The sequence below is a fragment of the Dama dama genome, chromosome 12 (genome assembly GCF_033118175.1).
Source record: "Dama dama isolate Ldn47 chromosome 12, ASM3311817v1, whole genome shotgun sequence".
Lineage (NCBI taxonomy): Eukaryota > Metazoa > Chordata > Mammalia > Artiodactyla > Cervidae > Dama > Dama dama.
In genome coordinates this window covers 34,020,986-34,165,164 of record NC_083692.1, presented here as the reverse complement: position 1 = coordinate 34,165,164, position 144,179 = coordinate 34,020,986, and the positions used below count along the sequence as shown (strand labels likewise).

The 144,179-nt window shown below is 39.8% G+C and overlaps 1 protein-coding gene across 3 annotated transcripts; it reads left to right on the top strand.

The window, feature by feature from the left end:
• The first annotated feature begins 49,747 nt into the window (after positions 1-49,747).
• On the top strand, positions 49,748-120,655 carry TMEM260 (transmembrane protein 260). 3 transcript variants are annotated; one of them, XM_061156976.1, is made up of 16 exons: positions 49,751-50,006; positions 59,895-59,926; positions 60,655-60,806; positions 84,597-84,774; positions 85,922-86,035; positions 89,299-89,478; positions 91,027-91,067; positions 96,683-96,766; positions 98,722-98,836; positions 101,207-101,376; positions 103,704-103,875; positions 107,791-107,939; positions 112,573-112,749; positions 114,486-114,539; positions 116,024-116,114; positions 120,008-120,655. In XM_061156976.1, the coding sequence occupies exons 1-16, from the start codon at positions 49,856-49,858 to the stop codon at positions 120,260-120,262; spliced, it is 2,115 nt and encodes a 704-aa protein (XP_061012959.1). In that variant the 5' UTR covers positions 49,751-49,855; the 3' UTR covers positions 120,263-120,655. The 3 variants fall into 3 exon arrangements, with proteins under 3 accessions (XP_061012961.1, XP_061012960.1, XP_061012959.1); XM_061156977.1 differs by lacking the exon at positions 114,486-114,539 and having other exon boundaries at positions 49,750-50,006; XM_061156978.1 differs by lacking the exons at positions 114,486-114,539; positions 116,024-116,114 and having other exon boundaries at positions 49,748-50,006; positions 120,008-120,183.
• The last annotated feature ends 23,524 nt before the right edge of the window (positions 120,656-144,179 follow it).

The following is a 144,179-nucleotide window of genomic DNA, read 5'->3' as shown; positions in this document are numbered from 1 at the left end:
ATCAATTGGACCAGATGTTCCTCATAGTCAAATAAACTGAGGATGAGGAGTGTGCACTGGATTTAGCAAGGTAAAGGTCATGATGACTTGGGCAAAGGCAGTTCTGAAAGAGCAGCAGGGATGAGAGTCTGACTGTAGTGAGTTCAAGGAAAAGGAGGGGAGCTGGAGATACTGAATATAGACAGTTGCTGAGGGCAAATTTATGTTTTTCAAATATCCTTTTTTCTTTCAAGGTTGGGGCAAACTCCATACATGAAATGATGTGTGAAAGTAAGAGGGCAGGTCAGTCTGCCACTTCTCAAAGGGCAGAGGCCACCCAGGCCCGGGCAGGCTGATTTGTATCCTGTGTCCTCTTCTTCCTGTCTGGTTCCTGTCCTAGTGCTGCTCCCATTCAGGATCTGGAGGTCTACCCTTTTACCTCCTGCTGGAGAGCAGTCACTGGAAAAAGTGCAAATCAATTCAGTGCCTCTTGGGAATATTTGCCAGCAGGGAGAGGAAGCTTTGCCAGGTCAAGGAACCTTGCCCAGGACTCCTCTGATCCAGTGGTATCTGCAGTTGGAGACTTTACCTGTAGATAAAGTTCAACCTGCTATCACAAGTCTTAAGTGTTTCTAAAAAAGGAAAACCAAGATGAACCCAAATAGAGACAACCTAAAAAAGTGTCTTGCCTGAGCAACAGGGAGGAGGAAGCAGGCCTCATCTCTCCTCCTCTGAGAGCCATATTGCTCCAGGGCCTCAAAGAATGTCCCAATTTATACAATTCACTGCTGCAGAATTAAGCCTGAATGGCATTTGGTGGCAGATAAAGTCCCTCTGAGTCATACACCAGAGGGCTGTGTGGCCAGATCTTGTTTAGAATTGCATTTAAAACCTGGAAACCAAATGATATGTCCAGATAACTTCTGTGGTAAACCCCAAACCAGTTATGCTTCAGGTTAAGCCTCTGCATATCTAAAGAACATGCCTTTATTCTCTCCAGGCCAATACTCGGACCTTCCTGCCAGCAATATCAAATAGCAAGAGGCTGAATGTACCCTCTGTGTGAGCATTAAAGGATAAGCTGCCAAGGGAGGCAGGGCCTCTCCGCTGAGAAAATCTCCATCTTTTTAAAAAATTATTTATTTTTTAATTGAAGGATAATTGCTTTACAGAATTTTGTTGTCTTCTGTCAAACATTAACATGGAAATCTCCATCTTTGAGGCATCTCCTCAATATACACGTCCAATTGGCTCACTCCTTCTTGGTTTCTTATTTGCTAATCTCTAAAATTTGAAAAACAAACCAAAATGTTAAACAACCCCTAAAACATCCCATCGCGTCATAAAAATAGAGCTCTTAGTTTTCTGAATTTTTCTTTCTCCGTCTCACTTTAAATCTCTCCTAGACATTGAATGGCATCTTTTTGCTGTATCTTGTTTAACAGGATCTCAGAGTTTGGATGCACTAGGAAAACTGACAGACCCTCCTGGTGGCCCTTTGGGGCAGGAAAATTAATCCAGTCATGGCAAAAGAGTGAGAAAAGGGACAGCATTGGTTTATGTTATTTCATCCTCATTTTATTGCTGAGGAAATCAAAGCCTACAAAGTGATGTGATATCATGATCAAACTTGGAGGATGTGCCCGTGATGTTGACAGGGCCTGTGCTCATGCATGTCCCTTTTGAAGGAAACCCCTTGTCTCAGGAAATCATTCTAGCCTTCCTTCTTCTCCTATAAAGGAATCTATTAGACTCATGTGCTCATGGTCACACCAGGCACCAGGGGAAGCCTTGAAGCATCTACATTGGTATATTCTGGCTCAGCATCCATTTAAGCTCAGAACTCATAAATGAGTTGCTGAGATTTTCTGCTGCACATACTCCCCCAAAGTACTATCTGACACAAAGAGGGAAACATATAAACTCGGACACTGAGCCCATGTCAGTACACTGGGGCAGGGACAAACCCTCTGCAGAAGTCCACTAGGCATTGTTTTATTACTTTAGAAGTAAGAGAAGGATATTTTTCCCCTTTGGGGAGAAAATGTTGCAGTAGATTCTTTTGCTAAAAGAGTCATTTAAATATTACTGGTCACGTCACATTGTAGTTGTTTGGAAATAATTATATCCATATCACAGACAGTAAATAATAGATGTGCGTTCACTAACGTTTTATTCATGTTCTGTTTTAATATGGCAAACTTAGAAGTAATTTAATCTCCCAGTAAATTGAAGTGGTGGGGGGTTCTTCACACAGAAGACTGCAAGTTATTAATTCCGGGCAGTCTTCATCTTGTACAATTAGTCACTGTTTGCAGCTGGAAATGTTTTATTAATTTTCCATAGCAGTTGATTTTCCACAGTTTTCTCAGTTTAAATTAAGCAGTAAGAGCTGCTGTTTCTTCTTAAATAAATTTTCTTTCCACAAAAATACATGCCTCTGGCTATGTCAATTTTCCCATTTGATTAAAGTGCCAGCAGGCAATTAATAACTTAATGCATTTTAAAGTACTTTTGGAAAAAGTAATTTGAATAGCCAAACTTGTGTATTTGAATTGATTGTTGCAGAAGATTTAGCAGGCATTTGAAAATCCTAGAACATTGGAAAGGACGAATAGAGCCCAGCAACCAAGTCTGGGGGACTGTGGGGTGGTCTCCATAAAAGGCCAGGTGGCATTCACACTCTGGGTGAGAGCAGGTGATCATCACTTCACAGGAGATTGGGGGAAGAAAGGCAACCTCAAAATGGTCTTCATCACCGTACAAGGGGGTTTAGAGACTGTAGGCTATGATGGTGTGGTCTGACTAGGAAAACCATTGACATACACACACTACTACATTTTAAATGGATAACCAACAGAGACTATATAGCACAGGAAACTGCCCAGTATTATGTAACAACCTAAATGGCAAAAGAATTTGAAAAAGAATAGATACATGCATATGCATAACTGAATCACTTTACTGTACACTTGAAACCAACACAATATTGTTAATCAACTGTACTCCAATATGAAATAAAATGTTTTTTTAAAAAGGTAATGAGACAACATGGATGAACCTTGAAGACATGCTACATGGAATAAACCAGGCACTAAAGTATAGATAGTGTAGATTTCCTCTATATGAAGTATTAATATCTAGAATAGTCAACTGCATAGAGACAGAAAGTAACTTGGTGGCTGCCAGTGGCTGAGGGGAGGGGAATGGGGAAACATTCGTGTTTAATGGGTACAGAGTTTGTTAGTAGTCATAAAAAATAAAGTTCTGAAGACAGTGATGATGACTGCACAACATGAAACTGAATTCAACGCCACTGAATTACATACCCAAAGAGTAAATGTTGTTACACAGAGTTTACCACAATGAAAAAAAAAAAAGCAGTGTGGCTTTTTAACATGTTCAAGATGTAGAAACAAGGATGTGGTGGTTCCTCCTATGCAAAATCCTGCGTTTTCTGGGTCTTCTGGTAGGAGCCATGATCAGCTGTGCTAACAGCACAGGAGCCAGAATTCTGTATACCATCTCTGTGAAGTGGATCGAGAGACAGACGAACAGATTCCTGCTTTTGGTGCAGGAGACATGGTGATGACCACAGTCAAGAGGGGAAAGCAGAGTTCAGGAGGAAGGTGCATTCAGCAGTGGTAATTCAACAGCGGAAGTCATCCCAGAGAAAGACGGTGTGTTCCTTTATTTTGGCCATTGTGTGGAAGTCATAATAAACAGTAAAGGTTAAGTGAAAGGTTCTGCCATCACAGGGCCAGCTGCAAAGGCATGAACAGACTTGTGTCCAATGCTGGCAGTACTGTATGATTCTCCACTATTTTTGTTTAGAAAAAAAATCCCATTAAGAATTATTTGCTCCTAGTCCCCCAAGAAATAAGTAATGAGGATATTAAAGCTAATTGGTTCCTTTTTTAATTTATTTATTTTTTAATTGAAGGATAATTGCTTTACAGAATTTTGTTGTTTTCTGTCAAACCTCAACATGAATCAGCCATAAGTATACATATACCCCCTCCCTTTTGAACCTCCCTCCCATCTCCCGCCCCATCCCACCCTTCTAGGTTGATACAGTGCCCCTGTTTGAGTTTCCTGAGCCAGACAGCAAATTGGCTCCTTTTTTTTTTTTTTTTTAAAGAAAGCACACACAAAGGGAAACCTGCTGTAGTGTCTTCTATAGAGAGAGCTGGGGCTTCTGTTTGACAGTGTGGTCTCTAACTGACCTCTGCTTAACTGACTCAGAGGATTAACCAACACCATCCTCTGCATCTGTAGGAGCTACTGACCCAGGCTCAGGAAAAGCTGACGCTTATCACCGCTACATACACTTGTGCATTCTGCTCCCACTGGTTTTGCTGAATGCCTTCTAAGATTCAGTTAAGACTGTTCCCAAACCTGTTTAGATCAGGTTATATTAATTATGCAATTTAATTAAATATTATATAAGTGGATGAAATGTGAGCTAACAAAGTTATTACTATGAAAACCAGATTGAATGCCTTAGTAAAACTTGATAAAGTTGAATTCTAAAAAAAATATTGCAGATGTATGTACTAGGTGTGGGCAAAGTAAAGTTAAATTGAAGGAGAACATTACAAAGATAAAAAGGAATATTCTGAATTTAGGTTAATTTATAGGTATCTACAATGTTTTTATCAATACTTTACTTGAAAGACACTGAAACTAGAAACCAGGGAGGAGAAACCCTGAACATGTTTTAAACCTAGATGACTGGAAACTTCAGCCAACTTGAATGCAACAGGAAGGTCATGGTTCCCACTCAACCACATTAGATAAAATATATAACTTTGACAAAACTTTCAAGCATCCAGAGCAGGGGACCAACAGCCATTTTTATGGCACAGCCAGTGGATTGGTAGGAGCTGCTTAGGTGTTGAGCTGAGAAGGAGCCTCAAATTAAATTTGAACTCAGTAAGCAGGAGTGCAAAGAATCATCAATGTTTTCCAGGAGTATGAAAGGAAAAGAGTGAAAAAAGTACCACATATTCACCACAAGTGTTCCGGAAAAAGATAAGCACAAGTTAGAAACCAGACATTCTAAATGCTGGTTATTCTCTTTGAATTCTTTGCCAGATCTAAGCCCAAGTCTACATTATTCAACTAAAATGGCAGGAGTCTTCAAAACACCCTTCTCGTTTCAATCCTAAAGCCACCTACTCATGATCAGAATGAGATACTCCTTGCCTTGTAAGAGAAGTTAATTAGGTCCCACAGATCCCGCTGATCTATCCCAGGACTCTCTGCTGCAGAATATCCTGTTTGCTCATCGACTTTCTAAAGAAATGTAAACAATAATTGTGACAATTGTGTTGGATTTCTTCTGAAAAGCTCATTCTTAGAAGCTAGTCAGCTTGCTATTTCAAACATCCAACTGCTTAAAGAAAGTGTAAAGTTCTTTTTAAAGATGTTTTGAAGAATGACAACTTGTTTTTGGGAGAGGTGTTGGATTATTTTCCCAACACTGAGCTGGCATGCTCCTGACAACCCTAATGTGGATGTTGAATCATGTGCATGGTCCCAGGAAAGAAAGGAATGGTGATTTATGTTACAGGTATCAGTTTTTCACACATCTAAAAGTGTGATGTGCACCAGTCGAGGGCTTCAGTTCACTTGGTGCAAGAGCAAACAGCAGCTGGGCTGCACTGATTACAAAAGAATACCATGAAATAGTTATGACTGATGCCTTTACCAGCTATTGCTGAGAAGGAGAAGGCCAGTCTGATGCTTTGTCACGTTTGGTACTAAGCATCAGGGTGTCAGAACGGGTTCTTCTTCTGGAGACTTGCTAATGGAAGAAAGGGAAATTTAAAACTGTCACATTACACATCCTTTCAGAAATTTCTTTTATATAGCCTTTTCATGCCTTATTTCTCTAGCCAAATGTGTTGTTTTGTTTTTATTGTTTGTCAATTTTGTGTAAAATGGAGCTATTAGATATACTTCAGTGTATCGATAGGTTTTTTAGCTCTAGGTCTCTAAGAAAATTTTTCTCAGCTTTGCCCATCTAAAAAGAGCATATTTGTGTAACTTAATAGAAAACAGAACCATAAACAGGTATAAAAAACAAATATATCTTCTCAGTTTAGCTTTAACTACAATAATAGCATGAACCAAAAAACTCAAACAAAAAAACAAACAGAGGCTTAAACAAGATAGAGGTATCTTTCTTTCTCTCATAAAAGAAGTCAAAGAAAGGGCAATGTTTCTTTGCAATGGGGTACACTGTGCAATGGGGGTACAGGGAATATAGGAAAAGTCTGCATCTTCCTCTCAATTTTACTGTAAACCTGAAACTGCTCTTTATAAAGCCTTAATTTTTTTTTTTAAAGAAGTTAAAGATAATGAACATTAAAGGTAAATAACCTTCTTGCTCTCAAAAGAATATCCATAATCTGAGGTCAATTTAAGAGAAGGTAATCTTTGTATCTACCTTCAAAATTCCCCTGTTGACACTATGAGAATACATATATATTTAAGTGGATCCTTGGAGGAATGCGGTCAGAGTTTCTTTGCTAGAAAATTGTTTTAGAGCACTAATGCTACTCTCACTATCATGTGTGAAATGTTTCAACTATTTCAAGGAGGCAAATTCAGAACACTTGGTCAATGTTTGTTTTATTGTGCTTCCCAGGGAGTCCCAGACCATCCCTGTCCTCCTACCCCAACCCCAGAAAATTTCTAGACCAAGAATCCATTATGTCTTATCTTTTAACACTAAAAAGGAAAAGAAAACCAAGTGATGCAAATTTCTACCTAATTGTTGACAAAGTTTAGAAGTTCAGTCATTATAGATAAAATGTAGAATTTAGGAGAGTTGCCATTTCTCTCTGCCATTTGTGAGTGTGCGTAGTTGATTTATTTTCGGGGGTGGTGTATTTCCCTACCTTCCTGAATCCCTTCTTTTCCCTTCCTTCTTTCCTTCCTCCCACCCTCCCTCCCTTCCTTCTTCCTTCCCTCCCTTCCTTAAATCATCACAAAAGACTTAGAGTTGGTACACAATTCCTAGCAAACTCAAAAGCTCTAAATCTCTGGTTCTTCGGTTGCTGAGGAAGCAGAGTGGCCGACTCAGGGCAGCAGGAGACAGCTATCTGATGCAGGCTCTGGTAACAGGCCTCCCACGCAGGCTTCCTCCAAGGCCTCTGCCCCGAGCCCACTGCCAGCCAAGGGTGCTTCAGAGACAGCACATTTACCTGCCTTTCTGAAGAGGTTTTTCTGCTGGGCTGTGCCCCTACCAGTTCTCCCCGAAATCACTTGCATTGATTCCTAAAAATCATCAATGTCTAAGCTTTTTTTCTTTATTCAACTGCTTGCAAGTATTAAGCACAAGGAAACTTTTCTGAAAAGTTAAATGGAAAAGGTGAGTTAACAGGTTATTGGATGTATAATGCCCTTTACTCTTGGTTGAGGGAAAGAGCCTTCTAAGCAATAATTTTAAATCCTTTTTAGTGGATACCTCAAAGCAATGAAAAGAGTAAAAAAGCAAGCTCTGTGGAGAGCATTAGGCAATTATCACTGAAAATTATTTAAGCTTAAATAACTAAAATAATTTATTCTATAAACTCATATGAAGTACTGGAAAGGATTCTGCATGGTCAATTTTCTTTCTCACGTACCAGCTGAAGAGGTAAGCAAAATTGTTGAATTCTGAAAGTCTCAACTTAGTGAATTAACATAGATTTGGGGGAGGCATTAAATACCTGAAGATGATGAAGAGTCACTGCCACAGATGCACTAGTAAATGGGATTAAATGATTCCCGGTGATGTGAAAATGTAATAAAATGAAAACATTGAGTCCCCCACAAGTGATGACCCTCTCTGCCATGAAATGAACACTTTTCAGTATTTGGAGAGAACCACTAGAATGTGCTGGTTATAAACATAGACTCTGGAGTCAGGTCACCTGAACTTGAATCACAGTTCTGCTGATTCAAGCTATGTGCCCTTGGGCAAGTTAAGTAAGCACTCTGTGCCTTGGTCTCCTCACCTGATAAGTAGAGCCCATGAGTTACTAGTTTAAGTGCTTAGAGACAGGCCAGGCACAGAGTTCAGTTCAGTTCAGTTGCTTAGTCGTGTCCGACTCTTTGCGACCCCAAGGATTATAGCGTGTCAGGCTTCCCTTTCCATCACCAGCTCCTGGAGCTTGCTCAAACTCATGTCCATTGAGTCAGTGATACCATCCAACCATATCATCTTCTATCACCACCTTCTCCTCCTGCCTTCAATCTTTCCCAGCATCAGAGTCTTTTCCAATGAGTCAGTTCTTCACATCAGATGGCCAAAGTATTGGAGCTTCACCATCAGTCCTTCCAATGAATATTCAAGACTGATTGCCTTTAGGATTGACTGGTTTGATCTCCTTGCAGTCCAAGGGACTGTCAAGAGTCTTCTCCAGCACCACAGTTCAAAAGCATCAATTCTTCGGTGCTCGGCTTTCTTTATGGTCCATCTCTCACATCCATACATGACTACTGGAAAAACCATAGCTTTGACTATATGGACCTTTGTTGGCAAAGTAATGTCTATACTTCTTAATATGCTATCTAGGTTTGTCATAGCTTTTCTTCCAAGGAGCAAGCATCTTTTAATTTCATGGCTGCAGTCACTGTCTGCAGAGATTTTGGAGCCCAAGAGAATAAAGTTTCTCACTGTTTCCACTGTTTCCCCATCTATTTGCCATGAAGTGATGGAACCAGATGCCATCATCTTCATTTTTTGAAAGCTGAGTTTTAAGCCAGCCTTTTCACTCTCCTCTTTCACTTTCATCAAGAGGCTCTTCAGTTCCTCTTCACTTTCTGTCATAAGGGGGTGTCATCTGCATATCTAAGGTTACTGGTATTTCCCCGAGCAATCTTGATTCCAGCTTGTACTTCATCCAGCCTGGCATTTCTCATGATGTACTCTTCATATAAGTTAAACAAGCAGGGTGACAGTATACAGCCTTGTTGTGCTATTCCTATTACACACACATTCTTGGAACGGTGAGTGTTGGAGGAACTACATCCATCAGCATGCTGTATGCAGTGGTCCTTACAAGGGAATGCTCACACTCCATGGCTCCTCATCATTCCTGGAAGTAGGGGTAGGATTATGCACATTTATACTGGGTTGGGGGAGTGTCTTCTCATCTCACTCCCACTGCTCAGAATGTTCACTACCACTTGTGTGGAGGGGTCCAGTGGTTGCCTGTTTCTGCCTTCAGGACTCTACTCGACAAAGATTTCTTGAGCACCTGCCGTGTGACAGCCCCTGGTGAAGTGCTGGTGATACTGAGATTGACAGGCACTGCATGCCCTGGGGGCCATGGTGAGACACAGTGAGACAAACAGACAGAGGCAGGCAAGAACTGCCATGAGAGCCAACAGGATGCACCAACTGGGCTTTGGAAGGATCAGGAAAGACTTTATCCAGAGGGTGACTTATTTAATTGAACGTTGAAGAATTGACAGAATTCTCCACATAGGAAAGAAGGGATGAGACTGGAGAAACCAAGCACCAAGGTGCCCAGAATGTAACTAGTTAGGGGAATGATTAAGTCATGTTTTATGGATCTTGCCCTGGTCTTGGGTGAACCCTCTGGAAAGGCTGTGGCTTGTCCACATGGCACCTTCCTAGGTAAAGGACAGAGTTGAGCAATCTACTCTACTAAGTCACACTGCTGCTCCCGGGCTAGGCGCCCTATGCTTTGATCCTGAGCTCTGGCTCCCACCGTCCTTACTACAACATGTTGCTGTCTTTCTCCTCAAGGTTAGGGACTACATGTGACTCTTCTCTCTATATCTCTGTGACAGCATCTTAAGCTGGGTTTCTTAAACTACCTACAGCATAATCATATGGGAGCAGGTTTAAAAATGCAGATCTCCATCCCCTATCAAGCACTACTGAAGCAAATATCCTGGGGTGAGTGCTGGAAATTTTCATTTCTAATAAAGAAAAAGCCTGAGGTGGAAATACATTTTTTTAAAACATATTCCCACATATAATTCTGAGGGTCAGAATTCAATGGTTAATTTATATAATAAATTCCAGGTAAATATATCCAAATGAGTATATTTCAAATTCCAAGTAAGAGCTTTATAAACATAGTCCTTCTAAAGCCCTGGTTTTCAACCTTGGCTGCACACTGGAATCACGAGAGGAGCATATAAAACTACTCTTGCTAAGTCTCAAGCCCAGAGATTCTGAGTTACTGGCATGGGGTACAGCCTAGGCACTGGGGATTATTTTCAGTTACTGAAGGGATTCTGATGTGGGTTCACCATGACTGCTATAGAGACATCATCATCTGAGGAATTCCCGTGGTAGAGTCTTCAAGCCTTCTGACAAGTTGGTCCATGGAATGGTAGTTGGGGGCAGGAAGGTAAAAAAAAAAACCCAATGGCCGGGCCCCTGAGCTGGATAAAGGGAAGCTCAGCAAAAAGGTGCTCATGACCATCTAAAGTATGGTCATGAAATGGCAGGCATTTCCTTCTAGAAATGGAAGGAAGTGAAGAATTGCAACAGGTTGGAAGGAATTCTTTGATAAATGTTTAAAATGATTACCCACCTCCAAAGGGCATGCCATGAGGGGCAGACGATGGTTTCCAAACTGTCTTATGAGAAGAATGAGCTCCATTAACTGCAGGAGTTTTCTTTTACTGGGTGGGAATCGAAATTTGGGGACAGAGCTGAATCGTTGATACCAGTAATTGGTGTTTCCCAACCTTGCCACTCTATGCCTTCAACTTTTCAACATTCTGATCAAAAATGTAAAGCATATCACTTTGAAAGGGATCCAAATTACTGAAGTCTCTTGTCTCCAGATCTGCCCATCATCTCCTCTACCTCCCTGGAAAAAAGGCTCCAGTCCAGGACCTGCCTCGCACAGACAGTGACATCCAGTCCAGACTGCCACTGATAACAAAGGAAATATCAAAATATTCTTCCTTCTGAGATAGCATTTTTATTACAGCTATTGTAAAACCTCTAGCCAATTGAGATTACTTTTTTAATTGTCCAATTATAAAGTACATTTGTGAGCATGTTTCAGTGTTTTAAAAAAATCCTTATGAATGCTGGTACTTAATAAGCATTTTAAAAAACTTTATGTCTTTTCTTGGTCAATTCTTAATCTTACTTAACAGGCACAAAAGTGAAAGGATAGGTTGCCTGGAAAGGGATCCTGAGCAGAAAATGCCATCTTTCTGGCAACTGGTTGGATGACAAGGTGATAAACAGCTGAGTTCCCAGTGAGGGGGCATCAGAGGTCTTGCAACTACCAGCTGAAGTCAACCTGGTTGCATCCACACAGCCAGCGCATTTTCAATGTCATGACCCCATTTGCTTGGGATGCTGCCAAAGAGGTCCCTGATCCTCACCTATAAACTACTAAGTAAACTAATTCAACAGGCATTTTATGTGAAACCAAGCCCTGAAGAAAGTGTTCAGCGGGTGTTTCCTCTTCTCTCTAGGAGCTTATAATCTTGATGGGGAGAGAAAGTGCATTTACCCATATTAAGCAGTTATACTATATGTGTGTGTGTTCAGTCATGTCTGACTCTGCAACTCCAGGACTGTAGCACGCCAGGCTCCTCTGTCCATGGGTTCTCCTGGCAAGAATCCTGGAGTGAGTTGCCATTTCTTTCTCCAGGGGATCTTCCCAATTCAGGGATCGAACCCGAATCTCCTATGTCACTGCACTAGCAGGTGGATTCTTTACCACTGAGTCACCAGGAAAGCCCTAAGCAGTTATAGAGCCGAGTCTATCTCATCATAGATTAGAGGATACAGCATGTACCTACATTTTAACTCAGTTATTTTATCCGCAAAATAATGATACTTACACACTGGGCTGCTACTAAGCAAAATAACTATACATCATTGAAACAAAATATTTAAATAACCTGAGCATTAAGTAACAGATCAAGAAATGTTACTTCTTTTCCATCTATTAATCAAGGGGAGAAAGAACTTAAAGATCATCCAGTCTAGTAATCTCATTTTAAAGATAAGGAAACTGAGACCCAGAGAAGTAAAATGACTTGCCCAAAGTCATAGCTAGAAAGAGGCAGAGCAAATAAATAGAGGAACTGTACGTATTTGTGTTTGGATTTCTCAGAAAGTCAGGGCTCTTCAAAATTCCACACTGCCCTCTAAAATGAATGCCCTAGAACAATGACCTGAGATCATTTAAATGACAAAATATAAGTCCCCCGTCTAGGCATAAAGCCACGTTCATCTGTTTTCTGTTGAGAAAGCTGCTAATGGCTCTTACCCTACCTTTCCCAGTTGAAGCACAGAACCAAAACATTCGCAGCCTAAGGATTCCCTCCCACTGTTTGTAGATCAAACACAAACAGAAACAGTGGGAGACCGGGCCATCTCTAACTGAGAGAATCAATATCAATGAAACAGACAAAATCCCAAAATCTCAAAATAATGAAAACAAAGATATCCAAGTAATAAAATCTGCTAGAATCACAAAGACAGCACAACTCCGATCTCAGCTGGCTCAAAGAAAGTGTCCATTAACAAGGGATTAACACAAGGGAAGTACACAACCAGTCAATAGGAAATGAAAACATTTCACACGGTCTAGTCCCATTTGAGCCCACCCTTGGATTATGGATGAGAGTGTGTTGAGATGGTGTGGTTCTGACTAGAGAAAGAGTCTCCAGAAACCCTCAGCTATATTCCAACTTAAAGAAACATCCCAAACTGCTATTAGCTGGACTGAAAATTTGGTACTGATGAGCCAGAAGATGAGACATAGCACTGATTAACTGTTCTTTTTAGTCTTGTTCATTGTAATTTTCAGCAGACAATGGGAAAGAAAGCCTTAATTACTGTAGTACCTTTTAAAATATGCATTTTAAAATATCAAAGTTCCTGAATGCCGGGGTGGGAGGGAAAGGGGGAAAAAAAAACTGAAGTAAAACAAACAAAAAAATCCACTGTGGAATAAAATTTTATTAGCTTATCATAAAATGGCATTTTCCATGCCCTATATGAAGATAATGTGAGCACTTTTTAATATAAAATACCATAGTCTGAATGAAATCAGAAGCAAATCTCAAATGAATATAGTTGACCTGTGAGCATGAATTAATAATCAAATTCCTATAGTGGTTGTAATACTCTAGTTAATAGCCACACAGCCCATAAATGTGCATTCTCGTGCTCTTATGTGAAAAAATTCAAACATTTCATCAGGTTAACTTCCAAATTAAAATAATTATTTATATTTGCTTATTTTTTGCTTTTATTTATGTTTTGCTTATTTATTCTATTTTGGGGGGAGGCTATAACTACATCCATTTGATCAGCATATCTGCAACCAGGTACAGTGACTTCAGAGAAAACATTTTGTGAGTTTGCTGATCACTAGCAACTCCAAGAAGATCCTCCATTCAAAAAGATTGCCTGGCACTGTGGCCACAGCAAACTCTGTGGTCTGAACTGCAGAACTGCCTTGATCTGAAAGTGCAGCTTTTACACCTGAGAACTTATTACAACAAAAGGAAAAGAGTAGAGAACAAAGAAGAGGGAATAGCCAAACTTTGAATCCCTCAAAGAAACTAAGCCTGAAGAGGTTCAGATCATTTTAATCGAAAATGTCCCATCAGCTAAGGGGCCGTATTTCACACCCGACCGACCGATCAGGACACACTACCAAGCATTTGATCTGCAACAGGAAAGGATGCTTAAAACTGGGACAGCCACAGAAGGTCTGACTAATCTGTGAGTTTCCCTATAATGGATTCTGCTGCTGTCTTAGGAGAAAGTCATATTTATGGTGATTTCTATCGTTCCTGCCTGAGTTCTGCAATCCAGGGTCTAACTCATCAACTGCTATCTCTGAAAAATCTTCCACAGTTTCCATGTCTACATGTTTGTATACACAGGCTCACAATAATCACCCACTTGTTTCCTAATTATTAAAATACTTCTTGTTTTTATCTACAGCATCCCACGTCTCCTAAGAAGAAAATGCTATTTTACCAAAAATGTGAAGCTTAGTTCCAGTAACTTGCCACCCAAAGGCAAAGGATTTGAGGCAGCTCTTTGGGGCTAAAAACATATTAGTAAAAGCTTAGACAAAATAAGGAACAAACGTTAGCCTTGGAATTGTTTTCTCTATCTAGCTAGAGAAAAATCTTTTTATGTAGAAAGTTTCCAAACCTTTAAAAAAAATATGACTTAGCATTCCTGCTTTAAAAAAAAGGACTATTTTATTTATTTATTTAATTTTTTTGGCCACACCACATGGCATGTGGGATCTTAGTTCTCCGACCAGGGATTGAAACAGTGTCCCTTGCACTGGAAGCAGAGTCTTAACCAGTGGACTGCCAAGGAAGTCCCAGCATTCCTGCCTTTAAAAAAAAAATTCTCTAAACAGAGACTATCTTAATGTTGTACAACTGAACTATATAGCCAATGCTGCTGCATTCATCATCACCCAAGGGAGATTAAAAGGAAGGTGGGACACTAAACTTTCTCTGGTGGGATTTCAACATGGTGCCTGAAGTCACAAAACCTGTGTGCCTACTTGTGCCAGTCAAGCATGGGAATGTGGTAGGGTCCTAAGGAGCCTGCAAAACACTTAAGACATGAGCATGGGTTTTGGACTCAGATAACCCTGGAATCCAACCCCAAAGTGACAGGTGTTAAATTACTTGTCTAATCAGTCTCTTCTTACTTCTTGCTAAAGAATCCAGCTTTAAGTTCATTGTTCAGACAAAAAATACTGCCCTCGACTTTTCTTGCAGATAGAAGTAGCCATGAGACATGTTCTGTCCAATGAGATGCTGGATATGATTCTGATGAAACTTTTTAATTGTTATAAGAAGGGCAGTCTCAGCTGGCAGGGTCCTTCACCTCTCTATCCTCTCCCCCTTCCTGCTAGAGATCTAGCAATCACACAGCAGTGATAAATCCAAAGACAGAAGCCAACTTACTCTGAATGACAGAGAGAAAAGACACAAAGAGCCTGGGTCTTTGAGCCAATGCAACAACCCTAGATGGCCTCCCCACAATACCCTGTTGCATGGGCCAAGTAAATTCCAACTTGCATAAGCCACCTGGTGTCAGGTATTCTAGTGTTTGCAGCCAAGGCATTTCTCAGTGATAAACCAATATCTCAGAGCTTCATTTTTTCATCTACAAAATGGGGATCTAATCTTTATCAACTTGGAAGATTTGCTGTAAAGCCTCATTGTACGTGCATGCTCTGTTGCTTCAGTTGTATCCAACTCTTTGCGACCCCATGGACTGTAGCCTGCCAGGCTCCTCTGTCTATGGGATTTTCCTGGCAAGAATGCCGGAGTGGGTTGCCATGCCCTCCTCCAGGATCTTCCTGACCCAGGGATCAAATCTAAGTCTCATGCGTCTCCAGCATTGCAGGCAGATTCTTTACCGCTGAGCCATAGGGGAAGCCCTAGTTGATATATCTATAATTCCTAGCCCAATGCCTAACTCAGTAATAGTTAGAGGCTATTCTTCTTATTATTTATTGATAAGACTGAAATGAGTATTTCTTTTTCTTTCAAGAAACTTAAAGGAGCAGAGCTCAGCTTTCCCTGAGCTGGGGACTGTTCTGGGCAAAAAGTTGAGGTCATATTGGGGTGGAAGCCTTAGTTTAGCAGGATGGTCTATAAATAGTCAATATCCAAAAACTTCGTCCTTCTGTTCTTACTTTAGGAGATTTTTCTGGCTTACTGCTAATGCATACTAGCTGTTTCTAACACTCAGAGAGCAAGCTGTTGCTTTGTTTAGAGTGAAACCAAATTCCTTGACTATATTTCATTCCTGACACAATAACCACAGCAGCAAGCTGCAAAATTAGCATTTAATAGGGCATTTCAATTAAAAGCCAGAGAAATATTCTCTGGACCACAGATTCTTGTGTCTAAAGATAGCATTTTCTTTTTTTCTTTGTCCTGTTTTCTTGAGTACATGCAATTGCCAAAACTCTGCTTTATTTAGTGTGATATGCTTTTGGCCTCCTGGTTTCAATTTTGAGGACAAAATAATCAATTGTGGCTTTTTCAACTTGTATAAATTAGTTTTAGGAGACAGCTGTTGATTTTTGGACTAGCACAAACATTACAAGGGACTCAAAAATAGATCATGTGGTGATATAGAACATCCCTACATTTCAGCCCAATAACAGTAACACCTCTTTTTCTGAACTTCAGCTAAGTGAATTCAGAATTTTTTTTTTTATTAGTTGGAGGCTAATTACTTCACAACATTTCAGTGGGTTTTGTCATACATTGATATGAATCAGCCATAGATTTACACGTATTCCCCATCGCGATCCCCCCTCCCACCTCCCTCTCCACCCGATTCCTCTGGGTCTTCCCAGTGCACCAGGCCCGAGCATTTGTCTCATGCATCCCACCTGGGCTGGTGATCTGTTTCACCACAGATAGTATACATGCTGTTCTTTTGAAACATCCCACCCTCACCTTCTCCCACAGAGTTCAAAAGTCTGTTCTGTATTTCTGTGTCTCTTTTTCTGTTCTGCATATAGGGTTATCGTTATCACCTTTCTAAATTCCATATACATGTGTCAGTATGCTGTAATGTTCTTTATCTTTCTGGCTTACTTCAGTCTGTATAATGGGCTCCAGTTTCATCCATCTCATTAGGACTGGTTCAAATGAATTCTTTTTAACGGCTGAGTAATATTCCATGGTGTATATGTACCACAGCTTCCTTATCCATTCATCTGCTGATGGGCATCTAGGTTGCTTCCATGTCCTGGCTATTATAAACAGTGCTGCGATGAACATTGGGGTGCATGTGTCTCTTTCAGATCTGGTTTCCTCAGTGTGTATGCCCAGAAGTGGGATTGCTGGGTCATATGGCAGTTCTATTTCCAGTTTTTAAAGAAATCTCCACACTGTTTTCCATAGTGGCTGTACTAGTTTGCATTCCCACCAACAGTGTAAGAGGGTTCCCTTTTCTCCACACCCTCTCCATCATTTATTGCTTGTAGACTTTTGGATAGCAGCCATCCTGACTGGCATGTAATGGTACCTCACTGTGGTTTTGATTTGCATTTCTCTAATAATGAGTGATGTTGAGCATCTTTTCATGTGTTTGTTAGCCATCTGTAAGTCTTCTCAGATTGGGAGAAAATAATAGCAAATGAAGCAACAGACAAAGGATTAATCTCAAAAATATACAAGCAACTCCTGCAGCTCAATTCCAGAAAAATAAATGACCCAATCAAAAAATGGGCCAAAGAACTAAACAGACATTTCTCCAATGAATTCAGAATGTTAATCAATGAAGGGTGAGATTTGGTCTAAGACAGAAAAAAAGAGCACCTATTTGCTAGGCAGCCTGTTTGAGGAGTGATAACTAGAGAAAAAAGCTATAATGAGTCTCTCCATCAGTAAAGCAGGAGTTTTCCATACTATAAAAATTCCAGTCCACTACTCTGAGGTATGTTAAGCTGCTCAGTTTCCTAGAGAAAGCTGTGCGCTAGCACTGTCCAACAGAAACAGTGTGAACTACAAATGCCAGCCACATATGTAATTTTAAGTTTTTTACTAGTCACATTTTTTTAAAGTAAAAAGACACAGATAAAATTAATTTCAATAATGTTTTGCCTAAAAATATATCCAACATATTGCCATTCCAACATGTAATCAATAAAAAAGCTAATGAGATATTTTTTACCTTTTTTGGCAATAAATACTTAAAATCTAGTGTGTATTTTATACCTACAGCACATCTCAGTGTGGTCTAGCGACATTTCAGGTGTTTAATAGCCACAAGTGGCCAGTGGCTAATATCTTAGATTGTAAGCACTAAAATTTCATGTGCTGCCTTGATCTCTGAGCCTCACAGGCCAAGTCCTAACTCAGTTCTCCTGCTCTTGCCAGATATGCCTCCCTCTCCCTCGAGGGGAAAGGCTTCCTATCCAGCTAGTTCCCCTGGCAGCCAGACCAGCTGCTCCCCACATGGTCCTCCACCTAATGAGTTTCCCCTCTCTGCAAGCCTGTGGTATTTTTCAAACAATCCTCCCGTGGCAACCAGACGTTATCCCACCCTCTCGTTACTGCAAAGCCAGCCTCCTACAGCCCCTGCTGCTTCACTCTGCAACCTGCATGTGGCGCTGCATGGGACGTGGTGTCCTCCCCCAGGCTGTGAGTATATCGGACCAGTAAACTGCTGTCACTATCATCTGTTCTGTCCAGTATCACATATTTTGTCCTCCCTGGAGCCTTGGGGTAAGACTCTCTCTCCTACCCATGAGATTAAGAGAAGATGAGGAAAACAATAGCATGAGTCTTTTTTTTTTTTTTAATCGGAGGCTAATTACTTTACAATATTGGGGTGGTTTTTGCCATAAATTCACATGAATCAGCCATGGGTGTACATGTGTCCCCCATCCCGACCCCACTCCCGCCACCCTCCCCATCCCATCCCTCAGGGTCATCCCAGTGCACCAGCCCTAAGCACCCTGTCTCATGCATCAAAACTGGACTGGCAGTCTATTTCACATATGATAATGTACATGTTTCAATGCTATTCTCTCAAATCATCCCACCGTCACCTTCTCCCACAGAGTCCAAAAGTCTGTTCTTTACATCTGTGCCTCTTTCGCTGTCTCGCATATAGGGTCATCGTTACCATCGTTCTAAATTCCATATATATGCGTTAGTGTACTGTATTGGTGTTTTTCTTTCTGACTTACTTCGCTGTGTATAATAGGAATGTATGAGTCTTTTATAGTCAATTTTTCAAAATATCTGGAAGGATTTGGAGTCAGCTCTTAGCTTTCCAACATTTGTATTTATAGCACATTGTAGTTTACATTTATCTTGCCTGAAAAGGGTTGGTGGTAACTTTGTAACATATTTTCTTACTTGGTTAATATTTTTGACATTTCCTGGTACTGATCTTTAACTCAGATTTGCAGATAGTTATGTGTTGGTTCTGCAGTATCTTGTTGGAACTTCTGGTTTTTAGCATTCATGCTGAAGATGACCAATAAAACATCATTATCAGGCACTATGATGAGTTTCCTTCAAAGACAAAGGCCTTCTCCAGGCAAACCGCTCATTCAGCCTGGAGAGGATGACATATACCTGGCAAGCGTGTTGCCACTGCTCTTCCCGTGCCTGTGGCAAGATGTTAAGCCCGCTCTCCACCTCAGAATCTCTCAGCATTCTAGAGGAAATCTGATTGTCATTTCTGGTCTAGAAACTCAGAGCTATCCTGAGCCTTCTACATGACCCCCAAACTCTAAACAGGAATCAGGAGGCTGCCTCCCTTTCTCCCACCATTCTACTTCCAAAACATCTTTTGAACATATATTTCTGTCTTCCTCATGTACCTTGTGTAAACTCTCATCCAGGTCTTTGGCCGGTCTAAGGTAGCCCATCAGATTCAAGGTGCAATGGGTCTTTCGGTCTCCAATACCTCTAGCTTCCCTCCATCCTCAACGCTGCTGCCCAGGTGGTATAGAACTCAGCTTATTTTTGTTTTAAACATCTCCAACTGCACCCTACTCTTATGGGGTAACACCTGAATCCCTTAGACTGGTAATCAAGACCCTTAAAAATCAAGCCCTAATCTGTTCTTTCATTTTAGTCTTCAGTCACCTAATCTCATGTATCCCTATTCCAAACTATTTCCCGTACATCCCACATTAACCTAGCACCTTCATGCCATGGTACCTCTTTTTAAAATATTTATCTATTCATTTATTGGTTGTGTTGGGTCTCCGTTGCTGTGCGGGCTTTCTCTAGTTGCAGTGAGTGGGGTCTACTCTCTAGTTGTGATGCGTGGGCTTCTCACTGCGGTGGCTTCTCTTGTTGAGGAGCCTGGACTCTAGGGTGCTTGTCCTTCAGTAGTTGCAGCGAGACGGCTTAGTTGCCCTGTGGCATGCAGAGTTTCCCCAGACCAGGGATTAAATCCATGTTCCCTGCATTGGCAGGAGGATTCTTAACCACTGGACCACCAGGGAAGTCCCTATGGTACCTTTATGGACACTACTCTGTACATGGCTTGCCCCTAATTCCTACCTAAAAGAAACGATAGACTGAATTGAACTTACTAAAATTACACTGCAATGCAGGACACTGTCCACGAGTTCTCCCTCCATCAGCCATGCCGGACATAACAGGTAGCTTTTGAGTCTCAGCTGCTCCCAACAGATTTATTTGTGTGATCTGCCTTATCAGTAAAAAGTAACTATAAAGAAAAGTTCATCTATAACATATCATGAAATAAAAGTTGAATTTCACTTTATATAGTCTTTTGAGGCTCAGCTTTGTGAGAATGACACCTAGGACAGTATAAAGAACACCACCTCTGCATTCATTCAGAAGGGCCTAGAAATCCTAGCTTTTTCAATCAGAAGAGATATTTTGCTTCTCTTGCCTCAGTTTTCTCATCTGTAAAAAGCAGATGATAAGTTACTTATCTCCTAGAAGTTCTGAAGGATGTAATGAAAAATTTCACACTATATACTTACACAGAACATATAAATGGTACTACTACTATGTAATTTCATAAGCTTATTTTTAATTTTAACAACTATCACAGGAATTTGTCTTAGAAAACTCTCTTTGATTGGAAAAAATACTTTAATAAATATCTACTATAGATTATGGCTTCCCTCATAGCTCAGTTGGTAAAGAATCCACCTGTAATGCAGAAGACCCGGTTTGATTCCTGGGCCAGGAAGATCCCCTGGAGAAGGGATAGGCTACCCACTCCAGTATTCTTGGGCTTCCCTTGTGGCTCAGCTGGTAAAGAATCCACCCGCAATGTGGGAGACCTGGGTTCAATCCCTGGGTTGGGAAGATCATCTGGAGAAGGGAAAGGCTACCCACTCCCGTATTCTGGGCAATTTTCACTTTCACTTTTCACTATGGAATATGGGACCACAAAAGCCTCTTTTTTTTTTTTTAACTTGTTTTTTCATATCACAAGAATACACCATTTGTGATGACCCCACCAATGATTAGAATCAGAGGGTAGAGGTATTTTGCTATCTCCAGTGCCTGGCATCTAGTAAAAGCAGAAAGCTCCCTTAGATATAGCCTGGTAACTAGGCTTCTGTTAGGATTTCTTTCCCCTTGACAGTCACTTACCTACATATTTCAGCCTGAAGAAAGTTTAGATTTTTCTTCCTGAAAACAGATGCTTTAAACAGAAGACACAGGGGTGTAGAGACTCACCAGGGAGGGAGAGGTGCACAAGAAGAGGGAATGGGCCCAAAACAAATTTCTCCCCCTTCACCCCTCTCTAAGGCTGGCACTGAGAAAATTATCATCTTAAATAAAAGGAAAAAGGGAATGAATATTTATTGAGTATCTACCTTACACATGTACTTCGCTAGTACTTTATTATAATTAAAAACAATATTAGCTATCATTTAAAAACTAAGCATTTGCTATACTTTGGCCACCTGATGTGAAGAACTGACTCATTGGAAAAGACCTTGATGCTGGGAAAAATTGAAGGCAGGAGAAGATGGGGACAACAGAGGACGAGATGGTTGGATGGCCTCACCGGCTCGATGGACATGAGTTTGAGCAAACTCCAGGAGTTGATGATGGACAGGGAAGCTGCAATCCACGGGGTCGCAAAGAGTCGGACATGACTGAGTGACTGAACTGAACTGAGGCATTGTACTAATTGTCTTACATCTATTTGTTTCAGTTCATCCTCATGACAATGTTATGAAGCATTATAGGAAATAGAAATAGGAGATAGAGGAGGAAGTAGAAGCTCAGAAAGGCTAAGTCATTTACCCTAGGTCGAATAGCTAGTTATCCTATCTCCAGCATCTGGAACATAGAAGCTGGAGCCGCCTGACTTCAGTACCTGTGCTCCTTTCCAGGTACCACAGTACTTCTCAAAAGGCAAAGATCTCCGTGGGAAGGATGGCCCTTTCTTATTAATTTTCATATACCCAGTCCTAGTTGGAGTCCCTCACTCATAGTAGGTGCTCAGTAAATGTGTATAGAATGAAAAATAGCACAGAAAAGACTGGAGAATAGTACAGGGTGTTGCAAAGAAGCAATCGAGTGATTGAGAGAAGGGACAAGTGGGTGTCCTTCATAATTCAGAGTGACACCACAGAACACACCGCACCATCCTCGGATAACTACGTTTAACGATGTCCACACCTGATTTACACAGTCGGAAATAAAGTCAACGGCAGCGACTATCATTTTGTGAGCCTGGTCAGACTCTTCATACCTGCTGATTTTCATTAAATGCTGTTTAGAAAAATAATTGTGTGACTCTGCCCTGTTGGCATTAAATATAAATCGTTGGTTTGGCTGCTAAAATACAACATTCAAGGAGTGCAGAGAGAGAGGCAATTAAAAAAAAACAAATGCTTTAGCTGAAGACAGGAGCTACTAGATGGCTTCCCATCGCAATCGGCCACACGAGTGTGGCTCGCTCTGCTGGAGGCGCTGTGCTGTCCGTGTCACAGAGCCATCAGTCACGGATTATGGGCTGCAAGGGGTGCCTGGGTTTAATCTCATTTTTGAATGAATTAATATTATTAGTTTTGATAAATTAATGGTATTAAATGTGCAAGATTAGTGTGAATTATGTCCACATCCACCTATTACAGAGGTGCCTTATTCTTGTGTGTGAAAGCTTATTGACTCAATTCAGTGGAATCCTCTTTTCTATTTTCTAAACTACTTCCTTTGAAGCCTTCAAAATATGGACTAGTATACCTACGGACAAGAGTTTCCTGATACAAATCAGTACTTAAGTCCATGCTATAAGGGGCTATACAACTGAGTCAACTGGATGAAGATATAAGTTTCTGGTAGTTTATCATTTATTACAGATAATAAACTGTAATCACTGGGGAAACGCTATCTTCTAGAAGTTTCAAGTCTCCCCTCCTGCTCTTTTCCCTTCCAATTAAAAAAAAATCAGTGCTAAGATATACCCATTTCCTTTGCAGAGAAGGAAGGAAACTAGGAAGGTAGGAAGAGAGGGAAGAAGCAAGAAAAACAGGCCCATATGCTTCTATGTATCTTTTTCAATTTGAAATCTAAATGAAACACATATGTTAGAGTATTACGTCAGCAAAACTAAATTCCATGCCCATGGTTGAAGCTGATCACATATGAATGAGCCCAAATGATTTTTTAATAATATTTTTGGACTTTCCCAGTGGTCCAATAGTTAAGCATCCACGGGTCAATGCAGGGGACATGGGTTTGATCCCTGGTCTGGGAAGATTCCACATGCTGAGAGGCTACTAAGCCCTCGAGCCACCACTACTGAACCTGCGCTCTACAACTCATGCTCCACAAGAGAAGCCACTACAATGAGAAGCTCGCATACCACAACTAGAGAGTAGCCCCCTTCACTGTGCTTAGCAATGAAGACCCAGAACAACCAAAAATAAAATAAATTTAAAAAAAATTTTTAAGAGAAACAGTTAATTTTAGTATTATGTTTAACTCAATATTTTATTTCAACACATAATCAATATGAAAAATTTAGGTATTTTACTTTCTCTTTTTCAGATTAAGTCTTTGTTCCAGTATGTCTTGTATATAACAGTACATCTCAATACGCAATAGCCATTAGTGGCCAGACTTTTTTTCTCCCAGTCCAACTTATTCTATTGACCAGATAATTTCATACCATGTTCAATGTTTCAAAGTGTTTCCTTCCCCAAGTTATCTAATTTCTACTCATTTTATATCTTTCAATTTACTAAATATGTATTATTTAATACCAACTATAAAAAATGAAGGAAATATTTTCTACTTTTGAGCCCTTTACCTGTTTGATGAAGCGTGCCCTACTTAGAACTAAGGGCTTCTTCTCCCTGCCCATCATGTTTTATATGCATCTGCCTTACTGTAATTGTTGGCCCTTCTGCACGCAGGGAATGGCTAGAGAGACAGAGCACCGATTCTGCTTATAAGAGAGATTTTTTCTTATTTATTAGTGATAAATATAATTTTGTATCACTGAGGCTTAAATTGGAAGAGACTTCAGAAGGTGGGATGGTTAATTTTATGTGTCAACTTGATTGGGCCATGGGGTATCCAGATATTTGGTAAAACATGATGATGTTTCTGTGAGGGAAATTTCAGATACAATTAACATTTAAATCAGTTGACTGAGTAAATTGAATTGCCCTCCAAAATATGGGTGGGCCTCATCCAATCAGTTCAAGGTCTAAACAGAACTAAAGACTGACCTTCCTCAAGTAACAGAATTCTTTTTGTCTGAAGGCTTTAGAACTGAGCAGCTTTCTTTCTTTCTTTCTTTCTTTTTTTTTCTTGCCTTCAAACTCAAACTGAAGCATCAGCTCTTCCCAGGTTTCAGGTTTACTTGCCTCCAGATGGGAACTATGCCACCAACTTTCCTGCTGACTCACCGGCCTCCATAATTACATGAACCAATTCCTTATAATAAATAAATCAATATCCTATTGGTTCTATTTCTCTGGAGAACCTTGACTAATACAGAAGGCTTTTCATCTCCTCATTCTAGAGTTGAATCAAATAAGGCAAAGAGAGATTACTGACTTGCTTAAGGTCACACAGCCAGTCAAGGATGGATCAGTACCAGAAACCAAGTCCTTAAACTCCTACTTTCAGTGCTCTTGTGCACGGTACACACGTGTACAGTTCCACACTGGCACAGTCACACACACATTTTAAAAACGGAAGCAACATACTTCAGTGAGAATTTTGCTTTTGTACATAGCAGGAAGTACTTTTGGAACTCAAGTCATGATTAGATAGTCCATCTGGAGGAGGGCATGGCAACCCACTTCAGTATTCTTGCCTGGAGAATCCCATGGACTGAGGAGCCTGGCAAGCTACAGGGTCACAAAGGGTCAGACATGACCTAAGCAACCGATCATGCATGCACAGTTACATGAAGAGAATTCATTAGCGAGGAGGCCCATTAAGGTTGGTGGTAAAACAGCTGTGGTTTTTCACTCAGTGGATAAACCTGGCTGGAAGTGTGGCCGTATCAGTGGATCTGGGTTAATGATTTCAGGAGTAAGCTGACCTGACATCTGAGGTTTCTGTTTGGCACATTCTCCAAGGACACTGTGTTCCAACCCAGAAGTGTCAGAACATTGAGAAGCTCAGGGGTCTATGTTAGAAAATAGCAAAGCTGGAGTGAGCCAGAGACACCAGCACAGAGGCAGCACATGGCTGCTGAGACAGCCTCTCTTCACCAAGGTGGAGTGAGAAGAGTAGCCACTGTCTACTGGGTGCCATGAGCCAGACAGTCTGCTAAGCCTTCCGCTGGAATTAAATCATTTAATACAATAGTAATTCTGTGAGGAGGTGCTGTCTTTACCCCTTTTTAACCTGTGGTGAAACTGAGGTACACAAAGGTCAGGAAATGGTGGGTCTGGGGTCCAGCTCCAGTGGTCTGGCTGAAGAACCTGTGCTTTTAACACATGGAAGCCTGGGCATATTTCCTCAGAAAACTTGGAAGTTTTACATTTAATTCAAATATCTGACTTTCACCACTGTATCCTGGGTTAGAGTGAGGAGACCTGAGTTAGTCCTAACTCTGCCACTAGTTAGCCACTTGCCCTTTGAAAAGCCACACCATCACTCTAGGCAACCATTTCCTCATATACAAATTATGTTGTCCGTTTAATTCCCACAATCACATCTAGCTATGAAGTCCTATGATCCTAATCCCTCACTTGGAGGTTATTCTATTTAAACCTTAGTTTTATCATTGTTGTTGTTGTTGTTTAGTCCCTAAATTGTGTCCAACTCTCTGCGACCCCACAGACTACAGCATGCCAGGCTCCTCTGTCCTTTACTATCTCCCGGAGGTTTGCTCAGATTTATGTCTACTGAGTCAGTGATGCTATCTAACCACCTCATCCTCTGCCGCCCCCTTCTCCTTTTGCCTTCAATCTTTTCCAGCAACAGGGTCTTTTTCAACGAGTCAGCTCTTCGCATCAGGCGGCCAAAATATCAGAGCTTCAGCTTCAGCATCAGTCCTTCCAATGAATATTCAGGACTGATTTCCTTTAGGATGGACTGGTTTGATCTCCTTGCTGTCCAAGGGACTCAAGAGTTTTCTTCAGCACCACAATTCAAAAGTATCAGTTCTTCAGTGCTCAGCCTTCTCTATGGTCCAACTCTCACATCCATACTTGACTGCTGGAAAAACCATAGCTTTGACTATATGGACCTTTGTTGGCAAAGTGATGTCTCTGCTTTTTAATATGCTGTCTAGGTTTGTCATAGCTTTTCTTCCAAGAAGCAAGCATCTTTTAATTTCACAGCTGCAATCAGCATCTGCAGTGATTTTGGAGCCCGAGAAAATAAAATCTGTCACTGCTTCCACTTTTTCCCCATCTATTTGCCATGAAAGTGATGAGACTGGATGCCATGATCTTAGTTTTTTGAATGTTGAGTTTTAAGTCAACTTTTTCACTCTCCTCTCTTATCATTACATAGATTCTTAAAACCTTTTTCCTTATATTCAGGAAAAAAATTTAATAATAAATAGATGATTTAACTAATTTGTGAGTAAAACTCCGAGGGTATATATTTTATCCTCTGAATGATATTTTAACATCATGCCCTTCTAATATTTTCAAATTGGACCAGAAAAGACAAAGGATTGCAGGAGGAATTTTTCTAAGAGAAGGCTGAGACCTGTGTTAAGGGAACTCCCCATAAAACAATGATTCTTTTGGTTGAGTAGAGACAATTGTTCATCTTCATGATCTTCTTGTGTGTGTGTGTGTGTGCCAAAGCTGCTGCTTTCAAACTTGAGTCTTGCCAGTCTCAAACTTCTTTTCAGTGCTTCTGTAAAGATGCTGGGTATTCTTTTTGTACCACACCTACCAACCCCCAAGTAAGTACTAATTCCCCACAGTGACTAGCCCTAACCAATATTTAAGTGCTTAATTTTTTTCAAGCTCTGTTTGTTTTGCCCATGACACTAATTTATGGTTAGGTTATAACAATGGCTATTTAAATTGCTGGGGACTTCATTTGTGGGAGAGAAAAATCCCCCAAGTATTGTTTATCATTATTTTTGTTTTAAAATTCTTGCAGGATTTTCTCTCCACACTTTACCTCACTCTAGGTATTTTAGGAAAAACTAACAGTGAACTTGTCTGAGTAAAACTGCCCTGAGCTATTCTTTAAGTTAATTATCACTTCTTTTGGTTCTGTGAATGGCTGTTCAATGACACTGTCAGCAAGTGGAATGAACCAAATTACTTTAATTATGGAGTAATTGCACAGAGTGATGGTAATTAAATCTTGATCAGTTTAAGTGAGTGAATTAATTGCTCTAACTTGGAATGCACACCACAGCAAGAGGAGTTGTTTTGTAGTTTAATTAACACCATCCACTAAAGTCTTATCGTATCTAAAATGTAGACAATTAATGAGTTTGATATTATTCTCACCTTCACAAGAACTAGGACAGAATACATGCTGAGAAAGGTAGTATACTAAGGGAATGACAGAAAACTTAATATTCTTGTCACTTGTATAGATATACTGGTTGCAATCTCTACTTTGCCTTCTGGAGAAATGTGCAAATAGGAATATTTCCATGTAATTAGCTTCTGGCCCCATTTCATTTCAACATTCCCTGATCTATGCAACAGTACACATTTCCAAATTCGTTAAAGTCTTAAATTTCTACCACCTGGATTTCACTGTGAATCTATACATCATTTACTTCCTTTTAGTTTGAAGGAGCACTGCCATCATGAAGGTGTGCCTGGGGTCTTCATAAAATTTGATCATTTATCAATCACTTATTGGATATAGATTTCCATGCCTGTTTTATTATCCATTCCGCAGTCCTAGTAAATGCTTTATGTTTTTAGAGGAACTTTCCTGCCAAGATCTAGATAAGTGATGTTCAGCCTTGACCATAAATTAAACCTACAAAGATTTAAAACATTATTCATGCCCAGATAGCCCTCCAGAATTCAGAGGGTAGACCCAGGCATGTTTCAAAAGCTCCTTAGGTGATCCTAATGTGCACCACAGGTCAAGAACCATTGATTTAGCAAGTTCATACAGCTCATCGATTAACTCTCAGAGGAAGATGGTATTATCACAAATTTTCAGGCGGAGACCCTCTGGCTTGGTCATGTGGTCAGGACAGAATTTGAGGATTAAGACCTGGGTGTAATCCTTGGACCCTCTACTGATGCCTCTTAAGAGCCAATTCTTCAAAGTTGTTTTACACCTGTGTGCTAGAATATATCAAATTGATAAATCCCAGTTTACAAACCAGAGAAGCAAAGCAATATGATTTATTTAGTCATCTTGGGCATTGTCTTATTAAGCTCCAAATAAGAAAAAGATGTAGTGTTCTCAGCCCCAAGACTGTTAATATGTGTGCATTTGGTTCAGGGTCATTTCTTAAGTGTCAATGATGGTGGTAATAATCAAATAGAATTTGTTGGGGGAATAGCATTTGCTAGTTCAGCCCTAATTTGAGTAATAAGTAAGCTTCTCAATGTCAGGCATTGCCAAAGCCAGAACCTGAATCTGGCCTTCCCTGATTTCAAGGTCCACAAACTTTGAGCCTCTCCATCATAGGCTCTGGCTGAGACTCAACACTGAACAACGGGAACTTGACCCAAGGAAGAATGTTGGTTCTTGGCAATGTTCACACATGAGTTGACATGGGAGCTGGATTTTGAAAAGATGGAGTTTTCTATGTGGAGACAGGGAGAAAAAAGTTCCTAGAAGCCAAGGGAGCTGCCTGCACTAAAGGACACAAGTTTGGGAAACTGCATGTGGGCTTGCTGCGATGAGAGCATCTGCTGTGGCAGGGAGAGATGTGTTAAAGCCCAAGGACCAAAATTATTGAGAACCTACACCTGGGCAAAAAGGACAAATTTATCAGGCTCGTTGCAGCAAGAGAGAAGGATCTGCGAAGGTAAAAGGAAGTTGTGAGGGATTCACTCTGGCTTCTGCTGAGCAGGTCTAAGAAGGGAGTAAGAAAGTGCAGACTTGTTCCGGATTGAGTGCCATCTAGAACAGAGGCTATTCAGTAGTTGGGTATTTGATAATGTGATCAAGGAGCTAAATGGACTAAATCAGAGTTAACACTGTTGTAAAGTTTTCCATGTTAGTTGGGAAAAGGGGATATTTAGTTGTCTCTGTGGTTGCAAAGCATCCTTGCCTGTTTTAGACAAGGTCATAGAGGGAAGCTGATTACTGTTCTGTGAGCAGTTTATGTACAGCTGAGAACATCACAGGCGAGCTGCTTCACATGTTTTTACTTTCTCAAGCAACCACACCACTGATTGCCATTTTTAAGGAGCTAGAATTTACATGTTAAGGAGTTTTTAAAAGTGAAATAACATATAAAGTTTCTGTTTGGGGAAGATCCCTCAGGTGGCTATGTAGAGGAAGGTTTTGAATGTGGCAAGACCAGATATAGGTGGTCCATCAGTAGAGGAAAGAAAATGCTCCGGGAGTGGGGATAGAAAGGAAAGCGCTGCTAACAGATGCTTTAAGAGATAAGAGAAAATGTGCTACATAACAGTTCAGAGAAAAATAGCAACACAAAGCTACTGGGACAAATCACAGGATGTCTCTCTATCTCCATTGCTTCATTGGGAAAACTACTTCTGGGGGAAAACTGTAAAGGGTTTTCCTTGAAAACTAAAACCCAGTGTTCACTAAATTCTTACAGGGCAAATGAAATTTCTTAGGCACCTGAAACTTGTTTCAGCTCTGGTAATGACCCTACAGTACCTCAGATGCAAAAAGTTTGCAATTTAGTCTTCCTGGTACAATTCAGAGCAAATTGATAAAGTACAGACATACCTGGCCCCAGGTTTTCTTGGGAGGTGGACTCAGGTGGTCTAAGAATGTGAGTCCTGAACCAGCTGTCAGAAGCCTGAGCAGCAGATAGGAAGGACCAGTGGTAAAACAGAGTCAGGTCATCCAGTTCCTAGTCCCCAAGATAAAGAGCAAATGGGCCATTCTGGAGAGACAAGAAATTAGTAGAATATAGTAGAACCCTGGAAATTGGGAAGGAAAAAAACAGAGCAAAGAAAGAAAATTTTCTGTAATGTCAGGTGGGAGACTGGGAGTAACTGTGCACAAAGGAGAGAAGACCGTCTTCTTTTTGGAAATAGTGCTAATTACACTGTTGTCGTGCTTTTCTTTTAATCCATAAAATTGTCATTTACTGATGTAAAAACGGACACAGAAAAGACTCATGTAATAGAGGGGGAAATGTAAAATGAAATCAGTAAAATAAATCATATAGTAGTATAACTATTAATGACCATAAGATAGACATTTTAGCCATTTAGAAGGAAAAAGGATATGGAAAAATCCAGTCTTCCCTTTTGGTCTTGTTTTGTTTTGGGGAGACTGCCTCAAGTCATAATTTTAATCTGTGACAGCACAGTTACATAAATGGCTTTGAGCAGAGTGCTTCTTAACACATACTCCGTTTAACACTACTCCATTTAACGTAAATATTTTGAAGAGCAGACATTACTTTGAGAGCAACATCTCCTAAAACTCAGATGTCTTATTTATCCAGTTCTTCTACAAGCCTATTCTGCAGATTAATCTTTTCTAAAAATGTTTTTTAAAGCCAAATGAAACCCTCAGAAAGTGAGGATACTATTAGTTCACGACCTTATGTTTTAGTGGAGAAAAAGTGGCTTTGCAACCCATAAAATGTATTAATGTAGGGATAGAAATCTTTATCCTTCCACTGATACTAGGTCCAATCAATAGGACAGATTAGACCTAAATAATCTGACATTAGTATTAAAATATATTTTAAAACATGTGTATCCATTACTGGTACATTATGTATGGAGCTTTATTTCTTGGTATTAAGACATATCCTGACCCCAAAAACACTGAGTAGAAATCAGGACTATATGTGAAGTTGGGTAGGGGATACAGATTATGACTTACAGCACTTTTTCAATTAGTAGCAAAGATTTGATGGCCATTTAAGAACTGATCAGAGAGTCAACGGATTAAAAGAGGGTACCTTGTGACATATTTTGCTTCCCTGCCTTGGAATGTGTTCAACAGCAGTGAAGGACATCTGCCATGATCAACCAACATACCAGTGTTCAGATTTCATGACCAAACAATGTGGCAATGAGCACAAAAGGCATGTCAAAGTCTCCAAAAAGCATAAACCAATTTTTACTGTAATGACAGAAATAGTTATAAAGAAATACTGAATTAAAAAAAAATCATAAATCAGTTCTATTAAAAAATTGGAAGTAGCATTACAACAGTTATTTATATGGTTAAATTATCATCTGAAAATATGATTTTATGTGTTTAAAATGTATTCACTTTCTATTCAACTGCCTAGGTTTTTCTAGCACGTAATTATCAGTAAGTAACTCATTTCTTTAACATATTTTGTTTTGAGCTGAAAACACTAAGATCATGGCATCTGATCTCATCACTTCATGGCAAGTAGATAGGGAAAAAATGGAAATGGTGACAGAGTTTATTTTCCTGGGCTCCAAAATCACTGTGGACAGTGACTGCAGCCATGATATTAAAAGATCCTTGCTCCTTGGAAGAAAAGCTGTGAGCAACCTAGACAGCATATTAAAAAGCAAAGACATCACTTTGCCAACAAAGTTCCATATAGTCAAAGATATGGGTATTTCCAATAGTCATGAATGGATGTGAGAGTTGGATCATAAAGAAGGCTGACTTCTGAAGAATTGATGCTTTCTACCTGTGGTGCTAGAGAAGACTCTTGGGAGTCCCTTGGACAGCAAGGAGATCAAACCAGTCAATCCTAAAGGAAATCTACCCTTAATATTCATTGGAAGGACTGATGTTGAAGGTCCAACACTTTGGCCACCTGGTGCAAAGAGCCAACTCACTGGAAAAGACCCTGATGCTGGGAAAGATTGAGGACAGGATGAGAAGGGTGTGACAAAGAATGAGATGGTTGGATGACATCATCGACTCAATGGACATGAGTTTGAGCAAGCTCCAGGAGACACTGAAGGACAGGGAAGCCTGGCATTCCGCAGTCCATGGGGTCACAAAGAGTCAGACTCAACTTAGGGACTGAACAACAATTTTGAGCACCAGCTGTTCACTTTCATGCTGACAAATCCCATGTGGTAAATAGATAGCACACTCTTTCTGCTCTCATGGAGCTTACAATCCACAAGAAGAATCATTTAAGGTTAAATGGAAAAATGTTAAGATAACTCTGAAATATCCTAAGCCACAATATATTGCTTAAGTGTCAAATAAATGGAATAGATTGTACACATGCTCTCAAGCCATGGCAGGCAGGGAGTCCTTGTTGAGTTGGAGTTCAAGCTTTAGGAGAAAATGAGTATGAAGCTGGTTCATGGAAGATGTATGGCTAGGAGCAGGGGTGTGCTGGTGGGCTGGGGTAGCCTGATTCGCAGCATCTGCGATTTCCGTAAGCACGCCCACCATGGTTGACTGGAAGCTACCAACGTGATTCTCTTGAACGTGAAGTGGGAGAGCGCTGTGTTGTGCTTAGTTTCTCAGTCGTGTCCGACTCTCTGCGACCCCATGGACTGGAGCCCACCAGGCTCCTCTGTCCATGGGGATTCTCCAGGCAAGAACACTGGAGTGGGTTGCCATGCCCTCCTCCAGGGGATCTTCCCAACCCAGGGATCGAACCCAGGTCTCCCACATTGAAGGCAGATTCTTTACCATCTGAGCCACCAGAGAAGCCCAAGAATACTGGAGTGGGGCGGGAGAGAAATGTTCATAACTGGCTCTTGTGAGCCGTGCAAGCTGATATTGATACCACTGAATACATCTACAAGTGATGAAGATTCATTCAACAAGTATCTGAAAAGAAGAAAAGGTTGGTGTGGTTTTTGAGGTCGTCCTAAAAAGTAAAATAGCATTTTTGCCTATCTCTTTTCCCTTATCAATCCCCAATTAAAGCACAGTCCTAATTATAAATTGAATACTTCTGAAAGCTACAGAAGGCTCTTTCCTATTAAAGGTGCAATGCTGACCTATCACCAGCAATGCCTTTGAGGTGCTTTTCCCAAGGGTGATGGTGGTAGTCTTGCCCTGATCGGTTTACCCCTTCTTTCTCAGTATCTCTTATGAACAGGACACACATTTTGCATCTCTTATTAGCAGGACCATGGGGCCCAGATTAGAAGTGCAGGCTGTGTTCCTAAAACAGATCAAAGTTACACACAACCACAAAATTAGACTGGATTTAAAACTTGGTAGAACTTGGCTAATTTGCTCTCTCTCTCAGCCGTACGTTTGAAGTGTTCAGTGGGGACCCCAAATACTGATCTCATCGCTCAGGAAATGTTAAAATGCCTCTAGTGAATCTGACTTTAATTCACCATGACTGATAAAACAGACGCTTTGAAAACTAAAGGAGTAGCAATTTCCTATGTGAAATCAGGGCTCATAGGAGGATATTCTCCAGCAGCTGCTTTGGATATATATGTGAACCCAAAAAATAACCTAACAGATACTTCCAGCAACTTTCCAAGTGCAAATGCATGGCTGAGGGGTTAAAGAGGCAAGTCATTCATTTGGTTCTAAAAGGATTAGAACAGACTTCATTTTCCTTGCCTCAAACTTTGCCTCCTTTCTTTCCCTTTTATCCCTTTTATTTTCTCCAGCCCATCCCATTGTGGCTACCTCCCCCATTCATGACTCTGATTAACAGACAACCTCTAAGCTTACAAAAACAGCTCTTGAAAGAACTATTCTGTTAGTTGCTGGGATGAGACTGCTCCATGATCTTCAGCAAGAATCAGGAACACCCAAAGCAATCTCTGACCATTTGCTGCAAGGAAAAGTTTGCAACAGTTAGAGATTAAGAATTGCAACCTGGGCCAGACCACAAGGTCACGTACTCCTTGCTTCTCAATTTATAAGATGCCAATACTGCTTCATTTTCAAGAGTTTCTGGGTCTTCAGGGCCAGATTTACATCAGCTGAACAAAGCCTTTAACCTCTATTTGGATCACTTGAACGATTTATTTTTCCCTCCAACACAACAAATATTTATTGAGCATCTCCTCTGGCCAAGTACTAACCTTGATGATTTGGGCACACAAGTGAAAAATAAAAAGGACACCTACCCACGTGGGCTCACTGATTTGGATTTGGATAGGACAGCAGGTTTATATAGGGGAGCCGAAAGTAAAACAGAAAGAAAAATTCTCGGATCCTAGACCCATTGCTGATTCCCTGAATAGTTTACATACATAGTCCTCTCTCTGATGTCTCATTTTCCTTCTAACTTTGAATGATGATCTGACTTTTTACACTAGACTTTCCAAGAAAAGGTGAGGTGACAGACTGAAAATAAAACGCTTAACTTATTGGACAGAAGGAATTGGGAAGTCAAATACTTCAGAAAGACTACTGATTTCTCTGAGAGTAATATAAAGCACACAGCTCATACTGTTTCATAAGAATTACTAGGGCAATAAAGGCCTACTACCAGATAGTCTTCTACTGTCTAGAATTGCTGAGACACCATGATAATAAAGAGTGGACTTTTAGTTGGTTTTATTGTTTTTAGATTTTCTCCAGAGAACACAACTTCCTTTTACCTGCACCCCGCGCCACTCTCCCCGCCCCTTGATACAACATGGCTCTTCCTTCAACTATTTTCTCATCTCATCTGTCACATCTTTTTGACCAGCCCCTGTCAAGCCAACTCCTAGTCTGTGAAGATCTTCTGTAGCCATCATACTCTTGTCCATCTTCACTAGCCCTTATCTAAACACAAACTTAAATGCCAATTACTCCTTTCTGTACATCTTGTTCCTCCTCAAAGAGAACATAACAAGGACAGGTCTGGGTCCAGCATTCATCACTTGCTGAATGACCTAACCAGTGCACAGTTACTGTTTAGCTGCTGGTGGAAGACAGTAGGGATGGCAATGTGCAGACCAATGCCCTCAAAGGCCCTACCCCTCTTGCAGAGCGAAAGCGCATCAGCGCCCAGCCTGACCCAAGCCGTGCTCCCTGCAGATTCAGCTCTGTGTGTCCAGCAATGTCTAATGAGTGCAGGTGGGGCAAAGAGGAAGTTGGGCCGCCAAGTATGATCTGGTAAAAACATTTAAGGAATAAAGGGCAGAATATACTTCTGAGTACAAGGTAAGGACTTGCGCCTGTGTCAGAGAGAGAAAAGGAAGAAAGTAAAAGCTTAGTGAGACTTTGGAGCCCAAGTAGTACTGCCGTAACAACAATGTAACAAAATTCATCTCCCAAAAGGCTGGGACTCTGCCCATCTTTGCCATGAGCCCCTGTGCGGTCTCCAGACCATGGTAGGAGCATCGTGAGGAAGTAATCTGATGGGGGGAAAACAGCAGTGTTAGGGGCCTGCCAACCAAGTGGGGCCTTGTGGGGTGGCTGAGCCCAGCATGTGTCACCTATTAATGGTAAAGAAAAACCCTAACAGTTACTGAAAACATACCTTATCCCAAACACTAGGCTAATGTAATTTAGGTATGTTATTTATTTACTATTCACAATCCTTTGAGGTAGCTTGAGGTCTCAGATACAATGCAACAAAACAAAGAAGGTAACAGACTGGATTTGTTTAAGAACACACATGAGCACCCCACCCCCACACTATCCTCAGGAAACATGTTTGTGGGGTGATCACTCAGGTGCTAACTACTGGGGTGAGATTTTCTGCTATTTTAATCAAAGCCAATTTGATTTCATTGGCTGGAGAAACCGCAGAAAACATGGGTGACAATAAAATAACCATACTGGGTTAAGGAGAAGGTAGATAATCACAAATCACAAATTAACAGTGTAGTCCTAGCTCAAATAGCCACAGAGATGGTGCTGTGCAGTGCTGATGCCCCCAGAGCAGAGATATAACTAGGGAGATACTGATTAGCACTGATGGCTGGCAGATTACTGTTCTGGTAAGATCAAAAAGAAGAAAGAGAAGCCTTAGGCGTGTGTATGGGAGGAGAGGGGCAGCCTCTCTCCCTCCTCCTCTCTCTACACCACCCCTGGGGAAGGCTAATTAGCCAGTGCCTATTACTAGGCTCCTTAGCTTACAGGTAGATGAGTGATTCCCAATCTAAGCTGAACATCTGAATCACCTGAGGCTTTAAAATACCCTGCCTCATTGACCCCCTCAGGGAGTATCTTTAATTGGGCTGCAGCATGGTGGAAGCAGGGAGGCAGAATTGGGATTTTTCTAAACTCCTTCAGGTGATTCTTACGTGCAGCTTCCAAGGTGCCAAGTTCGAAAACTGTGGATTAGAGCAGGCCCTGGTGGGAGTTAATTGTACCTGATATTTATTGAGCAACTACTATCCCCAGGCACTGCACTGGGCACTTTACACGGATTCTTTCCAGGCCTTAACATCTGACTTGCAGATAGGTATGCTTATCCCCCTTTGAGAAGTGAGTACACTCAAATCAGTCATAGACAGTCTATCCCATCTGCCTGCCCCCAAACCTCATCCTTTCCTGGTCTAACTGCTGCTCTCCTGGAAGGACAGTACCATATTTAAAACACTGAAAAGAGAAGTAGGGAGAGACCAGAGATGCTCTTATCAAACATTCTTCATGAGAGACTGTAAAGACAAGAAGAGGGCTCTCTGATACCTTTTCTGCCAATATCACAAACTGTTGTTGAACCCAGGTCTCCTTCCTTGCATCTGTGCTGCATCGCCTCTGGAAAGGTTTGCTTCTGAAACTGTTAGTTACTTCATCTTTTTTGTTCTGATGATGGCACTATGCTAGGTGCTAAGAGATCTACCAGGGAGCTCGAATATGCAGTGCTTGTCTTCAGGAGAGCTCTTGTTGAGTTGAGTAGCAATTCTTAAATGAAACTTCTTTGAAATAGTATTGAGGGGCAAGTATTTGAAAGGCCAGTAAATTGCTCTAGCCCCTAATTACTTAAAATGAGGTCCTCGGGGACTTCCCTCATGGTCCAGTGGTTAAGATTTTGCCTTCCAATGCAATGGGTATGCACTCAACCCCTGGTCTCGGAGCTAAGATCTCACATATCTCACAGCCAGAAAACCAAAACATAAAACAAAAGCAATATTGTAACAAGTTCAATAAAGACTTTATAAATGGTCCACATCAAAAAAAAAAAAAACTTAAAAAATAAAATATGGTCCTCAGACTAGCTGCACCAATATCTTGTGTGAGCTTGTCAGAAATAGAGTCTGAGGCCCTACCCCAGACCTACTAGTTCACAATCTGTATCTTACACAATCCCCAGGTGATAGAATATTTACACAGTAAAGTTGGAAGCAGTAGTCAGGAGCAATACTGACATTACATCTGTCCCACTTTGTTGTTTTAGGAACATCTGTTTTATCCTTTTTCCTAAGAATGTCTCTCATACACATTTTTTAAAAAGAGCATAGCTGCAAATCTCCAATTCATCCTGCCCTTCTTAAAGCACATGAAGCCATGATGAGCAGAGAACTGGGATCTTGTTCATAACTAAGTCTTTTGTCAGGTCTCCTTATATGGCCCCAGGTGCCCTGGCACAGATGCTGATATTTAGTTACATTCTGCACCAGCAATTCTAGCATTTGGGAAGTGAAATTCCTTTTTCTCTGTCTGGCTTATGAAAGCCTAGAGCAAAGGAGGTGAAGAAAGGGGAGCTTGGAGGAAATCAGCCTTGGAAGTATCAAGTGTAGCAAAGAGGTCAAACCATTTTCATTTTAGGTCCTGGTGTTTCATTTAGGCCTTGGCAAGCTATCTCTCTAAATGGAGATGTGAGAATTTCTTTACCAAGGCCACAGACAAAGGTTTGTAGTTCTAAAGGGTTCAACATTTGACTCAAGAAGTCCTTATACTGAGTTACACCCTAAACAGGGCTTGTGCTCTGCTCTGTGTTTGGAATGATAACTCTCGAAATGTCAAGAGAAGTCCTCTCAAGCAGGATCTTCAGACACTGGTAATATTAATTGTTCCATTTAATAAGGGAACTGCAGCCCCACCGATCCTGACATGGATACGATTTTCATTTAGTCAAGTAATAACGTGAATCACGTTCTCAGATCCCAGATGTCTTCTTTCATAAACCCATTCTGTTCCTTGTTTTAGCATTGAGAATAAAAGACCTACTTTTGCTATTGAACAGATTCACAAGCAAAAGCTACTCAAAGCAGGGAATGAATTTGCACATATTGGGAAACTCTTTGGAGTTTAAGGATGTGGATGACTTTGAAACTGTATTATTCTTGCAAAGTTGCAGAATTATGGTATATAATGTTTGCATTTGGAAAAATTAATTATGATCCTAAAGTCATGGGTTAGAAATATAATTAAACTGATTAGTGTCATAGGATAAAAATAAAAAGCAAGGCCTGTGACAGCTTCCCACTTTCCCTCCACTCCCCAGAAAGGCTCTTAAAGGAACATTTAAAACACAAGCCTTTGTTCCCTCAATCTATGGTGCTCAGGTCAGGTGGACCCTGCAGCGTGGCTGCAATATTTCAAGCAGGCACTCACAAATGTGTCATTTGACCTGCTGTTCTTCCAAAGAGGTAGGAAAAATGTGTTTCTTGCTGAGATAACTTGAAATCAAATAAACATAATCTCTTTAATTCTTTCTAAATAGTTCCATATTTTAAGTCTAAACACAATAGAACACAAAGCTTCTGGCTTTTAAAAAAGTTTTTCTTTTTTTATATGTGTTGTTGTATTTTTTTCCTCCAGTTTGTGTTTGTTTGATTTTAAGTGTATAATTTACCTTTCAAACTAGTGAATCTATTTCTTTTGGTTGAGAGACACACATAAAAGATGGTAACATTGTTACTTGGCTAAATGAATTTGAGCTCTTTTCTAAGAATGCTATCTATAAGCAAAGACAGACATTCTTATTTATATTAACCATCACTTGACAGATCAGAGAAAAATCTAAACCAAGGCTTGCAACAAATTGAATATTTCCTTATGTAAAATTGGTTCTGGTCCATTGTTTTTATTTATCTGCAATAATGGTACTCACTCGAGTTTGTAATAACACTGTCATGGCTGAAGGGAGTTTGTTTTAGGTATTATATCTATTATCTGCTTCCTCTCCTTTCTTTAAACAGAATCTCCAAGGAGAAAGTCTGCATGTGGCTTGGATTTAAGAAGAAAAAACAAAAGCTTTCCTAAAACCTCACTGGGTAAGGTGTTATTTCAGATTGTTTTACGATTTTGAATAATTCTTATTTGTTTGCCTTTGGCATTGAACATTGGATAAAACAGAACTTGCCCTATTCTCAGAGAATTAGAAGGCTTGGAGTCATTGTAAATGTTTTATTAATTCCCTTAGCTGTTTTGAGGCAAGCCTACATAACCTTTTGCCCAAACAAGGAATGTTTATCTAGTGTGCCCTCGCAGTGGATAAATTCAACAGTGTGGAGGAGTTTGCTGCGCTTTGCCACCACTAGAGTGTGCTCCAGTGCTGTAAGATCCATAACGTTTTCTTTAGGAAGTGGGAAAGGTAGACGGATGAACCACCTAGGAAAAAACCTTTGGCATCTAATTTCACAAGTGTCCTTTTAAGTGTCTTGGTAAGGCTGGATTATGTTCGTGGAGTTAATTAAAGTGGATCTGGAGACTTTACCTTCAATATTAATGCATACTGTTTTGGGTGAGTTCATTTTTTGTATCTGAGTTAGCCTTGTTTAGGTCCAATGGCAAAATTTTTTCCCTGTTCGTCTACAAGCTATGTTTTCAGGCAATAACTCTTTTGATTTATAAAATAACCATCACTACGACCCCAGGGCATGGATGTATAGTGGTAGGGATTTAGGAAGAATTCACACTCTGAGTCTCTGACAGAAGATCCCTCCCCCAGCCCTGGATGCTCTGTTGGTGATGGGAGCACAGTCTCAGTCTCCACTGGGGGCCAGTCATGCTGGAGGGTGATTCTAGCATGTTTTAGCAGCACCTCCTTCCCCTTCAGCTCCCCCATTGGAACAGGGTGCTTTCATCTTTACTTCTCCCCCAGAGGAAGTGGCCCCTCAGTCCCCCTTATATCACCATTGATCCCTCTTGCTTTAGGGTCTTTGAACAACCTGAGACCCAACACAACTTCCTTTTTTGGGCATCAGTATAGTTGCTTCTGCAAAGTCTGCAACAAGGTCCTTGTAGCCCAGAGTTCTGTGACGACAACCTCTGGGGCTCACATTCTCCTTCTGACCAGAGGACAGCTCAGGACCACTTTCACAGCAGTATGTGGCTGGGTGGGCCTGGACAGATGGAGACCCAGTTCAGGTCCTGCTTGGGAGGCCACCCTAAAGCAGACCAGCTCTAAAGAGATCACAGCCCAGAGAACTGTCTGAGATCTCCCAGTGCACCAGGCTTCCTTTGCCCCTGGAGAGATGCACATAGGTGTTAAATCACCCCTGTTTCCTCCCATGAACTTCAGATTTGGAACAGACGGTATTCCAACCCCCTTTTCAGCTGGGAGGTGGTAGTGAATGCTCCTCAGTTCTCTAGCACAACGGAGTAATAGAGAAGTAGCTTGGAAGGTTTCAGGCCCCCTTTCCCCTGCAATAAATGTTACCAAGCAAGGGCTCACTACAAGAACCTCACAGAAGCCAGTAATATGGCACTTCTTTGAGAAGGCCCTTTCAGAGCCACCCAAATAGAGACTTCTAGGGTGATCCAGTGGCTAAGACTCTATGCTCTCAATGCAGGGGCCCCGTGCTGGATCTCTGGTCAGGGAACCAGATCCCACATGTCACAACGAAAATTGAAGATCCCGCATGCCACAGCTAAGATCCAGCACAGCCAAATTAAAAAAAAAAAAAAAATTTTTTTTAAAAGAGCCACCTTAAATAAAAGTAGAATCTAAATAAAAGTGGTGCACTTGCTATATCAGTAGAGTTTTAAGCCAAGTTATATGAAGAGCAGTCTTTCCAGCTTCTAAGCAAAGTCCCTTCAACATAGACACCAATGAGCCATCTTTCTTCCAATGCAACTCTGAATGGTTGGTCCTTCAGATTCCTCTTCCAGAAACCCAGGGCATCCAGCCCTTGCAGTCTCTAAACCTCAAGGGGCACCACCTGTCCTACTCCTGACCCCGAGATTCTATCGGGGCCAGGAGCCCCTCAAATACCTCACTGGCTTCTGAGAACACACATGAGAATGGTCTGTGTGACAGCAAAGGCCCCCGGCAGGCCCTGCTTTTTCTCTTGCTCTCAGAGTTCCTCAGCCTTGTGTTCCTGTGACTTGCACTCCTTGGGCAGGAAAAATGAACACAAACTTCGCCGTGTGATGCTGTGTAGGGAGAGAGCACCTGCTTCAAATTCCTTAGTTCATCAGTTGTGTGATCAAGGTTTACTCAAACTTTCTGGGCCTCAATTTCCTTTTTTGTAAAAGAGAGGTGCTATGAAAACCAGGCTGAGAGTAGCATAATGCTACCAAAAGTGAAAAATCGGCGCTGTTAACTCAGAGAATTCTTCAATCTACAGAATGGTTTACTCAATCCCATTTGTCAAAACTGCCTTTAAAAAGGAAGAAGACTATTACTCCTTCTTGAGTTTATATTAGTTACCAAACAAGCTATAATTTCAAAAGCAACAGTTTTGACAGACCTGGGAAAAAAAAAAGAACTCTGAGATTTACACAAAAATAAATGTTTTCCTACCACAATAGAGCTTTCACCACTGAACATATGGTTAGTTTTTTAAAACTCATTGTAATTATTTAACATGGGAGACACTGATGAAATAAAAATTTAAAAATATATGGTTCCAACTTCTGAGCTGCTCACATTCCACTTGGAGTTAGAAACTATGAAGTTGTGAAGAGAGATTGTTCATTGACTTTATTGTGCATAACTATGGTTATTTGCAGTTAAAACGATGAACACTATTTTATAACTGCATACCAAAACAGCTTATATTTCGGAGTTTTTCCCCCAGAAGCATTTTACCCATTCAATATAGTGACAGGAAGGTAGAGTATTGTGGAAAGAACATTGAATTAAAGCCCAGTTCCACTTCTACCATCAACCAGCTGTTTGGCTCAGGTGAGACGCTTAACCTCCCTAGAGTCTGCTTCCTTATCTATAAACTGAGGGGTTGTAACTTTAGATCCGTGGGCCCCAGACCAAGCTAATCAACAGGTTCACCTGGGAAGGTTTGAAAATGTACAGATACCCAAGACCTACCTGGAATCACTAATTAAAACCTCCAGGAGTTGGCCCAGAAATTTACATATTTTTTAAAGCACTGCCAAATGTTTCTGATGATCAGCCAGGTTTAAGAAAGACTACCTTAGAAAACTGGCCACTGTTGGTCTTTCTTTAATGAGCCTGTTTTCTCACCCTGATTAAAGGAATCTCCCTCAAATTCACCCTGGACTCTTCCATCTCTTTCACACTCCTTGCCGAGGGGTTTCACGATGTGCTCCTATGAATCTGTGGCCACAGATATACGTCTCTGCTCCTCCTCTGTCCGCAGGTCCCTCCTCCACTGGAAGCCCATCATTCTTCCCACTGCTTGGATTCCTACCACCACCACCACACCCTCCTCCCCGGCAACAGCTGAAGTCACTGATAGGATAAATCCAGTCCTTCCAACATAACCCCACCACCCACACAACCACATATTCAAGCTCTGGGACCATGATTTGCCCAAGACATCAGTTCAGTTCAGTCACTCAGTCATGTCTGACTCTTTGCGACACCATGGACTGTAGCACACCAGACTTCCCTGTCCTTCACCAACTCCTGGAGTTTGCTCAAACGCATGTCCGTTGAGTCGGTGATGCCACTGAACCATCTCATCCTCTGTTGTCCCCTTCTCCTCCTGCCTTCAATCTTTCCCGGCATCAAGGGTCTTTTCCAATGAGTCAGTTCTTCACCGCAGGTGGCCAAAGTATTGGAGCTTCAGCTTCAGCATCAGTCCTTCCAATGAATATTCACGACTGATTTCCTTTAGGATTGACTGGCTGGATCTCCTTGCAGTCCAGGGGACTCTCAAGAGTCATCTCCAACACCACAGTTCAAAAGCATCAATTCTTCAGTGCTCAGCTTTCTTTATAGCATTTTACCCATTCAATACAGTGACAGGAAGGAAGGGTAATGTGGAAAGAACATTGGATTAAAGCCCAGTTCCACTTCTACCATCAACCAGCTGTGTGGCTCAAGGTGAGATGCTTAACCTCTCTGGCATCTGCTTATCTGTAAACTGAGGGGTTTTAACGTTAGATCAGTGGGCCACATGAAGCCCCCACTCACCTCTAGAGGTAACTACCCAACATCTGAGATGATGACTTTTATTTTCTTTATAGTTTAAAATTCTATGGATATATCTCTAAACGATTTATCTTTCAACTTTAAATAGATAGAGTCATTCTGCGTGTATTGTTTTATCGCCTGCTCCTTTTGCTCAATTTTTTTGGGGGGAGTCATCCATATTTTTAAAAATATTTCATTATTTGGCTGTGCCAGGTCTTAGTTGTGGGATGTAGGATCTTTATTTGTGGCATGTGGGATCTAGTTCCCTGACTGGGGATTGAACCCAGGCCCCTGCATTGGGAGCTCAGACCACTGGACCACCAGGGAAGCTCCAGGAGTCATCCATATTATTCCATGGTAGCTAGCTGTAGTTTGTTCATTCTTTGTTATACAGTATTTCTTTGTATAAATATACCAGGATCTATTTCTCTATTTCAGTGTTACTGAGTGTCTGAGGTTGTTCCTATTTGGGAGCTCTCATGAACAATATTGGGGCTTCCTTGGTGACTCAGATGGTAAAGAATCCTCCTGCAATGTAGGAGACACAGGTTCAATCCCTGGATTGGGAAGATCCCCTGGAGAAGGAAATGGCTACCCACTCCAGTATTCTTGCCTGGAGAATCCCATGGACAGTGGAGCCTGGCAGGCTACAGTCTGTAGGGTCGCAAGAGTTAAGACATGACTGAAGCAATTTAGCACACATGCATGCACACATGAACAATATTACCACAAACAGGTAGAAACCTAGAGTAGAACTGCTTGGCTGTATGATCTGTATATCTTTGACTTCACTAGAAATGCTTGCTTTCCAAAGTGGTTGCACCATTTTGCATTCCTGCTAACATTTCCATGGTTCTACACACGTGCCAATATCATATACAGTTAGACTTTTGTTTTTCCTAACCTAGTAAGTGTATAGTATTCCACTGTGGCTTTAATTTACATTTCTCTGGTTACTAATAAAGTTGGACACATTTTCATATATTTACTCACAATTCTAGGTCTAATTATATGAGTATCTCACAGATTGTTGATTTAGGTACCTATACTGCCCTCTAAAATGTTATACCAAATTCCTTCATCACTAGTACTCTGCTGCTAAGTTGCTTCAGTTGTGACTAGTACTCTAGAGATACTAAATACCATTGAAATGCCTGCCTCCATGCTTAGTTGTATCCAACTTTTTGGACTGTAGCCCATCAGGGTCCTCTGTCTATGGGGTTTTCTAGGAAAGAATACTGGAGTGGGATCTTTGGAATGACCATCATCAAAATGTCTACAAATAATAAATGCTGGAGAAGGGGCTTCCCTAGTGGCTCAATGGTAAAAAAAAAAAAAAAAAAATCTACCTGCCAATGCAGGAGACACGGGTTCGATTCCTGATATAAGCAGATCCCACATGCTGCAGAGCAACTAAGCCTAAGTCTCAACTATTGAGCCTGTGCTCTAGAGCCAGGAGCCCCAACTACTGAGCCTGCGTGCCACAACTACTGAAGCCCATGCACCCTAGAGCGTGTGCTCTGCAGCAAAAGAGACCACAGAAATAAGAATCTCGCCCACCACAACTTCAGAGTAGACCCTGCTCGCTGCAACTGGAGAAAAGCCTGTGCAGCCATACAGACTCAGCAAAGCCTGAATAAATCAATACTGTAAAATTGTTGGTGAGGGTGGGGAGAAGAGGGAACCCTCCTGCACTGTTGGTGGGACTGTAAGTTGGTATAGCCACTATGGAGACCAGTATAGAAGTTCTTTAAAAAACTAAAAATGGAGCTACCAGATGATCCAGCAGTCCCACTCCTGGGCATATATCTGGAAAAGTTGAAAACTCTAATTCGAAAAGATATATGCACCTCAACGTTCATAGCAGCATTATTTACAACAGCCAAGACATGGAAGCAACCTAAGTGACCACTGACAGATAAATGAATAAAAAATCTGTGGTGTATATGAATACAATGGAATATTACTCAGCCATTAAAAAGGATGAAATAGTGCCCAAAAGGTGGAGAGGATAAGGTAGACCAGACAGGAATCTCGAAACCTAAAGAACATGTTGGTAAGATCCTTGGGTTTCTTTTTCTTTACGTAGCTCAGACTGGGTGCTAGAAAAGTGAGAGACTCCAATAGCAAAGACAAAAAAAGCCCCCACCCCACAAAAACCTTCTCTCTCTCTCTCTCGTCAAAGGACAAGGAAAAGGTAATACAGATACATTTAGAAAGTAACTCTCTATGTAACTAGAAACCAAAGAAAAAACTGTGGCCTCCCCACCTCCACTTGCTCCAGCAAAGGCTGAGTGGGGAACCGAGACTTCTACCCTCTCCAGATGCCCCAACACACCCACCAGGGTGATGTCAAAAAAGGCCGAGAAGAGAGCCAGAACTTCCATCCATGGCACCAGTGATGTTACCATGGGGAGCCCAGCCTTCTAGCCCATCCAGCACTAATGAGCTGCCCCTCTTCTCCCTGCTGCGGTGGTGTCAGACAGGACCTAAAGGAGATCCCTGGCCTGCCTCCTCCTCACTGTAGTGTCAGAGAAGCTGCAGGGGACCCGTCATGAGGCACTCCTACCCCTTCTCCTATCGAGGGAGGTATCAATGGAACCCAGGGGAAGAGCTGGAGCATCCTCTCTGCCCAGATAGAATGTGGAGCCCTTGAATGTCCACAGATGTGGATGCAGACCACAATGCCAGGAAGGCCTGGCTTTCCCCATGGATTTCAGACTTGCCTAGCTAGCCCCCACAATCATGTGAGACAACTCCCTGCAATAAATTCCATAATATGTATCTCCCTCTAGTTCTGCTTCTCTGGTTGGGTCCTGATACACATATTTTTCTGTTTCACAGTAGTAGCTGTCTCTAATGCAATGTGGAATGGAGCAGAACATACATAACAGGTAAAAATACTCCTTCTGTATTTTATTAGTCTCTTCCAGGATAAGGTCCACCTCACTATCTCTCTTTCATAAACAATTCTCAACATTTCCTGTTTTCATCCCTTCTCTTCTTCCCTCCTTGGTTCCATCTCCTCCAGCCTCCTGTACATCTTTTGTTCCTCACTGTTTCTCTCCAAATACTCCCCTGGATTACCAAAAACTCATGTGACACTTCAGTCCCTGTGTCTTCCTGCACTACTTCTCTCTTTCCCTTCACTGCCAAATTTCTTGCAAATATATTCTACTTTCCCTTTTCCATTTTCTCACTTCTTATTCACTGTTCCTTTGTTTCCATATCTATTAACCTCCTGACACTCACCTATGGAACTTTCAAGGTTCAAGTACCTCCAGGTCATCAAATCTAACTATAGTAGGTCCTGATTATTGATATTCAATCGCTAAATCATGTCTGACTCTTTTGTGACCCCATGGACTGGAGCCTGCCAGGATCATCTGTCCATGGGATTTCCCAGGCAAGAATACTGGAGTGAGTTGCCACTTCTTTCTCCAGGGGATCTTCCCCACCCAGGGATCAGCTCACGTCTCCTGCGTTGCAGGTGGATTCTTTAACTGCTGAGCCATTGGGGAAGCCCTTTATCAGCCTAGAGTTACTATTTAAAGTCTCAATAAGATTATCTTGGGAAAGAAGGCAGAAAGAGAAAGAAAAGTCTATAACCAAGGCCTGGTGCACTCTCATTATGTGGAGGCTTGATAGAAGCAATACAGGGCAGAGAGGCCAGGGGTAAAAGGAAAGTCAAAGAAGTGTGCTATCGCTGATACCTGAAGGAGAAACAGTTTCAGGGTGGAGAGGAGTCAGCTTGCTTACTGAGAGGTAGTCAGACACAGATACACAGAGAACTGGTTGTTCTCCATCCTCATAGGAGATTAGCCCTGAAGCTAACAAAGCTTATATTTCACAGCCTGAATCTTATGGTTACCAAAGGGGAAGGGGAAGGGAGGAATAAATTAGGAGTTTGAGATTAACACATACACACTACTATATATAAAATAGATAAACAACAAGGATCTACTGTATAGCACAGGTAACTCTACTCAATATCTTGTAACAATGTATAACAGAAAAGAATCTGAAAAAGAATACATATATATATATATATATATAGTTCTGAAAAGCTTTGCTGTATGCCTAAAACTAACACAACATTGTAAACAAACCATACTTTAATTTAAAAAAACTTCACAGTCTGTCACTAGCACAACCTCCTTCCAATGCCCATCATTAATTTTGTCTCTGCAGTTTTGTATCTTTTTGCTTACAGGATTCTCCAGCTTGATAAACTTAAGCCCCATAAACCTAGATGTGGCCCTCCTCACCATCCTTCTCCTCTGTGTAACAACTTACCCAGGTAAACATCACTGATGTCATTTCTTCCTTAGCTCCCTGTGGTGCAGTCCTCTCTTCCACTGTTCTCTTTTCTTCTCCAGCCAGTCCCTAAATGAAGATGTGGACTATTATTTGACCTCAACCTTGTTCTCCCTACATTATTCCTCTGTGAACTTATTCATTCATCTCATTCTTATGTAACAATTCCCAAATTCAAACTCCAACACCAAGCTCTACCTCTCAAACGTGGGCAAATAATTATGTTCTTGTGAAATTTGCTGTGATAAAAAGTTATCTTTTCATAAAGCTCATGAACAAAAGATGAAATGGATAAAAAGGGAAAGAAACATATGCTTGGCTCAGTCAGTATTACTCACTGGCATGTTCTTTCAGAAAAGAAATGAAACGGTACTTCCCTGGTAGAAAGAATCTGCCTTGCAATGCAGGGGACGTACCTGGTCTGTGAAGATTCCACATGCCTTGGAGCAACTAAAGCCCACGCACCACAACTTCTGACCCCGGGTTCTAGGGCCCGTGAACTGCAACTACTGAGCACTCGAACCACAACTCCAGAAACCAGGGAGCCCCAGAGCTTGTGCTCCACAAAAGAAGCCACAGCAAGGAGAAGCCCGAGCCCCAAAACAAAACAGTAGCCCCCACTCCTGGCCACTAAAAAAAGCCTGGGCAGCAACAAAGACGCAGTGCAGAAAAATAAAAAAGGGGAAAAAAAAGAAATGGAAGGCAGACTGTCTTAGTAACCTATTGCTGAGCAACAAAGTACCCCCAAATTTAGTGGACAACAGCATTTATTATCTCACAGTTTTTGCAGGACAGCAATCTGTGTGAGACTTAGCTGGGTCTCTCACAGGCTGCAATCAAGGTCTTGGCAGAGGCAAGTCATTACTTCAAGGCTCCCATGGGGCAGGATGGGCTTCCTAGCTCCCTCAGGAGGAATTAGCAGGATTTAACTCCTTGCAGGTTGTTGGACTGAGGGGCTCAGCTCTGCGTGGGCTGTCTGGCCGGGGGTGACGCTCAGTTCCCTGCCATGTGGATGGCTCCATAAGACAGCTCACAACCTGGTGAAGCGGCTTCATCAGAGTGAGTAAGTGGGAGGGCAGCAAGGTGGTGCCCACGGTGGGGAGTGCAAGAAAGATGAAAAGTCAGTCTTTTATAACCTCATCTCCAAAGTGACCTCCATCACTTTTGTCTTAGTCTGTTGCTAGAAGTGAGTCACTAGGTTCTGCCCACACTCAAGGGCAGAGGATTTACATAAGGGAGTGAATACGGGGAGTCAGATTATGGGGAGCATTTTAGAAGCTGCCTACCGGTTCTCCAGGGACTCGCAATCCTGCAGAGAAAGCCTTATGGAGTACCTGAGAAAGACCAAGGTAATGCTGGCGCCATGGCTGCCAGTCTACACAGGTGTGTTAAGTCACTCTATGTTTGAGAGGCTGTGTTCCTGTCAGCTTGCTTATAACACGTTTTAGACCATCACTGATCTTCAGTGTCTTTTGAGACGCATTCCAGGGAGGTATCCCACCTCCCCTCCCACTCCAGAATAGTTGCTACAATACTGTATAAAGTAAGCTTAAAGACCTTACCAAGAGTTCCCATTCTTTTTGGTATTGCAGCCAACTGGAAAATGCAGTGACTTCATTTCATTTTCCACTGCGTAGTCAAAGCTTCACAGAAACACTCCTCATCAATGTTGGAGACAATTTTATCATGATATAAATTATTTGTACTACCTCAGAAACAAGTTTTTCAACTCATCTCCCAAGTTTTCCTCATGCTACAAGGGGAAAAAAAGGCCAATTAGCTTTCTTTAATCTGTCTGAAAATAACGGCGATTTAACAGTTAGCAGACGGGCATAAAATTACTCGCTGTAAACATGTGATTTAGGTGTTTGTTGACTAAGGCGCACACTGCGGCTGGCGGGCTGGGGCCCCTCGTGCAGTTCCACCCCACACCTCAGGGGGCAGTCGCTACCCTTCCTCCTGTCCGCTTGGCGACCCGGCTCCCGTCTCTGTCAGACCCGACCAAGTGGCCAGGAAGTGGGGGAGGCCATAGAGACGGCGGCCCGGGCTTCCTCTGTTAAAAGAAGGCTGTCCCTTGTGATGCGCTAGTGGAAAGCACACTATAATTCTGTAAACCCCGAGCAGTCTGACGGCTGCCCGGGCCTGGCTCCCGCGAGACCCCGCGTTTTATACCCCCGCGCCGGCGCAGAAAGGTGCGGTCTGGTCCCACCCGGCCCGACCCGGAAGCTGCCGCGGCCGCCTAGTGCCGAGCTCGCCTCTCGCCCTGTGGGCTCCGGGTGCCCCGACTGTTGGGGCTCGCCGCGTCCTCCTTCCTTGGTCCCCTCTGGCCCATGGGTCTCCATGGCGATGACGGGGGCCCAGCTGGGGGGGCGGGCAGCCCGAGCGGGGGCGCGGCGCGCTGGGGGCCTCCGCGGCGGCGTCGCCGTGTTCGCCGCTGTGGCCGCCGTGTTCACCCTCACGCTGCCCCCCTCGGTGCCGGGGGGCGACTCGGGTAATGTACTCTCAAGGTCGTCCCTGCTGTCCCCTCCCTGATCCTCACCGTTCCCACGAGGTCTGGTCAGTGCGCTCACTCCATTCTCCCCTCCGGGGCCCCCCGTAGTGTTTTGCGTGTCAAAACCAATCTCTGTGTTTTCATTTCTGTAATTTTCCTGTAGTTCTGGTCTCTTGTAGTTTTTTAGCTTTCGAGGCAGGGCTGGTTGGTTTCGCCTGATGGGACTTAGCTGACCGCTCCACTTCTCCAGATCATCTTTCTTGGCCTGAGTTTTTGCTTTCCATTCCTTTTTCGTCCACAGATACCAGTGTTACTTACAGAGTCTTTGTCGTGTACCAAACAAAGGGCTGACAGGAGCCGCGAACAAGTTTCATGGAGAGTGTTGTAGTGCGGGCAGAGGCAGTACACAAACTACTGAATAAACACAACGTATTGGGAGGAGAAGTTATTGGAGACAGTGAGAGGAAAATGTGATTGATAGTGAGGTAGGCAGTGGCTCTATCCGGATGGCTAGTCCGGAAAGGCCTTTAATAAGGTGATATTTTAGCTGAAATCTGAACATTGAAAAGCAACCAGCCTTGCAGACTATTTGCGGGAGAATATTTAAAATAGTGGAAACCAGTTGCGGCTTAAAGCTGCTTCTATTGAAAAGCGTGAGTCGGGGGCTATTTAAATCACATGAATAATCGTTGCCTATTTGGGATGAGAGGCAGATGGAGGTTTTGGTTTGTTGTCAAACTGATCCTCTAATACTGCCTAATAATGATCAGTAATTTTGTCAGAACGGTGCTGAAACTTTGAGTAGTGAATCTATAGACTGAAAAAAACTGAGCACCTTAGTTTGTGCATAGCAGAATACCCCCAAATTAAGTGGCTTAAAACAACAAACGGTTATTCTCTCACATGTTCTGTTGATCAGGAATCTGGGTACAGTTTAAGTGGGTGCTCTTATCCAGTACAAGTTTGTTGTCCTGGTTTGGGCTGGGGTGCAGTCAACTCAAAGGTTCAACCTAACAAGGATTAAATTCTAAACTTCATCCAGCTCTTTGATGTGGGGGTTTCACAGGGAGAGAGAGATGGCACCTCTGCCTACAGCTCTGTCATTTTGTAACCCAATCTTGGCAGTAGCAGACCACTGCCCTGTTTTATTCTTGGAAATGAGTCAGTATGTCCAGCCCACACTCAAGGGCAGAAGGTTATCCAGTGAGAATACTGGAATTTTGGAGTTTTAGAGGCCATCCTCAAGGCTGCCTACCGCATTGAAGATCCCTGATAATCCTTTTACACATCATTACCTTTATTTTTTCTTTCAGATCCTATTGAATAGGAGCAGTGTTTCATTAGTATAGTGGGGAATGGAGTTACCATATTTCCAAGTTTTATACTAAATAATAGAACTAACTTTATTGTTGTGAGAGCTTTGATTTTGGAGAATATTACTTACAGGTTGAATAGTTCTTTACCTTTGGAAAAAAAGCATTGGTAATTCTTGACTATGGTTGTTTGAGCCTGAAGGATGAGATTAGAATGAATAATAATAACACTTATTGAGCACCTACTATGTGCCAGGCACTGTTCAAAGTGCTTTACATAGATTGCCATTTTAATTCTCCCAGCTGCTACCCTGTGAGGTAGGTACTCATTTATTTTATAGATGACAAAACTAAGGTTAAGCTGTGTCCAGAATCACACAAGTAGAAGATAGAGGCAGTGAAGAGAAAAAATAGCCAAGTAGATTGAATTTAGAGCATGCTGTCTTAACTAGCCTATGCTCTAAATTCTTTTAAATCTATTATCATGTATTTAGTAATGAAGTCTATTTAAAATTTAGGAAAATTTATTTAAATTCAAATAAATACTTAAATAAATTTAAATAATTATTTATTTAAATACTTTATTTTAAATTTATGTGTTACCAAGCTCAATTTCATTTTGCTATCTGCACAGCAGGCCAGTAAATCAGGAAAACAGTTGTTGGAACAAGGACCACTTTAATTGTAGTAGACTGAAAAGATGGCAGACTAACATTTCAAAAAAAAAAAACCTTGGTACATATACAATGGAATATTACTCAGTCATTAAAAAGTGAAGTAATGCCATTTGCAACAACTTGGGTGTGCCTAGAGATTATCATACTGAGTGAAGTAAGTCAGACAGAAGGAGAAATATTGCATGACACCCCTTATATGTGGACTCTAAAAAGAAATGATACAAATGAACTGACTTAGAAAACAGAAACAAACTCACAAGCTTAGAGAAGGAACTTACTGGTTTGCCAGGGGGAATGGATAGATAAGGAGTCTGGGATGGACAAGTACACACTGCTGTGTTTAAAATGGATAACCAACAAAAACCTACTGTATAGCACGTGGAACTCTGCTCAGCGTTCTGTGGCAGCCTGAAGGGGAGGGGAGTTTGGGGGAGAATGAATCCATGTATACATACGGCTGAGTCCCTTTGCTGTCCACCTGAAGCTATCACAGCGTTGTTAATCTGCTGTGCCCACTGTACCAGGTTTCCCTGGCAGCTCAGCTGTAAAGAATCCACCTGCAAATGCAGGAGATAAGGGTTTGACCCCTGAATTGGGAAGATCCCCTGGAGAAGCAAATGGCAACCCATTTCAGTACTGCCTGGGAAATCCTATGGACAGGGGAGCCTGGCAGGCTACAGCCCATGGCGTCACAAAAGAGTAGGACACATCTTACCAACTAAACCACCACCACCCCAATACAAAATAAAAAGGTTGTTGTTGTTCAGTCACCTAGTCGTGTCTGACTTTATGCCTATGGACTGCAGCATGCCAGACCTCCCTTTCCCTCACCATCTCCCTGAGTGTGCCCAAGTTCATGTTCATTGTATTAGTGATGCTGTCCAGCCATCTCATCCTCTGACTCCCTCTTCTGCCCTCAATCTTTCCCAGCATCAGGGACTTTTCCAGTGAGTTATCTGTTCACATCAGATGACCAAAATACTGGAGCTTCAGCATCAGTCCTTCCAGTGAATATTCAGAGTTAATCTTAAGATTGGTTTGATCTCCTTGCGTCCAAGGGACTTTCAGGAGTCCTCTCCAGCACCACAGTTTGAGGGCATCAATTCTTTGGCGTTCTGCCCTCTTTACATTCCAGCTCTCAACAACTGTACATGACCACTGGAAAGACCATAGCCTTGACTATACGGACCTTTGTCAGCAGAGTAATGTCTCTGCTTTTCAACACACCATCTAGGTTTGTCATCGTTTAACTGTCCAGAAGCAATTGTCTTCTGATTTCATGGCTGCAGTCTCCATCTGCAGTGATTTTGGAACCCAAGAAGAGAAAATCTGTCTCTATTTCCATCATTTCCCCTTCTATTTGCCATGTAGTAATGGGGCCAGGTGCCATGATCTTAGGTTTTTTTAGTTCCTCTAAACTTTCTGCCATTAGAGTGGTATCGTCTGCATATCTGAGGTTGATGTTCCTCCCACCTATCTTGATTGCCCCTTGTAACTCATCCAGCCCGGCATCTCTCATGATGTGCTCAGCGTGTAGGTTAAACAAACAGGGTGACAGCAGACAGCCCTGTCTACTCCTTTCATGATCTTGAACCAGTCAGTTGTTCCATACAGGGTTCTAACTGGTGCTTTTTGACCCACATTCAGGTTTCTCAGGAGACAGGTGAGATGGTCTGGTATTCCCATGTAAGAGTTTTCCACAGTTTGTCATGATCCATACAGTCAAAGACTTTGGTGTAGTTGATGAAACAGAAATAGATGTTTTTCTGAAATTCCCTTACTTTCTCCATAATCCAATTAAGGTTAGCAATTTGATCTTCAGTTCTTCTTCCTTTTCTAAACCCAGTTTGGACATCTGGAAGTTCTTGGTTCACATAATGCTGAAGCCTAGCATGCAGGATTTTAAGCATGGCCTTATTAGTATGGGAGATCTGCACAATTGTCCGATGGTTAGCACATTTTTTGTACTACCCTTCTTGGGAATTGGGATGAGAATTGACCTTTTCTAGTCCTATGGCTACTGCTGGGTCTTCCAGATTTGCTGACATTGTTTAGTTGCTCAGTCATGTCCGACTCTTTGGGACCCATGGACTGCTACACGCCAGGTTTTCCTTTCCTTCCCCATCTTCTGGGACTTGCTCAAACTAGGTCCATTAAAGTCGGTGATGCCATCCAACCATCTCATCCTCTGTCATCCCCTTCTCTTCCTGCTTTCATTCTTTCCCAGCATCAGGGTCTTTTCTAATGAGTCAGCTCTTCACATCAGGTGGCCAAAGTATTAGAGTTTCAGCTTCAGCATCAGTCCTTCCAATGAATATTGAGGACTGATTTCCTTTAGGATTGACTGGTTTGATCTTCCAGTCTAAGGGACTGTCAAGAGTCTTCTCCAACACCACAGTTCAAAAGCATCAATTCTTCGGTGCTCAGCCTTCTTTATGGTCCAACTCTCACATCCATATGTGAGTACTGGAAAAACCATAGCTTTGACTAGATGAACCTTTGTCAGCAAAGTAATGTCTCTGCTTTTTAATATGCTATCTAGGTTTGTCATAGCTTTTCTTCCAAGGAGAAGTGTCCTTTAATTTCATGGCTGCAGTCAACATCTGCAGTGATTTTGGAGCCCGAGAAAATAAAGCCTCACTGTTTCCATTGTTTCCCCATCTATTTGCCATGAAATGATGGGACCGGATGCCATGATCTTCATTTATTTGAATGTTGAGTTTTAAGCCAGCTTTTTCACTATCCTCTTTCACTTTCATCAAGAGGCTCTTAAGTTCTTCTTCACTTTCTGCCATAAGGGTGGTGTCATCTGCATATCTGAGGTTATTGATATTTCTCCCGACAACTTTCATTCCAGCTTGTGCTTCCTCTAGCCCAGCATTTTGCATGATGTACTCTGCGTATAAGTTAAATAAACAGGGTGACAAATTGCTGACATAATGAATGCAAAACCTGATGTCATCATCCTTTAGGGATTTGAATAGTTCTGCTGGAATTTCATCACATCCACTAGCTTTATTAGCAGCAGTGCTTCTTAAGGCCCTCTTGACTTTGCACTCCAGGATGTCTGGCTCTGGGTCACTAACAACACCATTGTAATAATTCGGTTCATTAAGATCTTTTTTATACAGTTCTTCCATGTATTCTTTCCATCTCTTCTTGGTCTCTTCAGGGTCTATTAGGTCTCTACCATTTTTATCCTTTATTGTGCCCGGCTTTGGGTGGAATGTTCCCTAGCTGTTTCCAGTTTTCCTAAAGAGATCTCTAGTCTTTCCCCTTTAGTTGTTTTCTATTATTAAGCACTGTTCATTGAAGAAGGTCTTCTTGTCTCTCCTAGCTATTCTTTGGAACTCTGCATTTAATTGGATGTACTTTTCCCTCTCTCCTTTGCTTTCCACTTTTCTTCGTTCTTCCACTATTTGTAAAGTCTCCTCAGATACCACTCTGCCTTCTTGCTTTTCTTTTTCTTTGGAATGGTTTTGTTCGTCACCTCCTATACAATATGTGGACTTCTGTCCTTAGTTCTTCAGGCACTCTTTTAACTAGATCTAATCCCTTGAATCTATTCATTACCTTTACTGTGAATTCATACGGGGTTTGATTTAAGTCATACCTGACTGGCCGAGTGTTTTTCCCGGTTTTCTTTGTGCTGTGCTTTGTCACTCAGTCGTGTACAACTCTTGGCGACCCTGTGGACTCTGTCCACGGGGATTCTCCAGGCAAGAATCTAGAGTGGGTTGCCATGCCCTCCTCCAGGGGATCTTCCCGATCCTGGGATGGAACCCAGGTCTCCCACATTGCAGGCGGATTCTTTACCATCTGAGCCACCAGAGAATCTTCTACGAGAAGCTGATGATCTGAGCCACAGTCAGCTCCAGGTCTTATTTTTGCTGACTGTATACAGCTTCTCCATCTTTGACTACAAAGAATGTAATCAATTTGATTTCAGTATTGACCATTTGGTGATGTCCATGTGTAAAGTAATCTCTTGATTTGTTGAAAAAGGGTGTATGCTATGACTAGTACATTCTCTTGGCAGAATTCAGTTAGCCTTTGCCCTGCTTCATTTTGTTTTCCAAGGCCAAACTTGACTGTTACTCCAGGTATATCTTGACTTTTCTACTTTTGCATTCCAATCTCCAATGATGAATAGAACATCTTTTTTCAGTGTTCGTTTTAGGAGATCTTCTAGGTCTTCATAGAACTGATAAGCTTCTTTGGCATTGGTGGTAGAGGCATAGACTTGGATTACTGTGATGTTGAATGGCTTGCCTTGGAAATGAACTGAAATCATTCTGTCATTTTTGAGGTTACACCCAAGTACTATACAAGTACAGTTTCGGACTCTTCTGTTGATTATGAGGGCTACACCACCACCACCCCAATACAAAATAAAAAGTTTATATACACATACACAAAAAAACTTAACCTGAATTTGGGTTCCTTTTATACAGAAGAGGGGGAGAGTCCACTGTGGTGCTGACCAGTAGCTGAGCAGGGCTACTATACCTGGCGCCTGCTCCACACCATTACAATTGTTGCTTTGTTTTCATTAATAATGTCTTTTATTTTTTTCCCAAAAGAATAAAGTTATCTATTCACTTAGAGTTATCAGACTTTTTAGGTGTTCTGATTTGTTTAATTTGACACTAGATAGTAGTTGCTTCTAATATTTTTGTTCATTTTTTTTGAGAATGCTAAATAAACTTTTCCAGTGTTGCCAGTAAAATTTGTATAGTCACATCTTTGATAATTCTGCTTATATGTTTAATGTACTGTTCTCTTTGAATTTCATGTTTATGAATTTTTTTTTAACCAATAAACAGAATGCATCTCAAGACCAACATAAAGCATATACTCTTCTTCCTGATAAGTCTTAAATTATACTTCATGAATCCATCACATTGTATGACCTAGCCAAAACTATTTTTTGTACCACTTGATACTAATTGTTGATTTATGGGCAAAAGCATTCCTGGTCATTTAGAGGAAAGGTTGGGAATCTAGCCTTCACTTGTGTTTGTTATTCTTGGGAAAAATAAATTAGCTTATATGTGTATTTATATGTTTTTAACATATAGAGGGATCTGGGTTATGGAAAGGTGAAGCATCTACTAACTACTCTGAGTTTGCCACCCATTTGTGTCCCAGAGAAAGCTGTGGTTCTCAAGCTTGAATATATTGATACTTGAGAATTGCCTGGAAAACATGGGCCCTGATTCCAGAGGGTGTCATGTGAGTAGATTTGGATTATGGTCAAGGAATCTTCATTTCTAAAAGGCATCCAGGTAATTCTGATGCAGGTTATATATGATGTAGGACTTATATTTGACAAATTGTTTGTTGCTAAGTACTGTCCAACTCTTTTGGACCCCATGGACTATAGCCTGCCAGGCTCCCCTGTCCATGGGATTTCCCCGGCAAGAAAACTGGAGTGGGTTGCCATTTTCTTCTCCAGGGAATCTTCTTGGTCCAGGGATCAAACCCACGTCTTCTACATTGCAGGTGGATGCTTTACCACTGAGCCACCAAACCCTAGTGTAAAGGGTTGATTGAGGGAAAGCAAGGTGCCAGAAGACTTTTTTTTTTTTAACGATTTTTCTTTTTATCATGTTCAATTTTAAGAGTAGTGCTTCTCTTCAGCTTTTTATCAAGGGTACATAATAGACTTTGAATACTAGCATCTTTTCTACTTAGATTTTAATTCACATACAAAGAGTTTGTGATGGAGGTTTGTAACATTCAAGATTCATCTTTCTACCAACAACTCCCACAAAGAATAACAATATATTGACTTTTCAATTGGTAAAAAGAAGTTAGAGAAAATAGGGCATTTTTCTTAATGTTAAATGTAATTCTAAATACATTTTTATATGAGGAGAATGAATAGCAACCTTGAAAATCTGAACTGAACTGTGCTTCATTGCACGGGAATGTAAGAATCAGAAATTAATTAAAACGTTTTGGGACTGAAGACATAAGAGCAAAACCCATTCTAGAGTAGAAAATGATAAATACAGTTTTGGTAACAATATCTACAAAGGGAAAGTTATTTTAAGCATTTTAAAACCATGAATGATTTGTGTAAGATACAAAAAGGGCTTTTGTCTTCTAAGATGTTCTTGAATTTCTCTGGAAGACTTCAACAATGTCCTTAAGTAAGTGACTTAAGTGAGCAGTATCTGTCCTTCATGCCCTTGTGGGGCTTCTCTGAAGTGAGCAATTATCCCACCTGATGGGGATGTCTGAGTAACAAGGATGACAACATGATAGGTCTTTTTGTCATCTTCTGTGTGCGGGACTCTTCTGGGTGGCACAAGGAGGGAGAGGTGCCGATGTCTTCTTGACAGAACCCTGAAATGGATAACTTAGAGGAAAAGACAAAACAACTCACCGGAATAGAAAGCAATCTAAAGAAGTGCTAAATAGGTTCAAGCAGGTGCTATGAAGGAGGCAGAAGTGATGAATTCTGATGGGTGAAGCTGGGGAGGGGTATGTGTAGAAAGGTGTCACTGAGAAGGTAACAATTGAACCAGGCCTGGAAGGATTTAGCAGAGAATGCTGGGTGAGAAAGTGAGTGATAAAAGGTGCAAAAGAGGACCATTTCAGAGTAACAGTGGGGAGTCTGATCTGACCGAGGTGAGCCTAAGTTTCATGGACTTAAGCCTTGGAAAAGGAACCAGAAGCTGTAGAGGGCTTAGGTGTCACGATGAGGAATCAACCTCATTCAGTGGGCAGAGAGCAGCCATTGAGAAATTTTAGACTAAGAAAACAATCTGACCTTTTGTGGGTGGGGGTGGCAGTAATTAGTGATTTCAGTGGGAAGATGAATTGAAATAGAACATTGGTCAAAAGCTATTGCCATAGCCCAGGACAAGAGAAAAGTTTAAAATATGATCTGGGCTCTAGAAATGAAGGACATTGATAGCCACTGAAGGATAGAAAATAGACATTAATACATTTTCTGATAGATAATTTTTAACTTTCATAAATCAGTTAATATTGATTGATTTCTTAAACTGTACAGTATTATGTGTATAGGAATGAATCAGAAATAGTCCCTAGATACTAAAAGTACTATCAAATAGACACTGAATTACTACATCATAATTTTAGAAGTAATTGCTAATGGTGAGGAATTGCAAAGAACTATGTAAATGACGTGGTGATTCAATGGTTTGAAAAAAAAATGTGCTATGGTAATCAAACCTTGCCAAAATAACCTGCAGTTAATAAGCATTTGGCAATTGTTTAAAAATATCCAATGTAATTAATGTAGAGAAGGTATCTAAATGCCAGCTTAGGGCGGAAAGGCACATTTTATAGACTGTTCAAATCCAGCTTCTGCACATTTTTACATATAAGGTTACATTTTTACAGGCAGTTTTGCACTAAATTCTTGAGGGATAACATAGCATTCTACACTAATGCTCTGTAAGAATTTTTATATATTTGCAAGTGTAAACAACCTTCAGAACGGAAAGTAAGCTTTTTTGAAAAATTGAAGTATACTTGATTTACAATGTGTGTTTCTGGTGTACAGAAAAGTAATTCAGTTATACATATTACATATTCTTCATTATAGGTTATTGCAAGATACTGAATATTATTCCCTGTGCTATATAGTAGGAGTTTGTTTAAAATAAGCATTTTTAGAAACTAGAATTCACCTATATTTCCACTGACCAGTTATTAAAAACTGTCAAAGATAGTTTGTTCAATGAGACCTAAGGGAGAAAATACTCTGAGACTATTTCATGCTGTTAAATCTCTACAGATTTACAGTTTTATCCAGTCAAATTAATGCAAAACCCCAGTGCAAGCATTTGGATTTTGAAAACTTTGGAGGAGTGTCATTTTCTAATAGTAATTATTGGTTTTACATTATTTTTTCACAGGGGAACTGATCACAGCCGCACATGAGCTTGGAGTAAGTATTAGTTTTATTGTTTAATCAATGCTCTCATTAACAGTTTTAGGAATTAAGAAAGTTTAATTAAGCATGGAGTAAAGTAGATTAATTTATTTTCAAACCCCAGTTTTTAGTAACTTATAAGTACAGTACGTGACAATTTACTTTAAGTTTTAAATCCAATTAAACTAAATTATAAAGCAAAGCCTTTACTATATATACAGTAGCTGGCTTATTATCACCTCAAATTTTGTATAAGCTATGGAGAATAAAATAAATCGGGTTAACACTTTTAATAAGTTTATTATTTAATAAACTTTATTATGGTGTATGATCCCTTTAGGCAAGACCTTAGGACTGTCAGCATGGTGGTAATCCGATAGCAGTGTGGTCTTTCAACTTTCTAACCAATACGATATTTCAGAACCCGCTTTTTTTCAGTAGCCTTTTAAATGACCCTAATGTACTGTGAACCCAGAGAACAAACTGCTTAAGGACTGACAATGAAATATGTCACCCTTTCTCTAGGTGACACACCATGTGATAGACACTGCCAAATCCACTAAAGAAAATATTTATTTGTATTGGCACAAGAGGATTACAATAGAAAACCACTATTCAAACATTTAGTCATTGTCTCTTAATCTTTACACTTGCCTGGGAAAAGGGCTACTTTTCGATTAAAGCCGGTGTGACTCTTCCTTTAAAACTAGATGAAAACCTGACTGTTGCTAATTTTCCCTTAGGTTGCCCATCCTCCTGGCTATCCTTTGTTTACTCTGGTGGCTAAACTGGCAATTCTACTATTTCCTTTTGGTTCAGTTGCCTACCGAGTCAATCTGCTGTGTGGCTTATTTGGAGCAGTAGCTGCAGCTTTACTTTTTATCACCGTTTTCAGGTAAAGTAGTTGATTAGTTAAAATTAATTTTGACTAATTGGAGATGGAGCTTTCTTATGGCCCATGTACATACATGACCAAAAAAAAAACCTTTTGTTGCTTGAATGGTTTTCCTAATCACTCATGTGATTTAACTTTCTCAATTTACAGTAATTTCATTTGCGTTTGACCCTCAAATGATTACACAGTTGGTTCTGCTTCATACAGTGGAGAGAAGATGTCACTAGTTCATTATCACAATTCTCTGTTTAGGCAGAACTAATAAGGTTTGTCATTTTAGGAAGATGCAGATGGGCCAGTTTAATTTAACAGTATGAAGTTCTTCTTTTGGTAAATGGTAAATATTATTTAATTACTCACAGTATTGCTGATAGGCAGCTGCCTATCAGGTCCAGAGTTAATACCTAATTATATTGTATTTTAAATATGCACATGCATACATTTTGAAATGAGGCTGTTAACTAAGGGAATCAATTTGGGAATGTGGTTTTAGTAAGGTTTCACTTTGTTGCAGGATAGCTGTAGGGAAGACAGGCAAATGAGACGCCACTTACTTCATAATGAAAGGCTTTCCTAGTTTGGAAGGCTACCCTGCTTTTAAAAAAAACAGGTCATTAGTTTAGGATATTGGTAATCTCCATTTGTCTTTGCTGTTTCTCTCGCTTTCAGTACTCAGTCTAACCTATGCCTGAAAGGATTATAGTAAAAACTACAAATTAGGGAAAATCAAGTTAAAACATTTCTTTCAAAAAGTATTGCAGATTTTATTATAAAAACAAATAATTTTGTATGTAAATATAGTATAATTTGAATAGAACATTTCAAATGTCATTTTTGGAGACTGTTTTATATACATTTGTCTTATTACTACCCTTTGACTAAATTCTTTCTAAATTCCCCTTTGCTTGTTTGTAAGAAGGTAAAAGTTACTAATTATGGCTAAAACTTACTATTAAATCTGTTTGTGGAAAGTTTCAGATTCAAAATTGTAATTGTTGATCATCGACTAAACGTTTATCTGTATTATTTAATTTGTTTTTAGTTCAGTCTTACAGGTTTTCAGTGATAGCCATATCTTTAAGTATGAAATGTTTAAAATAACATTTTTGCTTAGATTAATTAGTATTATGAATACTTTCTTTTTCTAAATGACTAGAGTAATTATTAGAATTTTCCTTCTGGTCTTTTATAATTAAGGCTGTGTCATTATTTTCATTGAGAGAAAAACTATTTTAAATATCTAGGATGAAATTTAGAACATACCAGTTCTGTATTAAATGTATGAGTTACTAATTTTCATAAGATGTTTAAGACAAAGCCATTTAAAAAAAAAAAAACTAATATTTGTTTTGCTAGTTCATTTGTATTTTAGATTATTTCTACACCATATACACACATTTAAATGCTATAGCTATCTCTTAAAGCAAGTAAAGCTATTTGTTTTCTAAAACTTTTCCATGGTTTTTTGTTATGTTAATTGTTGATGCCCTTCCCCATAAAAACCACTGCAAAAATCATATATAAATTCTTTGTATTTCCAGAATCTGAATAGTTTGAGACAGTAATTTTCCTTTGAGTTGTCTGCATTTTAAAATAGCTTTAATTATTATGCTTGATTATAATGGGTTTTAGATCAGCACACAGACCTGTGACCATTTTATTTTAGTATACAGTCTTAATGATAAATTCATATACTTACTGACATGTTTTAAAACAAAAACTCTTTATAGACTGGATATTTGCTTAGTTTTAGTAATCTCGTACTTTGGAAAAGTTATTTTCTTCTGAAATGTGTCCTAACAATATTATCTCTCATGTAATTTTAATATGAAAATACTTCATTATTTTGAATACAAATAATTGACAAGGTACACGTCCTTTGGGAACAACCTAGTTCAAGTGGCAAATCTGTTTTGTCAAACAATGGCCACCCTTCGGGAAAGAGCAAGCCATCTCTATGGTAATAGGACTAACAGTAGCCTATTGATCGAGTGGAAGAAGACATTATACAATGTCAGCTGGCTTGTTACAATTTCATTTGTCAAATGACCTGAACTTAACCTTTAAAACCTTCCTTCTGTGAATATAAACCCAACAGCAGGACGCGGTTTTTGTGCAGCCATTACAGTGACGGCTTTTTTCCAGTCCTAGCGTACCTTAAATGTATTCCTTCACAGATTGACTCCTTCATCAGAACTCATTCAGAAGACATTTCACTACTTTATTTATCTACCGACCAAGTCATCATTCCATTTTCTTGTTGAATATTGAGGGGTTTTGATCCCGGAGACAGTTGTATTCTTTCTTTCCCCCATCACTTAAGAGAACATTACTGTACATGTAGGATTAGTGCTGACTGGTGTGCAGGAAATTAATTCTTTTAACAGGTTTAGGTTTTTTTCAGGTAATTGTTCACAGAGCATTCACTATATTTAGCTCTTGGGGTGGACATAAAGACCTTCTGTACCTTTTAAACGAAGATTGTATTTCAAAAGCAAATTTCTGTTTAAATATGTTGATGTAAAAAGCTCCATTTTTTTCAGTAAACATGACTTGGATTGAAAGACCAGTTACTTCGTTGTTTCCAATTACTATGTAATTTTTGCTTTTCTTTCATCTTTCTTTTGCTTTTAAAAGCCTATAAGATGTCATTAACACTGCATTTTTTGTCAATCTTTCTTAATGGTTGGCAAAAATTCTTTTATATTTGCTGAGGTAGAAAGGATATGAGTAAAACAGTACATTGAAAGCTGTATGTGTCACTGTACTTTATTGAATTAAAAATAGTAAGATTGGGGCAGTTATTTCTGCATGTATTTATTTACATATTGTCCCCTTTGGGGGTATTTTAAAGCATGATTATGTTAAAGGAGTTTAATCTAATACATTTCATTTATAGGAAATAATATTCATTTTATTAATGTGTACATCTGTGCATTTAAAACTCTGTACTACAGTTAAGTGATTTAGAGGAACTGGAATTTTTTTTTTCCCTGAAGGCCAATGAAGTAAATGATTTTTTAGTTTGACAGAAGGGTATTTAAAAGTGTCATATTTGAAATTTGCAAATCCTATTAATACAAAAAAGTAAAAGTTATAGGTCCTATAAATCACTAATAAGAACATTGTTTAGCTTTGCTTAGTACATGAATTGCAAACTTATTTTCTAAAAACCTCAGACTAAATCCTGTCAACATGCACTTAGTAAGGAAGGAATACTGAACTCACTGTCATTAATATCAACATGCTTCCGTTGTCTGTGTTCTGGTATCACTAGCAGAGAATGGACCCTGTTGACAGTATCATATAACAATCCTTTACTGGAGGGAAGATTTAAATTGCTTATGATCTCAGATGAAAGCATCTCTAGTATCCTATTTTTTTGATAAATTCCAGGGCAGGGAATATGTTCTCAACAGGCTTGAGAGTCAGCATATCCTTTTCAAGCTAGTATGGGCCAAATGGAACTCATGAGCAGAACTCATTCAGCAACATTTGTTGTGCACTCATATGAATTGAAAGTAAATTTTTTTTTTAGTTTTTATAATCAAAATTCAGTGCTTATTTTAGAGAAAGGTAAAGTTATTCTTAAATAAAATTTTTTTTTAATCTTTTTTTCTAAAAGGCATTGTTTCAGGAAGCTTGCATTAAAAAACTTTATAACTCCATTAAGGTTGTACAGTAAGAAATCAGATCTCTTTAATATCAAGCAGGTTCCCTAGAATATGTAAATATTAATTATAATTAAAGGTATCTTGAAACTCTGCCTGCTTACTACAAAGAACTTACAGCCAATTTCAGTGATATCTAAATACCTCCTGGTAGATTGTTTTGTGCCAGTATTTTGTTTATGCAGTATTTTATTTTTTATAAGTTATGTATTTCTAAACATTCTGCCACTACTAAAAATTAATTTGATTAAACTTTTGGAATAGGAACACTTGATCCTGAGCGCTGTGTCTGCTATTCTTAGGGTTTCAGCTAATATTCCATTCAATAAAGAATTGAAAATTAAAATGCCATACCTTAGAGGATGTAGAATCTCCTGCTTAAGAGACATTTGGATTTTCCAGCTCAAAGAGTATTTTAGATTATTGCCATAGAGAATAATGTGAAGCTCTTCCTAATTTCAGAGGTAACTATGCATAAGTAACAAATATTCACCAAGTTTTTGTAGTTGAAGAAGAATGGAAAGTACTGGAGCATTAATTTCCATTCAGGAGAATATCTCTCTTGATCCCTGGTTAATTGATCATATATTTCTCTCATACTTGTATTAAAATTGCATTGACTCAGACTGGCTAAGCATATTAAGAGCTTGGTTCATTTGCATTTTCTTATAAGTAGAGGGCCATATTAGGCTCAAATAGCAGCACTTCATTTTGAAGGGAAAAAAGCAGGGCAAAAACTCTTTTTTAAGACTGTAGAGTCTTTTCTGACAGCTAGTCAGAGTTAGAATTAGTTCAAGGAAATGTTAATAATGCACTGCCTGGCCTAATCCCTTTGATATCACCAGGTATCCTCCTGTTCATGGGTTAATTGCTTTAAAAGCAAAGGCAATATTCTGAGCGGTGGGCCGCTTCACCTTTTCACAGCTGTTACCATTGAGTGACAACTAAATCCCATGTGTAAGATGAGGAAGAGCTCAATCTCCAATTGGGAGAAAATTTATGTAAACCACAATCCCTTCAGAATGTGCGGAAGTCATAGACTTTCTTGATTTACTCTGCTTTTCCCAGAAAGCTCTATTGTTCACTTTCCTAAGTCCCATCAACCCTTTGTAGCAGAATATCACAGCGGCAGCAGATAGCTTGAAATATATAAATGCTATCATAGCTCTGATTAATAGCAGTGCTTATGAGTCAAGTCTGATAACAGTGCAGCTCTCCACTCAATTTCAGATACTGCTAATGGAATCTGTCTTCTCCAATTGTAATATGAGAAGGCCTAATTTGCCATGGAGCTTGGAGCTGTCACCAGTAGGGGATTGTGGGGTCAGATGGGAGCTGCCAGGTTTTTGCCCTGCAGCTTGTATCTCTCACTTTGAATAGAGCAGCCCCCTGCCTGCCAGTTAGCTGATAGGCCGCCGTGGGGTTTATGCCACTATATACAATAGGAAAGGGCTACATAGGCTGACTTTATAATTGTGAAGCTAGCTCATATTTCCACAGCTACTGTGCTGCATAATTTCTAATAAGTGGTTTTAACAAATGTCAGATTATGAAAAGTTTCCCCAATTACAAAAACTTATAAAACATTTAAATTGCTAAATCTGTTTCCTGCCGAGATTTTTGCCACTGGAACTAGTCATCTGTCATTATGGCTATAATAATAAATGTATACATTTCTTAAAGTTGCAAATAAAATGATAAATCGTAACTCATAGATTTCCTGCTTTTCAAAGCCATAAAAAGTAGAAAACACTCAACGAATTGAAATATTACTATATACTTTATAACTTTGCATAATAAGACAACTTTGTATTAAATCTCTATTGTTTAGTAAGTTGGTTAGTGTTGCTAGTGAAAATAGTTGAATATCCCCATTCTGTTGATCTTAGTTATTTGGCTCTTTTAAGTTTACTTCATTTACCTTTAGGATCTTAACATTTTAAAAATTATGCAGCATTTTCTAAGTTTTCAGTTAAAAAGGAATTTGAGAATAATAATTCTGAACTATACCCTTAACCTATTTCAGTTTTGCTACCAAATACAAAATATACTATCAAGATTGAGTAATAAGCTCATCTTGAGGCCTTGCATGTTTTTAAACATTTCAAGCAAAATTGACGAAAATCTGCTAGATTGTACCTTAAGAGGATATTGCCTTGCATTGTGCAAGTTATTTGGCATACCATGGACACTTGGTCAAATGTAAAGTAAATGATGGTGATTCCTATAAGGCTCAGTTCAGTGTTTTTCTGTTAGGTATTTGGGTATAAGTTGATGAGTAAGTTGTTCTAAGCCTTGAATAGCTCCATCATTTGTTAGTTTACAAATTTTAATTCTAATGGAAATTACATGATTATATTTTATTTGTGAGAACTCTTCATAATCTTGTTCCCTCTGTTTCACTTGTGCCCTTTCCCTATATGAAAGCTTTCCCATTTTTTTCCCAATTTTATTTAGTGGTTTTAAAATCAAGACTAATACTTTGTACTTTTCCTTTCAGCGCACTGGTAGTTGATATTTATGTAGCTGAAAATTTAGGGTAGAACAATCTTTTTCCTATTGATAGAGTCTCATGGAATAGAATAAACCTTGGTAGGATTTCACCTGGAGTAAAAGTAAATTTTTATAAAATATGGGAAAATGGGCTTATTTGCAAATTTATTAAAGATGCAAATGTTTTACATTTTTTTAGTTATGGTGGTGATGGCTTTAGATATATAACTTTAATATACCAGGCCCTAAATTATTGATTGATGTTCATTATGTCTAAACTTGAAAATGACAAGAAAAACATGTAGATTCTACTGCTCTCCAAATACCCACTGACTATAATTTGCCCCGGCTTCCCAGATGGCGCTAATGGTAAAGAACCTGCCTGCCAGGAGATATAAGAGATGTGGGTTCTATTCTGGTTTGGGAAGATCCCCTGGAGGAGGGCATGGCAACCCCCTCCAGTATTCTTGCCTGGAGAATCCCAAAGCCAGGGGAACCTGGCAGGCTACAGTCCATAGGGTGGCAAAGAGTCAGACATGACTGAAGCGACTCAGCACATATGCATAATTTGCCCATAGAGCACTTGGCACATGTTAGATACTCAATACATATTTGTTGAAAGAGTGTTGGTGAACTGCTGCTGAATGAGAGAAGTTCAGCTGAAACTGAAGATCTTTCCCGTCAATGGCTTAGTTTCCCAGTTTGACGTCTCCAGGTGCATTAAGAGAAATCTATGGGTGAGATGATTTTGCGAATGAGAGCCAGAAGTAATATGTGTATAATCTTCATGAACAAGACTCAGAAGGATAAGAACTTGGGAGGATGGGAGCCGTAGATTTGCCACTAATTGTATCCTGCTTTACTGTATCTCTTCCCTGTAATCTGCTGCATTTTAAGTCATCAATATGAGTTGACACTAAAAATAATTTTTTTAACAAGAATGCTCAGATGCATTGTGGCCTTCCTACTTGTACTTACTTCAAGTAGGAGTTTTCAGCATTCAAGGAGCATAGTGTACCCTCCATGTTGGGTTCTTTGCACACTGAAGACAAATACATTCATGAATTTTATGAAGCACGTCAAATGTGTGTTCTGAAAGAATTTCAGTTTTCTGTTATTTGTCTTTTGATTGAGGGTTAGACAAACATGTGACTACACATGAAAATCAAATACTGTGTAGCAGAAAGAAAAATACACCTTATCATCAATAGCAAACCTGTGTCAGTGGTGTAAATCTTAACCCCCCCCCCCAATTTATCCATTATGTCAACAGATGAATAGCATTCCATCAGTGAGAAAACTACTGCACAATCAGTACCTTTCTTAGGAATCTCGTCTAGGTCTCATAGAATTCTGAGCCTCACATTTGTTAGGATTCTCTGAGAAGCATCACATATTCCTCACCCTAGAAGAGAATTTTTCCATTCTCTGGGTGAAATTTTAAATATTTGGCAACCCTTCTTATCCTGTCTGTCATACTCCTGGTATATCTTTCCTCAATGACTGACCACTGTGATCCCCTGGAATGTGAACTCCATGGTTTTAGCCTTAGCCCAAATAAAAAGCAATGAGGAAAATTTATTTATTGCAAATATACTGCAAAATACATTTTTTGTGTCACATATATGTAATATGTATTTATTAATACAAAACAAACTTCAGTAGCTTTTAGATTATTTGTTATTTTGAATCATCTGTATTATTACCTTATTCTGTTAGTCTGAGACCTTGAAAATTAATAGTGTAAAAACTTGATTTTGATTGTTGACATGTGACTATTTTTTAAAATACAATGGTTGACTTACTGAAATTTCATAGTAATGTTTGAAGTGTGTGTTCTTTATATGGCCTCATAAGATGTTATCTTTCTGTAAGTCATGTTAGATTGTAAAATATGTATTTTACTTGAAGAAATAGCTCCCTTGATATCCTTCTGTGAGGCCCTATGAGCCTCTCGATTGAGAATAGAAAACATTTTTCTCATATTATATATATATATAATTTATCATAAGTTACTCTTTAATTAAAGTGGAAAATATTTTAGATTATTTTGCAATTTATTAGTGAGTTGTGCCAAAAACAGTTCTCATTTTATTCACAACTTCCTTTGAATTTCTTTTTTCCCTCCAGTTTCCTATTAGTAGCAGGTTCATCATTTCAGTAGAAAACTGTTTGTCTTTTAAATTTAAATGAGCTAATTTTAAGATATCACTTTTAGCACATTAAATGTAAATAAATATATCAGTTCTTCAGTTGCTTTATAGAAAATAGCAACTACTTAAGCGTATTTATTTAAAAGAATGAAATGAAAATTAAAAGTAGGCCTCCTTGATTGCCAAGTGAAAACACTTTGGTGTTTTTTTATTATGTCATTTTTCTTTGAAAAAAAAAACCAGGCTTAATCTATAGGTAGAAGACAGTTGTTTTGTCTTATTTGAGAGTTATTTATATTTACTCTCCATCTATTCATTTGACTTTATGAATGATACCAAACAGCTTATTTTGTGGGTTCAGGACAGCATTTTCACTTAAAACTCATGTTTAACTAACAAGGTCAGATTAAATATTACTTCCCTATATTTTTAAAAGAAATATTTCTTAGCCAGAAATTTGGACTACAGTTCATTTACCAGCATTCATGCATAGTGTTTCACTATGCTTATATAATCTAAGTCTGCCAAAAAATTACAAAGGTATGTTGTAGACTTTTCAGGGGAAAAAATTGTAGAGTGTGTGTTCTGGTTAGAATTATTGCCCAAAAGAGCAAGTTACAACTAATTTGTTCAGTCACCAGCATTGGGAATATTATTGGTCAAACTCATAAGATAACAAAGACCCTAGCAATCAAAACAGGTAATGGATTAATTGGAGGTTTTCAGAAGTCAGCAGATTCATAGAATTCATGCCTTAAAACAAAAAAAAACAAAACTGATAAACAGACAATAAAAATGCTTACTAAGTCATCTTATTTAACAAGTCTAAGACCAGATTCACCTTCAGACATATTTGTCAGTGTGATTTTTGCAGCTTCACTTAGATAAATCTTTTGCACATTTAAAGTCTTCATCCAGAATTCACAGTGGCTTATTGATATGAAAGATTCATTGATATTTGGCTCAAAAAGACATAAAGTGGAAACTTTGAGGTATTTTGTTTGAGATTTACAAAAGCTTGAGAATACATAAGTGTGAAAGGCAACGTGAGTAAAGAACAACAGTAAAAAGTGAAGGTAAAGTATGTCTGAAATTATCTATATATATGTTATATAAACATTTAGTTTCCAAAATATTGAACAGCTTTGTTCTGTGTGTGTGTGTGCGGTCACTCAGTCATGTCTGACTCTTTGCAATCCCATGGACTGTAACCCTCCAGACTCCTCTGTCCATGGCATTCTCCAGGCAAGAATACTAGAGTGGGTTGCCATTTCCTCCTCCAGGAGATCATCCAGATGTTTGTAAAATGAGATATTCTTTTAACTTTTAAATGTGCTAATATACTGACACAGCTATCTAGTGGTATGAGTAGTCCAAAAAATTCTATTGGCTCTGTTAATACTTTATTTAGAGAGTTTTAAGTTCCTCACATCTGGTTTCTTAAGTATGTTTTGATTAAGTTACAGTTAAAATATTTTACTTCTCGAGATTGTTTTTACTAAGAAATACAGAAAAATCTCCCTATTCAGATTTATTAATACATTTAATTAATCATTAATCATAATAATAAAATATTATTAATACATTTAATTTAATGAGAGTCTGGAGAAGGGGCAGTTACCCTAGTCTTTGCCAAAGTACTTCTGGGAAAACTTCTTGAAAAGGTGAAGCCTGTGCTGAGTTGTAAACAATCAATCAGTGGGAGTGGCCAAGTGAAGGCAAAGCCGTGTTCCAGATAGAGAGAATCTCCTGTGCTAGGAAACTCTGAGGTGGAAGAGAAACAGCCTGTAAGCACAGGGACAAGTCATTCAGTGTTGCTGGAACACAGTTCAAAACAGGTTGTGTCGAAAATGAAGCTACAGGTGGGCTGAGACCAGATCATGGAAATTCGTGTCTATTGTCATCGGAAGCTTATAATATGTTTTATAATCAAAGAGGAACCCTTGAAGGGTTGGAAACAGAAAAGCACAACATCAGGTGTGCCTTAGATCCCTCACTCTGGTGGCAGTGGTGGGCCCAGGGCTGGAAGCAGGCAGCACATAAACCTACAACATTGTGTGAGCCTGAGGTGATGAGTCAGATGAGCTGACTCATCTGACTAGGGAAGTGAGTGTGGGTAGAGAGAAGAGTATGATTTTATAAAATGTTGATGAAGTTCAGTTGGCAGGATGTTGGAAAGGGAGAAGAGCTCTGATGATGACTCCTAGGGCTCTTAATTGAGATAACTAAACAAGGAAGATAATAAAATTCACTAAGATAGAGAACACAAGAAATTATTTCAGGGAAGAGGATGAGAAATTAATTTTGCACGTACTGACCCTGAGGTTCTGTGGGACATCCAGAGTCGGGGTGGCTTTGTGGTGAGGGTACAACAGTAAGTTGGGCATAAGATTAAGTTCAAAACTAAGGGAGAGGCAGTGCTGGAGACAGATTTGGTTTCTTTAGTTTGTCGCTGGCAGGTGAAGTCCAGATAGTGAATAAAGTCACCCAGGCAAAGTAGCGTGAGAACAATTTCCTGAGAATGACATCTTTGGGAAAAACTGGCTTGAAAGGTGTTAAATGCAAGAAGAGGAGCCATTTGGAGAAAACACAGAAGGAAGACACAGAGCCATAAAAGGAAAACCAGAGGATGTGAAGTCCAGAGGGTCAACTTGGTAGAGCGTGGCTGGGGCAGTGGTCAGCACAGCAGAGAGGTTCCTCCAGCCTGCCGTGTTTGCTGGTCAGTCACTGGAGACCCCAGTGAGAACAATTCCAATAGAGGACTGGGGTGAGAACAGGATGGAGGCTGCAGATGTGGACAACGTGAGGCCAATCCTGAGCCTCACTGTGACCCTGAATATTGCCTTCAGGAAAGTGTTCTCAACATCAGCTTGCCCACTAATCATTTTATTTCCATCTCAATAAGGGGAAACAAAGCATGCACAGATCTTGTCATATACTGTGAACAGTGTAACAAGACTGCCTACCTGCAGAGTCAGTGAATGAACTGGAGACCGTCTCTGAAGTCTTCAGAAGCTCTTCATCCTCACCATTGCTGACATTATCCTTTGACCTGTCAGCCAGTCACAGACTCAGCTTGCTGTAGGTTGATGTGGGATATCACATCTGCTTGTTTGCCTGCTTGTGACGTTGTGGCACTAGACCACACACCTCTCTTCCTACATTGCTCTCACCCTGCAGACTTACTAATATACCATGTACTGCTTGTCTTTTGAGACAAATGCTTAATTTAAATGGGTATCTTATGATTTTGAGAACATCTCTGTTAAACTCCTCCATCTCTCTTCCCACTCCCTGCCCAGTTTGAGCTTCCAGTTTGCTCATTTTCTTGGTGCCCCTACACTTGTCTTCCATTGAATTGAGACCTAGATCCCTTTGCTCATCCTTTTGATCTCCTCCATCAGCCCCCTGCTGGCTCTGCTTCCTTCCCCATTCAGTGTAGACCCTGTAGTTCATTGCTTTAACACCTTGTCCTCTTGTCCCTCTGCGCTACCTACCTAGTAAAACTCACCCTGGCTCCTTACAGCCTTCCCAAGCCCAGGTCAGGCTGCTGCAGACCTTGCCACAGCCATGTGGATCGAGGCTGCCACCCCACATCCACAGCTTCTACAGTCTCCAGCCTCAGCTGACTGCTTATTATTACACATTATTTGCTACCTGCAAGTCCTTGTTCTGTAGCCCTCCTTAGCTTGCAGAGTTTTCTCAGAGCAGACGTTTCAAATTATCTCTACTTTTCTTAATCCACTAGACTGTCCATGTTACATGGTCAGTAAATGTTGATTGATTCTGAGTCTTAGCACGAAACAAGCTTTTAAAGGCAGTGTGTTCAAACCTGTGCGTTTGAAGGAACATGCACAGTTTGATATATAAAAGGCTGTTGGAAGCAAAGAGACTCTCAAAGGTATAGCCTATATACATTATTTTATGGAAATCAGAGATAGTATTAATAAAATGAGGCCTCCAAAATGTTTTATATTCTCTGTATGGATGCATGCATAACTTTTTGCCCTTAGGCATACTGCCTTCTTTTCTATGTTCCACAAAACTCTGACAACTGCAGCATTTATTTTCAGAATTTCCTCACACAGTTTTTCTTGAAGACAATAGAAATAATAAAGAAGGAAGGCAGATGGTTTTAGTCAGGATTCTCAGTGGCAAGTGACTGGCTGTGTTTAGCAGAAAAGAAGCATTTTGAAAGGAAGTTGGGAAGAATGCTACAACTCAGTAATAAAAATGATACAGCAATTTTTTAAATGGGCAAAATATTTGGAAAGACACTTATCTAAGGAAGATGTAAAAATGATCAATGATCAATTGAAAAGGTGCTCAGCATTGTTAGCCATTAAGGAAATGCAAATCAAAATCTCAGTGAGATACCCTTTCATACCCAAAGTGATGACTAGAATCAAAGAGTCAGATAACCAGTGTTCACTGGGTTGTGGAAAAATCAGAACCCTCATCTATTGCTGGTGGGAACGTAAAATTGTATAGCCACTTTGGAAAACAGTCTAGCAGTTTCAAGTGATTAAATGGGTTGTTATAGGATCCAGCAATTCCACTGCTAGGTATATACCCTAGAGAAATGAAAACATGTCCACAAGTATTTACAGAAGCACAATTCATAGTAGGCAAAAGATGGAAACAGTCTAGATGTCCTTCAGTGGAAGAATGAACAAGCAACATGTGGAATAGCTATATAGTGGAATACTAATTCAGCTGTATAAAGAAGTAAAATACTGATACATACTACAAGTTGGATGAACCTTGAACACATCATGTTAAGTGAAAGAAGTCAGTCACAAAAGTCCATGTATTATATGATTCCACTTATATGAAAACCCAGAAGAGGGAAATTCACAGACAGAAGTTAGATTAGTGGTTACTTAAGCCTGGCAGTGAGGTTGGGAGAGATAGTAAAAGGAGATAGAGTTTCTTTTTGAGGTGATAAAAAAGTTATAAAGTTGACTGTAATGATAGGTGCATATATCCGTAAATATACTGAAAATCTTTAATTGTACATTTTAAATGAATGAATTATACAGTATATGAATTATATCTCAATAAAGCTTTTTACTTTTCAATTCAAGAAAGTAGGGAAAACCACTAGACCATTCAGGTATGACCTATAATCAAATCCCTTATGATTATACAGTGGAAGTTAGAAATAGATTCAAGGAATTAGATCTGATAGAGTGCCTGAAGAACTATGGATAGAGGTTCATGACATTGTACAAGAGGCAGGAATCAAGACCATCCCTCAAGAAAAAGACATGCAAAAAGACAAAATGGTTGTCTGAGGAAGCCTTACAAATAACTTAGAAAAGAAGAGAAGCAGAAGGCCAAGGAGAAAAGGAGAGATATACCCATTTGAATGCAGAGTTCCAAAGAATAGCAAGGAGAGATAAGAAAGCCTTCCTCAGTAATCAGTGCAAAGAAACCAAGGAAAACAATAGAATGGGAAAGACAGATCTCTTCAGGAAAATTAGAGATACCAAGGGAACATTTCATGCAAAGATGGGCTCAATAAAGGACAGAAATGGTAGGGACCTAACAGAAGCAGAAGATATTAAGAAGAGGTGGCAAGAATACACAGAAACTATTCAAAAAGATCTTCACAACTCAGATAATCACGATGGTGTGATCACCCACCTAGAGCCAGACATCTGGAATGTGAAGTCAAGTGGGTCTTAGGAAGCATCACTACGAACAAAGCTATTGGAGGTCATGGAATTCCAGTTGAGCTATTTCAAATCCTAAAAGATGATGCTGTAAAAGTGCTACACTCAACATGCCAACAAATTTAGAAAACTCAGCAGTGGCCATAGGACTGGAAAAGGTCAGTTTTCATTCCAGTCCCAAAGAAAGACAATCCCAAAGAATGCTCAAACTACTGCACAGTTGCACTCATCTCACACACTAGTAAAGTGATGCTCAAAATTCTCCAAGCCAGGCTTCAATGGTACATGAATCGTGAACTTCCAGATGTTCAAGCTGGATTAGGCAAGGCAGATGAACCAGAGATCAAATTGCTAACATCCATTGGATCATAAAAAAAGCAAGAGAGTTCCAGAAAAACATCTGCTTTATTGACTATGCCAAAGCCTTTGACTGTGTGGATCACAACAAACTGTAAAAAATTCTTAAAGAGATAGGAATACTAGACTACCTGACCTGCCTTTTGAGAAATCTGTGTGCAGGTCAGGAAGCAACAGAACTGAACATGGGACAACAGGCTGGTTCCAAATAAGAAAAGGAGTATGTCAAGGCTGTATATTGTCACCCTGCTTATTTAACTTATATTGCAGAGTATATCATGAGAAACGCTGGGCTGGATGAAGCACAAGCTGGAATCAAGACTGCCGGAAGAAATATCAATAACCTCAGATATGCAGATGACACCACCCTTATGGCAGAAAGTGAAGAAGAACTAAAGAGCCTCTTGATGAAAGTGAAAGAGGAGAGTGAAAAAAATTGGCTTAAAACTCAACATTCAGAAAACTAAAATCATGGTATCCAGTCCCTTCACTTCATGGCAAATAGATGGGGAAGCAGTGGAAACAGTGACAGACTTTATTTTGGGGGGCTCCAAAATCATGCAGATGGTGACTGCAGCCATGAAATTAAAGACACTTGCTCCTTGAAAGAAAAGTTATGACCAATCTAGACAGCATATTAAAAAGCAGAGACATTACTTTGCCAACAAAGGTCCGTCTAGTCAAAGCTATAGTTTTTCCTGTAGTCATATATGGATGTGAGAGTTGGAGTATAAAGAAAGCTGAGCCTGAAGAATTGATGCTTTTGAACTGTGGTATTGGAGAAGACTCTTGAGAGTCCCTTGGACTGCAAGAAGATCCAAGCAGTCCATCCTAAAGGAAATCAGTCCTGAATATTCATTGGAAGAACTGATGTTGAAGCTGAATCTCCAAAACTTTGGCCACCTGATGTGAAGAAATGATTCATTTGAAAAGACCCTGATGCTGGGAAAGATTGAAGGCAGGAGGAGAAGGGGACGACAGGATGAGATGGTTGGATGGATTCACCAACTCAATGGACATGAGTTTGAGTAATCTCGGAATTGGTGATGGACAGGAGGGATGCCTGTCCATGGGGTCACAAGGAGTCGGACACGACTGAGTGACTGAACTGAACTGAACTGAAAGTTTTGTAAAAGAGGAAACATTCAAATCTAGAATTTAAAAACGAGAGAAGAAAGCTGGAAAGCTTGCAGAATTTCTGGGAAGGCTGGATTAGCAGGCTCTGATCCCAAAGTATTCATAGTCCCAGGCAAGTATGTGCTGGTGAAATCACCACAGCTGCCATCCCTGGGCCCCAGGCACCCCAGCTCACATCACCGACACTGATCTGGATTCTGAGCACTAGCCCTGCAAGTGTTGCCATTATTGTCTGCTAAAATGATGCACAAATCCCACCCACCATGTCTGATTCTGTCTCCATACCTGCTTTTTGGCCTCATGAATTTCCAGTTCAAAGAATGGAGCAGGTGATTCTGACAGGCAGAGCCCAGGTCATATACCCATGCTGTAGCTGCACTGGAGACCAGAAAAATATCCTATATTTCAGTGTGTGTAATAAGAAGGGCTGTGCCTCATAAGCTTGTATCCCTCTAGCATATGAAAGGATTTTAGATGTTGAGTAGCAAAAGAAAAGAGAAGGTCCACTGCTCTTGTCTTCAGTCTATAGACTGAGTTGATTTCTAAGCAAACTCTTTTGATTTGATTAATATGTGTCTTGGGGTGTTTCGCCTTGGGTTTATCCTGTTTGGGACTCTCTGGGTTTCTTGGACTTGGGTGGCTATTTCCTTCCCCATTTTAGGGAAGTTTTCAGCTATTATCTCCTCGAGTATTTTCTCATGGCCTTTCTTTTTGTCTTCTTCTTCTGGAACTCCTATGATTCGAATGTTGGGGCGTTTCACATTGTCCCAGAGGTCCCTGAGGTTGTCCTCATTTCTTTTGATCCCTTTTTCTTTTTTCCTCTCTGCTTCATTTATTTCCACCATTTTATCTTCTACCTCACTTATCCTATCTTCTGCCTCCGTTATTCTACTCTTGGTTCCCTCCAAAGTGTTTTTGATCTCATTCATTGCATTATTCATTTTTAATTGATTCTTTTTTATTTCTTCTAGGTCTTTATTAAACATTTCTTGTATCTTTTCAATTTTTGTTTCCAGGCTGTTTATCTGTAACTCCATTTTGTTTTCAAGATTTTGAATCATTTTTATTATCATTATTCTAAATTCTTTTTCAGGTAGATTCCCTATCTCCTCCTCTTTTGTTTGACTTGGTGGGCATTTTTCATGTTCCTTTACCTGTTGGGTATTTCTTTGCCTTTTCATCTTGTTTAGATTGCTGTGTCTGGAGTGGGCTTTCTGTATTCTGGAGGTCTGTGGTTCCGTTTTATTGTGGAAGATTTACCCAGTGGGTGGGGTTAGACGATTGGCTTGTCAAGGTTTCCTGGTTAGGGAAGCTTGCGTCAGTGTTCTGGTGTGTGGAACTTGATTTCTTCTCTTTGGAGAGCAATGGAGTGCCCAGTAATGAGTTTTGAGATGGGTCTATGTGTTAGGTGTGACCTTGGGCAGCCTGTATGTTGATGTTCAGGGCTATGTTCCTGCGTTGCTGGAGAATTTGCGTGGTATGTCTTGCTCTAAAACTTATTGGCTCTTGGGTGGTGGTTGGTTTCAGTGTAGGTATGGAGGCTTTTGGACTGTCACTTATTACTTAAAGTTCCATGTAGTCAGGAGTTTTCTCGTGTTCTCAGGTTTTGGGCTTAAGTCTCCTGCCTCTGGATTTCAGTTTTATTCTTCCTGTAGTCTCAGGACTTCTCCAACTATACAGCACTCCTTTCGAAGACAATGGGCTGCTTTTCTGGGCGCCTGATGACCTCAGCTAGCGATCAGAAGTTGTTCTGCGAAGTTTGCTCTGCGTTCAGTTATTCTTTCGATGAATTTGTAGGAGAGAAAGTGGTCTCCCCGTCCTACTCCTCCGCCATCTTGGCTCCTCCCCAGCAAACTCTTTTGAGATGCTAAAAAAAAATCAAGATTATAGGTTTGATTTTCATTACTGGCTTTATAATAAGTTACCTTCTCTTCTATAACCTTACTCAGCAGTCTCACAAATTATTTCTATGATATCCAGAAAAATCAGGTGAAAGAGTATATGGATTATTCATTGTAAAACAATCTTGACCTTGGCAGGAGGGGTGATATGGGACAGAAGTGAGGTGGGAAAAATTCAGATTTTAGACCTTGCTGATGTAGGATTAGTCTTCACTAAAATGCTAATGTACATAAGTATCTGTAATAGTCTAAGGTGGCTGGATAAATTTTACCACTGATAATTTTACTTATACTATCTTCAATTTCTGAAACCTTATGAAATATTTGAAAAGGCACTTAACATAGTCCATAATTCCAATAATTAATGTCAACAATTCAAACACTTTAGGATGTCTTCCTGAGCATAATAATGTGCTAAAAATCATTGTAGATTAATGAGTCTTGAGTTTTCTTCCTGAGGATTTGTACATATCAGTTCTCTTTAATCAACTATTTGCTGGTTTTAAACTTTAACTGCCCTTTCAAAAAAAGAAAAGATTAATATAAGTCTTGAGAGGTGTGTACAATTCAGGTTGGTAGTGTGTTGTTTAGATAACACATAAACATAAATACAATTCTAATAATTGACAAAGCTTCTGTTCTATTCTTCACTCAAAGAGGTGCATATCTAACTAAATAAATGTGCAATATATCATTGAAAATGAAAGTGAAATCGCTCAGTTGTTTCTGACTCTTTGCAACCCCATGGACTGTAGCCTACCACGCTCCTCTGTCCATGGGATTTTCCAGGCAAGAGTACTAGAGTGGGTTGCCATTTCCTTCTCCAGAGGATCTTCTCGACCCAGGGATTGTACCCGGGTCTCCTGCATTGTAGGCAGACGCTTTACCATCTGAGCCACCAGGGAAGTATATCATTAGTCTGAGATAAATGATTTGACATTAAAACTAAAATAGCCATCTCTCACCCATAATATAATTATTTTAAATAGCTAGACTAACAATTTTAATCCTGGTTCTGCCACTTAATTACCTACTATAGGACCCTGGAAAATTTATTTGGCCTCCCTGAGCCTCAATTACTTCATTTGAGAAAAGGAGACAAACCACCATTTATTCCCAGGGTTATTGTGAAAATTAAATGAATATAAAGAAGGCAGTAGAACAATACCTGAAACATGGCTAACAAGAAACTCAACAAATGTTAGCAAATTATCTTGGAAATTTGCTGATTTCTTTAGACATTTTATATTGATGCAATTTCAGATTTATAAAATAAGTGGCACGAATGGCTCACTGTTTGTCTGCCCTTTACTCAGGCTCCCAAATATTAATATATTACCACATTTACTTTATCCTTGACTCAGTGGATATGTATGTATTATTTTGCTTTTTAACCATTTAAGAATAAGCTGCAGTCATGATGTCCTTTTACCCTTAAATGCTTCAAGATATGTTTCTTTAAACCACCATTGTCTTATGTATACACAGTGTAGGTCTCAAAACAAATTATCAGTGATACAACACTGTTTGCCCTCGGGCGTGGGGTAGATCCTCAGAGTTCATCAGAGTGCCTGATGAACTATGGATGGAGGTTGGTGACATTGTACAGGAGACAGGAATCAAGACCATCCCCAAGAAAAAGAAATGCAAAAAAGCAAAATGGCTGTCTGAGGAGGCCTTACAAATAGCTGTGAAAAGAAGAGAAGCGAAAAGCAAAGGAGAAAAGGAAAGATATACCCATTTGAATGCAGAGTTCCAAGGAATAACAAGGAGAGATAAGAAAGCCTTCCTCAGTAATCAGTGCAAAGAAACCAAGGAAAACAATAGAATGGGAAAGACTAGAGATCTCTTCAGGAAAATGAGAGATACCAAGGGAACATTTCATGCAAAGATGGGCTCAATAAAGGACAGAAATGGTAGAGACCTAACAGAAGCAGCAGATATTAAGAAGAGGTGGCAAGAATACACAGAAGAACCATACAAAAAAGATCTTCATGACCCAGATAATCATGATGGTGTGATCACCCACCTAGAGCCAGACATCCTGGAATGTGAAGTCAAGTGGGCGTTAGAAAGCATCACTACAAACAAAGCTAGTGAAGGTGATGGAATTCCAGTTGAGCTATTTCAAATCCTGGAAGATGACGCTGTGAAAGTCCTACACTCAATATGCCAACAAATTTAGAAAACTCAGCAGTGGCCATGGGACTGAAAAAGGTCAGTTTTCATTCCAATCCCAAAGAAATACAATCCCAAAGAATGCTCAAACTACTGCACAATTGCACTCATCTCACATGCTAGTAAAGTAATGCTCAAAATTCTCCAAGCTAGGTTTCAGCAATATGTGAACCATGAACTTCCAGATGTTCAAGCTGGATTTAGAAAAGGCAGAGGAACCACAGATCAAGTTGCCAACATCTGCTGGATCATCGAAAAAGCAAGAGAGTTCCAGAAAAACATCTATTTCTGCTTTATTGACTATGCCAAAACCTTTGTGAGGATCACAATAAACTGTGGAAAATTCTGAAAGAGATGGAAATACCAGACCACCTGACCTGCCTCTTGAGAAACCTGTATGCAGCTCAGGAAGCAACAGTTAGAACTGGACATGGACCAACAGACTGGTTCCAAATAGGAAAAGGAGTACATCAAGGCTGTATATTGTCATCCTGCCTATTTAACTTACATGCAGAGTACATCATGAGAAACGCTGGGCTGGAGGAAGCACAAGCTGGAATCAAGATTGCCGGGAGAAATAGCAATAACCTCAGATATGCAGATGACATCACCCTTATGGCAGAAAGTGAAGAACTAAAGAACCTCTTGATGAAAGTGAAAGAGGAGAGTGAAAAAGTTGGCTTAAAGCTCAACATTCAAAAAACTAAGATCATGGCATCTGGTCCCATCACTTCATGGGAAATAGATAGGGAAGCAGTGGAAACAGTGACAGACTTTATTTTTGGCGGTTCCAAAATCATGCAGATGGTGATTGCAGCCATGAAATTAAAAGATGCTTACTCCTTGGAAGGAAAGTTATGACCAACCTAGACAGCATATTAAAAAGCAGAGACATTGCTTTGCCAACAAAGGTCCGTCTAGTCAAGGGTATGGTTTTTCCATTGGTCATGTATGGATGTGAGAGTTGGACTATAAAGAAAGCTGAGTGCCAAAGAATTGATCCTTTGAACTGTGGTGTTGGAGAAGACTCTTGAGAGTCACTTGGACTGCAAGGAGATCCAACCAGTTCATCCTAAAGGAGATCAGTCCTGGGTGTTCATTGGAAGGACTGATGTTGAAGCTGAAACTCCAGTACTTTGGCTACCTGATGCGAAGAGCTGACTCATTGGAAAAGACCCTGATGCTGGGAAATATTGAGGGCAGGAGGAGAAGGGGATGACAGAGGATGAGATGGTTGGATGGCATCACTGACTCGATGGACATGGGTTTGGGTGAACTCCAGGAGTTGGTGATGGACAGGGAGGCCTGGCATGCTGTGGTTCATGGGATCACAAAGAGTCGGACATGACTGAGCGACTGAACTAAACAACACTGTTACCTAATCTTCAGACTTGACTCAATTTTTTCCATGTGCTTATAGTAGAAGAAAGTCCTAGATCATGCCTTTTATTCTATTGTCATCCTTTTGCTCTCTAATCTGGGGCAGTTCCTCATGATGATTTTGGTTCTTCTCAAGACTGACATTTCTTGATATATACAGGTCAGTTATTCTGTAGAATGTCCTTCAGTCTGAGTTTGTCTGTCCTCTTGCTTAAATTCAGGTAATGCATTTTTGGCGGGAATGCCGTAGAAATGATGCTGTATTCTTTTTTATTGCAATAGATAAAGAAGCATATGATGATTTTTTGTCCCATTCATGGACAAAGTTAATGTCCCATTAACTTTGATGATGTGATTAAGACTGTGTCGGTCCAGTCTGCCACTGTAATTACTGTTTCTTCTTTTGTAATTATTTACAGGGAAATACCTTTAGACAGTGTACATAGTTCTGTTACTCCAAACTTTACCCTCTTCTTTGGTATCCACTGATGATTATTATGATGCTTATGAAGTGGGGATTTCTAATTCTTCTAATTTCTTCTATAGTTGTTAGTTGACTTTCCATGGACTTTCCCTTCTCACCCAATTTTTTAAATCACTACAGATCCATAGCCTTTTTTTTTTTTAAGATTCATAGATTCTTATTTATTCATTGGGTTACAATCTATTACTCTAATTATTTTTATACTCAAGTTATCCCCAGTTTGGCCAATGAGAGTCCTGTAAGCTGGCTAATATGCTCTTTGGTCATGTCTCCATTTGAGCATTTCCTTACTTTGTGTCCCAAAATGTTTCTAATTCGTTTGGTACTTGAGCTTTTCCAACCCTGGAATCAGCCATTTCTCCAAGGATGCTAATTTATGTTTTAAGTAGAAGAAAGAATCTTGTATCTTTTGCTGGCTTTCCAAAGTCATATTGACAGCTGAAACTTAGAAGTTTCTTTAAACTGTTACTAATACTTTAAGATTAATTCATTCTTTTATTTGCTAAGTTTTCTTTCTGTGCTTGGGACCAGACGCTTCCAATTAAGTGAAGTTTAGCTCCAGTTCACATTTCAAAAAACATATGCAGAAATGGGTTAGAAGCCTGGGAACTGAAGAGAAAATTGAAAGAAGAATAAAGTTTTAATAAAGGAGCAGGGAGGACATTCAATTCAGGGCTACAGCATGGGCAAAGGTATGGAGCTAGGAATAGGCAAGTCTTACTAGGGAATTTTAAGGAGCTTGACTACTTGGTGTGAGTTCATGTTGGTAGTTAGTGTCTAGGGGGCCCACTTTATTGGGAGCCTGGATTCCAGGTTGATTCTAATTCATCCTGTAGGAATAAAGATTATTCACAAAGAGTATGCTTTAGAAAGTTTAGTCTGATGTTATATTGCAGAAGGATTAGAAAAATGTAAGGCAAGTTAGGAAACTATTACTTTGAATCTAAGGCAATAGGAATACAAATGGAAAGGAATCTGGAAATGAATTTGGAAGGAAGAAATAACTTTAGGTTATTGAATCAGGAAAACTGGGAGAATGGAGTATTCTGCAAGAAACAGGAAACTGATGATTTTTATAAGGGAAGGAGAACAGGAAAATTGTGAAGAGAAATTCAAAGAAAACCAGGTTTGGTGATATTGAAAATTGTTAGCTTTTTTTCCTACTAAGTTTGATTAAAAGCTATACAATTACTCCATAATTTTTATACAAAACAATATAGCTAAAAAGTAATGACCTATGATTTGACCTCTCAAATCATATGTCTAAATTGAGATCCAGGTTCCTCAATTAATTTGAAATGTGGGCTTTTGTTGGCATTGGGAATGTGGAATTTGTTTCCAAGTGTAGCATTTCATTCTTCTGTGTTACTGAAATTCACGCTCCCACCCTTCTCTTTAAAAAAAAAAAAATATCATTTTTAACTTTGACTTTGTGTAAAGAAGAAATCATTAGAAGCTAAGAATTTAGCTTACAAGTTCTTAAAATCACCAAATATTATGACCAAGACATACTTTGCCATATGTTGGGAGATAGATGTAGAAAGTACCTAAATCCAAATATTCCACAAGGAGTGAGAGTGAGTGTTCCCGAACAGATATTCCTTTTTTTCCCTTTTATTTATTTATTTTTAAAAGCTTTTTATTTTGTATTAAGATATAGCTGATTAACAATGCTGTGATATTTTGATAGTTTCAGGTGAGCAGCAAAGGGACTCAGCCATACACATACATGTATCCATTCTCCCCCCCAGCTCCCCTCCCATCCAGGCTGACACATAACATTGAGCAGAGTTCCCTGTGCCATACAGTAGGTCCTTGTTGGTTATCCATTTTTAATTTAGCAGTGTGTACCTGTCCATCCGAAACTCCATAACTGTCCCTCTACTCCATCCCTTCCTCACTGGTAACCATAAGTTCATTTTCTAAGTCTGTAAGTCTGTTTCTACCAAACAGATACTCTGCCATTTCATTAATTTTTCAGTCTTAATCAGTCATGATCATTTTTCTTCTTAGATATAGCAAGAAAAATGGCACAGGTTCGTTATCTTTGTAGTTTCTGTCTCTTCTGGCTTTCTGAAATGGCTTGAATCCTAAAGAGTACATCAGAGAACTAAACCTCATTCAGTTCATAAGATACCAAGCAGGTTTGTTCGTTTGTTTCTTAATAGGTTAATATATGGACTTTGTAATTAAAATCTGTTGAAAGGAATTATTACACGAAGTAATGTACTAACCATCTAATGTGTTGGGATAGTGCTAGGCGGCTCTCATAATTTCTGCTGCTACAGTTTGTAAAAAGGAAAATAAAGTCAGTTCTTTTTGTTGGGAAAGAAGATTTCATGTTATCTGTATTTGCAGGCTTTCTGGCTCATATGCTGGAGGAATCCTTGCTGCGGGGGTGTTTTCATTTTCTCGTCTAACATGGCAGTGGTCCATTGCAGCAGAGGTTTTTAGCTTAAACAATCTGTTTGTGGGCCTGCTTATGGCTCTTACTGTACATTTTGAGGAGGCAGCAACTGCACAAGAAAGATCAAAGGTAACCTATTTTGATCAAAGTGAAATCACTTTTTGTTTTAATTTTAGACAGATGCTCTATTTCTTTTTAACTTTGGTATAGATACTGTTTATCTATTCTGATTACTGTCAAGGTAATCTAGGCTTGTTGAGAGAAAAAATTCTCAAAACACTCTCAGTTTTTTTACTGTGAACTATGAGAGCCTTTATAAAACATGAGAATTTTTTTTCCATCTCAGAGTTCAAAAGTTTTTTGGAGAATGAAGGTATTATGAAATCCCCTTTGAGTCTTATTGGAAAGAAAGGCTTGTTAGCTAATCCACTGTTGTGTGTGTGTGTGATCTTAAGATGCCAAGCTCTAGGTTGACCACCTTAAATTATTTACCATTAGGGTGCATTGGCTTATTCTCTAATTTCACAAAAGATCAAATAATTTGTACTTTTTTTTAACTAAAAGGAAAGTAATCAGATGTAAAATGAAGTAGTTTGAAGAGATTGCAATGACTTCTAAAGCCACCTCTATCATCAAAATAATTTGCAATGTGGAGGAACCCTGTCTTCTAAGGGCTTACCATCTACACATTGAAGAGTGCCAGATTATCCTAATATATGGGCAGCCTGTGTCATTAAAGAATTTAGAAACAAAAGAACATCAAGGTTTATATGTGGTTTCCATAAACAAACCTGTGATGATATTAGAGTTTATTTTTTGTTTAAAATAAACCTTTTTATGATTATGAAAATAACGCATGTTCAGAAGTAGCAAAAAGACCACCCATAGGGAACCAGGTTTCTAAATAAAAATGTTATATTTAATTAATTTAATAGAAGAAAATGTAAAACAAAGAATTGCTGAACTTTAGTTCTAGATTTCTCTTGAACTATACTATGTCTTATTACTGTTAGAACTTATCATCATATAGGACTTCCTAAAACCTAGTTTGAAGACAGTAATTTAAGATCAGCCTGCAGTAATTTGATAAGAATAAAAAATATTAATAAAATAATGGTGATAAATATTAGTATTAAAGCATGATTGTTTACATTAAAAGGTTGATGTTAACCTGGTTTACTGTATAAATGCCTAGTTTTAATAGAATAGCTTTTTACTATTGTGCTTTCTTAGTTTTTAGTGAATTTTTAATTTGGATTATTTTATTATTTTTCAGATAGCTAAAATTGGTGCTTTCTGCTGTGGCCTTAGCTTATGTAATCAGCACACCATAGTACTCTATGTTTTGTGCATAATACCATGGATTCTCTTTCGACTTTTAAAAGAGAAGGTAGGTTTTTCAGTAAAAATGCCCAATATGACATTTATGGCATCAGAAAACATGGGATTTATTTATTTATTAGTTTCATACAAGGCTTGATAGGGATATTATTAAATCGATAAACGGCTTTGGGTAGTATGAACATTTTAACAATATTAATTATTTTAATCCATGAACGTGAGATATCTTTTCATATGTGTCTTCTTAACTTTCTTTCACCAATGTCTTATAGTTTTCAGTATACAGATATTTCAATAATACCTCCTCAGTTAAATTTATTCCTAAACTATTTATTATATTTGATGCTATGCTATTGTAAATGAAATAGTTTTTTTTTTTCAGATAGTTCATTGTTAGTATATAGAAATACAACTAATTTTGTATCCTGTAACTTTCCTAAATTTATTAGGTTTTACAGCTTTTTGATAGAATCTTTAGGATTTCCTATTTAAGATCATGTCATTTGCAGAGACGATTTCACTTCCTTTCTAGTTTGGATTCCTTTTCTTTTTTTTGGCCTAATTACCCTGAATAAGACTTCCAGTACTATGTTGAACGTGAGAGGTGAGAGTGGGCACCCTTGTCCTATTCCTGATCTTAGAGGAGAAGCATTCAGTCTGTCACCATTGAGTATTATGTTAGCTGTGGTCTTATCACATGTGACTTTCATCCTGTTAATATATGCCTCACATCAATTAAATCACAATTATTTTAGAGTAGGATCAGCCACTGGCTCGGCTCTGTAGATGCGCAGAGCTGCTGGCTGAAACCTCTGCTCTGGCACCCCTGCAAGCAGGAATGTGTTCTCCCAAGACTGGAGACCAGTCACTGTAAGCCCTGCTTCCCTTCTCCATGTCTGTCTGATCCCCAGTGGTTGAGCCCCAAAGATCCACTCCCCCCACCCCGCCACAGTGGCCCCTGCGAGTGAGAACTGAGTGAGTCTCCTGGGGAGCATCCTGCAATGCCTGGGGATCTGGATTTCCACCCTGGGATCTCTTTTCCCACTGGAAAAAGTGTACCCCAAGGGGAGTCCTCTGATGCAGCGCTGTGCTGGCCTAGGGGAGGAGTGATATGGCCAGAGTGCCCCTCAAAACCTCGAGTGCAGTCCTTCTCAGTCTGTGTGGTCCAGGACTTCGGCCTCAACCACAGTGTCTAGGATTTTCACAACAGTATCTTGTCTACAGGTAGTTGTTGATGGTGTTTTGTGGGAAGGACTTAAGTTGGGATTACTTATGTTGCCATCTTGATGGCGTCACTCTTAGCCAGGCTTCTGATATCAAAGAAGGTGTGGCTAGATATCGGAGAGATACATTCTCTGGCATGAACTTAAAAAGCAGATCTTTTGTTTTAAGTCTTTGAAGGGAGAGCCATATTCTCATGTAAAACATATAAGACCCAGAGCTGACAAGTTAGGAACCTGGTCTGAGAGCCTGTTTACCCTGTACTTAGATCAACTTCTGATGAATGATGAAACTTGGGAAAGTGTGACTCTTCAAAGCACCTTTTATTTTTATTTTTTAAAGAGCAGAGTCTAAAAAATAAGATCTACCAGTGAAGTGATAGGGAATTGGATCTGACTGCTCAGGTGATCTAAGGCAGAGAAGGAAATTAGTTGGTTGCAACCCCAACTGCTCACTTAAATTATCTGGAAAGATTTAAGAAAGTAAATAGGTGTTTGTGTGTGTGTGTGTGCCTTTGTGTGCTCTCACTACCCTAACATAATTCTGATTTATTTGTTTGGGTGTGAGGCCCTGGGAATGATAGTTTTAAAAGTTCCCCAGTTGACTCCAGTGTGCATGCAGCTAGGACTCAGAGCCACTCTCCTGCACTCTCTGAAATAGTTCTCCTGTGTTTGTTTCTCTATGTCCCACACAGAAGGAAAATTCTGCAGCAACTATGTCTTGCCATTCTAAACTGAACTTTTTTTTTTTTTAATTTTTTTTTTTTTTTTATTAGTTGGAAGCTAATTACTTCACAACATTTCAGTGGGTTTTGTCATACATTGACATGAATCAGCCATGGAGTTACATGTATTTGTGCAGAAACTGCTAAAATCTAAACATTTACTTTCTTTAAAGCTACTTTTAAGAATAACAAAGGCATATTCTTCAATTAGTTATTTCTTCCATTTTTTTCATCCCATCATTTTTTATGAATCTCATTACCACTTTAGAAATGTCAAACAAAATCGGTACTGTAATAAAAACACTCCATTTTAAACTGAGAATGTTTATTTGAAAATGCCAGTGTAAGTCAACTACTTTCCTACTTCTGGTGAATGCAAATCTTGGTTCTCATATTCATTGTCACCTATGAATTTCCCTTTTTCGTAAAGAAAAAATTGGCAATTTCCAGTCACGATATTTGTAAGAGATGACATTTCCAATTACTAAAGCAACCATAGAATTCTTTTGGACTCAATCTTTGTAAAAATTTGGCAGAGTTTCCCTTGGCTTTAGAAATGTGCAGAAGCAGGACTTCCCTGGTAGTACAGTGGTTAAAACTCCATGCTTCAGTTACTTCAAGGCTCGATCCTTGGTGGGGGAACTAAAATCACATGCCACATGACATGGCCAAAAAAGAAAAAAGCAAAGAAGAAACTTGCAGATGAGAAATATATTCTGTTTGAGGCAAGATTGTTGCATACAACAACACATTTCCTTCTTTCCTATGTAAATTGAGAAAGAAAAACCAGCATTTGGATGAACTTGAGTGTTACTTAAAAACTACCTTCATTTGTGCTAAGGATTTCCATGAACTGTTCAAAACCCTACAAGGGGTTTCTGCAAGAAAGAATATATTATTAATGTGCAGTCATAATATAGTATATAGTTAAAGCCTACTCTTGATGATGATAATGAAGTGAATCAGTGTTAGAACAATATCTTGGGCAGTTTTGAAAACGGTCAAACACCATAATCAACACTGTAATCACTTCCAAGCGGGTAGTCTCAGCTGTGCAATGCTGCATGTCATGACATGGTTTTAAATGTAGAGGATGCAATAAACATGAAAACCATGTCTTTGCTAATATTATTTGCTTCACTCAGATTTCACTTGCCATGCAAAGGAGTTCAGGCTGATGCAATTTCCTAGTAATCCACAGTAATCAGAAGGTTTAACATCGTCTTCCATGGTGACTTGATATAAGTTGAGAGATCAGCTCTGAGTAAACATATTTGATGTTTTCCTCGATATGTTCTTGAAGTTCCGGGCCGAATCTGACTCAAATAAACATTGTGATACATGTGACTCCGTCTGATCTAATGCAGGAACTCTCCCCAGGCTCCCTGTTGAAGTTGAGTCTGTGCTTCTCTGCTGGCCTGCTGCCCTATATCTACTTGCCTGTCTCATCCTACCTCAATCAAGCTCGTTGGACCTGGGGAGACCAGACCACATTGCTAGGATTTTTGACACATTTTCTCAGGGAAGAATATGGAACATTCAGTCTGGTAAATGTATATTTCAAACACTTTTAAGGAAATAAGTGGCAAAACTTCAGTGTTCTGCCTGGACCATGAGTGGGGGGAGAAAAAACAGTGTTTATCAATGACAGCATGTGGAATTTTCTTTTCGTTATTTATCTAGCAGACTTGCCCGTTGGAATGTAGCCTTTCACAGGAGTTCGAAAAAACTTAATCACTTAATCTGACATCATCCTTTTGTGTATCCTGAATATATTTTTCAAGATAACAAGCAGTCAAAAGACTCTGCTCCCAGGAGCTGAAGCTTTTCAGCTTCAGCTGAAGCTTTTTATCATCGGGTATCATTTTGGGCCCTTGGTCTATGATTAAAAATATTTGGAAACAATTAGAGGTAAAACACTTCAGAAATTTTAATATACCTTGACCAAAATATTTCTTTCTTTTTTTTTCAAATATTTGATGAACAGTGTTCATGTTAGTATTTAGTGGGAGACCTAAATATGTTAATACTTCATAAAATATGATCTCACTCAATGGAAACAGTATGTTCCAGAGAATTTCAAAAGACTTTGCTTTCCCTAAGACATAGTTTAGGGTAAAACACTAAATGTGCTTGTGAGTAATGGTTATTGAAAAGTGAAAGGATATACAGATGGGTTTTTATTTTTAAATAAGCAGTTATATCTGATTTTTCTTTCATGATTTGTGCTTTTTGTGTCTTACTTGAGTTAGGCAAATGTCAGATGACTACAATATTAAAGAATACCATTTATACAAAATTTTAAATCATGCAAAAACTAATGATCTGTTACTCAATAATACATAAAAGGTAGTAAAACTATATAGTTTTAGAACATAGGGTAATAACTAACACAGAGTTCAAGGTAATAGTTACCACTAGGGGATAAGAAAGCCCCTTTCAAGGGCTCTGTGAAATATAGTAGTTGTGCAGTTCTATTTCTTCAATAAATGGTGAGTCTATAGATTTTTTTAAAACTCTTTATTGCCTAAATATAGATTATATATGTTTTTATATATAAGAGATATTTCCTAATAAAATCATTTAATAAAAGGATAGTTATTATTCTTTGACTGAGAAGGTTTGGTGCTTTAAATTTATCCTCTGGTTTACTTACATTGGTTATTCCATTGAAATATCGCTTGAGGGCCATTGCAGATTTGAAAACGTGTATAATTCACACATAATTGTGAAATTATAGGCAGGTGATAATGAGCTCTAATCAAAGTGCCCAAAAAAGAGCTTAAAGAGACTTTGTAATGAAAGTGTAAAGTCTGTTAATTCATTAATGTGTTAATCATTCCTGCTGGAAGAGTTTAACTGATTTTTAGCCAATTATTATTTCTGAAATGATTCCTAAGGGATGTCTGTGTTTAGTTTTCACTGACTTCTCTTAAAAAAATCCAATAAGACTCTGAAATAAACACTTTGAATGAAGAGGAGTTGAATCATATATTTAAAACATGTATCTTTTAAATCAGGGTAGTTAAAATACAATAGCCTTCCAAGTTTCAGTTTAACACTTGTGCAAATAAACTTTTCTCTTTTATGTTCAGGCCAAATCTGAAATAGGATCCAGTATGTCTGAAATATTGCTGTGAGTATGAAATATTTTAAACTATTTTTAAATGAACTCTATATTAGTTCCTTTAAATGATCTTAGGGATTTCTGAGTTTATCTCTTTGTGAAGGAGTACATCTGAGAAGTAGTTCTCACCTCTGTGGTTAACAGTTTTTGTGTATAATGTCAAATATTCTAGCATCCCATCAATAACATAAAGCTTGAAATGAGCATTAAATACAGCAGTGAACAAGACTATTAGGAGACTAAATAGAATCTATAAAATGAAAATGTTTCAACTTTCAGTTGGATACAAAATTACCCAATATATTGTGGCTTTATAAATAACTTTTTCTTTGTTTATATCTTCTTGCTTTTGGAGACATTTTAGAACATAGCATTTAGCACAATTTAAACAATCATTTTCTTGTTATTTTGGTTTGAACTATATTGAGGGGAGAAATAGCAATAACATCAGATATGCAGATGATACCACCCTTATGACAGAAAGCAAAGAGGAACTAAAGAGCCTCTTGATGAAGGTGAAAAAGCTGGCTTAAAACTCAACATTCAGAAAACAAAGATCATGGCATCCAGTCTCATCACTTCATGGCAAATAGATGGGGAAACAATGGGAGCAGTGAGAGACTATTTTCTTGGGCTCCAAAATCACTGTGGACAGTGACTGCAGCCATGAAATTAAAAGACACTTGCTCCTTGGAAGAAAAGAAATAACAAACCTAGACAGCATATTAAAAAGCACAGACACTACTTTGCTTTTGCCTAGAAAAGTCCATCTAGCCAAAAAACCATCTATGGTTTTTATTTCATGCAATAATAGGCACAATAAAGGACAGAAATGGTAGGGGCCTAACAGAAACAGAAGATATTAAGAAGAGGTGGCAAGAATACACAGAAGAACTATACAAAAAAGTTCTTCATGACCCAGATAACCACGATGGTGTGATCACTCACCTAGAGCCAGACATTCTTGAATGCGAAGTCAACTGGGCCTTAAGAAGCATCACTATAAACAAAATTAGTGGAGGTGATGGAATTAGAGTGGAGCTGTTTCAAATCCTAAAAGATGATGCTGTTAAAATGCTGCACTCATGTTGCCAGCAAATTTGGAAAACTCAGCAGTGGCCACAGGACTGGAAAAGGTCAGTTTTCATTCCACTCCCAAAGAAAAGCAATGCCAAAGAATGTTCAAACCACCACACAATTGTACTCATCTCACACGCTAGCAAAGTAATACTCAAAATTCTTCAAGCCAGGCTTCAACAGTATATAAACCGTGAATTTCCAGATGTTCAAGCTGGATTTAGAAAAGACAGAGGAACCAGAGATCAAATTGCCAACATCCCCTGGATCATAGAAAAAGCAAGAGAGTTCCAGAAAAACATCTATTTCTGCTTTATTGACTATGCCAGAGCCTTTGACTGTGTGGATCACAGTAAACTCTGGAAAATTCTGAAAGAGATGAAATTACCAGACACCTGACCTGCCTCCTGAGAAATCTGTGTGCAGGTCAAGGAGCAACAGTTAGAACTGGACATTGAAAAAAAGACTGGTTCCAGACTGGGAAAGGAGTACATCAAGGCTGTATATTGTCACCCTGCTTATTTAATTTATATGCAAACTACATCATGTGAAATGCTGGGCTGGACAAAGCACAAGCTGGAATCAAGATTGCTGGGAGAAATATCAATAACCTCAGATACGCAGATGACATCACCCTTATGGCAGAAAGCAAAGAACTAAAGAGCCTCTTGATGAAAGTGAAAGAGGAAAGTGAAAAAACTGACTTAAAACTCAACATTAAAAAAGCTAACTAAAAAAACTGAGATCATGGCATCTAGTCCCATCACTTCATGGCAAATAGATGGGGAAACAATGGAAACAGTGAGAGACTTTATTTTGGGGGGCTCCAAAATCACTGCATTTGGCGACTGCAGCCATGAAATTAGAAGACGCTTACTCCTTCGAAGAAAAGCTATAACCAACCGAGACAGAATACTAAAAAGCAGAGACATTACTTTGCTGACAAAGGTCTGTCTAGTCAAAGTTGTGGTTTTTCTAGTAGTCATGTATGGGTGTGAGAGTTGGATCATAAAGAAAGCTGAGCGCCAAAGAATTGATGCTTTTGAACTGTGGTGTTGGAGAAGACTCTTGAGAGTCCCTTGGACTGCAAGGAGATCCAACCAGTCCATCCTACAGGAGATCAGTTCTTGGTGTTCATTGGAAGGACTGATGTTGAAGCTGAAACTCCAATACTTTGGTCACCTGATGCAAAGAACTGACTCATTGGAAAAGACTCTGATGCTGGGAAAGATTGAAGGCAGGAGGAGAAGGGGATGACAGAGGCTGAGATGGTTGGATGGCATCACTGACTCGATGGACATGAGTTTGAGCAAGCTCCAGGAGTTGGTGATGGACAGGGAAGCCTGGCATGCTGCAATGCATGGGGTCACAGAGTTGGATATGAATGAGTGACTGAACTGAACTGATGGTTTTCCAATAGTCGTGTATGGATGTGAGAGTTGGACCATAAAAGGCTGAGCACTGAAGAATTTATGCTTTTAAATTGTGGTGCTGGAAAAGACTCGACAGTCCCTTAGACTGCAAACAGACAAACCAGTCAATCCTAAAGGAAATCAGTCGTGAATATTCATTGGAAGGATTGATGCTGAAGCTGAAACTCGAATACTTTGGCCACCTGATGCAAAGAGCCGACTCATTGGAAAAGACCCTATTTGGAAAAGACCCTGATGCTGGGAAAGATTGAAGGCAGAAGGAGAAGGGGATGAAAGAGGATAAGATGGTTGGATGGCATCACCAACTCAGTAAACATGAGTTTGAGCAAACTCCAGGAGTTGGTGAAGGACAGGGAAGCCTGGTGTGCTACAGTCCGTGGGGTCACAAACAGTCAGACATAACTGAATAACTGAACAACAATATTCATTTAATTCTTCAAATGTTAATTGATTTAATGTTTTAATACTTCCTTTAAGCTGTCCTTAAGCTCTGTTTTTGACTTACACATTTTTAAACATCCAGCCTTACTAGAACCAGCTTAATATATTTTCATCTATATTATCTCTCAGTTTTCTTTGAAAAATGGGTTAATATTTGCTTTAAAACCTGTGCAGATTAAGATAACTGAAAATTATCTATAACAATTTTGTAATATTCTTACAGTATTTCAATATAAAATTAAGTATGAATAGGTTTACCTAACACTAAAGTGATCTCCTCAGTATTAATATGGAATTCACAGGACAACATGAAAACTTTTAAAAATATGGGGAAAATATTTTAAATCTATATGTGAGGTAGCTCACATATTCTCACAATTTCTATCTTGTTCATTTGCTAATTTTCTTGCTTCCTTCCATACTTTGTTCTTTTCTTTTTAAATTACTTTCATTAAATATTTTGACTGCGCTAAGTGTTCACTGCTTTGTGTGAGCTTTCTCTAGTTTCAGTGAGTGAAGGCTACTCTTCATTGTGGTGCACGGGCTTTTCATTGCATTGGCTTCTCTTGTTGCAGAAAATGGGCTGTAGGTGCACAGGCTTCAGTAGTTGCAACTCATGGGCTCAGTAATTGCGGCTTGTGGGCTCTAGAGCTTGGGCTCAGTAGTGTGGTGCTTGGGCTTAGTTGCTCCAGGATGTGGGAAATCTTCCCAGACCAGGGATCAAACCTGTGTCCCCTGCATTGGCAAGCAGATTCTTATCCTCTGTGCCTCCAGGGAAGTTCTAAATTACTTTGTTTCTACTCTAAATAAATGATACATAATTGTTATAGAAAATTTAGAAAATACAGGTAAGAAAACCAAGAAAATTAAAATTACCTATAATTCCAGCATGCAGAGATAACTACTGTTCTTAATCCATTAACATTCTTGTCTACATCCTTCCAATATTATTAATATTTTTGCTTGTTTTTAAAAATGGAATCATAATATACACTCTGTTTTGTTAGCCTGCTGTTTTTCATTTAATACTATATCTTGAAAATACCTCCCTGCCACCATTTATTCTTGTACAACCTTTTAAGATTCTTACAATTGACTTTAAATATTTCTGTTTATGTCTGATAAAGACTTGTGGCTCCTTTTTCTTTTCTGTTGGGGAGAAGGTAGCAAGAAGCTCAGTTCCCCTTTTAAAGATAAAGACAACTTTATCAGTGTCTGTAGGCTTCTCCTTTGGGGCTTTTCTCCATGCCAAGACTCCTGGCCTACTGTTTTCTACCTACTTTCCAAAACTGTCATCACGTTCAGGATCATTGATATATTTTGTCTTAACAAACCCCACATGAACTCCAGAGACGCCTCAAGAGTAATCCTAGACCATACATCTCTATAATTTTCCTTAGCTGCATGTAAAAATCATCTATGGGGGAACTCAAAGGTCTCCTTTTCATTGAAATAATAGCAGTTAGGTCACATACTCAGAAAAAAAGACTTGATAAAAGTGATGCCCACGCACACCCAGACTGTTTGTTCCGATGAAATCATATGTGGAATGGGGAAATAATCCTAGCACTCTCTGAGGGAGAGAATTTCTAGTCTTTAATTGTTTCAGGTAGACAGGAATGTTAAGAAAGGCAGCTCATAATTAACCTACTAGAAAATTCTTGAATATGATAGAATCTAATCATCTACCCTTTTCCAGTCAAGCAAATTGCATTCTTTCTCCATGCATATCTTTAAATTGCAATCCTGTTGGATTACATACTGGAAATTATTTAATCTAACCCTAGGCAGTGACCATGTTTTAAAGCTTACATTTAAGCAACAGATCTCTACAAATTGATTCTGAGACTGACTTCATTCCTTTTGAAGAATGGTTTGAAATGGGCCTCATGCTGGAACCAATTTTTCAAGTGTATTTGAAAATGAGTAAAGCTATCTTCTCATAGTAGATGAGTCTCCATTAGTAAAATACACATTGTGTGGTTTCCATAATTATGGCATTACATTTTTTCCAATAAAATTGCCAGTATGGAGAAGAAAGTTCTTTGAGATAGTGTTTAGAGTCATTTTTTTATTAAAAATTGGAGATTGCTAGAGCTATTTGAAAACTCAGATAATACTTGGAAAATGTTTATTAGTTAATGAAACAATTTAATTATAGGGGGAAAATACATTTCTTGGAGATTACTTAAACATTTTTTGTACCAAATAATACAGAAAAAAAGGAAGACTTTTAAGAAGGAGATAACCTAGAAAAGGATGGTTGGAGATCAGTTCTCTTTCCTTTTTTCTCCATGATTGGATCTCCAGAAGATTATTTGAATTATTTTGTTTTCAGTTTCACATGACTTCTTATCAAACTAATCTGGGATACAAATTGGTGTATAATATCAGTATAGTATACCAATATCAAAAATACCAAATAATTATCTGTTCTTAGCTCAAATAGTATAAGTTGGTAATTCAGTGTTACAACTGAAAAACATCTTAGAAATGTTTAGCTCTTTCTTGTGCTTTTTCTCCCAAATTTAAAAGAACACAAAATAATTTTAAAATCTGACTCCCAGGCTTAAAATTATTTACTGCATAATCAGGTATAGTCTGTAAAGAATGCTTTACTTAGAACTAGCAAATTTGTTTTCTGCCAATAATAAATTAAATTGTCTTTTACAGTTCTCAAGTGACAAATATGAGGACCCAACTCTCATTCAACATTCAAGCCCTTGCAGTTTGGGCAAATATATGTTTAACAAGAAAGTGAGTAAAGTAATTCCTTTTTCTGTTATTTTTTCCATGTTCATTAATTGAATGAATATAGTCACTATATCATTATGGCAAATAGATGGGGAAACAGTGGAAACAGTGGCTGACTTTATTTTGGGGGGCTGCAAAATCACTGCAGATGGTGACTGCAGCCATGAAATTAAAAGACACTTACTCCTTGGAAGGAAAGTTATGACCAACATAGAGAGCATATTAAAAAGCAGAGACATTACTTTGTCATCAAAGGCCCATCTAGTCAAGGCTATGGTTTTTCCAGTAGTCATGTGTGGATGTGAGTGTTGGACTATAAAGAAAGCTGAGCACCGAAGAATTGATGCTTTTGAACTGTGGTGCTGGAGAGGACTCTTGAGAGTCACTTGGACTGCAAGGAGATCCAACCAGTCCATCCTAAAGGAGATCAGATCTGGGTGTTCATTGTAAGGACTGATGTTGAAGCTGAAACTCCAATACTTTGGTCACCTGATGCGAAGAGCTGACTCATTTGAAAAGACCCTGATGCTGGGAAAGATTGAGGGCAGGAGGAGAAGGGGATGACAGAGGATGAGATGGTTGGATGGCATCACTGACTCGATGGACATGGGTTTGGGTAGACTCTGGGAGTTGGGGATGGACAGGGAGGCCTGGCGTGCTGCGGTTCATGGGGTCACAAAGAGTCAGACATGACTGAGCAACTAAACTGAACTGATGTCATTATATAGAACACTGCCAGTAGTATTTTATATTCCAAATAAATGACTGTGACCAGTTCTATAAAGGCAAATATATATTGCTTTTTTGCTAGGTTTTTGTCTGATTATAAATTAATGACTTTGAAAGATTGATTAATAATCTAACTATGTGAGCCATCTGATGTCTTAAACTTCTGGTTGGATCTCTTACTCTCTCCACAGTCAATCATTATTGTTGCTTTGCAAAAGAACCAAGCAATTATTTGAACTCCACTGAAGATAAAAGTAACCTCTGATGATAAAAGGAAACCTAAAAAATATCACACTATTAACCTGTTAATTTCTTGTTCACTGACTTTCTAGTCTATTGAGTATATTCTTATATAAATGTATATTTGCGTATATACTTATTGTTTTATTTCCTTTACCCTTAACATTATAGTGAGCATTTTTCCATACCATAAGAAATACTTAGAATCATTTAAATTTCTGTATAATAGTCCATTCTAAAACCTGGGACAATTAATTTAAATGTTTTCCTATTTAAGAGTCTTAGATTGCTTCCACTTTTTCCACTACTGTAAATAAATACCAAGGCATTATTATGGATTAATTCTTATCCAGTATTTCTGATTCTTACTTAAAGATTTATGCCCACATATCAAATTACTGGGTCAATGAATGTGAATATTTTTTAAGCTCTTGATATATTGATATATTATCAAATTAATTTTTCTTGAACATTGTACTAACATGCATGCTCATAAAACTTCATTCTCACCAGCATTGAGATTTGTCATTTTTAAATTTTTATTATTTTGATGCATGAAATTATTCTTTTGTTTTGCATATGTGTGAAAGTGAAGTCGCTCAGTCGTGTCTGACTCTTTGTGACCCCATGGACTGGAGTCTACCAGGCTCTTCCGTCCATGGGATTCTCCAGGCAAGAACACTGGAGTGGGTTGCCATAAGCTTAAATTTAATAGGATTAGTAATTTATATTTCTTCTGCAGATTTTAATTTCATATTTTTTGCTGCATAGTTCCAAGTTATGCTTATAATATGTAATGCAGTGTGGCTTGTTACTATGTTTTGGTTATCTATTCCAACTCACATTTTTAAGCCTAAGGTCATTCTTTGTTCCTATTTAAAAATGGAAAGGTTTTTAGTTCCAAATATTTTTCCTATAGCTTATAACTATAATATTATTAATATTCATGTCACATAAGTAATTTTGGACATATTTTAATTTTTTTATAGGGACAGACAGAGCCCATCATTAGTATGGCTTTTTACTGGAATGTTTTGCGTTTATTCATTGTTCTTTGCCTGGAGGGCAAATTTAGATATTTCAAAACCGCTTTTCATGGGTGTGGTAAGTTTTGCCTAGATATATCCTTTGACCAGAAAGTTCGTGAAGAATGTACAAATCTGTCTTTCATGAATCTTGTAGAAGGGCAAGCTGTCTCAGAAATAATTAAAATTGTACATGAAGGGAAGTGAAGTGAAAGTCACTCAGTCATGTCCAGCTCTTTGGAATGTTGGAGTGGGTAGCCTTTCTCTTCTCCAGGGAATCCTCCCAACCCAGGGATCGAACCCAGATCTCCAGCACTATAGGTGGATTCTTTACCAGGTGAGCCACAAGGAAAGCCCAAGAATACTGGAGTGGGTAGCCTGTCACTTTTCCAGGGCATATTCGTGACCCAGGAATTGAATCAGGGTCTCCTGCATTGCAGGCGGATTCTTTACCAACTGAGCTATCAGTGAAGCCCTGATATTGTGTATACATGGTCACAAATCAAAATTAAATTATTGAATAAGTAAGGCTAAGGCCTCTTTTGGGGGGTGGGGAAGCATAGTTTCATTAACACAATAGTTAAATAGAAAAATAAATGTAAGGTAGATTTAAGTTAGTCATTTTATGTGTGTGCTTGCAGATATGTTAATAGGAACCACTACATTTCTTCTGGAATTTTTTAAAATAGCTTGATGAAAATGTTTGATGGTGTGGGGAGATCAATGAATGCATTGTTGATGATTTTTATTAGTGGGTATGATTTCTGAATGTTGGTCATTAGTATTCTTATAGTTGAATAACAGTGATGACTTTTCATATCGTTACTTGTGGTAAATTCCATGTAAGAATAATGATAACATCCATCATATGTAAGTACTATTTTTGTGATTGGTTTTGTGGGATTTTCTTCAAAACCTTCACCTATTTATCAGAGGCTCATGTTGATTGTAAGAGGTGGTGTTGGTTGTGGTATTATATTGAATTTTGGTGGTTCTTTTATAGGATTAATGGTGTGTTTAATTTTTTTAGAGGGGGATGTTGGTAGTATTTGGTTATACAATGGCTATGGCTACTGAGCAGTATCCTGAAGTTTAGGTTTCTAATAAGACTGTCTTACGAATATCCCTTTCTGGTTTAATTATGGTGTTTTCAATGATTTTTTACACGCTGAAGGATGAGGAGTTGGAAATTGTATTTAAATGTAATGTTTTAGGGGATTGAGCCTCCCCGGTGGCTCAGCTGGTGAAGAACCTGCCTGCAGTGCAGGAGACACGGGCTCAGTCCCTGGGTCGGGAGGATCCCCCGGGGGAGGACATGGCAGCCCACTCCAGAATTCTTGCTTGGAGAATCCCACGGACAGAGGAGTCTGGTGGGCTACAGTCCATGGGATCACAAAGAGTCAGACACCACTGAGTGACTGACACTTTCACTTTCTTTTTCACATTTCTTCTGGAATTTTTTTAAATAGCAAAGAAATATGGGTTGTACTTAGGGTCTCTACCAACATATTCCCTTATTTTCTTACCGCACCAGTCCACACCTGTACAAAACAGGAAGTATATTTCAATTTTCCCTGACTACGATATCTGAGATTAGAGTATTTCTTTTCCTTATAACACAAACTATGTAAATGTAGATAGCAGCCGAAACCAACTCTGTGTGTGTGTGTGTGTGTGTGTATTTCCAAGAGACCTGATGAATAATACCTTATTTGGGTACCTGAGTTCTGAATCAGTTGAGAACAAGATAAACCAGTACATTGGGTGGGAGAATCACCTTTGTTACCAATAACGATGGGGTTGGAGAATGTGGTTAATATTTGTGGGCAAGGGAGCCTCCTCATCCTGTATCCCTGAACAGTCCAGTCATTAGCAGTGCTGCTCAGGACGGGCCTCTTCCCTCCCCAGTTCACCTCACCCCAGAGTCTGCCCCTGGACAAGTACTTCCTGTGGGCGACTCACTTCCAAGAGAAAGAAGAAGAAAGAGGAGAGGCCTGGGGGCCCAACCCCCAGACTCTCCAGTCAGCTCAGTCCCTACAATCCTTCCAGAAGAAATAAGTGAGGGGAAAGAGTGTTATACTGGTGGGGCTTCTCAGTACTGGTGGGGCTTTTCCTTCTCAGAAGGAAACATCAGGAGTTAAGCAAAAGCATCTCTCCACCTCTTCAACTTTGCACATTAGGATAAAGAATTCAAGATTAAGTGTGTAGTAAAGAAAAGACTGTGTGGATTCAAAAAGGGAGATCCACATGTCAAACAGGGAAGGAAGAATGCTTGAAAATGGAAAAATCAAGTGACATGGAGTTGAGTTGGGGAAGTCAGTTAAGAAGACATAAATGACACAGGCATAAGCAACTATATGCATGCAATATATATTTTAAAATATATAAATACCTGATCGATTACATATAACAGTCAGTTGGATGCACTGTTCCCATGCCTCGTTCACAGGTGGAACGATTCTGGATGCAGAGCAATGCGGTGGTGGCTGTCCTTGCTGGCATCGGTTTGGCTGCCCTTGTATCTGAGAGTAACCGAATGCTCAACACCAACGGGCTTCAGTATCTGGAATGGCTTTCAGCAATTCTTCTTGTAACTTGCCAAATATATTCTAACTATAGGTAATACTTGGTTATTTTTATGAAAAGTAGCTTTCCAGCCAGAGACATTTGGGATATTTAGGTACTAGGGCTTTGTTTTATCTTTACCTTCCACTAGTTTTCAGTGAAATAGCTTGATCTGAATGCAGTGGTTGTTAAACCTTTGAACAAGAATCTCAGCATGAGTAATATATAGTTTCAGAGCATTACAAACAAGGGTTCAAGTGGTGCTTGTAAACTATCTGTGTATTTTCCACTAAAAGGGATCCTAGAGCTACTTTGTAGAATCTTGGATGGCATCAATGACTCCATGGACATGAGTTTGAGCAAGCTCTGTGGAGTATATGTAAAATTCCATGATCTAAAATACCACTTAGATGGAGAGTAAAGACATTTGAACTTTTGCTTTTGTTTGTTTTTGCCATACCACTAGGCTTGTAGGATCTTAGCTCCCCAACCAGGGATTGAACCTGCACTCCCTGTGTAGAAGCACAGAGTCTTAACCAATGGACTGGCAATTCAGTTCAGTTGTTTAGTCATGTTTGACTCTTTGTGACCCCATGGACTGCAGCAGGCCAGGCTTCCCTGCCCATCATCAACTCCCAGAGCTTGCTCAAGCTCATGTCCATGGAGTCATTGATGCCATCCAACCATCTCATGGACTGGCAGGGAAGTCCCAATTTGGGCGTTTTTTGTATGCCTTAAAATAATTCATTTTGTGCTTCAAAGAATTTATCTTTTGAGTAATCCTTGGCCCTTATCTAGTATACTCTGTAGCAGTGTATATTAAATATTTTGAATAATCAAAGTTCTGAAAGTTTCTTAACCCTTATGCATTATTAGTGTTGTTTGTATTTTTCAAAATCTGCTTGATGACCCTTATAATGTAAATGTCAGTCAAACATGAAAGATGAAAGGCTTAGGTGATAGTTCATTTATTTGCAGGAATATTGAGTAAACTTTATAGAAGTGGAAGAGTCTACTGGAGTTTTGTTATAGTGAGATTTGATTGGTACTTTAAAAGATGGCAGTTCCCCTTTCAACTTAACTTTAAAAGCCAATGTACTTTATAATGCTGAGGAACAGCCATGTCAGGGACACTGTGTCACCAGGTGGCCTTGTGGGAAGGGGAGGCAGATTCTTGATATAACTCCATAGCTGGCTCAAGAAGGCTTTGCCAGGCCCATAGTGTGTTTCCCACCCCTCTTTTATCCCATTCTTCTCCTGGCTCAGGTCTTTAGGGCAGCTCAGTTTCCACACCAGGGATGCCTGCACAGACTGGGTGGCTTGGTTCCATTTGGATTCTTTTTTGCCCCCAGGTGAATGGAACTTTGCTGGGTGGCAAAAGGTGAGGAGGCATCACCCTGCAAAGTAGGGTATCACAGTAGGAAACATTTGTGTCATCAATTACAAAGGCAGGGATAGTATTTTGTTCCTGGAAGTATTAATTTGCTTTGTGATGCTAACTCAGTGATTCAACTTTAGGCTGTGTTTCTTAACACCATTACATGTAATGGAGCTGATAATAAGAGGAAGGACAAAAAAAAAAAAAAAAAGAGGAAGGACATTGCTTGTTCAGTTTTTTGATGCTTTTTCTCTCTTGTATTCATTTTCTTTTTGTGTGGAAAGCTCTGAGAATTCATGCCAATTTTTCCTTTGAAGTTAAAAAGTCCACTTCATCATCGAAAAGAGCTATCCTGCTATTGTTGGCAACAGTAAATAATGCCTGGAGAGAAGTAAATATCTCAACAAATTATTCCTTCCCTTCTTTCTCATTGGGTTCATCCGCTAGTGATAAGCAGCTTCAATCTAGAAGGGAGAGAGGAACACAGAGAGCCAGTGGTCCAGGGAAGTGGTGGAAAGGATCAACCTCTACATGCTCTCTTGCATGTCAGACAAATGTGCAAATTTATGCCAGAAACTGGCAAATTTCCTTTTGCATTGCTGAAAATCCTATGAACTAAATGGATTTAACATGAAATTACCTTATACTCCAAATGGAATCAAAAACCTTACTTCTTTTTAGTGAAATTGGATATGTTTTTAGGGGTAAAAAGTACTCATTATTGAGTACTAACTGGTTCCCTTTTTATGGAAATGATTATAAATTCCAGAAGTAAAGCAGTACGCTGATTTTTTTCACTAGCACAATTAGTTCTACCTTTTTTCCCCCAGTTAGTAGTGTTCCCTTTCAAATATATGCATCCTCTTAGAAGATATGTTAGAATATTTAAAACACTAAGTGTAGATTGTATAATGGGAAAGGAATGGAGTGGGGAATAAGCCTAGTCTTATTAAAACCAAAACAATGTGTTACTATTCTAATATTTTGTAATCCTTTTATTTAGCATTTGTGACCAAAGGACCAACTATGTGATTGATAAATTTGCAAAGAACCTTCTATCCTCTATGCCTCGTGATGCAATTATCTTACTCAGAGGAGATCTGCCAGGGAATTCTCTCCGTTACATGCATTATTGTGAGGGACTGAGGCCAGATATTTCATTAGTGGATCAGGAAGTAAGTATGTGAGAAATATACTTAAAATATAGTAGTAGCAATTGTTTTAAAACATGTGTATTTTAAAGAACAATTTCTTTTTTTTAACAGTGCATGGGTACAGTTTTCATGATCACTCTGAGGTAAAATGTATATCACATTCTTTCCTTTATTGTAACTAACAGGATAAGTCATGTGTTTCTTCTTTCTTTTTTTAAACTGAGTGTTTTAAGAATTTATATGTCTCAGATTCAAACAACATCCTAGGTCTCTAGTTCACATGACAGACCATGACAATACTGTGTTGTAAATTTATTTTTAAATTGTTCTTTTACATCCAGTCAGCTCAGCCATTCAAATTAACACTGCCCACTGGTCCAGGGATTAAAATAAATTAGGCTGACTATAAAATAAGTCATACTGCAAGTAAGTAAACATTTCACTCAAAATAGAAATTATTAACCACAATTCTGTTATAGAATTTGTAAATTTTGTAGATCTTATGACAAAAGTATGTTGGGAAAGGACTTGTGAAAATTTCAAGGTCTCTTAAAACAATCTTCTGGAACTAAAAAAAATGTATTTAAACTATAGGATTTATTGTTTAAGCCATAAATAGTTAAAGGGAACAAATCTATCTCTGGTCTTTTTAGAACAATCATCAGGAAAAGAGAAATTCTTAACCTTGAAAAAGTATTATTAGTTTTATTGAGCAAACTATAGGCACAATACTGATTTTAAAAATCTTTTGAAAAAGCAATACTTATTTAATAATTTCATTCAATTAATAAATAATTTAAAATTTTTGGAACACTTGAAACAGATTTGCAAATATAGGGAAATTTGAAAATCACACATATTTTTATAAGCAGTTTGCATTTATGTCATGTACACTGATGATTAATTTGGCCTTGATTAAAATGATCTAGAATCTGACAAAAGCTAGATCATTTGTTAATAATATGGTATACCATGATTTTAAATACAGGTACTATGGTTGAGAAGCTTGAATTTCAAAGTTAATTCAACCTGAATTCACATCGTTATCCTCTTACTTCCTAAATGTGTGACTTAGGGCTAAAGACTTTTCCTTTCAGAACTTCTGTTTCCCTGTCTATTAAATGGCAATAATCATTAGATAAGTAAGTTAGGATGCTTTTGAATGTAAGAAACAAAATCTCTGACTAAGAGTAGCTTAAACTATGGAATTTTTAATCTCACAAAACAAGTAGTCTGGAGAAAGGAGCTTTTAGGATTGATAATACAAGCAGTTCCATGATGGCCATGTTCTAGGGCAGCTTTTCTGCAGGTCTCAAATTGAAGGATGCCTGGTTCCAAACATTGCATGCAAAGTGCTTCTTCTGAGTTCTCTCTCTCTCTCTCTCTGTATTGGGAATAACATGTGCCCCAGATGCCCCCACCAGACCTCTACTCAGGCCCCACTAACCAGTATTGGGTCACATGACTACTCCAAAAACTACTCACTAGCAAAGGAGAATGACTGTAACTCCCTGATTAAAACCAGGATTGTGTTAGTTGAAAAGAAGGATTGCCTGTTGAGTGGGCAATCAACAGTATCAGAAATAATTATTCTCACATAATAAGGTTATTATGAGAATTGAATGAGAAACGGTAAGGTCCTAGTACAAAGTGGGTATTTAATGAATGTTCAGTTCAGTTCAGTTCAGTCGCTCAGTCGTGTCCGACTCTTTGCGACCCCATGAATCGCAGCACTCTAGGCCTCCCTGTCCATCACCAACTCCCGGAGTTTACTCAAACTCATGCCCATTGAGTCGGTGATGCCATCCAGCCATCTCATCCTCTGTCATCCCCTTCTCCTCCTGCCCCCAATCCCTCCCAGCATCAGGGTCTTTTCCAATGAGTCAACTCTTTGCATGAGGTGGCCAAAGTACTAGAGTTTCAGCTTCAGCATCAGTCCTTCCAATGAACACCCAGGACTTATCTCCTTTAGGATGGACTGGTTGGATCTCCTTGCAGTCCAAGGGACTCTCAAGAGTCTTCTCCAACACCATAGTTCAAAAGCATAAATTTTTCGGCGCTCTGCTTTCTTCACAGTCCAACTCTCACATCCATACATGACCACTGGAAAAACCATAGCCTTGACCAGACGGACCTTTGTTGGCAAAGTAATGTCTCTGCTTTCTAATATGCTATCTAGGTTGGTCATAACTTTCCTTCCAAGGAGTAAGTGTCTTTTAATTTCATGACTGCAGTCACATCTGCAGTGATTTTGGAGCCCCAAAAAATAGTCTGACGCTGTTTCCACTGTCTCCCCATCTATTTCCCATGAGGTGATGGGACCAGATACCATGATCTTAGTTTTCTGAATGTTAAGCTTTAAACCAACTTTTTCACTCTCCTCTTTCACTTTCATCAAGAGGCTTTTTAGTTCCTCTTCACTTTCTGCCATAAGGGTGGTGTCATCTGCATATCTGAGGTTATTGAATGTTACTATTCCCAAATAGGGGCTTCCCTCATAGCTCAGTTGGTAAAGAATCCACCTGCAATGCAGGAGACTCTGGTTCGATTCCTGGGTTGGGAAGACCTCCTGGAGAAGGGAATCTTCTCCAGTATTCTGGCCTGGAGAATTCCGTGGCCTGTATAGCCCATGGGGTCACAAAGGGTCGGATATGACTGAGCGACTTTGACTTTGACTTTTGATTCTCAAATACTGAAACCATTGGGAAATAAACTCTAATTCAATAAGTATTTTTTTAGTATTTCCAATATGTTTTTGTTGTTCAGTAGCTAAGTTGTGTCCGATTCTTTTCAGCACTGTGGATTGCATCCTGCCAGGCTCCTCGGTCCATAGAATTCTCTAGGCAAGAATACTGAAGTGGGTTGCCATGCCCTCCTCCTGGGGATCTTCCCAATGGATCAAACCCACATCTCCTGCATTTTAAGTAGATTTTTTACCACTGAGCCACCAGGGAAGCACCCTCTACATACTTAGATTAAAATTAATTTGTCACTTTTAGTTAAATGATTTGTAGAGACAAAACATAAACATAATTGCTCAAGTGATAATATCCAAACTTTAATGAAGTCTTCTTTAAAAAATTAAATCTGTACATATAAAATTGTAGAATAAAGTATATATTAAGTATAGAATTAAGAAAAAAATTTTAATGCTAATGATTTATTTTAACCAAAAGAATATGTAAGGACATGTAATTAATTTGGAGTTATTAATAAATTCAGATTATTTAGCCAAGGGGTTTTTAACTTTGAGGCCTAGGTTATATGATTGAACTTCTCAAGGGCAGGGATTATATCTTCTTCACTATAGGTCAAGCACTACTTGTTTTTGTTTTCTGAATAAATGAATGAAAGAACAGAGTTATGACACACCTCTTTATTTTGCGTAGGTTGTCTAGTCTGGCCATCAAAAATACATTTCAGCTTCAGCAAACATAGTTTGGGAACTATTCTGTGCCAGGCATTTTGCTAGGTGCAGAGGCAATGAGGTGATAAGATACAGTCTCTTTCCTGTAGGAGCTCTCAGTCTAGTGAGGAATAGGCTAGAAGCTATAATCAAGGTAGGTACATATGCTACAGGAGCATCTTGTTCTGCTGTGAAAACTGGGGAGGGCATCCTAGAGGAAGTGATGCTTAAGCTGGTTCTGAAAGTTCAGTACACTCCTGAGGTATAAGAACAGTAGGTCCTTCTGGTCATAAACTTGGTGCTGATTTTATTGATAGCTGATAATTATAACTTAAGACATAAAATCTAAAGGCCGAGTCATTAGAAGAATAGTGGCACATACCTTGGTTGCATTTGTATGTATTTTTCAATTATGTTTATATTTAATGAGTAACTCCACATTTGGTAACTTCTTCATCGTCCTTGATAAACTTGGTTCTTTTTTAAAAAACATATTAAAAACATGATATCACATGTTATCTTTCTGGCAGATGATGACTTACGAGTGGTATTTACCCAAAATGGCAAAGCATTTACCAGGCGTCAAGTTTCCTGGGAACCGTTGGAATCCTGTGGAAGGAATATTACCTAGTGGAATGGTCACATTTAATCTTTATCATTTTCTTGAAGTAAATAAACAGTAAGCATTCTTTTCATATAATAGCTTTTCTAAAATCTTAAGCTTTTCTAAAATTGTTTATGTAGCAGCTGTGCTTCATCCAAAAGACCAATTTTCTACACCTATTTCCCTGTCACCGGTGAGATTATCTTTGTAATTAAATTGAATATCTGTGCATAAATGAGGCCAGGCAGAAATAAATGTTATTGTTCTGGGTAAAGGAAAAATAAAGACAGATTAGCAAGAATAGCAAATAAGATCTTAGTACAATTCAGAGAAATTGGAGATGTGCCTGCCTACTTGAAATCATTGCAGGTAGATCGCAAGCAATTATAGTTTCTCCCTGATCAACACCATGGCCCCCTTTTAAGTTAATGCAAATGTTTTCCAGGAATAATCACTATATAAAAATAGCTTAAGGATTTTTTTCTAAAGGATAAGGCATTTTTATAAATAAGAAAAACACCTACAGTTATGCTGACTGAGATAACATATGAGAATTGTGAATTCTATACTTCAGAACATAAAATTATTCATAGTTAAGGTCAAGAATAAATAACTCCTTCAGTGGTATACTGTTGAATATTTTTCCTGTCCGTGAAATGCTTGGGATTGTCCAGAGCCTGAAGAAGAAAACTTATTTCATAATTTCTATTCTCTTATAAAGGGGATTTCAGAAATTTTTGTAAATTCTAAAGTTAAACTGTCCCTTACTAAGAACATAATGAAGTGGTACTTTGTTGTTCAGAGCCTGAAGTTTACTGTGGCTCATGAAGTAATATGAAGGTAATAGGTACAAATGTGCTGTGAGAGTAATAATTAATTGTTCTATTTTGGAATAAAATATTAACAACATCTCCTAATAAGCATTTTTGGTGCAGTTTATTTAATTTAACCTCGTAAACATTAATTGAACCTACTATGTACCAGTTTGTATTAGGCAATAAAGTGAGACTCAGTTCCAGATTTAAGTAGACTACAGTCTAGTTGTATATATACATAGATATGAATACAGTTGACCATAATGGTGTAAGCTCTCTACTAACAAAGCCTTGTAAAGTGTGAGACACAGTAAATGTTCAATGTGTGCTTACTAAATCGATGACTTAATTGACAGAATAAGCCAAATGTTCTGGGACCATGGATGAGGAAGCAATTAATTCTGCCGAGGGGCATTCATTCAATGTTTATTTAATAAATATTGGGTATTCAAAATGTCCCAACACCTGTACTAGCTGTAGATGGATGGGTGTGATCTCTGCTATTACCATCTTTGAGACAGATGTCAAGTGATGCCTTAAATGTGAAACAGATAAGTTATAGTATCAGCTGGTAAGCGTGATAATACTGGTATGGATGAAATTTGGAGACTCAAAGACTAAGAAAGAATTTGCCAAGTGGTTAGGAACAGTTAGGATACAGAACAAATCCATGACCCCAGAAGCTCCCTTTTGCTGCTCCTTTGTTGTTGTACTGTCCCCAGACCCCTAACCCTCAACACCTCTGTTACTATAGTTTTACCTTTTCCAGAATGTCAAATAAATGGACTCATAAAGTATGTGACTTTTTGATACTAGCATACCTTACTTAGCAAGATGCCTCTGAGATCCTTCCAAGTTATTGTTATGTATCAATAGTTTATTCCTTTTTGTTACTGATTAGTATTCCTTTGTATGGATGTACTGCAGTTTATCCATTCATCTATTCAAGGACATTTGGGTTGTTTCCAGTTATTTGTGAATAGAGCTGCTATAAACATTCATGTACAGGTTTGTGTATGAATATGTTTTCATACCTAGGAGTGGGATTATTGGATTTATTGGATTGTTTGTTTTCTTACTATTGAGTTTTAAGAGTTCTGTGTATATTCTAGATTCAGATCTTTTATTAAATATGTGATATTTTCTCACAGTCTTTTTGTTCTCTTCAAAGTGTCTTTTGCAGGTAATTTTTTTTTTATTTTGATGAAATCCAATTATCATATTTCTCTTTTATGGATCATACTTTTTGATCTCCTGTCAAACAACTCTTGCCTAACGCCAGGTCACAAAGATTATCTCATGTTTTCTTCTAAGCGTTTTACAGTTTTATGTTTTATATTTCAGATCAAAAATCACTTTTGAGTTAATTTTTGCAAGAGGGTTGCTTAGAACAAAGATATTTTTGCCTATGAATGTTATTTTGTCCTAATATCATTTGTTCAAAACATTTATTCTTTTTTCATTTAATTGCATTTGCACCTTTTTCTGTATTTACAAAAAAAAAATACTTCTGAGGTTTTTGACTGGTTTTAATTTGATTAGTTTTTTCATGGCATATCTTTTTTTTCTTCCTTTTGCTTTTAGCCACCTATGTCATGTTTAAAGTGGGTTTCTTGTAGACAGCACATATTTGACTCTTGTTTTATTATCCATTCTGACAATTTGTCTATAATTTCATTTATATCCAGGCCATTTGCATTGAATGTAAATATTGACATGTTTTAGACGTACATCTGTCATTTTATTACTGTTTTCTGTTTTTCATTCCACTGTTTCCCTTCCTGCTTTCTTTTGGATAATTTGATTTTTTTTAGCATTCTATGTTACTGTGTCTCTTGGTAAATTTTTTCAGTGGTTGATCTTAGAATTACAGTATATAGACATATTTAACTTTCACAATCTGTTTACTACTTTTGGAGAAAGAAATGACAAACCACTCCAGTACTCTTGCCTGGAAAACCCCACGGACAGAGAAGCCTGGCGGGCAATAGTCCATGGGTCACAAGAGTCGGACATCACTTAGTGACTAGACCAATTTACTACTTCAAGTGAACTGTAGAAATCTTAGTGGCATGTAAGTTCCTTTACTCCACTTTTGATTGTGTTGTCAAACATGTTATATTAGACATGTGATAATTTTTGTTTTCAACATATGTTTTTTAATAAGAGAAAAAGTAGTCTTAGATATTTGTTCAGATATTTACCAAATCTGTTGCTCTTCCTTCAATCCTGGTATTCCAGCTTTCCATCTTGTATCATTTTTCTCCCTTCTGAAGTTAGTCCTTTAGTATTTCTTTCAGAGCAAGACTGTTAGCAGTGAATTCTCTTAGTCTTTCTTTACCCAAAAATGTCTTTATTTCATCTTCATTTTTGAAGGATATTTCTGGATATGGAATTCTGGGTTGGATAGTTCTTTTTTTCTCTCACCACTTTAACAGTGTTATTTTATATACTTTTGCTATTCATGGCTTCTGTTGAGAAATCTTGCATTTGTTCAAATCATTGTTTCCCTTGTGTGAAATGTGTTGTTTTTCTTTGACTGCTTTCAAGATCTTTTGTCTTTAGTTTTAAGCAATTTGATTATGATGTATCTGGGCATGAATTTCTTTGAGTTTAACCTGCTTGGGATTTACTAAGTTTCGTGAATCTGAAAGATTATGTCTTTCACAAAAGTTGGATGTTTTCTGATGTTATTTCTTTAAGTACTTTTCCTGCTCCACCTTTTTTCTCTTCTTCTGGGATTCTAATGACTCCCATGTTAGACCTTTTGATATTGTTCCACAGGTACCTAAGACTCTATACTTTCAATATTTTTTCCTCTTTGTTTAAATTATACAATTTCTCTTGATCTAGCTTCAAGTTCATTGACACACGTTCTGTCTTTCTAAAATTATATGAAGCCCATCCAGTGGAGGAGTAATGGGGATTTGCTCCCGATTCTTGGAACCCCAGCTCCTCTGGTTAGCGAGAAGCGTCCACTTGCGCAGCGATTCGGGAACCCGCCCAGCTGCCCCGTGCTGCTGCTTCCGCTGATGGCACGGTGTTGTCTGGTGCCCCGGGAAGGAGAGAAGGGGGAAAGTTCTGGGGATTTCCTCCGCTCTTCCAACCCTTACAAGTTCCTTTTCCTGCTGCTTGGACTCGGGAAAAAGCAAGGGGAAGGCTTCTCTTGAGATCTCTGTGTTCTCACTTGGTATGTGTTTTGGGTTTCAGGCTTCCTTTGAGTTCAGGCCAGGTAATCCTGAAGACGAAAAGGAGTAAACTCACCACGGATTTGGTGGAACTCAGAATTCTGCTTTCTTCCCTCAATCTTCTTTCTACCATTTACTGTTCAGAGTCTTCAGATAGTTGTTCCATGTTTAGATTTCAGAATTAATTTAGAGATAAAGAGCCTATCCTCAGGATACTTCTGGGCTACTCAGAAGGATTTGTAAATGAAAATAGTAGGTTCAATAAAATAATGCTAAAAGAGATTAAAAGTAAAATGCAATGGAAATTGGAGGACAGAAAGACTACTAGTATTAGTAGTATTACTAATATGAAGACATGTTTCCACCTATAAAATTTAGAAGGTATCAAATAATATGTATATGTACACATGAGACAGAACCACAGACTCTTTCCTTGTGTTTGTCCCCGCCTGATTTCTTACCATGTCACAAACAGGTAGGTTTTATCATTTATGTCTGTCAGCTTCCCTTCAATCCCCAGACAGCTTTTGTCACCACTAATATAAATTTAAAGCAATCTATTGGCAGAGGTTTAAAGAAATCAACGTGTTCACAAATGGTTTATTGGTAACTGAGGTTGAGAGTCAAAAATGACCCTTCCTAAGTTATATGTATTTGGCATTTAGAACTTTAAGCTGATAGTACATATTTTTCTTTCTTCAATAGAAAAGAAACGTTTGTTTGCATAGGAATTCACGAAGGCGACCCAACCTGGAAAACAAACTATTCACTTTGGCCATGGGGTTCTTGTGACAAATTAGTTTCTTCAGAGATTGTATTCAACCCTGAGGAGTGGATTAAACTTACGAGAGATATCTATAACTGGACTGAAGACTATGGAAGGTATGGAGAGCAGTTGTTTCCCATCAGTGTATAGCTGTTTTGTGTGCCTAAAAAACTTACTAAATTTTGAAATGATTTCTTGTTGTTGTTGTTGTTTGTTTTTTTATTAGTAGCTAATATTGCTATTTGCTGCCCACAGAGTATCGTGATAGAGAAGAAGAACATATATTTCTTGTCCTCAGGCTTGAAGGACAATGGAGAGGTGGAGGAAAGGCAGTGATGGTTAAGCGGGTACCACATAGTTAGATATGTGCCACCATCCACGTCCACTCTTATAATGCTACATGGTCCATCATCCTGTATCTCAGACCCTAAAAGTGGAAGAGATTCATTAACTGAAGCAGAGCTTTAAAACTCACTCTGTTGTCCCTAATAGTTTCCACCCACATAAACTTGTCACTTTTTTTTTCTTCACGAATGGCAGATCAGGGACTTCCCTGATGGTCCAGTGATTAAGACTCCCCACTTCCACAGCAAAGGGCTCAGGTTCCATTCCTGGTCAGAGAACTAAGATCCCACCTGCCACATGGTGTGGTCAAAATAAGAAAGAAAAAAAAGAATGGCAGATCACTTCTCTGTAGGAAGACTGGGGTTTAAGTAACTTTTTCTTCACAGTTGTTTGTTGTTAGCCTTGTTCTGCTGTTTTGATTAGTCTTCCTGGAAGCATCTCTACCTATAGTTGACTCTCTCACATGTGGAAAATGAGTCACCATCTGAAGATAGGGCTCTCTATTGCCTAATTTTTTAACTAAATTATAAATTATGCAAAGGTTAGATAATTACTGCTTATAATTCAAGTGGGTAGCCGTTCCCTTCTCCAGAGAATCTTCCCAACCCAGGGATCAAACCCAGGTCTCCTACATTGCAGGCAGATTCTTTACCAGCTGAGCCACAAAGGAAGCCCAAGACTATTAGAGTGGGTAGCCTATCCCTTCTTCAGAGGATCTTCCTGACTCAGGAATCAAACCGGGGTCTCCTGCATTGCAGGCAGATTCTTTACCAACTGAGATATCAGGGAAGCCTGTAATTCAAGAGCAACACTCAAAATCATAGGAACAAATGCTACTGAAGCTTTCTGAGTTAATATGAGCAAACAGACCCCACTGCTATGCTCTAGTCAGAGCTGGATAAGTAGTTGTATATCAAAGTACTCTGTGACCATTGGAAAGGCTGGAAAATCCCCTGTTCTCCAAACAGCTGATGACAGTGCAGATACACAGCATCACTCACTGCCTCCATTCTGTCAAAGTAGATACTTGCTAAGAGAAATTTTAATTAAGTGGGGAAAATCGGCAAATGGTTTAGCTAGGGCTCTTTGAGCAGCATCCTAGCTCCAACAGCGATTTATCAAAGCCAGGAGTCCCCTCTCCTCACAGCTCTATGGCTTTCAGCTGTGCCCACAGAGGGGGCCCAGGCCTCAACCCCACCCCATTGCCCGCCTGACACCTCTCGGAAACAGCTGACTCCCCAGAAGCCTCCAGCCTCTTCCCACTGAGCTTTAGTGTGCTCCTGTGATGCAGTGGGGCTCATTATGCAGATTAAGAATACATTTACCAAAACCTCAAATTACTAACCATCAAATATTTCAGGAGAATAAGTTTGTTATTTTGGTCTCTATCCGTACTTCAAGATGCAACCTATTTTATTTGCCTTGTAAGATTATAAAACAAAAATGACATGTCCATAACAATGAAGGTAGCTGGCAGGAACATGTTACGATTTTCTTCTAACTACAGGTTTGATCCTTCTTCCTGGGAATCTGTGGCCAATGAGGAGATGTGGCAAGCAAGGTGACTAATGTATACTTTCGGTTTGCAGCCTATTTTTAATGTAGTAGAAGTAGCTTGTGGCACTTTTCATTTGGGGAGGGGGGGGCATGGTGATAATAAAAATAGTATTTATGAGCAATCATTTTGTTTGGGGCATTGTACTAATTGTTACTAAGGCATAATCTCATTTCATCCATACAACAACCTGTGGAGAAGTCATTATTACTCCATTTTACAAAAAGAACAAACTGAAGGCAGAAAGGTTACTTGTCCAAGGCCACATAGCTCTACCAATAGAGTCCAAAATTCACATCTCTCTGACTGGAACATTCATCACTCCTGTGTTCTCCTGCCTCCACTAAACCAAAGTCAGCGTAATTGATTGAGAAGAAATTGATAATTACCACCCTGTCCCACGTGTGATGTGCTAGTTAGTCATTTAAGCACTTACTGAAAACTTCCTAGAGACCAGACACCGTGCTAGGCTTGGAGGCTACACATAGGAATATGATACAGTTCCTATTGTCAATGGAGCAGACAGACATAGTCCAAGAGTTTTGAGTATTCATGTGCTAGATGCTGGACTTTCCTGTTCCTATGTGAAATGAACACTTCACGGCGATGCTCTTGTCTCTCTGTGTTCCTGCCATTATTTTAAAATATTCAAAATATCTAACACTAACAGACTTTGGCCTAAAATGTAAAAGGCCTAAGTGATGCAGACAGGGGTACCAAGTATGAAGTACTTCCTCCAGGAAAAATGGGCTGATGCCCACTCTGGGCCAGGGGCTGAGTGCACCAGGAATTGAGTTAGGGTGTAATATGGTTTTTTTTTTTGTAATATGTTTAAAGAGGGTTTTTTTTTAATTGTCGAGAAATATGGTTCTTGACAAAATAACAATTGCAAAAAAGATAGTCTTTGTAGTAGTATTTTGGAAATGTCAGAAAATTGCATATTTCAAGTTATCAACCCAGTTATAAGATCAAATACTTGCTTTGAGGGACTAATCAAAGATATACCAAATGTTCGCATGATTCTTCAGTGTGACAGTGTGGGAAGGCTGGGGGAGAAATCACATAAAAGAAGAAAGCAGGTCATTATTCGGGCAGGTATTGATTTAATTGGTGTGCTGAATACAATTTAGATGAGTTCATGTGGTCAAAGAGTCCAGGCACCTTTGAAGAACTGGTCACACACGGCATGAGCTGTCGTGATGGGTACCTTCAGGGATGTGCTGACAGACTCAGCAAGTCTCCCCCTCCCAGCTGCTCTTGCACAGTGAATATGTACATCTGGAGGGAAGGTGATGCACGATAGTGATGATGAACAGAATGCAGTGTCTTGGTATGGGGGGAGGGTTACTGTTGGTTCAGAGTAAACTTCCATGAATATGAAAGAAGTGAAAAGAATACAATAAAGGGTTCTGTATGATCCTTATCAATGGAAAAGTTTGGCGGATTTAGCTTTGAATGTGAAATTGACGCGAACACCCTCCCACTCCCAGGATGAAAACACCGTTCTTCATCTTTAACCTGGCAGAAAGTGCAAGTTTGCCTTCAAACGTGAAAGCTCAACTCTACACTCACGCCTATAACGTATGTTGCACTTTTACATATATAAATACATTTGGTAGGAGGGTAGTGGTGACTTTGGGATGTTAAGAGTGTATCACAGTAGAGTTTTTACTTTTTTGTTTCCAGCTTTATTTGGCATTATAAATCAATACAAATGGAAAAATAGTCATGTGTCTCTCAAATAACATTTAAAGTAAATGACCGTGGTTGACAAAATAATGTAAGAAGTCCATGTCCTCATCTCCAGAACTTGTGAATATGTGGTCTTACATGGCAAAGGGCACATTGCAGATGTGATTAAGGATCCTGAGGAGGGAGATTATCCTAGATTATCCAGGTGGGGCTAATATAATCACAAGGGTCCCTAGAAGAAGGAGGCAGGAAGGTCAGAGTCAGAGAAGGAGATGTGGCATTGCAAGCAGAGGTCAGAAAGAGATTTGAAGATTGCCAGGTAGCTGGCCTGAAAGATGGAGGAAGGGGCCACAGGTTAGGAAGTGCAGGCAGCCTCTGAAAGCTAGAAAAGGCAAAAAAAAAAAAAACAGATTCTAGAGCCTCTAGAAATATATGATAATACATTTATTTTATTTTAACTGCTGTTTTAACCACTACATTTGTGGTGATTTGTTACAACAGTAATAGGAAACTAATATGATGGCTTTATTTTTTAAAAAAGCAGTTCTGATGGGTCGCCCTCTATACAAAAGTCTTGACTCTGGCAACACTTGAAACGATTGGACCGTGGCTGGTTGATATTTCATGAGAGAGAGAAAGGGTCATGGAGAATAACCCCAGGAAGCCAGACAGCCTTCACATCCAGCCACGCCAGGGCTCTTGCTTAGCTGGTTCTCTGTGATGGGAACAAGGGTACAGACCAGAGGCTTGCTTTGCTGTAGCACTGTGTTAACAAGGCCCTGCTTTTCTGTGATTTATAGCACTGGACTCTTCCACACCTTCTGAGCTAGTCTTGGAACCTACAGTATAGGAAACAGACATCCTAGCAAAAACCAGTGAGACCAGAGCCCAGGAGCTTTATGTCTAAGCAAGTAGTTATTTATGCTGTCTCTGGGCTGCTGTGGATCTACTCAGCCAGGGCATTTGTTTGGGACTGAGTCAAAATAGCATGGTGTGCAAGTAGTGTGACAGCCTTTACCGCTCAGTTGTGTATTTATTGGTCCATGGTTTACTCATGTATTCATTTACTCACAGAGCATTTATGGAGCACCCAGTCTCTACCAAATACTGTGATGGAGATGATCAGGCATTGACCCTGGTGTGTGTCAAATGGGCACACACCAGAGAGGGAGATGGAAGATAAAGTCCTCAGTTAGTAGTTAGAGATACAAGAGGTGTGCAGAGGTGCCATGGGACAGAGAGAGGCATATGAGCCAGCCTCCTGGAACGAGGCGGCGAGGAGGGGAGGGAAAGCTGCCAGAGATGTCACTGCAGTGTCTTCTTGAAAGATCAGAAGAAGCCAGCCAGACACATGTGGTGCAGGAAACCACAGGGATGAAGGTGGACACCTCCGAGGTGCCCATCCAGGACAGCCAGGGACTAGATACAGGAAGCAGTGTTCTGGAGTTTTCTGACTGGCAGTCCAGGGAGTCCCGGTTCAAGGCCTGCTCCACCATTCATTGTTAACTGTGGGCCAATTAACCTTTCTGTTTTTTCTTTCACACAAAAAAGGTGGATTGTAAACTTTATAGATTATCTCTCACATCCTGGCCATGTCAGATCCATTTCATCTCTAATACCCTGTGATTCTGGGAAAAACAAGTCGTATTTAGTTGGGAGGAATCTGAGACTTAGTAATATTTTATGTTCTCATCAGTGATCTGTTCCATGGTCAGTTGTTAGGCCACCACTGAAGCCAATTCATGGATTTATTGTCCCTTTGGGTCTGCAGGCATTACTCTGTTCAGTGAACACAAGTCTATAACATAGTCTATAGGTATCTCCTTCACGTATGTCTCCAGGTGTGTGACATTGTTTGCAAGACAGAGGAGCTCAAATACTTGATGGGTCAACACAAATCACCTCCTCGTACAGGTTTTTGGAGAACATGCTTGTTAGGTGTAGAAGATATTTTTGTTATTATTTACATTGTCCTGTTCAATAGTTACCCAGAACATTAAGTTCAGCTGTACTGGAGAGCAAGAATGATCTGTAATCTTTAGGAATACAGTTGATACACTGAAGATGTCCCCCCAAACTAGACTATGTTCCCCTAAACTTAATGTCACAAAGATTCACGCTTAGAGGAGGAAATACTGTCCCCACATGATGAAAAATGACTGTTAGCTTCTTAAGATACAGCACCTGTGGCTAACGGGCCATCCAGAATGAGCTGATGAGACATCAGGATCAGAGTGTTTTAGAAAAGGGTAGTATGGCTGTTCTGATGTCCGAAGACGTAGCAGGGAGGTCATGAGTGAGCCTCTTATTCTCTTGAGCCTTTGGAAAGTGCTTACTGAGTTGCTGGCATCCATCTTGCACTCCAAAATCTAATCAGGATTTTGAAAACAGCTAAGAAAAGAACCTGAGCAGTTCTTGAGCACCGACTTTGTGCAGGGCAGCCTGCCATGCATCTTACACATGTCCCTCATCAGAGGGAGGCTCAGGCAGAGCAGCAGCAGATAGGGAAAATAAAAAAGACCTGTGAGAAAAAGTAGAGACGCTTTGAACATTTTACCAAGAACATAAAATGCTGACTTAATAGCTTTGAAGTCTATGAAAAGTACGAGGTGACTCTTTGCTATTTTAAGGAGTGAAGGCAAGGGGAAGAATAGCTTTAAAAGGCAGCTTCAGGACTAAGGGTTATTAAATATCAAAATGACATGAAAAATACAGATTGGGGAATTTTTCATGGGGATGTTATTTTGAAAAAGATTGGGTATGCATTTGTCTACTCTAGAGTAGGAGTTGGGGAAATAGATAATATAATTGGGTCCCTTTCAGCTGAATGATGTAATGAGTATAGTTCTAATTCAAAAAGCCCTTGTCCCTGGAGAAAGCATCATTACTTGTCCTGTGCTCTCGTGGCAGCTACTGGTTAACTCAAGTGCCTGTGGATTTGACTTCAATTTGATAATCCCTAAGAAGGTTGTGAAATTCCCCAGTAAGCAAGCATAATATTATTTTGTAGATTTGCATCTACTTATTTTGGTTTATTTGTTAAATTTTGATCTTTTTCCTCTAAAAAACTCAATATTAAAGATTCTAATTCTATCCAATCAATACTATCTCTGATATTGAAAAACAAAATTCTGAATTCCTGGGGGCAACGTTTTAACTATGAAAATTGTTATTGTTAGGACACTGGAGATTTTCAACATCTCACTTTAAGGATGTCTCTTAAATTATATTATGCCCACCCTGTTAGATGCTGGATTTGTTAGAGGTTTTCTATTGCTGCTGTTGTTAATACTGTTGCTTATACTGTAGAGATAATTTTATGTAAAAATGAGGGACAAACTTGAAATTTCTTCAAGTTCTTTTTCAATGCAGTTTTCTAAAGAAAGCTACTTTTTTTTTTTTCTTTAGTAGCTAAATTTAGAGTTTCAACCTTTCTGCCTGTTGAGTAAATAGCTTTCCATGAATTAGAACCAAATCCCTTTCCCAGAACATCTTTCTGGAGGAAGAGCATTTTGTCCTGACACGGTGTGTCTAAAGTTCCCTCCGCAACATCCAAAAAACCCCAGAAACAGTTTTATATGAAGCGCATTTGCCTCCTGCTACTGTAGTAATTACAGTACCCTCCTTGCATTTTCTGCATGGCCTAGCAACGATTAGATTTTTACTGTAGGCTGCTTGCATTTTTTTTTTCCCTTGTGTTATTAATTCCTCTGTGTTTCTAGTCTTTTTTTAAAAAAGTCAAAGGATAATAATGGAATGCCAATGTTTTTGCTGTCTTCCAGCTTTATAAGGAGATTGTCTATTTACAAAAGGAACACCCAGTGAATTGGCACAAGAACTACGCCATCTCCTGTGAACGGATGCTGCGCCTTCAGGAAAGAAGTGCAGACCCTGAAGTCTTGTTGTCTGAAACCATCAGACACTTCCGTCTCTACACTCAAAAGGCCCAGAATGATCCCCAGCTGGCCGATATTTCAGTTGCTCTAAAGCACCTAAGAAAGGAACTACGAAGTCTGAGAAATATGAAAAATGGCTGAGACAGCAAACTGTGAAAAACCAGCTCGGCTTTCAGCTTCCAAAATTCCCAAGTCCAAAAGTTTTTCCTCCAAGAAAAGAAATGGCGTTAAAAAATGAAGACTAAGTCATCTCCCAGATATAAGTAACATGGTGTCACGGAACTGTTTTATGGCGGAGTTAGAAACTGAGATGTGCTTTTTCCACAAATTCTATTTAGCCTGTGTTACTGAATTAGCATTTCAGTGAGAATATTTTGAAAAATCTTCCTACTTCCACAACCTTTCATCAAATGACTTGCTTGATTAAATTCTAGAAGAGAATGAACTATCTTTGTATACTTAAAATATCGACCATGAATCTTAAGGGCCCTGCTTATTGGGATTGGTATTAAAATTAAATTCTTAAAATATTAATACCAGACCAAAGACATTCTCTGGCTCCCAGAAATGAAATTTTTATTATTTTTTTTAGTTAATCTTGTTACACTTCAAGCTAGAGTACTGTTTGGGGTGCAGGGGATGGGGGGCGGGGGGCGTTGGTTTTCTTTTACTTTTTTTTTTGAGTAGCTGTAGTTGTTACATAATCTCACACTTCAAACTAAATACTAACCAGATGATATTTTGAAAAAAGTTAAGGTTTTATTGTGTTCAATCATTCTCTGAAATCACTAAAAATGTAAGCTAATTGTTGTTTGCTTTTTTTTTTTCAGTTGCTTAAACTGGCAAGTAAAAAGGATTTTGTCCTTCCTTAATTAATTTTATATTCATGTTTTACTTCTATTTGGGCTCATAAATCTGGACCCAATAATTAGGAGGCTTCCTGCTGCCAAAAAGGGGGGCATTGGGGGTTCAGGGGTGTGGGGAAGTGGTTCAATAAATTCATTTCTGTTACAAGCATCTTTTATACATATTACTAAAGAGAACATAGTAAGAAATGCAAATAATAGTTCTTTATTTTATTATGACAGTTAATTAATAGCAACCTGTTTTAATGAATAAAGTCACTCAGAGTCCTTCAGCACTTCCTAAGTAGAGGCCTGAATCTGTAGGGATTCTTTTCCCCCCAATTGTATAGCTCCTAAACTCCAAGCACTATATAGGCCCCTGTATAGAAATGCTCACTAATGAAGAGGGAGGGCTAGAAGCTTGTCTGCATTCAAAGATCACTGGTGAGTCATTCAGCAAGAAAAGGCCCCTTACCAGGAATAGTCACAGTTCCGTGGCATTGTACTAGCGAAAGGGTCTGATCAAAGGTCTCCTGTGGAGCTTGCATGGTTCCCTTTCATACTACGACCATAATTAAAACCACTAATTCTCTTTTAAAATGCTGCAGGATGCCATGTAGGCATCTGTCTGGAGTGTCCTTTGTGATGTCATAAGCTGTTAAGGACCAGTGCCGAGGGCTTTTGAGTGAAATGCCAGTCATGAAGGTGCTTCAAGACAAGGGTGCCTCTAAAAGCTTGACGGGGCCTTGACTGCACAATTCGAGCTGAATTTGCCCCTTGTCAGCTGCCAGTAAATAAATCTCAAAGGGGGAAAAGCTGAAGTTTCATTACCTGATCCATGGGGCTTTGTTGGTTTTGGCACCACACAGGGGAAGCCCTTGCCCCTCCATTCTCTGGATTTGAAGATGTCCATCGGAGCCTGCAGCGCCTGGACAGGGTTCAGAGCGGAACCTTTTGAAGAGTGTCAATAGTTGTAACAGTTCGGCTGTTAGGAAGACAAATAAATGGAGGAGCTCATTAATCCGCTTTTGGCTCCCGGTGCCTTTTGCCCTTTTATCACAGCCTTATTAGGCTCCTACTCATCTTGAACCAGAAAAAAATGAATTGAAGTTGTTGAGTACTAATTGGCAAAGACTTTTAATCATGGGCCAAGAACTTTCACTGACTTGAAAGTAACTTCTCCACAGGGAAGAACCAAAAACCTGGTTTACCTTAAAACAAAAAACCTGTTGGAGTTCAGTGTGGTGTAAAAATTTAAGGAAGCATTGAGAAGTTGTCTCAGGGAATCCATTTGAAAGAATTATGTAAGATTATGATTTCTACTTTTCTTTTTTTTTCTACTCTTCTTTTTAAGCAGTGCAATAAAATTCATATACTCATTCCCTGGAAATGCACTGTCTTTATTTTTTCAGAAAAGACACTATGTGTGTGTGAGATGATCATGTTGGTTTTTGAAATCTATATTCTGTATAGGGAATCATATGTAAATATTCATTACATCATTTACCTACACATCTTATTTTGGAGTAATGTTTCCTACTTATGGCCATAAGTATGGCAAATGAGGGCCTCTTTTTGAAAAATATCTGCATTTTAAATGTCTGTCTATACTATGATTCCTCATATACATCTGAATATGCTTTGCATATTGACTGTTGTCAGATGGTGCATAGATTATTCTGTATTTGTGCAACGGTGACTTTGGACCACTCTCTTTGAGAAAGCAGTGATACGACCGCCCACTGTAGATGGGGTCATAATTATTTAAATTTCTAAAAACCAGCAGTGAATGGAAAAAGGGCAAACTGAGCTGAGATTTGGGGATGTTGGGCTTCATTCCCAGATCAACTACTTTGAATAATTCTTTCCTTTCTATTTTGTGAGGTTAAACCATTTGCTTTCTTTTCTTTCCCTTCCTTCTCCTGGGCTAGTGCACAAACACCATAAAATCTGACAGAAGGGGTTTCCTTCGGTCTAACCCCTGACATGGAAGAGAATGTGAAGGAGGTGACTTCTCATGGAGGATTTGGCCAGCATTCCCCTAGCAGTGTCCCTGGAGTGCCATGGGTTGGCAGGATGACAGAACCCCACAAGGCCAACTTCTGCCTGGACTTTGGCCTAAGGAGCAAGTTGGAGCCAGAAGCACTGTCTGCCTCTCCACAGGCTGCAGAGCCCTCCCGCGCAGCACTGAGGCTGGCACACACCAGAGGCCAGTGGAGACGGGGCTAGTGGCTTCCATGTTCCCTGACAAACCTCCCCAGCTCTGTTCCCGCTGATGGGAGGTATACTTGCTTCTTGCTGTTGACTTTCCTCTTTGTTTTTCCAAAGAATCCTTTTTTTTTTTTTTAATGCTTTTGTTCTATTATTCAAAATGTAGCCAAAATAGAAGGGAATCAATGACTTGTGTCCTATTTTGAAGTCTTCTAATAGAAGCGAAATGTTATTTCTGCCTGCATTCTTAGTACTTTCTAATGATAGAACCAGGATGTTTACAGCCTTTATGATACTTAAATAAAGCTCTTTTTGAGTGTTAGGATTATTGTATGATACCCTGCTGATTTCATTAAGACATCAGACTAGGATATGAAGAGTAGTTTTTTAAATTCATATTTTGAAAGTTAAACAACGTGAGTCATTTTTCAGAGTTCCCATCAATATCTCTCAGAATTTAGAAATATTAATACTTTTAATATTTAAGAAAAAAGTTAATACCAGAGATTGAAAAAAATGGATCCTATTAAAGCAAATCCTTTTATTCTGTTTTAATTCTGGTATATTTTGTAAAAGCACCAGTGTAGAGTAATACTTAAAATTCTGTTCTTCTAACTGGCTCTGAGCCCTATGGTAAAACAGTAAAGAAATTCTAACCCAGTAGGAGATTCACACTGCTTTGTTCATCCTCATATCTTGTTGTGGATGCAAGCCCATCCTAAGACTTACACTTAGAAACAAATAACTAATGTTTCCAGGGATTCTGGGAACATCTAAAGGCCAAGATCTTGGCACAGCCTTACAGAGCAAACAGGGAGCTGAAGCTTAGCAGCGATCATATTCAATGAAGACGTCATTGTCAGTACCCTCTAAAGGTCTGTTTGATTTGGATCAGCGTGGGAGATATAAAAAAAGCCTCAGGAATAGCACGATGTACTTACCTGGATATTGGAAAGTAAACTAATAGGAATATATCTTGAGAAATGGATTTTTCTGAAGAAAAACTTCTGATTGCTCTTCAACAATGTAATATATATTTGCATATACTGGAAAGATTAGCTTATATCATATTGCAAAAAAAAAAAAGATGGGGGGGAGAGACAGGTAGAGGTTCCAAAACTGTAAACATAGAGCCTGAAATTGTTGCCCTGTAAATGGAATTACCTGAATCTTTTCCACTGATCCCAAGTGTTACTGGTGAAGGTTAATTTTCAATAGCATAGATAATGTGATGATTTTTAAAAAGTTGATAAGGTTAAGAAAGTTTCAAGATATAGATCGAATGCAAAGACAAATAAATGGACCACTCTGCCATCCACGTGCTCCAACTTCACAGAGCACCCAAGTAGTCAGTCTTTTGGGTGCCATTAGATGAAGTTTATGTTAAACAAAGGTCTAATAAAAGGTAAATAGAAATAAGCCATATCTAAGTTTTAACCCACTCAGAATGTTATTTAGAATTTGTTATAAATTTGTATAAGTAGTATGAAAGGGTAAGAATAGATGAAGTATAATTTTTATATTGGCAAGTTCTTTATATATTATATATGATAAACTAATAAATGGAGATTGTCCTTTGTTAAAATATGCAAACCATAACCACATCCTATTTTAGAAATGTTATCTGAAATGGAGTTATTTGGGGACTTCCCTGGTAGTCTAGTGGTTAAGAATCCACTTTCCAATGCAGGGGACGCAAGTTCAATCCCTGGTAGAGGAACCAAGATTCCCACATGCTGCAGGACAACTTAGCCCAGGTGCCACACCTAGAAAAGCTGACATGTCACAACGAAAGATCTTGAGTGTCACAACTATGACCCAACACAGCCAAATAAGTAAATGTTTAAGGAGTCTTTTAAAATAATGTAAACTTTTAAAGAAAATCTTTTGGGGGCGTCTCTCATATAAATAAAATATTCCCTAATGGTTGAACCATTGGAAATACACTTAATACCTGTGGTTGTCACTTATATGCATAAGTATGTGTGGCTAAAGGGGCTCCCCCCGTGGCTCCGTGGTGAGGAGTCTGCCTGCCAATGCAGGAGACACAGTTTCAAACCCTGGGTCAGGAAGATGCCCTGGAGAAGGAAATGGCAAGCTACTCCAGTATTCTTGTCTGGGAAGTCCCATGGACAAAGGAGCCTGAGGAGCTACAGTCCATGGGGTTGTGAAGAGTCAGACACAACTTAGCAACTAAATAAGCAATGTGTGACTAAAGCCACAAAGGGAACAGTGCTTGGGAAGTTAGACTCAATTTTCTCTCCCTTAAACTGTGGTGTGAAGGAACCTAAATGAATCACTTATTTCCACACATCCTTGTGTACTGAGACCAAGAAATCCCTGGCATTCCAACACTTGAACTCAAAAAACTGCAACAGAGGATTAGAGGACAGGGCAAAAGATGCAAGGACTAAAATCTTGTTATGGTATCTTCCCTCAAATGGGTTTTGAAAGTGGAAGGAAAGCATTGTATAATTTTTTTTGGCTGCACCACACAGCTTGCAGAATTTTAGCTCTCTGACTAGGAATCGAACTCGGGCCCCCTGCAGTAGAAGCACAGAGTCTTAACCATGGGACCACCAGGGAATTCCCTATAATTGTTTTATTATTAACAGTGCTTTTAAAAGTTAATATTAAAAAAAAAAAATCAAAGGCTCTTTTAAAATACTCTGGCAAAAGCCACAGGAACTTTTTAAAGGGTTGTTTATAAACAGAAGATGATTAACACCATATTGTAAAGCAGCTATACTCCAATAAAAACTAATTTAAAAAAAGATGATTCATTTATCAAAACACTAGATTCCTTTGCTTGAAGAGTTAAAAACCAATCTAACAGGTGAGAAGAAGTTTCAAAAATAATTTCGCTTATGGAAAAATGAAAATCCACAGTTTGGTTATGCAGAGCTTAATAGAGAGTACTTGTGGTTAGGCATTGTTTTTGTTTAATGTGTCATAATTTTTCACTAAAATTAGAGCATATTCCTTCAATATGTGGACTGGTATTTACACAATTTTTAAATTTCTCTTTTAGTAATCAGAGTTATGTAGTTACCTGCATTCAACTGGAGGCAGTTCTTCCGAGGGCAGGACTGCCTGGCTAAGGTGATTATGACTGCCTCCGATTGTGTGTGTTAAGGTGGCTGTCAAACTGGGTCATAAAGTCAGTTTAGTGGAAATTGACAAGCTTTTTCTTAATGAAATAGAATAAAAGATATCGTAATGCACCAGAGGTAAGGAGGGTAACTATTGTGTTATAAAACTTTGTTTCATTTCACAGATCTGGATGTGTGGTTTTATGTCCAGCATATCTTACTATGAGTGATATTAATATAGAGAGATGTAGATATAACATTTATGTAGAAATCTATAAAGGTAGGTGAACGAGGTCATAATATAAAATGTACTTCTTATTGTGGATCACAGTAAAGAATAACTCTGAAAGCCACTGGACTCAGAGAATTTATCCAAATTTATTGAATGTTAATGCCAAAAAGATGGTGAAGGGATCATCTAATATAACTAGTGCAACTAACCTAGATAGGAACTAGAGCACAAGCTTCTTGGCTCAATCTGGTATACTTTCCCTTCTTCCACCACAGTTAAATGAAACTAGTTACATTCCACTCTCAACTCTGTGTCACACTGAAATCCCCAAATTATGCAGTCATATTAAAATTATGATAAACTTTTCCTGCAGTAAATGGTGTGTGAAATCAAGAACTATGTCATAAGAAATTGTTTAAAAGCCATACATCGAACTTCTTTCTTGCCCTCCTCCAAAATTCTGGAATATAATTTCATTTTTTTTCCTTCCTTTTTACACAGGGCCAGTTGTATCCCTGGCTTTTGATAGAGAATTTTTCTACCATTCTGGACTAAGGAATATATATCCAAATTAAAAGGTTTTAGTATGATAAGAAAAAGTCACTTTGAAACCCAGGAACTTATTAGCATAAATTACATTCCAGCTGAATCAGCTACTGAAAGTTCCATTTGAAAAATGTCCCAGTAGTTTATATATTCCTTCCTGCTCATATGCAGGGTTCAAAACATAATAGTATTTCTATGTTTTGCCAGAGGAACTATGTCCTAGCTCCACTGGAATGTTCATTGGGAATTAGACTTTTCCTCCCAGAAACTAAAACCAGCTACAGCCAGTGTTCATGATTGTTCTATTTGGCTCAGCCATGCTATTAAAAAACAGTGTCCATAAGGTCAGAGGCCTCTTTGAAGAACTAATTATCTGGTTTCCTAATTATGAGCCTTACCACTTCAGTGTCTAGATGACAATGATTTATTTCAAATTTGGCTCTGAAGTCATGTATGTGATTTGTAAAAATGATAACAATAATAATTATTGTCATAACAAGTAATTCCATTTAATATCCATTGAATGGCTTCATTTCTGCATTTACTGTCAGTATTGGAAGTAGTCTGGCTTTTCATCTTTGGCAGGCAAATACATTTAGTGGTGCTCATAAGACGAAGATTCCTGATGTGACCACACAAGCCATGCTGCATGAATTTATGTGACAATACTTTTATCCTTTCACATATCCCCTTGTGAACAATTAAATAGTTGCTCTACAGAGCCTAAACTTGTTGAAAACTATGAGCTAATTTGTACAAGATAAATCTGAACGTGAAAGAAAGTGAAAGTTGCTCAGTTGTGTCTGACTCTTTGAGACCCCATGGACTATACAGTCCATGAAATTCTCCAGGCCAGAATACTGGAATGGGTAGCCTTTCCCTTCTCCAAGAGATCGTCTTAACCCAGAGATTGAACTTAGGTCTCCCACACTGCAGGCAGATTCTTTACCAGCTGAGTCACCAGGGAAGCCCAAGAATACTGGAGTGGGTAGCCTATCCCTTCTCCAGCGAATCTTCCTGACCCAGGGATCTAACAGGGGTCTCCTGCATTGCAGGCAGATTCTTTACCAGCTCTGCTACCAGAGAAGTCCAAAGGAAAATATGGGAGCCTATATAAGAATCAAAACTAGAACTTTATTTTAAAGCAATTTCATGAGATTTCATAGCAATTGTGCTTATTAATAATAACTATCTTGTGAAAAATGTGACCTGCTTGAAATTTGTGTTCTTTTTTATTATAAGAAATTTATGTTCTTTTTTATTATAGTGATGCTGGATTAAGGAAATACCTTAACAAACACCTTGCTCTCATCTGAAAGCTCCCTCAGTGGTGTCCAATCTCTGCAGGAACTCACTGGGACCTCCCATAGAGGGAGGGACAACTCAAGATCTCCTTGCTTGCATAAAGCAGCACGCGCGCGCGCACACTCACACACATACACACACACACACACACACACACACACACACACGGACATACACACACATGGGCACACTTGTGCCTGAAAGAGCAGAAACCTAGTCTTTCCCAACTCTTCCATTCACATGTCCAGGAGACAGGCTATTCCAGAAAGCACAGGCCTTTTTCAGACAGCACTAGAACACCCAGTGGATAGGACTGGACTCCCAGCTCTACTCTCTGTAGCTGGGTGACTTAGTGCAAGTGTCTGTGTGCCTTAACGTCCTCATCTGTAGAAGGGGGTTATAGCACACTTACTGCATGGTGCGTCTGTGAGGACGAAATGGGCTGATGGAGACAGCGTGCACTGAAGGGGACCCGGCGCAGACTGACTGCTCACGGTGCTGCCTGTTCTCATGAACTCGCGGGAATACCGGAGCTCATCCACTCTACACACGCGAGGACAAGTCTGCAAAGCCTCCTGTTGCTTTGCTTCTCTCCTGAATAATTAAAAAGTTCTCACTAAACATGCATCTGAAAAGCAATTCCATTTAAATTACAATAATTAGACATAATGTGTCATTTAAATTATAAGGAAAACTGGCAGTTTTAAGAGTGTAACCAAGAAGCGCTGAACGGGTAAGAAATGAATCTTGGGGGCAGGGCCACAGACTTCCAATAAGGAAGGAGTGGAGTGCCCATCAGGGTGTTTCCTAAATGAGGACCTCATCCCCTCACTGCTTTACAACTCACTTTTAAAAATTCATTTCATCAATAATCACTTTTTGAGTTCCTACAGTGTTCCAGGCCTGGGTAACAGGTTTTCAGAGGGGCGGGGGGTGGGGTGAGGGGTGAGGGGTGGGGAGAGGTGGGAACCAGAGAGACAGGAGCCTGTCCCCTAGGGAGCTTCCAATCTAGAAAGGGAGAAAACCAAATGCAAGCACTGAAAATCTACCGAGGATCCTTTTGCACCACCACTACATTTAACCCCACGGAACAAATCTCTCATTGTTACAAATGCTGATTGAGAAATGTTTACCATCACTGCTTCAATAGTTTAACAAGCTTCCCACCCATTTAGATGTCCAAGTCTCATTCTTAGGACATAGAGAGCCCTGATGAACCCATACATGGCTTCACTGGACTGCAGAGCAGTCCCTCTCCCCACACTTCCCCTTGGTCCTCCTCTCCCCACACCTCTTTTCCTCCTAGAGTCCACAAAACTCTGCCTTCGTTGGCCACACCTTGTTTTTTCTGCAGGTCTCAACAGTGCTGGATTAAAAAAAAAAAAACAAAAACTAGTGCTGTCTGCCTGCAAAGAAGAAACCTCACTTCTGCATTGCTAGCTTGGCAACCAAGAAGGGAGAAGTCAGGTAACAGAAGCAAGCTGAGTGCTTTTCGGCTCAATGCCTGACTCTCTGGGACCCACCACCCAGATTCTAAGAGGTGCAAGTGGCTCCCTTAGGTGCCCAGCACATGCTATTGCTTCACTCCATTGCTGGAAGAGAACAGGCCCCTCATCCACAAAGCAATGGGAAGAAAGCAGCACTTCCATGGCATTCTTGACAAAAATGTATAACCTCAGTGTAGTCACAAGAAAACAGCACCCAAACCCAAATGGAAGGACACTCTGCAAAATATCTGACCAGGACACTTCAAAGTGTCAAAGTTGTGAACGACAAGGAGAGACCAAGAGCATGACACAGATTGAAGGGGACTAAGGAGTTGTGACAACTAAATGGAATATGGGATCCTGGGTTGGATTCTAGAACAGAAGTATTAGTGGAAACACTAGTGAATCTGAATCCAAGTCTGCTGTGTAGTTAATAATACTGCACTAATGTCAGTTTTTTGGTTTTGTTGCACTGTGGTCATGTGTGCTAAGTCACTTCAGTTGTGTCTGACTCTTTGGGACCCTGTGGACTGTAGCCTACCAGGCTTCTTTGCCCATGGAATTCTCCAGGCAAGAATTCTGGAGTGGGTTGCCATACCCTCCTCCAGGGGATCTTCCTGATCCAGGGATGGAACCAGCATGTTTTGTGGCTCCTAAACTGCAAGCAGATTCTTTACCACTGAGCCACCAGGGAAGCCCCTGAAGTCCTGTTAGATATTAAATTAGGTGAAATTGAGGGAAGGGTATACAGGAACTCTCTGAGCTATTTTTGCAACTTTTCTATAATTCTAAGATGATTTCACAATAAAACAGTTTACATTTTTAAGGCAACGTGCTCCTTTCTATTTTGGTCCTTGTCATTTTGTTCCTTATTGAAAGCTTTAAACCTCAAGACATGCCATAGCTAACACCACGGTCTTTGCTACTTGGGTGCTCCGATGATCAAAGGGACAAGATTTTTAAGGCCAAAGACCACAGACCTGCCATTCGGGTAGGTGGTCCTCACTGGCCCTGAGCCTGAGCCCCCTTCTAGGGGCCGTCCACTGGGACCGGGGTGAGGACTGGGCATCAACAGGGAGCCTGCAGCTCTGGTTCAGCACCTTGGGGGAGCTCAGGAGAGGTCTGTGGGATTAATTTCCCCGAAAAGCCACTGGACTCAAACCCAGTTTGAAGACAGCGGGGTCTCGCCTCGGATTACTCCTGTGGTCCGGGTTTCTCTCTTTAGGCAGTCCTTCTCCGGGAAGAGAGGGACTGAAGGCGAAGCACCCTTAATTCCCTAATTCTTTCCAAAAGTGATTCAGGTTTTTATAGCTTCATTAGCATTTGCAGATAGAAATACAATTTAAGTGGCATTATGCTAAGTAATTATTCTTACAGGATGTGAAATTAAACACATTTTACTCAGCATGAAATTATTCCTGCCACGTACTGAGTTTGGTGACAGCTTGAGAGTTGGGACAGTGGGTTGCAAGAAGAGGAGAAGCAATCTATGCATTTAAAAAAAAAATGTGCCAACCCAAAATATTCTACCGAAGGTAAGTCCTTGTAGCAAAATAATTTTGGCTGGCTGGAATATTAAACCTGCTACTATAAATTTCACGCCTTGCATTCCTAAAGCAGATGCGAGAGAGGATGCCAAAAATTAATTGGAAATAATGTGACTTGCTTTGTGTACTCTATCCAGTAGAGGGCATAGCAGATAAGCGTTGTGTGCGTTGGTGACTTAGCGACTGATAAGGCTTGTTTGTAATTGCTTCTGTAAAGATATGTAGCAGCATGCTTGGATGCTTATTTACATTTAGGAATGTGGTTCGGAATAGGAGGTTTAGATTTATAACTTTGTTTTTGTCTGTCAATACATGGGAGACTTCGGGTCGTTGCGAGCATTATATTTACCAATGCATAATGTTAAATTGCTGGATTTAATTGTTACAGTACAGTGAATTATTCTATTATTTCTTACTTTTTTATCCTAAGGAAAATTCAAACTTTCCAGGCTTTAGGGCAGGATAAAATGGCTCTGAGCATGTCAATGTCTCAAGAGCACATTATTTTCTTATTGGATTGTATTAACTTTACAGATGGAAATTTGAAGGAGAATTAGAAGGCTTAGGGATGGGAAATTTGGAGAAGAAAAGAATAATGTCTTAAGATTTCTGGAGGGGTTAAGTGGTAAGTCATTTTGAAAGCTGCTGATGCTAATTCTCATAGCAAGAGACATAGCAGACCCTAAAATTATCAGGAACGAGGCACAGAATTGCTAAGAAAGAAGAGAATCCTGTGTCACACTCAGAATTGCCAAGGATTATTCAGGTTTTCTGTCTCTGTCCCTGTCTCATTCCCTCCCTCCTTCTTTCTCAATACCTGCTGTAACTGGCAGAGATTTTTCTTCTGTAAATTCCTAATAGGGTAACTTTCCATAATCTAGGAGAGGGTGCTTGGCAGTTCCACTTAGTTTAAAAAACAAACATGGTCTCCTGCCTCAGATGCACGTGTTTGGCCCTGAAAGGACAGCAACATGACATATATAAACAAACATTCGTCCAGAAGCACTCTAATTTGCAGCTGAAGGGAAAGCTGTGGGAATAACCCACAACATTTAAAAAAAAAAAAAAGCCTAACAGACAATAACGCTAAAAAGAAAAAGTCACAGGCCAGCCTCCTGCCAGGGAATTGGCTATTTCCTGAGGATCAGGCGGCTGGGAGGGGGCAACCGCAGGTGTCCTGTCCACACTGTGGGATCGGATCTCGGCCAGGAACCAGTCGACTGGGTGTGGAATCCTGGTTGTCATCACCCCTTCTCACCTCCAACACAGAGCTTCCTCCTCACCTCCCCCACCCCAGAGCTTCCCCCCACCATTTTGGAGGTTTCCATGCCATCCCCAGACCAGAGGTGCCTCATTGAGAAGAAACTACGGAGCTGGCCTCTGAGTGGGGAACCAGGAGTCTGGGCTCCAGGCTGGCAGGAGACTTACTATGTCCCCTTTTTTTGGCTTTGAATTTTGTACCCTGAGCAGGTATTGCCTAATCTTAAAATTGCAGAGAAATGGAACTTGAACCTAAGATAGATGAAGAGTGACTTGCCCGTTCCTAGACCTGTTCTTGTTAACTCTCTCTTTGCCGCATCATTTACTTCCTCCCCTTCCTTGTGCTTTTCGTGTAGGAATAACGATCCTTTCTCCCAGGAGCAAACTCTCCTGCAGATCTTGTGTCACTTGTCCTCGGAAACTTTGTCATTTATATCATCTGTTTCTTTACAAGTGGACTCTTCCCTTGTGTGTGTGTGAGAGAGAGAGAGCTGGGTGACTAGGTGGAGGTGCTGAAGAACTCCTGCAGGAGAGGAGAGGAGGAAAGAGAGAGATGACTAGGGGAGAATGGGGAGGGGCTGCTGATCATTAGAAAGGTTGTGGCAGGAGAATTCGACCTGAAAGCTTATAAATTTGGGGTTGAGTTTTAGGATAAATTCAACTTAATGTGAAAGTTAGGGTCTCCAGAGCTCTGCCCCCCGCCCATCCATCACTCAAAATCCTATTGGCACAGAGAGATATACAAACCCAAAACAGCAAGAGTCTCGATTTTGTTCCTACATAGCTGCAGCTGCCAACAAAAAGTCTGATTCTTACCTCTCTTCTTAGCTGCTTCTCTTGCCCTAAAATCTTGCTAAGCAGAATCTATGTTTAATATTGCAAATAACTACTCCCATGGTATATCAATCAGAGTCCCCTTGCAAAATCCAGAATCCATTCCAACTAGCTTCAGCAGAAAGGGACTTAGTACATGACATTAAATGGCTCACAAATTAGTAGAGACAGGCTCTAGGTTGATCCTTTCTAGGATGACTTCAACACTTCTCTGCAGAGCCCCGTCACCAACAGAACTGCGACCTCTACCACCAGCAAGCTCTCCGGCAAAGCAGCAAACTACGTTCTTGCCCCAACCCCAGAACCACGACACCGCTGCTGCCTTCGGGGAGCCACATGGTTAGGAAGCCCGGGCATCTGCTGCAACCAGAAGTACCCAAGTGTCCACTAGAATCCACACCAGAAACAGTTGACCCACCACAGCATCCAAAACACAGAGCAGCGTTTGGACACAGTGAAACGGAACATGAGTGACCACGCTTTCCAGGGAAAAGAGAAGTGCGGGCTGTGTCTCACTCCTGCCTTCCAAACCCAATACATCTGAATGGCTGGACAGAGCTCAGTCCCAGAACCCCAGCTGCAAGGCTGGTGTCTGGGAAACATAGTTCTCATTTCCCAGCCTCTGCAGTATGGAGGGCATTCCAGAAGGCGGTGGAGTAAATGTCAGACATCAATACGCTATGTCTGCTACAATGTCAAACAGACTACAGTGCTTAAAACATGCTTTTTTGGGAAAGGCTCATTTACAAACTCTACACAAGAGAAAATGGTTTCTTCTGAGCCAAAATTAAATGTGCATTCTGAAATGGACAGATTCATGAAGCAGGATTGTCCCAACAAGAACGTATGGGTATTGAAGTCAACACACAAAGAAGGAGGGGGTGGGAATTCTTTTATTTCCTCTAGCCTGCCAATAGAGGAACCCACAAAGGTCAGTACACTGTGTCTGTTTATGTGATATCTGGAACATGGTAAGCAGTACATTATCAGAAGATGGGGCAGAAGGGCAAATAGTAGCCTATTTCACCTAGTAATGGCATAGGAACTGGTATGGACTCCCCTGTGGTGAAGGTTACAACTGAGAAAGGAAACTATTGCATCATCAGTGGAATGGGTTAAAGATGTAAATTGGTCATGGTCCATCTGCATGCAGGAGTAGTGGAATCAACATGCCTCCAATAAGATCAGAAAGCCTGCAGATCACAGAGAAATACACGTTGTATTTCTTTTCCATTGTCACTTGAGAAGCCATCTGAGGACAACTTGGGCATGAGTGGGAGGATATCCTTGGGCCACTGCTGGGAGGCAGAGCAGGAAGTACCACCCAAGAGTTAGAACGAGGACAAAGCTGTTTTTGCTACAGGAAAAAAGCAGCTTAAAAAAAGAATTTCTGAGAACTCAAAATCCAATGACCCAAGAGACTACAATACACATGCTGTCCCAAGGCTTTAAGAAGCTGGAAGACCACTTATAAAGAAAAACATAACCTATAACCAAATAACGGAGACCACAGATTGCAGGAGGAGGTGGAAAGAGCAAAAAGACAGCAGAGATTATCCTGTGGGGAACCCTTACAAAGCCGCGTGCAATTTATGATGGAAAGTCAGGAGTCCAGCTGAGAACTAGAGCGTAAGACAGGAAGCTGAGCTGCAAGGGCCACGCAGAGTGCGGTTCCCTGATGTCACCAGCATATCTATCCTTCAGTTGCATTGTCGTGCCTTGAGGGGAAGCAGTCATCTGCTCAAAAGCTTTGAGTTACTCACAACCTTCAGCACAAACATTAATTCATCTCAATCTTTTCATTTATTTACCTTTTTAATAGTTTAAAAAAAAATACTATGTAGAAGGCAACATGAAAAACATAGGCATGGTACTTTAGGGAGGTTGTTTTATGAGAGCCAAATAGAAATAAGGAAGCAATTACATTGTTATATGGTACCCGCTTTTGAAAAAATAAAAGAAAAGGGAAGCATAGAGGGTTATGCAGGAAACCTTCCCAAACTCAGAGTGGGTGAATGACAGATGAAAGCTGCATGAGGAGGGGACAACTGAAAGGGGGGAAGAGTTAGCCAGGCAGACAGGAGAGGAGGGGCGAGCAGAGGGGAAGGAGAAATTCAGAAAGAAGGAATGGTGAGTGCAAAGTCTCAGAGCGTGTAGCACATTCAAGGAATTTATAGTAATTCTGGATGTTTGAAATGCAGAATTTAAAATGAAAGTGGCAAGAAATGAGGTTGTGAAGCAAGAGTGGGCCGGCCCCTGAAGGAGCTGAAGACTCCGATGGAGGAGTTAAGGTTGTGTGTTAGGGCGATGGGAAACTATTGAGAGAGTTCCACACTGGGGCGTGATGCCATGTGAGTGTAGGATGATCAGAGAGACAGCGATGTTGAGAACAGACTGGAGGAGCGGCAAGGTAGGAAAGAGAAACCCATCGGATGGATGTGGTCACAGTCACATAGTGGTGATAATGTGGCCTGAGCTGGGGAAGTGACTGTGGAAAGGCAGGGAAATGGGCATATACTAGAGAACCTTGAACCTGGAAAAGGCTCTTAACTCTGCCTACCCATCCTGGTAAGCCTGATCTCCCTCTCCCCAAGACAACCATCACAAGTTTCTTCTCTCCAAACTCCAGCTCTCTTTCCTCCACCTTCTATCTCCTGCTTAGTTGAGCAAAAAGGAGCCATTAGAAAGGATTTCTCTTTTTCTCACCATCACACTCACCTGCCTCTGCCCATCTTCCCCTTCTTCACTTTTGAAACTTCCTGCTGTCACAAACCAACCCTGTCCCAACTGTGACATCCTGTGCTGGCCACCTTGTCCAGGATGCTAATCCTTTGGACTTCTCTTCCACATCATTGGTGCCTCAGGCTTTCCCTCTCTCTCTCTCCCTTACCCCGCCCCCCGTTCGTCTGTGATCTGGCTTTGCCTCTCTCTCCAAGCTTCTCTGGGTCTATTCTGCTCCTTATGCCTACTTCAGCCACACTGACCCCAAACACTCCAAGCATCTTTCTCCGTGGAGGGCCTGTGTGAAAGCTACTCCACCTGCCTGGAAAAGATCTCGCCATTTGTATTGGGTTGAATCATGTCCCCAAATTTTGGGCCCTAAAATTCTTGTCCACCCAGAATTTCAAGATGTGACCTTATTTGGAAATAGGGTCTTTGTAGATTTAATTAATTAAGATTAAGTCATACTGGGTAAAAGTGGGCCCTAAATCCAGTGACTGGTTTCTTATAAGAAGAGGCATATAAAGATACAGATATGGAGGGAATGAGACCCTGTGAAGATGGAGGCAGAAGCTGGAGTGGTGTGTCTACAAGCCAAGGACTGTGGACAAAAGCAATAGGAAGAGGCAAGGAAAATTTCTTCCTTAGAGCCTTTGGAGGGAGCATGGCCCTGCTGATCCCTTGGTTTCTGACCTCTAGCCTCCAGAACTCAGAATAAAATTCTGTTGTTTTCAGCCCCCTCAGTCTGTGGCCTTTTGCTACAGCGCCATTCTCACATGACCTATCCCTTCTTAGCCCAGAGCCTTCCCTGTGGGGCTCTTCACTGGCCACCTTATCTAAGTTTTTCTCTCATATTTTTCTTTTTTCTTGAAACAAGTTTATTTTCTTTATAGTCCTTATGAGAGGAAGTCATGTGAGTATTGGCTTACTTTTGTTTGTATTATTTATTTCCCACAGTAAACCCAAAGCTCCAAGAGGGCAGGGATCACATCTAATTGTTCACCTGCCCTTATTGGCCTGAAACGTAAGTTTCAGTAAATATCTGGTAACCGAGTGAAATAATGAACAAAGGAATGGATGAAGTACTCATAGGCTAGAAAAAAAAGGGTTTGTAACCAGTTAGATATGAGGGGAAGGGGCTGGAGTGGTCAGGGGTTCCTGGTTCCCACCCCAGTCCTTGGTGGATTCAGTTGTCCTTCACTGAACTGCAGAGCGTGGGAGGAAGAGCAAGTCTGGGGAAAGTTCAGTTTTGGATTTCTGAGTCTGAGGTGCCTGTGCGTCATTCAAAAGCAGAGGTCAGCTAACTGGCACCCCAGTTTCTGCCTCCCCACCTCCCCTAGACTGTTTGTAACCCAGCATCCAGGTTGAGCCTTTAGATACTTGAGCAGCTGACATCCCTCCTCTGCTTACCACTTCCCGGTGGCTCTCAAATGTGTGTGTTAGTTGCTCAGTCATGTCCAACTCGTTGCAACCCCATGGACTGTAACCCTCCAGGTTCCCAAGGCAAGAATGCTGAAATGGATTGCCATTCCCTTCTTCAGGGGATATTCCTGACTCAGGGATCAAAACCATATCACCTGCATTGGCAGGCAGATTCCTAACTACTGAGATACCAGGGAAGCCTGTGGTTTCCATATACTATTTACTTTCCTGGTTAATTTACTCTCTGTCTTCTCTAGTAAGATATTTGTTTCATGAGGGCAGGGCTTTCTGTCTGTTTTGTTCACTACCTATATCCAGCACCTGCAACAATGTCTGGCAGATAAGAGGTGCTCAGTAAAATGTTTGTTGGATAAAGGAATAAGATTCCATTAAGACTTCAGATTATGGATCTGGCACTAAGGATTTGAAAGCCACTGACAGATAGTTAGGTAGATAGATAGATAATAGATATATAGAGCTCCTGGAATGAATGTGATCTCCCATGAGCAGGGCATAAAGTGAGAGAGAAAGGGAATTAGGACCAAGTCCCATGAAACATGAACCTTCAAGAGAAGGACAAAGAAAGTGGTATCCTCAAAGGAGACTAGGAGGCAACAGCTGGTATGTTAGCAAACCTCCAAGGGTACAGAGCATTCCATAGAGGGAGTGATCCACAGTCAAGCATGACCGAGAGGAAGCAGACAAATGGTAGCCTCGAGATGGTAGAGGCCACAGTCCAATTTCAGTGTGGAAGAATGAGTCAGAGGGAGGATATGCAGACAGGAGTTTAGCAGCTGGTGTGGACAAGTCTCCAAGAAATAGGACTGAGAAGACACAGGATGATTACTGGAGTCAATATGGTCAAATACGGCTGTAGCCCGTGTGCCCCAGAGCCCGTGCTCTGCAACAAGAGAAGCCATCACAATAAGAAACCCATGAGCCACAACTAGAGAAAAGTCTACGCAGCAACAAAGACACAGCAGAGCCAAAAATAAATTAATTAAATTTAAACATTTATTTTAAAAAAGATCCTACATGCAACTAAGACCCAGTGCAGCCCAATCAAACAACAACAACAACAACTTAATTACATAGGAACTTAAATATAGCTACTGAAATTATGAATACGTTTTGTTTACACATTTACTAAACAAATATTTGCTCTTCTCAGCCTCCATTTGTCAACCAACTAATATGTGATTGGCCTCCTACCAGGAGTTGCGTGCCTATTGGAAACCTGGGAGAGTGCTACCCCTGCAGAGTCTCCAGGGGAGTACAAAAACAGATGGGGCAACGGGTGATTGCAATGAGATAAATGCTGCCCTGGGGGTGGGCGTGGAGAGTTCACAGGAGAGCACCACCCCAGTTTAGAGGAAATGGAAGGCTTTCCAGAGACAGAGCTGGTTGATCTGGGGCTACCTAACCCTAAGAGAGGGTAACGTGGTCCAGGCTGAGAGGAGAGCATGGATAAAGGCACAAAGGCTTGAAGGCATGCGCTGTGTTTAGGGGGTAAGGTCTGTGCGATGCCCACGCAGGAGTGAGAACTGAAATAGCAGGGAGATGACATGGAGTGGTTGGTTGCAGCCATTTCCTGAAGGATTTGGTATGCCAACCACAGGAATTTGAACTTTATCGGGGAATGAGGATGAGATGAGTTTAGAGACACATCTGGGGTGGAAGGGCCTTTCCTTTATGTTTCTTCTCCCGGTCATGCATGGTGGTATTTGCCCTCCAAAGGGCAGTCAAGTATTGAACATGCAACAAGAGCCCCAGGCCATCCTACAGCCTGCTTCTCCTGTTAGCATGTCTCAGCCCAGACCTGAAAGGGGATCTTTGAGACGACTTAGCAGTTTCCCAATGCCAGACAGTCCCCAGATCCTCTCTCCTCGGCACCTCCCAGGATGATAGGAGGGGATCCCCATGCTGGGTGGGGCTGCATCAACCCTTGCACTGCCCTCTTCACTCCTGCCTGTAGCAATCATGGACTATCCTTTTAGGACCTGTTAACATAGGCTTGATCTTCAACTTGACCTTCAATTTATCCCTACTTTAGAGAAAGGAAGAAGTATTTCATCTCCCTCCATCTTTCCTAAGTGTTTTCAGACAGCGCACATTGGAGCTTCAGTGGCTTAGCATACGGATCCCTTTGGAAAGTTTGGAGCCCTCAGAGGCTGGTAGTAATTGAAAGCCCCCATCACAGGGTCACCTCTTAACACTGCTCTGCATGTTCTGGAATTTGGTAAATACCAGGAAAGATAAAAAGACCTCAGCAGCACAACACTGCTTCCTTTGTTAAATCATTCATATGCTGTTGCCCTTCCTCTCAGAGTTCCATGTAGAGGTGCACAGATCATTCAATGTTGTCCCATGGCCCCCAGGCCATTCAATGCTCAGGCCCTGTACTTACTTGATAAGGTAGACACTGCCTTCCTCCCTCTCACTGCTGGAGACAGAGGCAGGACACCCCCAACGTCCACATTCCATGGTCCTCACATAGGTCACCCAACTCAGAACTGCTTTCTGGCTCCATCCGCTTTCTTTGCCTTCAGAGACTGGCAGAAAGCTTCCCACATAGCTCTCTACCTACACATTCAGAATGACAGGTGTAATTTTATTGTAACCTGAGGTATTTCCAGAGGTCAGTGAACCACGATAAGCCTTTAAACATTCCTCAATAAGGCTGTTACCCAAAGCACCTTTACATCTTACCACCATAATCTGTTTGCTTTCTTGAGATGACCATGCATTTCCCTGGTTATGAGGATGGAGTCAGGACTGCCCACTCTAGCTTCAGGTCTGCATCTCCAGGCACCTCTTCCAGGAGCACTAGCCCTGGGTGAGGAGCTGGCAAGTGGCATGTGATCAAGAGCATGAGCTCTGAGCCCAGGTAACTCATAATGCTGTCCTCCCTTCTCACGTACCAGCTAAGGGGTCTCTGTGTGGCTTGAAACCACCAGCAGGTGGTAGGAATTCTGTTCTTCCTTCTGAAGACCTGAGTTTGAATACCAGCTTTGCTGTCTTCTTGTTGAACAACCTTACCCAAATTCCTGAACTTCCCTGAGCCTCTTTTGCTACCCTATAGAATGGGCACACTACTTAACGTGGAAAAATACATTGGAAATACACATGGCAGTTAATATTGCAATAGCCATTTCATATCTCCACTATTAGGTAGTGGCAACGTTACCATCTGAAAAAAATGGGGAAGCTTTCAGAAGCCATCCTATAACTACAAGGAGAGTTCTGACCCTGTGGACTACAATCAGCAAGACAAAGAAGCTGAATTCTTTAGTGAAATATTTATAATGGTGCTTGAATTGTTGTTTCTCTGATAGACCATGGGCTTCTCTAAAATAGGGACTTTGATGGGTCTGACACATAGGGAGTATCAGTCTTCAAACTTCGTTCTTGAATATTACATTGACTCTTCCAAGTCTTTTGCCTTTCTATACAACATTTCTAATCAGTTTGTTAATATTCACTTGTTGGGGTTTTGATAGGAATTGCATTAAATCTCTATAGATCAAGTTGGGAAGAATTGACATCTTGACAATATTGAGTCTGCCTAGCCATGAGCATTAAATATTTCTCAATTTACTGAGTTAGATCTTCTGTGATTTCTTTCATCAGTTTTTTGCTTTCCCCATACAGATCTTATACACATTTGTTCAATGTATACCTAAGTATTTCATTTTTATGTGCTAATGCAAAGATTGTTAATGTTATGTGGTAGATAATAGGAAGTCAAAGACGTTGCTGAACAGAGGAGTAATATAGTACGTCTATTTTATTTGTTAATAATTTTATTTATTTATTTATTTATTTTTGGCTGTGCCAGGTCTTTGCGGTTGCTCAGACTTTTCTTTAGCTGCAGCAAGTGGGACTGCGCTCTAGCTATGGTGCACAGGTTTCTCTTTTCAGTGATTCTCTTGTGGTGGAGCGCGGGCTCCAGGGAACATGGGCTTTGTAGATCCATGGGCTCAGTGGTTGCAGCCCCCAGACTCTAGAGTACAGGCTCAGTAGTTGTGACACATGGGTTTAGTTGCTCCACAGCATGTGGGGTCTTCCAGTACCAGGAATAGAACCCGCGTCTTCTGCATTGGCAGACAGATTCTTTATCACTGAGCCCCTAGGGAACACCAAAGTATATTTATTTTTTAAGAAGATTGTTAAGAAGATGGATTATTATCTGAGTAAAATTGGATGGAAAAAGACCAGTCAGGTTTTTTTGTTTTTTTTTAATGTATACAAGTGGGAGCAAAGACCTGAGAGAAGTAAGTAAAGGCAGAAGATATGGGAAATGTTAAATGTGACTCAAAAATACAGAAAATAGTAAGGATGCTCTTTTTCTGAGAAAGCCAAGTAGACAGAACTTCCAACAGCCTTGATAACTGTTCACCTACACCAATCTTGACATCTGGGGAGGGGCATTTAAAGACCAAAATGGCAGTGTTAGCTGTCTACTCCAGCATCCATTAATCCCCTGCCCCTTTTCTTCCCTAACACAACCCCAATTTTGATCAAGAATCCTCCTTCTCCACCTGGCCAAGAACTATAGGAGTGGCCTACTTGGTCTATGGGTGGCCCTATCCCCCTTGCCAGGACTGAATCAAGAATGGGCATGTGGGCCAATTCTGGCCAGTAACACGAAAAAGGAAGTCTGTTGAATGGGGTGGGGCCAGCAGCAATAAAAAATTCCCTCTATCCTAAGTGAAAGTCACAGGAAGAAGTGATCTCCTGCCTTGCTCTGAAGGTTGTCCTGAATGTGTGACTCCCAGAACTGCGGCATCCATATTGCTATCAGCCTGATGGAGCCAATAGTGATGGTGGTGTAGCAGAGGGAAAGCATGACTGAGCAGCTGAACCAAAGAAATCATATTTCTTTATTATTTAGTCCAGTGTGAGGTGGGATTTCCGAGACTTACATCTGAAAACATCCTATCTGTTACATCTGACCTTATTCTGCAACTAAGCTAAAGAGAACTTGCCTGCTATCCCCCCACCACTCTGAGGATGCCAAGCTCTTTTCTAGTGTCCTATAGATCATACCCCTAGAGTAGGACTTTGCCTGCTTGTTTATTGCTCTACCCCTCCACATCTAGACTGTCAAACATACTGTATGTTTTCACAGTTCTTTTACCAAGTCTTCTACAAGAAACTTAATGCCATGAAAAAAGCATACCTCTCTTGGAGAATTGTTCTTCTAGTAGGTTGTATGAACTAATTGAATGTCCCTTTTTGCCATGGCTGCCAGGAAGCTCAAAGCCTAATCTGATGCTAAATTTCAGTAACTCTATTACATTTCACAGTCAATGCTTGCTTCTTCTTTCTTTCCACCACTTTGCTTTTCTAATTTTAGTTGAATGACCTTATTGTGTTTGCCTTTATTATAAGTTGCTTCAAATCCTTTTTCAGAAAGAGGTGCATATTTTTTTAAAAAATTAACAACTCAATTCTAAAAAGCCATGCAGAGGCCAAGTTGGCACCACTTGCTCTTTGTAATAGCCTGGAAGGGCCCCCAAAGTAGCCTGGTGTTTTATCTTTACAAACACATGTCAGCCAGAGCAGCGGTGCTCACGGGAGATCTCCCGAGACAAGGGCAAAAATCACCCGTCATTTTCTCCTGAATGGGTGTCTGGAGGACCATTCAGGCTCCTAGTGGCTGGATTTGGTGGGGCGGATTAATGTGGAGAGCCCTTGGAAAAATCAGCATCGCCCTTGCTTGCACCAGCTATTGTTCCAGAGGTGAGTGCTCTGTCTAGTTTCGAAGATAGAATCTCTTTCCTGCCTGGTCCCCCAGCCTCATCAGCTTTGTAAGCAGAGTCCAGTGCCCTCCCCTAGCCCCACCCCCAACTCTGGACCACAGGTCTTTCCAGCCAGCCCTCTGTGCCAACTGGCAGAGGGTGCTCTTGTATAGCAGATCTGACTCCCTCCCCACCAATGAACTCTCTGCTCCAGCCAGGCTGCCTCCACCAGCTGGAGGCCCTGGAACCCTCACGTGGGGCAAATTGCTGTTTTTTTCCCAAAGACCGACCTGGGCCATGCCCCCAAACACTGCTGAGCTGGCCACATTCCCCTTCAAGCTTGTGTGCCCCACTCTGCCCCCCAGTTTCCCCACAGGCGGGACAGAAAGAAGCTAAATATGGGGGACATTGTTTAATTTGTGATATCATATGTATCCTGGGGGAGGCAGAGCAGTCAGCTCTCACCAAGCTTTGCAATCATGGATTTCATGATTTAATTGGAAATTTAGTAAATCTGCTAAAACATTTAGTGGTTTAAGTTTTTCCTGTTCTGCAAAGAAACAAAGGCTTCTGGTTTACCCTGTGTCTTTCAACAACTTTAATTTCATTTGTAGATTACAGATGGAAGTAGCATTTCCACTCGATTGCATACTGGGCATTAAGAAGACAAAAACCTTCATTGTTTGCAGCCCTCAGAAATTTTTTTTCAGACATTAAGCTGTAGGTGGCATTCTTTATACCTGACATCAGAGCACTTTTGTCAGGCATTTAGTTGACAGGATTTACTGCAAGCCCATCCTAGGTGTGTGAAG

What these genes read in the sequence shown, in the direction of transcription:
- TMEM260 (XM_061156976.1), top strand. Translation starts at nt 49,856, where the DNA reads ATGGCGATGACGGGGGCCCAGCTGGGGGGGCGGGCAGCCCGAGCGGGG. An exon ending in AATATATGTTTAACAAGAAA is followed by an intron (nt 96,767 to 98,721) that starts GTGAGTAAAGTA and finishes ATTTTTTTATAG; the next exon opens with GGACAGACAGAGCCCATCAT. An exon ending in CAAATATATTCTAACTATAG is followed by an intron (nt 101,377 to 103,703) that starts GTAATACTTGGT and finishes CCTTTTATTTAG; the next exon opens with CATTTGTGACCAAAGGACCA.